Source organism: Myxocyprinus asiaticus, chromosome 6 (genome assembly GCF_019703515.2).
Source record: "Myxocyprinus asiaticus isolate MX2 ecotype Aquarium Trade chromosome 6, UBuf_Myxa_2, whole genome shotgun sequence".
NCBI classification, from domain to species: Eukaryota; Metazoa; Chordata; class Actinopteri; order Cypriniformes; family Catostomidae; genus Myxocyprinus; species Myxocyprinus asiaticus.
This window is the reverse complement of record NC_059349.1, coordinates 24,540,397-24,658,825: the sequence shown is the minus strand read 5'-3', so window position 1 is coordinate 24,658,825 and position 118,429 is coordinate 24,540,397. Positions and strand designations below refer to the sequence as shown.

Sequence of the window (118,429 nt, the reverse complement as noted above, 5' to 3'; positions counted from 1 at the left end):
TTTTAATAGTTTTTTTAAACATCAGTGAAAGGCTAGGTGCCAAGAGAACTGTAACCCAGCACATGCCCACATGGAACAACGAAAGACTTCCGGGAAATACAACACTCAAACTCTCTCACAAGTAGGATCTGCACCTGAGAAAACAAAGACATCACTGTGTGAAAAACCCAGCTTATCCCCACAAACTCCAGCTGTTCTCTCTCCCCTTTGTCTCCCCCACAAGGTCCACACACACACACACACACACAAGATGTATATGTGAAAATGTAACAAAGAAAACCATGAAAACAAAGAATGCAACTGCATGTGTTTGATATCATTTAAGAGGTCTCTGTGCGACTGGTATAATGGTCTCTTTCCCATGTTGGTAAAATTAATGGTGACAAAGTTATAAGGTCTTTGCCAAATACTGCATTATTCTAGAGGTTTATCCCCCTCCTTGACCGACAATTTAAATGATCTCCTGTATGTTAATAAGATTAAATCCCAGGAAGTCAAGAACATATTCACCCCCAAATTCTCATTGTTCAAAGGATAATACCATTTGGTACACAATGTTTATTCTGTCTGGGTATTTAAGGGAAGTTGGCAAGAAGCTCAGGGAATCTGTAAGTCAGATCTCCCATGCCTTGCCGTTGCATGTAGTTTTCCCATTGTCAGGTATGTCTCTTGATTCTTATCTTATTTTTAGTAATGCTTGTTTATTCTGATCATGTGTGAAATTGGCTTTGATTTTAAATTTCTGTAACAATGTTTTATATCTTACCTGACAAATAAATTGTCATTATTTGATTTATTCTGAATTTCTCTGGAATCATTGAGACCGGTAGATCGCCATAGCCATTGTTACCGCAATGTATTAGAAACCACCCAGGACAACCAGGTAGGATTTGAATTTTATTAGACCAGGGTAGACCATACTGGAGCTTTAATATAGGAGAAACCACCCAGGACAACTGGGTAGGAGAAAGCCATATAAAGACTCTCAGTCACTGCTCACCGCTCATCTTAGCAAGTTGTATGTACGTGACTAAGCGGCAATATCGTCTGGTTATGAGACAAGCCAAACCAGGTGATATTAGTTAACCCTACAACCGCTGACTAAGAATGGAACTGGCTATCTTTTTCGGGAGGTTTATATAATTTAATAACGGCCAGCGTAAAACTCCAAAAATCGAAAGGACAATGAATAGAAGAGGATTTAGAGTAATCAATAACTTCAAAGATCAAATTAAAAGAATTATCATAAGTTAATTAGAGCTGTAATCTAAATTAGAGGTCAACTTATATTGGAGTCAGATAAATTAATAACAGAATAAATTTGTAAAGTGTAAATTAATAATAATTGCTTTACTTCAGTGCTCAGAAAAGACAGAACAACGCTGAGACTTTCAAAGGGCAATTTATTGAAGTTCCACTCCGAACAGATAGGTGTGCCCTTTACAAAGTGGTGACCCTGACGTGATCTCCAGCGAGCGAGAGTGACGTCTTTTCAGCGCGACATCCTGTTTTGTACAGAGGATGAGGTTTGAGCTTCTTCTACTTCTCTGTCTTCATCAGCTCTGGTAAGTCCATTTTTGAGGGAAAGCGCAGACACACCCAATTTAGACACATTTATAGAACGGGTCAGAAAACCCACTGTTAGACCGGAACTGTAGAAATCTGGTGGGGAAAAATAAATTAGACATCAACATGGATCAGGGACATGCTAGAGGCAGTGTAGATGAGGAGGTAATGGAAGCTCTTGCCGTTCAATTCAAAGATCTCCTTTTTCGTTTATGCAACAAAGGATTAAATTTAAAATGGATTAATGATGAAATACTATCATGGTACTCTACGGAGGGTCGGAGACTAGAATCCAAATCTAAATACTGAAAAAACCCCGTCACTATTGTTTACTTACTTCGCCATAACGACATCGACACCATGGCGAAAAATGAACAAATTATAGTAAACATTAAAGAGAGAAATCGGAAGAATTAAAAAAGTTGAGGGTTCAAGTCGACGCATTTGTGTAAGCAAACTTGGGCGAGACGGGTAGATGCGATGGAAATGCAGATTAATGATCTCCAACAAAAACTCAGATCAGGTCAAAATTATGCATCCGCTTTAGAAGACTGTTGTAACAACGCAGGCTTCCCATTATCAGCTATAAAAGAAGCAGCCATAAATTCACCATTTGATGCGGAAAGAAAACAGGATAGTGACGACGATGATGCATTAGAATTAACTAACGCAAAGTCCACAAGAGAGGCTCGTAACCGAGCCCATGGAAATGATCCCTCTCAGAGGACAAGAGCAAGATGCAGCCCGGTTATGACGTGGCAGAAAGCTAGCGATGTTCCGAAAAAATCAGTCCAAGTCACGGTCCTTAAGACCATAACAAATGCTAAAGATGAAATCACAACAATCAATTGTCCTTTAACGTGTGAGGAATGCAGCAAACACAAAGAAATAGTTGGCATAATGCCAAGAAGAGGCCCATTCCAGCCCTACTGGGACACCTTAATGTTATAGGCCAGTGTTTACAATCTAGAGATCAGAGACGTATGGCAGATTTGCTCTCTTAATTAGTCAGAACGAACTCAGACCAAAACTGAATGAGGAAATGAAAACAGGACGCATTATAAATAGACGCGATCGTGAAACCGACACAGAAGTGTACGAAAGACTAAAGCAAACACTTCTAGATCTGAGAGGACCCAGTCATGCAGAATGGAGTAAAATTATAGACATTAAACAAGCAAATAAAGAACCATTCGAAAGTTATGCAGAGCATTTGTGGGAATCGTACAAAGAATACTCCGGCTTAGAGAACGCAGATAGGGATCATGAAGTTTTACTTCAGTTCCTAAAAAATAATGCAGGGCCCGCTGTTCAACAAGCTCTTTTGAATGGCGCCGACCCAGCCGAAAATACGTACAGGGCATTGGTAGACTGGGCATCTAAAATCGAAAATAGACACAAACATTCTAAATCGCGTCCTATTGCAGCAATCCAGTGGGTGATGGAGGGCCAGGGTGCTGAAAATCCAAAACAATGGAATTACACCCGACCTTGATGCGATTATTGCAGAAGAGGTAATCATAACATACGTGACTGTTATCAGTTAAAAGCTGAAAGCGAAAGAATGGGAGCACCCTCCAAAACAACACTGAAATTCTCAAACGTTTAGATACATGGAGAATTTAAAACAACCCAAGTGCTCTCTGACAAATGGAGGGACAACAACAACAGGATAAAAATAGCCAAAATAGCGAATTTCAAACTGAACTCCAATCATTGCTATCAAAATATAACCTACAATAGGGATGTGTGGCTTCCATTACAGTAGGGAGTATTATCAACAGTGGCAACCGTATTAAAATAAGGGCTAGCCTTGGAGGCCGGTTAGCCAAGGTACTTATCGATACCGGTGCCACATGCTCCTGCACAATCATTCCTTTACCTCAAACAAATGAAACCATATGAATTAGAGGCATAGGCGACAAACTGATGATTGTGACCAAAACACAACCAGTTCGACTCGACTTAGGCATGATAATGCTAGTAGAGCCTTTTTGGTATTTACCAGACAACAGTGAAGGAACGGTATTGGGAAAAGACATCATGCAAAAACATGGTTTTGTAATTCACTGCCTTGAAAAACAAATCGAATTACGAACAAATAAAACAGTGAAAAAATTTTTTTCACGAGACAAGGCATGCATTATGTCCATTTCCAAAACAGACCCCATACAACTGCTAATGGATAAACATAGCAATGTTTGGGCTAACCACAAACACGACTGTGGCCTCATTGATTTTGAAGTATGCATTGAGGGGGAGCCACCTCCCCCACAAAAACAATACCGCATTAAGCCAGAGGCAGAGGCCACTGTTCATGAGATAGTCCAACAGCTTGAAAAAAGAGATATAGTTCAACAGTGCAGTTCATCTACCAACACTCCGTGTCTGCCAGTCCCTAAACCAAATGGAAAATGGCGACTTTGTATAGACTATCAGCGTCTGGATCGAGTCCTACCTAAAGCAACTGCAATAGTGGCAAATCCTTTTACCCTATTATCGCAAATTTCAACAAAAGCCACATGGTTTACTGTCTTAGACATCAAGAATGGCTTCTGGTCTATCAAGTTTAAACGTGAAGACCAGTGGAAATTAGCCTTTACTGTAAATCAAACTCAGTATACCTGGGAAAGGATGCCACAAGGCCTTCACAACAGCCCTGCAATCTTCCACAGAGCTGTAGAAGATACACTCGGCCCCCTACTGGGGGCAGGCAGAGTAGCTCACTATGTGGATGACATCATCATTGCCACAGAAGGAACACTTGATGATCATTTAACATTAGTAGATGAAGTCATACAAACGCTAGGTAAATCCGGCTTCAAACTAAACAGAGAGAAAGTGCAAATTGCACAACAGGAAGTGCAATATCTAGGTTACACCCTAACCCAAAGTCACTGAGCACTAACAGAGGACAGACGTAAATGTATTGCCGAACTGCCCCGACCTCACAAGTTAAATGCACTGCAAAAAGTGATAGGAACAGCAAACTATTTGCGAGATTTCATCCCAAATTTTGCGAATACCATGGCGCCCTTATATTCTCTGTTAAAGGAAAAACAAAACCGTCTGACGTCCTTGAATGGAGTGAAGAACATGATCGTGCGTTTACCGATTTAAAAAAAAGTTTCCCGCACCTGCCCTAGGCTTGCCCAACCCAACTAACGCTTTCCATATTCAAGTAGATACGTATGAAAACACACTCAGTGGCGTGTAAGCACAAGAGCATGGAGGCAAACTGCGTCCGTTTGCACACTATAGCTGGAAAAAATCTCAGATTGAGCAAGGTTTCGACCCATGCACTCAGCATGTTTTGGCGGTTCATTGGATGTTAACAACAACAGAGCCAATTGTTGTTTTTCAGCCTGTTGTTGTGCACACTATGCACACGCCAGTTCAAATGCTGCTGCAGGGATGAATAAAGGTGTTTCATCACAAAGATTAGCAAGATGGCTAACAGACATACAAGTGCGTGACCTAACAACAGTAAAAATACGAATTCTGCTTTATCTGCTTGGTGATGTTGAAGGACACCCACACACTTGTTAGCTGCAACAGGAAGTACAATGTCCTGTACAGGATCAAAAACTTCCAAACCACACCCAAGTTTACATTGACGGCTCCCGGTTTTGTAATGAGGGTCATTTCTATACTGGGTATGCGGTGTGGGCTCCTCATCCTCCCAACTCAGATGTTGGAAAACAACTATTATTCAAATTACCGCCAAGTATGTCTGCACAAGGAGCATAACTTGTGGCCTTGCTAGAAGCCATTAAAGCTTACCACGAACCACTTTGCATATGCACAGACAGCCGTTATGCTTTTGGGGTAGTGCATGTCATCAAATTATTTGCACACATAAACAGAAACCCCAACGAACACGAGCAAAACAACAACATTGCCGATCAATTAGCCAGAATTGCAGCCATGAAAGGAGACGAGTGGCAACCAGACAAACTAACTGCCCTTGCTGTGAGTGCGGTCCAAATCACTCCCATCAACCTTAAACAGTATCAAAACATCATTGAATACCATTGCACCGCACTTAAAGCAAGATCAGTTAGTCACTGTCACTGAGGGCATAATACTCAGAGATGGGAAATATGTGGTACCGGAAGCCCTCCAAAAACCCATAATCAAACTGTACCATGAATATGCCCATGTATCAGCTGCTAAAACACTACAGTTGATACAAACACAGTTTTGGTGGTCAGGAATGACTTCTGATGTCGACAGGTGGTGTAGTACATGCCTAGTTTGTGCAATAGTTAATCAGGGCAAACCCGGACGCACTAATCTATGTAGGCCAGACCCACCTAAGGGACCCTGGGAATCCTTACAGTTGGATTTCATTGGTCCACTCCCCAGTGCCAAAGGGGGATATCGTTATTGCTTGGTGATCATTGATAAATTCTCAAAATGGGTGGAAGCAATTCCCACCCGCAATAACACTGCAAACACTGTGGCACGGGTGATGGCCAACCAAATCATCCCGCTTTGGGGTGCGCCCGTCCAAATCGAGTCTGATCAGGGAATCCATTTCACTGGGCAAGTTATGATAAACATGTGTAAAATGCTTAACATCAAACAAAAATTTCACATTCCCTACAGACCACAAAGCACAGGTATGGTGGAATGTAGGAACCGCACCATCAAAGAAAACCTTGCTAAGCAAATTGCACAACATCAAAACAGGTGGACAGATGCCTTACTAACTGTCCTCACTGTACTACGTGCAACCCCATCTAAAGCCACAGGCATCAGCCCATATGAGCTCATGACCAGAAGAATCATGAAGCTCCCGATTGATCCAAATGTCTCCCCAGCAGACCTGGGGCCTCTCATGCTTGCAACACAACAGACTGTGCTGGACCAATTACAAGAAAGGCTCAGAGTGCTACAGGCACGAGCTGAGTTAAAGTAGCAACAGTCAGACCTAACAAATGACATGCAATTTAACCCAACCTCTGAAACTACATTTTCAGAAGGAGAGATTGTAGTGGTGCATGTCTCTGTAAAACAAAAAGTACATTCGCTCCAAGGTGGCATGGACCATATGAGGTCAAAGCGTTCTGCAACAGCTGTGTGGCTGTCAGAGGAAAGACAAGATGGTATCACATGTCTCAATGCAAACTGTTCAAAGGTTCAGCTAACCAATAAACTGTATTTTTTTACTTCTTCTGTTTCAGGAAAACCTCTGCAATCCCATGGAGACCGGACACAAGGCAGGTGTCCGGACCCACCTGCATCAAGCTGGGTCAACGGGTATTGCTCACACACACATTAGGATGTATGGAAATATATGAAGGGGCCATACACCTCTCAAATTCTTATTACACCCAAAGAAATAGTTACATGGCCTCCCAGAGTAGCACCGGAACAAAATTGCACACCACAAATCTGTTGTAAATTAGGTTCCACCCATCCCGCATACATAAAAATGTCAACACACACACCAGCACGGCCATCCCAGCAAAATATCACTGCCTGGTATCAATTAAAATTATATCCAGGAGCTAAAGAATATGGGATGCGCACTTTATATGAGAAAAACAATGACGGCATAGACAATAAAATCTGCTATTTTGTTAACAATTTGGAACCTACCACATATAGGTGCACCCACACAGAAACACTAAACACCACACACATAAGTTACACAGAATATAAATTCAATTTAACATTATACAAACCCTATGACAATAGACCAAAAACTTTAATCTGGAATAGCCGAAAGGATTTATTGAGTAGGAAAATGTAAAATGAGTGGGAACAATTTCACTAGCCCACAAAACTGTTCATGGACTGCTAATCACTGTTTTAATTTAACCACCTGTGGGTATAGTAAACCAAAGCAATGCCCAAAGCTATACCCAATTCCTCCTGGTGGACTTATCAAAGGGAACATTAATAAGACTTTGTTTCATGATGTAAATTTGGTGATGACTCATGTAACTTACAACAAATCCAATATTCTATCTGCCTATACAAAACATTGTAATGATGATGATGAAAAAACATATGCATGGCTACAGTCACAAATCGATGATTTAATTTCTGATTACAAAGACAGACTTGCTGTCAAAATACCATACACCCGTTCCAAACGAAATCTGCTTGGAAATATTGCAGGCCTCTTCAGTTCAGTCAATTCTATAGTCAACACCTTCAAAATAACTAAACAATCTCAATTTTCAACATGGATGGCAGACCAGGTGGCCACTGGTTTCCAACGTATCACCAATAGTAATGAAAATATAATCAAAGCGGTTAGATCCAAAGCACAGGTGCTTCTGTTGGTCAGCCACACATTATTCAATCAGACCCGTACCATCGAACGTGACTTAGCCTGCAGATCATATGCACAAGATTTATTTACTGCAGCTAGACAGGAAATTTTAGACCTCCGTCTTCATAAGACACCTAGGCACGTTCTAAGTGACCTAATAGAAATCTTAGATTTAAACAGATGGCAAACTTCAGACAAAATGAAAGATATCAGTTATTCTGAGTTATTAACTACCATTATGATGTATACTGGAAATGAATGTACTGGTTGCCTTGGGTTTTTTGTCACCTTTCCTTTAATCCATCCAGACCAAGTATTTCCAAATTCCACTACTATACGCTCTATTGGTGTAACAGTGAATGATCAGATCATCAAATGGGACCACCTTACTGGGTATATGACACTGAAGGGTACTGAGACACAATATACCAGTCGCACTTGCTTTCATGAAACTCACCATTATGTTGTTTGTACATGTAACACCTTACAACCTTTTTCTCCCAACGACACTAAACTCATAAATGAACAGTCATTACATGGTCATTATGATGCTATTCAGGTATCTCATACACAATGGTGTGTTGTCAGTGAGATGAATTCCTTCACCTACGGGGGGTTGTCCTGCCCTGCCAATCATTATTTTTGCCCAGAAGTAACAGAGGACTTTTCCATGGGACAGATAAACATTCTGGGGATAATACCGCTGGAAGCAGAGGCTTCGCCATGGTGGGATGACAACTTCTATGAGCAAAGCACACAAGCTGTGGTCGACACAATGGAACTCGCACAGAGAATCATCCAACAGACTGAGTACCACCTTGCCCAAGCACAGGTGGAGGCTAACTTAGCCCGAAAGACTGCAAAAATACTGTCCAACTCATCCACCCGCTCTGCACAATACGCTTACACTTGGTGGGACTGGATAATCCGTGGATGTAAGGTGGGCTGTGCTGTGATCTTCACTTCTACACTAGCTCTGTGTTGTTACTTCCGATGCCTCATTCGATCCATGAGGAGATCAACTGAAGTTGCCGTGGCCCTAAGCTCACTACAAATTCCCACGCTACAAAGACTGAAGTGATGGAGAAACCTCTACTTTGACTTGGCACAACAAATTATGTGACCCCAAAAGGACTCTTTGCATTTTGCACTCGGAGCCAAAGCAGGGAAAACTGTAAGGCTAGGAACTGTAACCCAGCACATGCCCAAATGGAACAATGAAAGACTTCTGGAAAAAACAATGCTCAAACTCTCTCACAAGTAGGATCTGCACCTTAGAAAACAAAGACATCACTGTGTGAAAAACTCAGCTTTCCCCCACAAACTCCAGCTGTTTTCTCTCCCCCTTGTCTCCCCCACAAGGTCCACATACACACACACACACACACACACACAAGATGTATATGTGAAAATGTAACAGAGAAAACCATGAAAACAAAGAATGCAACTGTATGTGTTTGATTTCATTTAAGAGGTCTCTGTGCGACTGGTGTAAAGGTCTCTTTCCCATGTTGGTAAAACTAATGGTGACAAAGTTATAAGGTCTTTGCCAAATACTGCATTATTCGGGAGGTCTATCCCCCTCCTTGACCTACAATTTAAATTATTTCCTGCATGTTAATTAGGTTAAATCCCAGGAAGTCAAGAACCCATTCACCCCCAAATTCTCATTGTTCAAAGGATAATACCATTTGGAACACAATGTTTATTCTGTCTGGGTATTTAAGGAAAGTTGGCAAGAAGCTCAGGGAATCTGTAAGTCAGATCTCCCATGCCTTGCCATTGCATGTAGTTTTCCCATTGTCAGGTATGTCTCTTGATTCTTATCTTATTTTTAGTAATGCTTGTTTATTCTGATCATGTGTGAAATTGGCTTTGATTTGAATTTTTGTAACAATGTTTTATATCCTACCTGAAAAATAAATTGTCATTATTTGATTTATTCAGAATTTCTCTGGAATCGTTGTGACCGGTAGATCGCTATAGGGTACCTTTGTTACCACAATGTATTAGAAACCTCCCAGAACAACCAGGTAGGACAACCACCTAGGACAGTCGGGTAGGATTTGAATTTCATTAGAACAGGGTAGACCATACTGGAGCTTTAATATAGGAGAAACCACCCAGGACAACCGGGTAGGTAAAAGCCATATAAAGACTCTCAGTCAATGCTCACCGCCCATCTTAGCAAGTTGTATGTACATGACTAAGCGGCAATATCGTCTGGTTATGAGACAAGCCAAACCAGGTGATATTAGTTAACACTACAACCGCTGACTAAGAACGGAACTGGCTATCTTTATCGGGAGGTTTACATAATTTAATAACGGCCAGCGTAAGACTCCAAAAATTGAAAGGACAATGAATAGAAGAGGATTTAGAGTAATCAATAACTTAAAAACATCAAATTAAAAGAATGATCAGAAGTTAATTAGAGCTGTAATCTAAATTAGAGGTCAATTTATATTGGAGTCAGATAAATTAATAACAGAATCAATTTGTAAAGTGTAAATTAACAATAACTGCTTTACTTCAGCGCTCAGAAAAGACAGAACGACTCAGAGACCTTCAAAGGGCAATTTATTGAAGTTCCACTCTGAACAGATAGGTGTACCCTTTACATCAGTTAAATATTACTCCAAATTTAAAGATTTAGGAATACCAGCTGGTCAAGTTTGTGTTTCTGAGACAGTGAAATACAACATTATAAATGCTCCTTTGTAATAAAGGATATATATATTTAAAAAAATACTTGATAACTACATGGCTAGACAGGGCAAGATTACAAGCTTTTTTTGTGTTAGATAATAATAGGAGGTTTGAACACGAACAACATCCACTTGTGCCTTGGTTTTTGGCTTTGTCCTGCTTGTTAATGTCTTTCTATGCCAATTTTGGTGGCAATGCATGTGCTGTTTACATAGGTGAAGAAAGAAAGCAAGAGGGTAGATAAGAAGATGATGATAAAGAAGAAATTGTTTAATATAATGCCCCTTCAGCAGGGAAAATCCTGAGAGAGGCTATATGATGGTGGAAATTTGATTGAGAAGAATTTCAGCAAGCACACACTCATCCACTCACCAATATATTTTGCCAAATATATTTGCATCTTTGAGATGTGTATTTTTGTGTAGTTTCTCACTTTTGATACTTTCATGTGCTTAGCAGGAATCTGGAATACAACTATTTTTCATTTACCAATTTTTTATGTGAACCATACCCAGTGTGAAAGGCCCCTCCGTCAATATGACAACATTGAAATCTTTACTCAGGACAAAATAATTGAATGGTTCAATAATTCAGTTTTTCATGCATAATTACTGTAATGTGTCCTCTGTCAAGCTGCCTTGAGTATGAGCTTGTTTTCTGATGAGAGATAACCAGCCAAACTTTATCTTGTTTTATTTTGTTTGTTTGTTTTTGTTTTTACAGGAAATCGATTAAAAAATTCTCATCAAAAATACGATTTTTGCAGTATATCTTTGCCCAAATATAAAAGGTCTTACTAGAGAAAAAATATATATAATTTTTGTGTGATCCATCGTAGCTGGTAATGTCTTGGTTACTGATGTAACCTCTGTTCCCTGATGTGTCGATGTAGTAACACTAGGGGTTCGATCTTGAGAGCCCCAATCACCTTTGTTTAAAATAGAAAAGGCCAATGAAAATTGGCTAGTGGAATTTGCATGCCACTCTCCGCCCCGGACATATGGGTATAAAAGGAGATGGCGTGCATACTCATTCAGATTTATGCCGAGGAGCCGATAGAGAGTCCCGGCCATGTCAGCGGCCGGTTCAGCGCCACAGCAGGAGGGACACAACGTCTCGTTTCCTCCATCAGGGAACAGAGGTTACATCAGTAACCAAGACATTCCCTGTCTGTCACTCACTTGACGTTGTGTTAATGTAGTGACACTAGGGGTTCCTATAGGAAACACCGCAGGCGCTGAACTGTGTCACGAGGCATGGAAGAGTGGACACGGGAAAGCTGCTGTGTGCCTTGTAGTGAGCACTCAAACATGCCGTGACCTTTCAGCGAGTAAGGAAAGGCGTCTCCCTAGTCCTGTTAATGGGGGAGGAGGCACTTACCCAAGGAGGCTACCGGCAGTGTCTTTCTTAATTTGCTGTTAAGCAATCTCCCACCGAGCACTTTCTAGAATAGCGCTGGGAAGTGCTCTTCCCTCTCCAAGAAGGAGAGCACTACGGAGACCACATCCTACTGGAGGGAGGTTAACATGTGGAGCATACCTCACATGGACTTACCAATGGGGAAGTACACATGTGGAATGATAACACAGGAGGACCCTATCTACAACGAGGGTACGCAGCACAGTGGCTGAGACACTTTCTAGCTCTGACAAGGGGAAACACAGGTTTCGCCTAAGGGGGAAACCGAACAGTGGAAACTCATCATACGGGATTACCAAAGGGGAATCACCACGCATGGAGCACTGAGCCCGAGCACACAGGCTCACCTGAAAAGGGGAATGCCACGAGTACTGGGCCTGGTGGCGTTACTCCTCCGCCGAGTTCGTCACTGAACAGTGCTAAGGAATTAAAAAGGTGTCCGGAGTTCACCGGTACGGGGAACTTTTGTGGACAAAAAAGCACACATTATCACCTTTGAAAAAAGGGGAAAGGCGCAATGCAAGCAGTACACCCAACCGGCCGCCCGGTCTACCTGCTGGTTCCGCATAACACTCGGGTCAAAACCGGGTCTATGCGTAGATTATAAAACCTTGCAAAGGTATTGGTGTAGCCCAACCCGCAGCTCTGCATATGTCTGCTAGAGAGGCCCCCCTTGCCAGTGCTCAGGAGGATGCAACACCTCTAGTGGAGTGCGCCCAGACTCCCAAGGGGCACGGCAAGTCCTGAGATTGGTATGCGAGGAAAATAGCATCCACAATACAGTGGGCTAATCTCTGCTTGGAGACAGCTTTCCCCTTCTGCTGTCCTCCAAAACAGACAAAGAGCTGCTCCGAGCACCTAAAGCTCTGCATGTGGTCCAGATAGATGCGCAGGGCGTGAACTGAACAGCAACGATAAGGCCGGGTCTTCCTCCTCTGAAGGGAATGCTTGCAGGTTCACCACCTGGTCCCGAAAAGGAGTGGTGGGAACCTTGGGCACGTAAACGGGCCGGGGCCTCAAGATCACGTGAGAGTGTGCCGGCCCGAACTCCAGGCATTCGCTGGTAATAGAGAGCGACTGCAGGTCCCCCACCCTCTTGATGGAAGTGAGTGCCACCAGGAGGGCCGTCTTCAGGGACAGATGGTCACATGCCGAGTGCCGTGGCACCATGCCCACCTCGGGACTCGAGTCTATAGCCAGTGCTGAAGCGGTCTCATATGCATCAACCTGAGGGGGAGCACCACTGCCGAGGATGCCATATGCCCCAGGAGCCTGATTCTTTTTTCACTGGTGCCGCTATCTTCTTTCTGAAGGTCTTCAGGCAGGTCAGCACTGAATGAACACATTCTGTCGTAAGACATGCCCTGAGAGTGACCGAGTCCAACTCGAGGACAAACCAAAGAAAGGGTCTGTGTCGAGGAAGCATCGATAAGTGAAAGAACCAATCCTGATGTCGTACTGATGTCAGGATGCGCTTCTGCGTTAACATCCTGAACGGAAGCCTGTGTAGCTGTGGGCCTTGTTCAGGGCACGTAGGTCCAAGATTGGGTGCGACACAACCCCCCCCCCCCTTGGGCTCATCCTGTGCTCTACCGTCCATGGGAACTCAGAATATTCGTCTGCTTCCGATAGCAGAAGCCCACCCTCCGATGCTGCGACCAAAAGCTCATCCTTGTCGCGAGCCGCAAATGACACATTAAACCCGCCCTGAGGCATACCGCCTGCATTGCTCAACAGCTTATCTGGACAGAACCAGCGTGCTGGGGGATGGGAGGTCCGCGAGGGCTGAGCTGGCAGAAATGCTCCCATGTCCACATCCAGATCACCCGTGGTGCTTACCAACCCAGCCAGCTGAGCGTCAGCCCAGGACGGACCCGGTTGGGGAGCAGCCGCGGTGGCTCCTTGCTTCATGAAGAAGGAAGTGAGCCGCAACCGCAACGTTCTCATGGGCATGTTCTCGCAATGAGAACCCGACCCTTCCACGAAAGCCGCCTCGAGGCAGATTTTTCGAGGCAGATTTCTCGAGGCAGATTTCATGGATATCCGGAGGGAGAAAGATGTTGGGCCTCATGTATTCAGATAGAAGACAAAGGCAGGCCTAACACAGTCATAAAACCTAACTCAGGCCCCCATATCAAGTCATAAATCTTACTGATAAAAACCGCGCCAAAATCAAACAAAGGGAGTCCAAAACAGACTACAAATCCCATGGGGCCTTGCTCACTAAAGGATCGAACTCTCAACTCCTATTGGATGAGGCACACGACAGAACGCACCTCAACCATGACATCATCAGGAGTAGAAATACCTCTGAAATGCTTCCGGGATTTGCTTCCAGCAACTTTGCTCGCCGTGTGTAGACGCAGCTCATCGCTGCTCTCAGGTGCAGCCTCGTGGCACAAGGAAGTAACGTCCGACTTGAAACTGTGGCTATACAATCTCCATCCTGCTGGACGAGTTGAGATTACTCTGTGTTCCACCGAACACTCTAATGGATCCAAAGGAGACCGCCGAGCAATCCGCATCTTCATCCGTTTGCCTGCAGAAGTGAAGAGAGAAAAGATTTCTCTTCCATCTTCAATCAAGTCGACGTTGCTGATTTCTCCACCAGCTCGCTGAGAATCAGCATCTGTACCGCCCGCCAACAGAGCGAGGAAATGGCCTCCCGTCAACACCCAAGCCTCGAGGAACCGAGTCGGAGTTAAAGGACGGATGAACACACATTCGTCTGTGTCCTCATGCGATTCAAGTAAGAGGTTTACGTCTGGGCAGAGATAGAATATTACAGTGTGTTATTCTTGTGTATCAAGGTTATTGCTTGTACAGTTTACGGTCCACAGAGTCCGATCATTGCGATTAACACTCAGGGTATTAATTATCATGAATGAGATTTGTTGTATTGTAGTCCAACCACATTGGACTGTTGTGCATTTCCGCCATCGTGGGTGAGACCGGAACACTGAGTGTATCCATTAAAGAATCAAAGACCGCGAGACGGTTTACGAGCCGTCCACCGCGTCTCTGAGTGATAAACTAACAGCTGCTTCCTCTCCCACGATCGCGAAATCGGCTTTGGGGCCATCACTTAATTCTCTCTCTCTCTCGTACTAACAGACACACACACGCGTGACCCCTCACAAACATTCTCGCACAAATTTTTGGCTAGTAGATAGCTTCGTGATAAAGCTCAGCTTTGTCCCTAAGCTACCATTGACTGGTTTCTCTCCTCCCACATTCGCGGCCATATTCTCTGGCCGGAAGTCTCGCGTGACATACTCTCCACGAGAGTCATGTTCACCATTTTGTGCGCGTCCCTCCTTACACACACACACACACACACACACACACACACACACACTCTCACACACACACACCCTCATGTGTTATAGGATTATTTTTATTTCCATATCTAATCATATCACTGTTTATTTTGTAGTTGTAAGTCGGAAGTTTATTGACTGCATTGTATTAATTATTAATTGATATTACTGCATAAATAAACTTTGTCATACTTCAAAGAGAAGTGTTTTGGTTTGTTTTGCATACACCTGCGTCATGCTGACGGGATGTCAGTGCTCAGATTCAAGCCTTCATTCATTGTTTTTTTTCTCCGAAAATCGATATTCTTCGGATGTCGATTTTCCAAAGAAAACAATCTAATATAGAGACTGTTATACTATCTGGTTAGTAGCCCCTGATTCCAGGGTGGTGCCCCGTCAATATTAATCCTTGTTAATATTCTATTGATTTTTGACAATTGATAATTATCTTTGATGATTGTTGAATTTGAATGATCAATAAGCTAGTGTTAATTTTAATTAATGTTTCATCGATGTTAATGATTAGTGATTATCTTTGATAATTGTTGATTTATAGGATTAAAAAAGCTAACATTGATTCTCATCAATGTTCTACTGATTTTAATAATTAATAATTATCTTTGATAATTATTAATTATTGCTAATAACCAAACCCACTCCTAAACGTAGCACACTATATTTACTGGAGCCCCATAGGAGGTTTTAATGAGTTAGACTCAATTAATTAATTTAAATATTAATTAATAACTAAAGAAATAATTACCAATTATTTCTGATAGTAACACTGATCTAAACAACCAGTAAAGCCCTACAAAGATAACGGCTACATCCAGTAGCACAAAGGCAGAAGGACATCTTTAAAAAGATGCCAAGCGTTTCTGCGAGCTCTTTTAGAGAAAATATACTCTTTTAGCACCCGCAGACTCAGGTTGTTGAAGCGCCCAGGGGAAGCACCACACTCGACAGTGTGAGGGTGACTGCTGATATGCGGCGTAAAAAATCCAGCAGCATAGCAAGAGGTGAGAGGACGAACACACAAGCATTCGACTCCGAAGAAAAAATCTGAATGAGTGATGCGTGCCATCTCCTTTTATACCTGTATGTCCGGCATGCAAATTCCACTCACCAGTTTTCATTGGCCTTTTCTATTTTAAGCAAAGGTGATTGGGGCTCTCAAGATCGAACCCCTAGTGTCACTACATCGAAACAACGTGCATGTAAAATGGCAAAAAATTGCATTTTAGCTTAGCATAAAGTTAAATGTTCACATTTAGCTTTATGGTCTGATGCTCGGATCGCATCATTTATATGGATAAATGTTTTTCAACTGAATAGACTAAATATTAAATTAAACAAATGACAGTAAAATGCAAAGTAATCTCTTTAGTTATAAAAATACTTTTTGAATGTAAATGTATTCTGATTACCAACTATTTAAATTGGAACTGTAGTGGAATACAGTTACTTATATTTTGTATTTTAAATACGTAATCTCATTACATATATTCTGTTACTCCCCACCCCTGCGTATAACAGTCGCTTTGATTGGATGACTGCCAGAGAAGGTTGTAAAATGAAAAGGAGCCCATTTTTGATGAATGGATAATTAGCTGCAAATATGAAAATCGTGACCAAGCAATTTTTTTTTTTTTTTACAATTAGCATTTGATGCACCTCTAATAATGTACCACAATAAACCAAAAAATAAAAATAAAAGGATGGATAAACTGCAATTCATGCCTGCTACACAGGAAATATTCCACTTTATACAGTATGTTGTGTGTCCTATACTGTAATATGGCATTCATGTCTGTCAGCATGCTTCACATGCACTATGTACTATGGCCCTTTCAGAGCCATGAAAGGAAAACAGACACCAGGAGATTAAAGACTATAACTAACCTTGAAACTGTACTGGTAATGCAGATATAAAAGGGAAACTGTTTACTGTAACTTGTTAACAAGGACTTTATCTTGGTTAGACTTAATTGCTTCCTTCCATAATGAATGGAAGGAAGAGAAAACAGCTAAAGTATTAATTACATGTGTAATAATTTAATACACAATGCACTAAATGTAGCAATATCAGGTCTGTGCACATACAATGCAATCTATCTCTTCCCAAAATATTGAAAAGTGTCAGTAATGGTTGACAGTTATTTTCTTGAACATTTTTAGAATAAATGGGACAGGTTCCCATGGTCATGGAAAACCTGGAAATATCAGGGAATTTAAAATAGTGTTTTCCATGGCTGGAAAAGTCATGAAAATGAACAAAATCTTAAAAGTCATGGAAAAGTCATGGAATTTTTATGGTGAATATAATTTTTTTCTTGTTACGCTCTGCTCTAAAACATCTAAATATTGCTCTTGGTTAGAGCTTTTGTAGAATAGAACTTGCTCACAAGCCATAGTGATGTCCGATTTGTGAGTTAATCCTTCTTTTCAGTAGGTTATTTTCAGTTATTGGTTGGTTAATTAAGTCGGACTGAATAATTCATCAGTGAATCAGTCTGAATCAAAATCATTTTTTGATTCAAGTGCAAATTCTATTTACACTAAGTGCAAATAGTGATGCATGCTATTGACACTATGTGTAAATTAAAGACAAACTGCCCCCTCAAATGTCACTACAATGGTGTAGTTTGTAAAGATGGTGTGGATGTGTTTTTATCAAGTGGATGACCTGGGTTCAATTCCCCCCTTTGTCCCATTTTTTTCCATTCTATACACAAAGTGTAAATAGCAACAAAAGGCATCTTCTTTGCAATAAGTACAAATAGTGTTAGATGCCATTTGCACTCCTAATTAAATACTAACATACAGTATAGGGGCATCGCTGCAGTGTGTTTATTGTGTTTACTGTGGGAGTCCCACAGACACCCTACACCAACCCCTACCCCTAAACCTAGCCATAACCTTACCTTACAAAAATTAACCATGGTTTTACCATAGTATGGTATTTTGTACTAAAATCAAAGAAAACCACAAAATTATTTTCATTTAACCATATTTTCATGTAACCTTTATTTTCATTTTATGTATTATTATTATAAATAAAGGATAATAAAGGAAATATTAATAGTGGAGACAAGACACAGGATAGGAAAAAATGGGACAAAGGGGGGAAACTAACCCGAGTCGTCCGATTGATAAAAAAAAAAAAAAAAAAAAAAACGGTCTTTACACACTAAATCAAATCAAATCAAATCACTTTATTGTCACACAGCCATATACACAAGTGCAATGGTGTGTGAAATTCTTGGGTGCAGTTCCGATCAACATAGCAGTCGTGACAGTGATGAGACATATACCAATTTACAATAACATCAAATTAACACAATGCAATTTAAACATCTGTTATACATAATTAAACTCAACTTAAAACATCAAATTAACACAACACAATTTAAAATCTGTTATACATAATTACACTCAACTTAAAACATCAAATTAACACAACACAATTTAAACATCTGATATACACATAATTACACTCAACAATATACAAATAATAACATACACTGTACAGTATACAATATGCTGTTTTTTTTTGTTTTTGTTACTATATAGATACTATATAGATACACATTATTCAATAAAAATTAAAATATATATGAAAAAAGTATATATATATATATATATATATATATATATATATATATATATATATATATATATATAGAATGTACAGTATTGTACTGTATTGACATTCAGGCTGTCAGTTGATAGTCAGTTGTTAAGAGAGACATAATATAATAACAGTAATATAATTTATGACAGTCCGGTGTGAGATAAAAGAGTAATAAAGTGCAGGGCTGATGTATTTTGATCGTGGGAGATCAAGAGTTCAGAAGTCTGATTGCTTGGGGGAAGAAGCTATCATGGAGTCGGCTGGTGCGGGTCCTGATGCTGCGATACCGCCTACCTGATGGTAGCAGTGAGAACAGCCCATGGCTCGGGTGGCTGGAGTATCTGATGATCCTCCGAGCTTTTTTCACACACCGCCTTGTATATATTTCCTGGAGGGAGGGAAGCTCACCTCCGATGATGTGTCTGGCAGTTCGCACCACCCTTTGCAGTGCTTTGCGGTTGTGGGCAGTGCTATTGCCGTACCAGGCGGAGATACAGCCAGTCAGGATGCTCTCCACAGTGCAGGTGTAGAACCGTGTGAGGATGTGGCGGTTCATTCCAAACTTCCTCAGCCGTCTCAGGAAGAAGAGGCGCTGATGAGCCTTCTTCACAACGACTTCAGTGTGGACGGACCATGTGAGTTCCTCAGTGATGTGGACACCCAGGAACTTGAAGCTGCTGACTCTCTCCACTGGTGCTCCATTGATGGTGATTGGACTGTGTTCTCTGTCTTTTCTTCTGAAGTCCACCACAAGCTCCTTTGTCTTACTGACGTTGAGGGAGAGGTTGTGCTCCTGACACCAGTGTGTCAGAGTGTGCACCTCCTCTCTGTAGGCTGTTTCATCATTGTCAGTGATCAGACCTACCACCGTCGTGTCATCAGCAAACTTAATGATGGCATTGGAGTTATGTGTTGCCACACAGTCATGTGTGTACAGGGAATACAGTAGTGGGCTGAGAACACAGCCCTGCGGGGCTCCAGTGTTGAGGGTCAGTGATGAGGAGATGTTGCTGCCTATTCTAACCACCTGGCGTCTGCTTGACAGGAAGTCCAGGATCCAGCTGCACAGTGAGCTGTTTAAGCCCAGAGCCCGGAGTTTCTCATCTAGCTTGGAGGGCACTATGGTGTTGAATGCTGAGCTGTAGTCTACAAACAACATTCTCACATAAGTGTTCTTTTTTTCCAGGTGGGAGAGAGCAGTGTGTATTGTAGATGCAATGGCATCATCAGTGGAGCGGTTGTTGCGGTATGCAAACTGCAGCGAGTCAAGATTGAGTGGTAATACAGAGCAGATGTAATCTCTGATTAGTCTCTCAAAACATTTGCTGATGATGGGGGTCAGAGCAACAGGACGCCAGTCATTTAAACAAGTTATTTTCGATTGTTTTGGAACAGGCACGATGGTGGATGTTTTAAAGCATGTGGGGACTACAGACAAAGAGAGGGAAAGTTTGAAAATGTCCGTAAAAACACCAGCCAGCTGGTTCGCGCACGCTCTGATGACACGGCCCGGAATGCCGTCTGGACCCGCGGCTTTGCGGATATTCACCCGTCGGAAGGATCGGGTTACATCCGCTACAGAGACGGAGAGTGAACTAACCTCTGTAGCTTCGGCCGTGAGAGCTCTCTCCGCGAGGGCGGTGTTAGTTCCCTCGAAACGAGCATAAAAAGTATTTAGCTCATCCGGTAGAGAGGCAGCGGTGTTCATGGCGGAGTTTTTATTCCCTTTAAAGTCCGTGATGATGTTAATTCCCTGCCACATGCTTCTAGAGTTGGTGGTGTTAAACTGTCCTTCAATCTTGCTCCTGTACTGGCGTTTTGCTGTTTTGATAGTTTTTCGGAGGGCATAACTGGCTTGTTTATGCTCCTCCGCGTTCCCGGAATTAAAAGCGGAGGTCCGCACATTAAGTGCCGCGCGAACATCGCTATTGATCCACGGCTTCTGATTCGGATAGATTCGCACAGTTCTGGTCGGAATCACTTCCTCTACACACGTTCTGATGAAACACATTACGCTATCAGCGTAAAGCTCGATGTCGTCATCAGAGGCGGACCGGAACATCTCCCAGTCCGTGCGATCAAAACAGTCTTGTAGCGTAGAGTCTGATTGGTCCGACCAGCACTGGATCGTTCTGAGGGTGGGTGCTTCCTGTTTCAATTTCTGCCTGTAAGCGGGCAGAAGCAGAATGGAAGAGTGGTCCGATTTGCCAAATGGTGGGCGGGGGAGGGATTTGTAGCCATCCCGGAACGGAGAGTAGCAATGGTCCAAAACCCGGTCCCCTCGTGTGTTGAAACTAATGTGCTGGTGATATTTTGATGCAACTGATTTTAAACTGGCTTTATTAAAGTCCCCGGTCACAATGAACGCGGCCTCAGGGTGCGCGGTTTCCTGCTCACTTATAATCCCATACAGTTCCTTGAGTGCCCGGTCTGTGTCGGCTTGTGGGGGGATGTACACAGCAGTGGTAATGACCGCTGTGAATTCCCTCGGTAGCCAGAATGGTCGACACAGAAGCATAAGAAATTCCAGATCAGGAGAACAGAAAGACTTGATGGAATGTATGTTCCTCTGATCACACCAGGATTTGTTGATCATAAAACATACACCACCTCCTCTAGTTTTACCTGAGAGGTCTTTCGCTCTGTCTGCTCGGAGCATGGAGAACCCCGCGGGTTCAATGGCTGAGTCTGGAATCTCCGCAGACATCCAAGTTTCTGTTAGGCAGATAATGCAGCAGTCCCTCGTCTCTCGTTGGAAAGAGATCCGCGCTTTCAGCTCGCAGAGCTTGTTATCCAGAGACTGAACATTTGCCAGTAGAATAGTGGGTAGCGGGGGTCGATTTGCACGGCGTCTTACTCTGATGAGAACGCCGGCTCTGTTTCCCCTTTTCCTCCTGCGTTTCCGCAGCCGTGCTGCCCAGACAAAGGGCTCCGCTTGCGTGTTTGTAAACAGCGGGTCGGCATTGAGGAATGTGAAGTCCGGTTTACGGTGTGAGATCGCTGAACCAATGTCCAAAAGTGTTTGTCTGTCGTAGACAATAAGGCAGACAACATCCAAGACAAAAAACATAAGAATTGTAAACAAAACAAACAAACCATTGCTATGTTGTGTCGGAGCTCGCAACGCAGCAGCCATACTCGGCGCCATCTTGAGTCCCTACACCATTGCAGCAACATTTGAGGGATGCAGTCTTTAATTTCTGTTTTACCATTAGACTATTGAGTGCAAATAGCCACGCTGTGTGGCAGGTGCTGTTTACACCTACTGCAAATAGTCAATCCGTTTTAAAATACGGTTACCAGAAATTATGACTGAAAATGTCATGGAAATTCATCGGTCAAGAATGGTTGAAACTATTGAGAAAAAAATTAAAAGTGTTAAAATGATCCCTGCTTTCCCCAACATCTAAGATCAATGTGCTATTTTGTTTCATATTAACAGATTGGATGTAAGCACATTTTAAGATATTGCTTGAGGTCCCAGGGGTAAGAGGCCATTCTTTTTTCTTTTTTTTTTTTTTTTTTTTTTGCCTAAAAAGTCCTAAAAAAAAATCAAATAAAAAATCATTTTCAAACTCAAAACCTTAGTCAAAGTGCAACTTTGAATACATATTCTTTTTCTTTTAATGTATGGACACTCTTGTCCTAAACAATAGCAGCATGGACATGTCATTGTGTAGCTGTTTAAGGTCCATTTGCTTTTGCATTTCAGTGTACTAATGTGCTAGTCTACATCAAATACAGCAGGAGAGTGTGTCTGCCTGAGCATTGATTTTTCCTGGAGAGTGTTTTATGTTGAATTCATGATCCACCTATGGACCACAACATTATGTTTGTGGACCCATGCCCAGTATGTACGTCAAGGGACTGTTATCTTTGTTAACTGTGAAATGAGATGCATACATGAGGTAAACACTGACAACTTCATAGGTAGAAGCTAAATTGAGCTAGTTTCTTTCTGCTGCTTTGAGGTTCTTGAGCGATGCTCTTTAACTCTGTGTTTCCTATTTTTACGTTATATGGGATAGCCTCAGTAGTGTTATTAGCTTTTCTAAATAGCATGGTGGAGCGTGAAAGTTAAGCTAGTGTGTTTACAAATAATTTTTTGATGATCCTCACTCCAAACTAAAAGGTTAGGTTCAGAAATGTAATGTTGTCCTGGTGCTGTTACGTAACCTTCCCATCTTTTAACCTTCTGTTCTCTCCCTGTAGGTGTGTCTCATTACGAAGGCTGTTGCTAGGTAGGATGTGTCCTCAGTAGGCAGTGTTTTACCGAGTGTCCTCAACCAGAGATTATTTAGCAGAGATGGGCCACTTCTATTAAAATGAATGGGAGAAATTGGAACGCTCAACCAAGGAGCTCTGAGCGCCCAGTGGTCAATAGATGTAGAAAGGAAGTCCTGCCTTACAGTTAAAAGAGCCAATCAACTTTTAGATACAGACATCACCTGTCAATCAACTCAAAGAATGCCCATGCGCATTAGCTATACAAGTCTGGAAAATTGCGTTTTTTAGCATAATATGAGGTAAAGAAGCACAATTTATGATACCAGTATTGTCAGATTTTCTGCTGATTTGAAATATGTTCTTTGATCGTAATCTTGACCAACTGTTTTAGTGATTTTAGTCTTTCTCCATTCAAGTAGATAGGAGCTGCACTGGCATGACTGGAAATAGCCTCCCAAGAGCATTCCAAAGATGGCCGACAGTGGACTGACTTGCTAGAAAGAATTTGCCTCAACTTAGAATTAGCATCGTTTACAGAAACAGACCATTTCATGATTGCTTTGACAGCACACCTCACTCTCAACCCATGCCAGCGCTCTGAGTGAGAAGGGAATCTCTGAGGTAAACTTTAGGAGAGTTATAACATTGTAGAGAGAAAAGAAAATTGATTTTTCAGCCATATTTTATAATATAATATTTACTTTATATAATACTTTATTTGTACATGATATTATTATTTTAAATGTATTAGGTGTTGCAAATTTATTACTCAGTTATGGTGTGTTTGTAGACATTCTGTGGATATTAATCATTCTCTAGCGTTGGAAAGTTTGATGTTGTTAAATTAAAATAAAGTCACTCTCCAGACTGCAGACCCAAACGCCAGACCATACCGACCGATTAAAAGGTGGTGGCAGCATCTATTTGATTTAACCCAGTTAACTACAGTATCTTTCTCCATTTCAGCCATTGAAAAGTAGCAGTGTATTCTGACAAAATATATATATATTTTTTTTTCTTTTGTAGGTTTTCTATTTTGCCATTGTTCCTTTACAGCTTCCCACAGATGAGTCAAGCTCGAGTCTTAGAATTTAGAAACTACCACGTTTATTAGAATTGAGAGCCAGCTCTTGTAACTGTACATATTTGTCAGGTCTTGTATTAGTTGTAAAATGCATATCTGTCTGGTACAATTTTCTGGTTTAATAGGCAGTAGCAGATGCACTTGCATGAGTGTATCATGATTTTTTCAGACACTCACAACTGGTGCCAATACAGTCTAGGTTACCTCACTCGGAAAGATCCTGAACGTACTGTATTCCTTGACCCCTCTTTAAAGGGGTTTTGGAACAAAACTGTATGACTTTTGATTTCATCCTTTGAGATAAAATCGTTAAATTGCTTTTGCGGGCTTTAAATACATAATACTGTATATCCACTGCAACAATGGTCAGTTGCTCTACTTTTCTGTTTTGTCTGTATTATTTTCATTGCTAATTAGATACAGTATTTTCAGTGAAAAGGCTTAAAGGAACTCCAGGCACATTTCGCTGACAGAGAACACTTACAAGTCTCCTACCCTCTTGATGGAAGTGAGTGCAGTCAGGAGGGCAGTCTTTAAAGAGAGTGCCTTAAGCTCAGCTGACTGCAGGGGCTCAAAGGGGGCTCCCCGTAGACCCTGAAGAACTACAGAGAGGTCCCATGAGGGAATGAGGAGTGGTCTGGAGGGATTCAACCTCCTGGCACCTCTCAGGAACCTGATGATCAGGTTGTGCTTCCCTAAGGACTTACCGTCCACTGTGTCGTGGTGTGCCACTATAGTGGCTACATACACCTTCAAGGTGGAGGGGGACAGCTGCCCCTCCAACTTCTCCTGCAGGAAAGAAAGCACCGATCTGACTGCGCATCTCTGAGGGTCTTTGCGTCGGGAAGAGCACCACTCAGCGAACAGATGCCACTTCAAGGCATACAGGCACCTCGTAGAGTGGGCCCTAGCCTGAGTGATCGTGTCTACCACTGCGGGTGGTAGGCCACTTAAGTCTTCCATGTCCCATCCAGGAGCCAGACATGGAGATTCCAGAGGTCTGGTCACGGGTGCCAGATGGTGCCCCGTCCCTGAGAAAGAAGGTCTTTCCTCAGGGGAATTCACTGGGGTTGGGCTGTCGCAAGGAGCATGAGGTCCGAGAACCACATCTGGGTGGGCCAGTAGGGTGCTACTAGGATGACCTGCTCCTCGTCCTCCCTGACCTTGCACAGGGTCTGTGCAAGTAGGCTAACTGGGGGAAATGCCCCAGAGTGGGCAGCGGAAGGATTCCCGGGGGGCGAACAGGTCTACCTGTGCCTGCTCGAATCGACTCCAAATCAGCTGGACCACCTGAGGGTTGAGTCTCCACTCTCCCCTGAGGGTAACCTGTCATGACAGCGCATCCGCTGCAGTGTTTAGGTCACCCGGGATGTGAGTGGCTTGCAGCGACTTGAAGTGTTGCTGACTCCAGAGGAGGAGACGGCCGGCAAGTTATGACATACAATGGGAGCGTAAACCGCCTTGACGCGATGTGTCTCACGGCACCATGCCCATCTCGGGACTCGAGTCTGGAGCCAGTGCTGAAGTGGTCTCATATGCATCAACCCGAGCGGAGTGGCCACCGCTGAGGATGCCATATGCCCCAGAAGCCTCTGAAACAGTTTCAGTGGAGCCGCTGTCTTCTGTCTGAACGCCTTCAAACAGGTCAGCACCGACTGTGCGCGCTCGTTCGTGAGGCATGCCGTCATCGAGACTGAGTCCAACTCCAAGCTGAGAAAAGAGATGCTCTGAACCGGGAGGAGCTTGCTCTTTTCCCAGTTGACATGAAGCCCTAGTCGGCTGAGGTCTGAGAGCACCAGGTCCCTGTGCGCACACAACACAACCCGAGACTGAGCTAGGATTAGCCAGTCGCCGAGATAGTTGAGGATGCGAATGCCCACTTCCCTTAACGGGGCAAGGGCTGCCTCTGCGACCTTCGTGTAGATGCGAGGGGACAAGGACAGGCCAAAGGGAGGACCTTGTACTGATACGCCCGACCCTCGGATGCAAACCGCAGGAAGGGTCTGTGTCGAGGTAGAATCGAGACGTGTAAGTACACGTCCTTTGGGTCTGCCGCCGCGAACCAATCTTGATGCCAGATGCTGCTAGAATACATTTTTGCGTCAGCATGATGAACGGGAGTCTGTATAAAGCCCGGTTCAGTACTCGCAGGTCCAAGATTGGCCGCAACCCACCACCTTTCTTCAGTACAATGAAGTAGGGTCTGAAAAACCTCTTCTTCATCTCGGCCAGAGGGACAGGCTCTATCGCACCCTTCTGTAGGAGGGTAGCGATTTCCTCGCACAAGGTAGCGGGGTTCTCGCCCTTCACCGAGGTGAAGTGAACGCTGCTGAACCTGGGCGGACGCCTGGCGAACTGAATCGCGTAGCCGAGTCAGACGGTCTGGACCAGCCATCGTGACGGACTGGAAAGCGCAAGCCACACGTCCAAGCTCCGGGCGAGGGGGACCAAGGGGACAATCTCGTCGGACGTACCAGCGGGTGGGGCCATGCGGTGGGGCAGAGCCTGAGGTGCCACGTCGTGCCGTGGCTGTGCTGAGTTCAGGGACATTGAAGCACTTACCTGGCTCCTTGTGACCACCCCTGGAACAGCCTGGGATGGGGGAGGAAGAGGCCTGTCCTCGTGACCCGTGGAGACCGTCACATCAGCGGCAGATTTGTGCCACAGCTAGGCACGCAGGGGCAGGGAGCACCAAACCTGCCAAAATGGAATGGTGGACAGTGGTCGTGATGACGGCCGTGTGCACCAGGTATGTGACTCAGGGAACAAGGAAACCGCTCTTTTGCTGAACTCTTGGGTACCGCAGCCACTTGGGCATGCGGCGAAATTAAATGAAAAGATAACAAAAGATTCTCCTCCCAGCCCTCCACCGGGGGAAGGAGTGGTCTGCTTACCAGCTCCAGAGCAGCGGGTTTCAGTGACCAATAAGTGCTGTGCATGTATAAAAGAGTGTTTTTTCCTAGAGGTAAAAGCATCCCGTCTGGAAAGCGCTGGTGGATGGTGCATTTGGAGGAGAAGCTTATTGCTCTTTGGAGTCAACAAGTATGTTTCTATGACATATCTGTATGTCAAATAATGACAGACCTTTAAAAGAAAAACATTTCTGCTGCCCAGGTCTTTGCACAGCATGACAATAAATGTGTAAAACCTTTTACATTTAGTACTTACATTATTTTATGTAACATAAACATAAGCTTTATTTTGTATACAGCTTTAGATTATATAAATATATTGTAGTCTATATTTATATAACATTATGTATTAATATACATACCTTACAACAGGCCTGGAGTGGCCATCGGTGAATCGGGAGAATTCCCGGTGGGACGCTCTGCCCGCTCATAAATTGGGCTAGCAGACTCACCCGCTATCTCTTCATTTTTTCACACACACACACATACATACACACACACACACACACACACACACACACACACACAGAGACACACACACACAAACCATCGTTACATGCCGTGGTATGAGATTAATGGATGATAAAAAGAGCATTTACATTTATGCATTTGGCAAACGCTTTTATCCAAAGTGACTTACATTGAAGGAATTCTTTTTTTTTGTTTGTTTTTTTTGTACAGTTTCATCATTTAAGTTTATTTATTTTTTTTAATGAAATTTCAGTGCTTGTAGCCTTTTGACATGTTTTTAATGTGATTGTGGTTTAATACAGATAAGCCTAATGCTGAGGGAAGTGAGAAAAAGAAAGAGACAGGGACAGAGACATTGATCTTCAGTGAGACAACAGTGAGACAACAGCAGCCAGGCAGAAGCAAAAGCTAGTAGTGTAGATGAGGAGACTGATAAGTTTAATTATTTTGCTCATCCTCAGTCAAAGGACTTTGACATGTTTTTCAGTTATCATCCTCAACAGCCCCCAAAACATCACATAGCAAAAGTTTATCACAGAAAGGATGGAACCCACCGCAACTGGTTGACATACAATGAAAAAACGAATTCTCTGTACTGTTCTGTGTGTTTGGCATTTGCACCTGTTGCAGGTGATAGTCCTTTCATATAGGGAGGTATAAATGCATGGAAACATGTTCATCAGAGGATTGAGGAGCATGAGAAAATTCATGTCCACAGAGATGCTTACTTTCTAATGGCTAAAAAGGCAGATGTGAAAAGTCTGTTGACTGGCAACCAAATGTCTTAACATTATGAACAAGTAAAGAAAAAGCGGCAGGTAATGGAACGCATAGTAGATGTCACAAAAGTCATTGGCAAATGTGGACTTAGTTACAGAGGAGATAAAGCAGAGGCTGCTTATACATTGGAAAACACTGCAGTTAATCATGGCAACTTCCTAGAGTTGATAATACTCTTGAGCGAGTATGATATGTGTCTTCAACAGCACTTGAAAACTTGTACTGAACAAAGCAAGAAGCACCATGACACTGGGGCAAAGGGCAGAGGCTCTCTTGTGACTTTCCTTTCAAAAGACATCATCTTTAAAGTTGTGGATGTGTAAGGGGGAGGCCACCCACTGGCCCAAAGGACGGTATCCAGTGGCGTGGCTGAAGGTCTCCTGCACGTTCTGTCTTATCGTGCGCATTTAATAATACTTTGATTATTAGATTTGAGTTCCATGTTTTATTAATCTTATCATTAATTATTTTTTTATTTCGTCTGACTTCAATTATGAAAAACCTCATTGATGTATCTATGCTCTGAATTTAAGTTCCCCTTCTGTCACTCACTCGATGTTGTGTCGATGTAGTGACACTAGGGGTCGCCCTTGGGAGCCCCAAACACCTCAGATCTTTGAGAAAAGGCAAATGAGAATTGGCAAGTGGAATTTGCATGCCACTCCCCCGGACATACGGGTATAAAAGGAGCTGGCTCGCAACCACTCATTCAGATTTTTTCTTCAGAGCCAAGCGGTTATGTGTCAGCAAGCTGTCTTCCAGTACCGGTCCATTCACCTCCCAAGAAGCATTTGCTGTTGGATATATGGCGCATTCCAGCGGCGTTTCTCTCCTTCTGCACAGATCTGTGCAGATTATGCCCCTGGGTGCTTCGACAGCGCTAAGAGAGTTTATATTCCTGCAAAGAGTATATTTTCTCTATTAGAGCAAACACATTGACGTGAACCTCTTTATAAAGACGCGTCTTTTTCAAGATGCCTTTCCGTCTTTGTGTGATTCCTGGATGCGGTCGCTATCTCTCCGCTTCCGACGGCCACGGGCGCTGCCTCACATGTCTGGGTCATAATCACACTGAGGCAGCGTTCGTGGATGGTTCATGTTCTCATTGTGAGAATATGACCACGCCAATGTTGCGGTCGCGGCTTTCCTTCTTCCGGGGGAAAGCCACTCTATCCACCCCCCACGCCGTGCCTTCTACCTCCGGGTACAAGGCTGGCCCAGCTGGCGCTGAAGGCGATTTGGGGGCTTCAATGGGCGCGGCTCCGCCGGGTAAATCCCCACAGACCTCCCATTCCCAAGCATGCTTGCTTGCCCCCAGCGAGTTCCGAGAGGAGTCCAGCTCGCCCCAGGGGCAATTTAGTGTCCCTTTCGGAGCTCCAGAGTGGGATGAGTGCTTGATCATTGCATCGGAGAGCATACTGGCGATGTCAGACGCCGAGGACTCGACAGGGCTGCCACCTTCGGGTCGGCCCGCCCAGTCTGAGGCTGACGGCGAGATGACCACCATGCTTGCCTGAGCCACCACGTGTGTCGGGTTGGAGTGGAACCTTCCACCCTCCCCTGAGCCCTCGTGGCTAGATGATTGGTTTCTGGGTTTGGGGCACCGCTCACAGCCACACCCCCCTCACCCCCCCCCCGGTCCCTTTCTTCCCGGAAGTGCATGACGAGCTGAAGAGGTCGTGGAGGGCACCTTTTTCTGCCCGAAACCGACCTCCCAGCTCATCCGCTCTCACTACCCTCGATGGCGGGGCGGCCCACGGGTATACGGAGGTCCCTCAGGTGGATAAGGCGGTTGCTGTGCACTTGTGCCCGCAAAGCGCAGCCACCTAGCAGGATCACCTGGCACTCCCTTCCAAGGCCTGTAGGACGACGTCGTCTCTGATGGCCAAAGCCTACAGCGCCACTGGTCAGGCCGCCCCTGCCCTGCATACCATGGCCCTCCTGCAAGTACACCAGGCCAAGGCACTAAAGGAACCTCAAATGGGTAGTCCTGATCCCGATGTGATGCAGGAGCTGCGCTTGGCGAGCGACCTCGCCCTCCGGGTGATGAAGGTCACAGCACGAGCACTCGGGCAGGCGATGTCCACCCTTGTGGTCCAGGAACGCCACCTGTGGCTGAATCTGGTCGAGATGAGGGATGCGGACAAGGTTCGCTTTCTCAATGCCCCCATCTCCCAGATCGGCCTATTCGGTGACACCGTCGAGGACTTCGCCCAGCAGTTCTCGGCAGTGAGGAAGCAGATGGAGGCTATACAACACATCTTTCCCTGGCATGGCTCAAGATCCCATATCCCGTCTGCTCACCGAGGGCATTCCCCTGCGGCAGTGAAAGCCCAAGAGGCTCTGCCTCAGCCCGAGCCCAGTTCTCATCCCCAGCGTAGAGCCCCCCACAGGAAGATGATGCCCCCCACCTCACGGGCTGGCACAAGGACCCGGAAGGCTCCTAAGCACCCCTGAGACGGACGACCCAGGGAGCGAGATGTCTGCTGCAAACAGACGGTCGCACCACACTCACACCCACGGCCAGGTGGTTGTGACAGACTACGAGGATGGTCAAAAAGTCCCTCCTCCCCCATCGCCGACCCCCCTGACGCCGGGTACATGGAGCAAGGTAAGTGCTTCGGGGGTCCCCTCAGCGCAGCCACGAGTTCGAGATGAAGCAAGGCTCTCAATGTGGAATACCCTGCTCCCTCCTGCTGCGAGGCCCCACCCACAGGTACATTAAACGCGATCGTCCCCTTAGTGCCCCTCGCCCGGAGCTTGGACGCATGGCTAGCACTTTCCAACCCATAGCAGTGGTTGGCCAGGACCATCTGACTTGGCTACACAATTCAGTTCACCAGGCGCCTGCCCCGGTTCAGCGGTGTCCGTTTCACTTCGGTGAAGGGCGAGAACGCTGCCACCTTGCGTGCGGAGATCGCGACCCTTCTGCGCAAGGGCGCAATTCCAGCCGAGATGAAGAAAGGGTTTTACAGCCCTTACTTCATCGTACCGAAGAAAGGCGGTTGGTTGTGGCCAATATTGGCCTGCAAGTTCTGAACCGGGCCTTGAAAGGCGGTGGGTTGCGAGTCCTGGACCTGCGAGTACTGAACCGGGCTTTGCACAGACTCCCATTCAAGATGCTGACGCCAAAGCACATTTTGGCGTGTGTCTGACATCAAGATTGGTTCGCGGCGGTAGACCTGAAGGACATGTACTTTCACATCTCGGTTCTACCTCAACATAGACCCTTCCTATGGTTTGCTTTCGACGGCCGGGCATATAAGTACAAGGTCCTCCCCTTCGGCCTGTCTCTGTCCCCTCACGTCATCATGAAAGTCACAGAGGCAGCTCTTGCCCCGTTAAGGGAAGTGGGCATCCGCATACTCAACTACCTCGACTGGCTGATTCTAGCTCACTCTTGAGAGTTGCTGTGTGCACACAGGGACCTTGTGCTCAGGAACCTCAGCCGGCTAGGGCTTCGGGTCAACTGGGAAAAGAGCAAGCTCTCCCCGGTTCAGAGCATCTAATTTCTCGGCATGGAGTTAGACTCAGTCTCGATGATAGTGTGCCTCACGAGCAAGCGCGCGCAGTCGGTGCTGAACTGCCTGAAGTCGTTCAAGCAGAGAACAGCAGTTCCACTGAAACACTTTCAGAGGCTCCTGGGGCATATGGCATCCTCGGCGGCAGTCACGCCACTAGGGTTGATGCATATGAGACCACTTCAGCACTGGCTTCAGACTCAAGTCCCGAGATGGGCATGGCGCCGCGGCACACATTGCGTGGCCATCACGCTGATCTGCCGCCACTTGTTCAGCCCTTGGACAGACCTTGCATTTCTATGGGCAGGAGTTCCCCTACAGCAAGTGTCCAGATGTGTCGTCATTACGACAGATGCCTCCAAGCGAGGCTGGGGTGCCATGTGCAACAGGCACACAGCCGCTGGCTCCTGGACAGGACCGCGACTGTGTTGGCACATCAACTGCTTTGAGTTGCTGGCAGTATTGTTCACCCTGCGGAGACTTTTGCCATTGATCCGGGGCAAGCATGTGTTGGTCCGGATATACAACACAGCAACAGTAGCGTATATAAATTGCCAAGGCAGCTTACGCTCACGTCACATGTCGCAACTCGCCCGCCGTCTCCTCCTATGGAGTCAGCGGCGACTGAGGTCGCTGCGGGCCACTCACATCCCAGACAACCTCAATGCCACAGTGGACGCACTGTCGCAGCAGGTGACATTCAGGGGAGAGTGGGGACTCCACCCCCAGGTGTGCACAGTGACTCTCAATAGTGAGCTAGTATCAGCCAGTCGTCAAGATAGTTGAGGATGCGGATGCCCACTTCCCTTAGCGGGGCAAGGGCTGCCTCTGCGACCTTCGTGAAGATGCGAGGGGACAGGGACAGGCCGAAGGGGAGGACCTTGTACTGGTACACCTGGTCTTTCAAGGCAAAGCGCAGGAAGGGTGTGTGTCGAGGTAAGACCGAGTCGTGGAAGTATGTATCCTTCAGGTCTACCGCCGTGAACAAATCTTGATGCCGGACGCTTGCTAGAATGCGCTTTTGCGTCTGCATCTTGAATGGGAGTCTGTGCAAAGCCCGGTTCAGTACTCACAGGTCCAGGACTCGCAACCCACCGCCTTTCTTTGGTATGATGAAGTAAGGGCTGTAGAAATCTTTCTTCATCTCGGCTGGAGGGACAGGCTCTATCTTCCTTGTACAGAAGGGTAGCGATCCCCACATGCAAGGTAGCGGCGTTCTCGCCCTTCACCGAGGTGAAGTGGACGTCGCTAGGCAGGCACCTGGCGAACTGAATCGTGTAGCTGGATCGGACGGTCCCGGACAGCCATCGCGATGGGTTGGAAAGCGCGAGCCATGCGCCCAAACTCCGGATGAGGGGGACCAAGGGAATGATCACGTCAGACGTACCGGCAAATGGGGCCTCGCGGCGGGGCGGAGCTCGAGGTGCCACATCGAGGGGATTCGAGCCCCGTGGCCGTGCTGTGTCCAGGGACATTGAAGCACTTACCTGGCTCCTGCCGCCCACCATAAGATTGGCTGAGGGGGGGGAGGAGGAACCTCGTCCCCGTAGTCCACTGGAACCAACCCTATGTGGGCGTGTTTGTGCCACAGCTGGACGCACAGGGGCGGGGGGTCCGCCGCTGGAGCGCCATACCTGCAAAAGCGGGATGGTGGATGGTGGTCATGACGATGGGCGTGCGCACCGGACCTGTGACCCAGGAAACGAGAAAACCACTCTTTTGTCAAACTTCTGGGTACCGCAGCCTCTGGGGCGTGCAGTGACAAAAGATTCTCCTCCCGGCCCTCCAACGGGGGATGGAGTGGTCTGTTCACAAACTCTAGAGAAGTGGGTCTCCTCGCCCCTTGGTCGCCCGTCTCGGGGGCGCTTCGAAGACTTTCTCGGGTTCTTAGCGGCCGGCCGCAAGACGGGCGGTGTCTGTTTCCTGCAGAGGGCTCCACGTTGGAGCCAGGCCACAGGAGCGGGCTGCAGTGGAGCCGGTGTTATTGCTGCTGCAGGATGACGCCCTTGGTGACAAGCAGACGGGGTGCGGTGTCTTAAGCCGCACCGGGGCAAGATATGTTGTAAGGCCTTCATCTGCTTTTTCACCACCGAGAATTGCTGGGCAAAGTCCTCAACGGTGTCGCCAAACAGGCCCACCTGGGAAATGGGGACATCAAGGAACCATGCCTTGTCTGCCTCTCCCATCTTGACCAAATTGAACCAAAAGTGGCACTCCTGGACCACCAGGGTGGACATCGCCTGCCCGAGAGACTGCGCCATGACCTTCGGTCACCGAGCACAGTTCCTGCATCAATCCCAGGACAGAACTACCCTCGTGCTGTTCTTTTAGTGCCTTGGCTTGGTGTACTTGCAGGAGATCCATGGCGTGCAGGGCGGAGGTGGCTTGTCCAGCGGCACCATAGGCCTCAGCTGTCAGGTATGACATAAACCTACAGGCCCTGGACGGGAGTTTCGGGTGCCCGCGCCAGGTGGCGGCGCTCTGTGGACATAAGTGCACTGCGAGCACCTTATCCACCTGGGCGATCACCGAATACCCCCTGGCCGCTCCACCATCGAGGGTAGCGAGAGCGGGGGAGCTGAAAGATTGGGACCGGGCAGTAAAAGGTGCCTCCCACGATCTTGTCAGCTCCTCATGCACTTCCGAGAAGAAAGGAACAGGGGCGGCGGCGCCCTGAGCCCAGGAACCAAACGTTGAGCCGCGAGGGTTCAGGGGGGAGTGGAGGGTCCCACTCTAGCCCAATGCTCGCGGCCGCCTGGGAAAGCATGTCAGTCATTTCCGCATCGGCCTGGGACAGGGCGACCATCCCTGAAGGGGGAAGCCCAGTCAAAGCTTCCACGAGAACTGCTGGGCAAAGTCCTCAATGGTGTCGCCAAACAGGCCCACCTGGGAAATGGGGCCATCAAGGAACCGTGCCTTGTCTACCTCTCCCATCTCGACCAAGTTGACGAACCCGCTCTCCGATGCGGCATTCGATAAGTCATCCACTTCCCGGGTTCTGAACGAGAGGTCAAACTCGCCCTGAGATGAGCCGGCGATCTCGTCCGAGCGCGTGATCGGGGCAAGCGAGCATGCTGGGGAATGGGAGGTCCGTGGGGGGATACCCGGCGGAGATGGTCCCATTGAGGTCCCCAAATCGCCCCCAATACTAACCAACGCAGCCTCAAACCCGTAGGTAGAAGGACCGGCGCGGGGAGCCGCTGGGGTGGCTTGCTTTCTTACGAATGCAAGCCGCGACCGAAACGTTGCCATGGTCATGTTCTCACAATGAGGACATGATCCATCCATGAACGATGTCTCCGCGTAGGCAGTGCCCAGACACGTAAGACAGTGATCGTGGCCGTCGGAAGCAGAGAGTTAACGACCGCAACCAGGAATAACACACAAACGGAAAGTGTGTGCCACTCTTTTAGAAAGAAAATATACTCTATTAGAATATACTCTTTTAATATGTTCTGCCGAAGCGCCCAGGGGCATTCTCTGCAAACCACAGATGCAGAGGGGGAGAAGCCGCTGAAATGCGCCGTAAAATCCAGCAGAGAGAGGTGAATGAACTCGGCGGATGAATTCAGCTCAATGAATAGAACCGCTCGGCTCCGAAGAGAAAATCTGAATGAGTGGTTGCATACCAGCTCCTTTTATACCCGTATGTCCGGGGGAGTGGCATGCAAATTCCACTCACCAATTCTCATTGGCCTTTTAAAAAAAAGATCAGAGGTGTTTGGGGCTGCTAAGAGTGACCCCTAGTGTCACTACTTCGACACAACTTCGAGTGAGTGACAGATAGGGAACCAAGCATAATAATATAATTAAAGTTGCATTCCATTCAAATATTTACCAAACATAAGTATTTTAAATTGCATACCTGGTAAAAACAACACACATTGTTTTCTGTGAGGGTCATCTGGCTACAGAGACCCTGATTCCTTTGTCATCTCTCCTTAAATACCAAACAATTCTATTGTTATTTCAGATGTGTGTGTGTTTGATGTTATTCAGGATTTGGTTTACAATTTAGGGGTTTGAAGGTAGACCTTTAAAACTTGTGACTGAGTAGGTCGTTTGATGTTTAAAAAGAATGCACCTAATCTGCATACAGCATCTGGTCCCTGTGAGAGACTTGGGAGGGGCATGTTCCGGGTAGAATACAGTATTTTACTAAGTTCTTAAATCTTACTTGTGATTTGACTTTGCTGAAAGGGAATGAGACCGTTTTACCAGTTGCACTGAGACCTCTTGAATGATACCAAACATGTATGATCAGGAAACCTTTTACATTACAGAACATAAGTCATAACTTAGTTTTTGGTGTCCTTAAAGTGACCTAAGGTGAGAGAGAGATCAGATGTGAGTGTGATTTGCGTTTTATGATCCCAAATCAGTGGGGTGTGTTGTTTCAGGTGGAGATGTCTTCTGTGTGAGAGTTTTATGACGTTGGTTCTCACAGAGTTCTTTGACTTTTACTGGAAATGGTGCCTTTTGGGTATAGACATACTGGTGCCAGCCTTACAGATGTCATCAGCCAAATTATAAAGGGCACAATTGCAGATGAGGTTAAACAGACAGGCATGTTTTCAGTCCAAATAGATACCACCCAAGATATCACCTCAAAAGACCAATGTGCAGTCATTTTGAGATATGTTACAGATGCCATTCATGAGCGATTGGTTGCTGTGGTAGACTGTGAAGCATCAACTGGAAAATATTTCACAGAGATGCTCAAACAGACATTACACAAGCTTGGTATTGACATTGGCATATGTGTGGGCAACGTCACTGATGGTGCAGCTAACATGCAGGGACAATATCAAGGGTTCTCTGCATTTATCTCTGAGCAGTCTCCTACACAGATTCATGTCTGGTGTTATGCACATATTCTGAATCTGGTACTGGCAGACACAACAGTCAGTGTTGTAGAAAGTACATCTCTCTTTTCATTGCATAACGCTGTTGCAGTTTTCCTCAGAGAATCATATAAGCGTATGCAGAGGTGGGAAGAGACAAGTGATGACAAACGTCATAGGAGAATGTGCCCAATAGGGGAAACCAGGTGGTGGGCTAAGGACCGGGCTCTCACTAAGGTCTTTGGGTGTTTTGGTAAGCCTCAGGTTGCTCTGTATGTTGACCTGCTGCTGACTCTCACCTCAGTTGAGGGAGATTGGAGTATGAAGCCAACAGTGATGGTCAAAGCAAAGGGATACATTGAAGCCCTTCTAAATTATGAAACAATCCTCATTGCTCAAACCTTTCTCCGAATTTTTGAGCATACATCCCCCCCTCTCCAAGTACCTACAGATAAAGGCTATGGATATTCTAGCAGCTCAGCATCTGGTTGAGGGGACAAAGGACAGCCTTAACAAATTTATCAGAGACTTTGAGGGAGTGAAAGTAGCAGCTGGTGAGTTTGTGGGTTGGGCCAATCAAAAGCTGCAAGAGGAGGACAGCTTTGAGCTAGGCGGGCAAACATGTCAGAAATAAATATAATGGGATAGTAAGAACAGATCTGTCACTTCATTTAACCAGGTTCCACCATGGGGGTGAAAAAAAATGGGCTGGTCTTGGGCATTAGACTCCCGGGCTGAAAATGGGTCCCGCTCCGGCCCTGCCTTACAAGTTTGTTCTTTTGTTTTATTTTAGTTCATGGTTCTTTAATATACTTTTGAATAGTTCACTTTCTACCAGAAGGCACACTTTTGTTGCCTAGCTCTTTGCTAAATGTGTGAAAGAAAAGAATGCTATTTCTTTTTTCTATGTGTTCTCAATTAACACATTTATTTAACAAACAGCCTAACATAGCAGATGCTGCAGACTCTTGGAGTAATATTGGAAAATACCTGTGTATTCAAAAGCTTCAGGTTGATTGGCTGCGAAAATGGGGCATGACAGTGAAGCGTTGAAAAATGTTAAGTGTGACCCCTTCCCTCCATTTTTAACTGGAAAATGTGACAGGCTCACCATCTAGGAGGGAAAGATCAGCAACAACAGTCACAAATTGTGACACCCCCCACCCAAATCGAGTTGTTCTGAGTCTGCTAGTGTGACTCCAGCTTTAGCTGCAAACATCACCTTTAATTTCAGTTCTGACCTGTGTAGAAACTGTCAAGTTGATTGATGCATGCACTGTTTACTGTGCTTATTTCCTAGTGGAGCTGTCGTCTGATTTTCTTACTCAGACATGACATGAAGCTTTTCAACGCATCTAGTGTATGCCATCTTTACACATGAAGCCTATCCTTGAACTTTCCCAGTTTTATGATACAGAGGAGGTTCTGAATGACTTCCTTTTTGGTGTAATTACTTTTCAGTCCTTCCTCAATCTGTCTACACAGGCTGCTGACTGTCACCCACCGTTTGAATTCTGTACTTTCCAAAAATGCCAAGTCTCTTAGGAGAGTACAGTGTCTGCTGTAACATGTGCTGAGCCCTAACAGGATAAAACATGTCAGTGTGTGCTGTGGTAGGAGATGATTTGCCTAATGTGGGAACAGCGGGTGTTAATTTATCTACTGCAAATTTCCTGATAATTAGATTGCAACATTTTGTAATCAAACTTTTGTATGTCAACATCAGAAGAATCGTTATGATAAATATTAAACGAATGGTCCATGTTCAATACAAGTTAGGCTTAATCGTCCACAAAAAATTATTTCAACACGTTCCTCATTTATTTAAGGCTACACTATGTATCTTTTGGCTCTTTAGCGGTTGAAGCATAAAACTGCAAGTTTTTACCTGTCATGTTGCGACACTGCTCTACTGGCGGATGAATCCCATGATTGGAGGTTACCTGCTAAGCCTTGTTATCGCGGAGATTTTCACCAGTAGAGCCGGAGTCATGATGTGCTATTTTCATGTTGATATTATGTTATTCTTTTAAACTGTTACTTGCTTTGAGGAAGATAAACAGCACTCTTAATTACATAATTTAATATGATTATTCAAGTGTTTTATCCACTAAACAGTACACATTAATGTTTGTATTATTCTACTATCTCAATTTAAGAGGTAAAACTCATGATATGGCTTATATGTGTTCAACTGAAGACACTTATTTTTATATCACAATCTACAGTCAATCCCTGCACTGTAAAAAAATAAAATAAAATAAAATCAGTAAAATATATGTTAAATTACCCACAGCTGTGTTTGCCAAACATTTACCGTAAAAATGTTGATGCCTGTATATTTAGAGTTCATTACCATTTATATTATTAAATGACGTAAACTTGATACATTAACATTCTGGAACTATAAAAATCTGCTTTTCACTTTATAATGTATTGTTAATCACTGTAATAATTGCAGAAAGGCACATGACGACACAAAGTTAATCAATAGTAGCCCTTTCAGGAGCAATGACCAATAAACATGTAAAGACAGTGTGCACAGTTTCACTCACAAAAACACAAAACCCCATCAGGGTAACACATGTGAAATAAAAATAATGCAATAAACATTGACTAAACTACATAAAATATAACACAGGACACCCCAAAGTACATAACTGATTTTAAAAATAAGAAACATAACTATTCCCATAAAATATAATGAAATTTGATGGGTTACGCATGGACTTCTGGGAACACCCGATTATTTTTTTTACCATAATTGTAACAATAATTTACTGTAAAAAGTACATGTACTCTCATGTTAAACATAATATAATTTTTTACCTTTTAATTATACAGTAAAATTATACTTTTTACTTCTAAAAAAATAAAACTACAGACATTTTTTATAGTGATACAGTCTACAGTTGATACTGATAATGCAAATAAATTTAATATTAATGTAATATTAAACTGTAATATTACAATAGTACAATAGTTCTATGCACTGTAAGTCTGTGATATAAAAGCACAAAATGATGAACAGTTTATTTAATCGATTCTTTGGAAGTAAAGTTATAATACAGAGATTGTTACATGCTTAACAAATTAATAAAAATTACTGTGCTATACATTTTAAACAACTTGAGATGAGCATACATTCATGGAGAACCTTGTATAGTGGCTTTTAGATGCAATTTTAAATGGTCTACTTTGTTTGAACGGACTATCTGGTAAATGGAAAGTGACAACAACTTCTTAATTTCTGTGACTGTGGTCAAAGAAATAAGAAAACAGCAGCCAGGAAAGTAAAAAAGTATTCACATTAAATTGTACTTAAGTATTAAAAAAGTAAAAAGTAACTGTTTTTCTAGCTACAATGAAATAAAGAGAGGAGATTGTGTGAGAGAGGATGTTGTTAAATTCGATTGGTTTGTTAAGTCGCCTTTTTACTGTCTCCGACATCATATTTCTCCCTCAGTGTTATTTGCAACCTTGTCATAGAATCATGTTAAAAAACCTACATTTTTGCAAAATGATTTTTATGTGGCCTTTTTGTACATTACACTGCAATTTCCTGGTGAAATGAACACTAGAGGCACTAAAACAACAATTACTTTTATCCCCTTTCATTCAAATCATGATTAAAACAGCAGATTATTATTTCACTCTGTTTCTCACACAATGCTATCTTATGACACTTAAACACTTTTACTATAGCGCATGACTCATTTTAACGTTTGCATTACATAACCAACTACATTTACAAGGTTGTTTAAGTGTGATCAAATTGCACGGTAGGTCAGCTGATAGCGTGTTGCATGTGCGATAGAAAGGACCGGGGTACAAGTCCTGAAGTGCACGCGAGTCGACACGTGAGCCGAAAGTGTCATAGAAGCACCACAAAATAATGCAATTGTGTTTTTCATCTCACATTTGCTTTTTCTGACACTATCGGTTAGGTTTAGGTTTAAGGTTTAGTATAGGGTGGTAGGTTTTGTTGATTTAAATCTTGATAGAACATTAACCTTAAATACCTCATCTGTTTGAGAGAACATTTCACTCGCTTTTAGCGCCACACAGTGGACATTTCACTTCGGAACTGCCCTGAGACATTTAATGAACCACATAATTTTATTTTGCAAAAGCATTGCCAGAGTCACGCAGTGTAAGTTGCATGGGAGAAGGCACTCATGAATTGCAATAAACCCAGCCCCTTGAGACATAGATTGAGAAAAATTTTAAAAAATTCAAATGAAGTTAAGAAAGTTAGTAATGTTGTTGGTTTCGTGAATTGTTTTCTGAGTTTTGCTACCAAACCTTGCTGTTGAGCAGATGGATGAATTCCATTAAATTCATAATTAATATTTATTCAGATTCCATTCTTTTTATTATCATTATTACCATCATTATCATTGCTGGTTTTATAGTTATTATTATAATGAATAATGAACAACAATATTAATTCAGCAAATAGGAAGTAGAAATTCAGAGATATGGTTTAAATATGAAGGCAAGTGTAGAAATAAATGGCATGTAAACATTTAATTACAAAAGCCTTTTGTTCTTAAATACATTATATATTTGCAACATGAATGATCATTTTTGACTTCTTAACTGTATAATCTGTACCAGTAGCAGGCGTTCAGAATAAAGTTTAGGACAAAAACCATCAGTGTTTTTCACTTTGTGCTCATAGTTTTGAATGAATGCATCACATTCAGTCAGTCGGTCACATATGGTATAGTCGCACAAATATTTCAGCGTATCCAAAGCTCAATCAAATCCGAAATTCAGCCTCTGCAGATAGTCAGAACTCCACACAGCTGCTGTGCAACACTGCATTTGAAATAACTGACCTCTGGTCTGTAATCTGTCAACTGTTAAATACAGTAAAAAGGCGGCTTCAGTGCAGTAAGACCAAAGAAACTGATCTGCAAAAATGTAACGAGTACTTATCAATTTGAAATAAAAATTTAAAATTGTAAAAAGTACTATTTTTTCTTTGGAAATGTAATTAAGTAAAAGTAAAAATATTCTGTTTAAATTGCACTCGAGTAAAGTACAAATCGCAAAAAATAATACTTAAGTATAATACTTAAGTATTTTTACTCAATTACTTTATACCCCTGATCAGCAGCACACACTCAGGGAGTCTCAAACCTGCAGCAATGTCATTAAATACTCAGAAATCTTGAATATTATTAAATATGTTACAGTAACTTCACTGGAAAAAACAAAACTTATAAACACATGGTGATCGGTAAAAATATGACTAATGTTCGATTCATAAAAGCATGACAACCAATATAAGCTTCAACAACCCTACCAGAAAACATTTCCAACCATTATACCAGGTAAACAACTTTTAAACATCAATTAGGAGAATTATATATCCTGCTGCTGCAACAGCCAGTGCTTCCCAACAGCCGACACTCTTTCTGAGCTCACAGACATGATGTAAGCCTGCGATTTCGTGCCAAATCCGACTCGACAGCTCTAAATAAAAATCATTATTGTAGGCTTACCGTAGTGAATCAGGGTAAGACAAGGACATGGTATTGAACATGGATTTTTTAATGTACTCACTCAACAATGATTTTTTGTTAATTGCAACCAAAAAAAAATCTCACATAGTGCAGCTTTATAAAAAACATTTTTTTTTCGTTGTGACAGTAAATGGAAGTGAAATGTTCCAGTAAAAAAGGTAAAGGCCTTACCTTCTCGTAGCTGACTAGAAGAGCTACAGTAGCAATGCAAAGGTTGCTGGTTCAGTTCCCAGGGAACACATCCTGATAAAAAGTTGCTTTGGATAAAATTGTATGCCAAATGCATAAAAATGTAAAATGTATTAATGATAACAAGTTCGTTGGTGCTTTAGTGAACTACCCTTGTTTCTGAAGACAGAGCACTGCAGGTTGACACACTACAGTTAAACAGCTCTAAACAATAGCACAACACTTTTACAAAGTTTTAAACGGCATTGTAGGGCAGATAAAATTAATACATCATCTATATTAATCTTTATTGTCCTTACATACAGTGGAACAGTTCAGTTCTTGTATCTGGGTAATGTTTTCTGCATTTTGCTTTCAGAGTTCATAAAGGCAATGTGCAGAGATGAGATCCTAACATTTATTGAGCCTTTAAGGCTGATCATCTTTGTGTGCACGTTGCCCTCTTCAGGCCTGTGCGAAATGGGTTGCACTATATTACAGTTTCAGAAGTTAACACATGTAAAATTAAGCACAGTATAAAACATTGTGACTACGCAATGTGAAATTAGAATAAAATTTTTTTTTAAAAATGGCTTTGCAAAGGTTTGCTTTGTTTTCTCAATTTAGAAAGCAGAAAGCATCACAAGAGGGCAGTCTGTGTATGCCATTATACATTTATTGTTGAGGCTGGAAAGGAATGGCTGTTGCCATCTGACATCTGGGCACCTACAATAATAAACCAATGTGAAGTTTGTTTTTGAAAAAAGGTAGAAATTAATATGTATATGACTTCAGCATCACACATACACTGCTTAGTAAAATACAATTAATTTAAGATCTGATACCTTATTTAAATATCATCATGGTTTAATTCTTTACAGACTTCATTTACAGATCCAGTTAGGGTTTGTGTTCCTTCTTTAAGCCAAGAGTTTCATACAGGACTGAGGACTGAAATGAATGCTTTTTAGGTCAATTATAGTCCTGCGTGTCCATTCATCATCGGTACTGTGACCATAAACCTACATATGCATTGTATCCTGCCAAGCAAGTGCAACTTATGTGCATAAACACGTTACATCTTGTTTCTTATCAGTATTTCAGAGTTGATTTTCCAAAATGTTTCTGTACCACTGAAGGTCAAAGATAAAGTAGGGATACTACAGAGGGTTTTTAGATGCACAATAGGCAAAATACAGATACATACAGCAAGTACATGTCTCCTATTTACTGTCAAATCATGTTAATGTGTATACATGCATACTGTTTTTTACAGCCAAAACTGCTAGATCATCGGTGTAGTTTAAAAAAGAAATTTACAGTATAAATCAACAAATTCTGTTTGCTAACACAATAGTCCCAGACATGAAGTGTTAAACACTGTATGAATAGCTCACTGTCTTTGCCATGTTCACAACCAAGGTATAAGCTTTATTTAATCGGCATTTCATATGCACAATTACAATCTGCTATAGATATGTTGGAAACCATTTTTCAGAGAAAAGGCTAAATATGTATGAAATGGTATTAGCTCTTTGTAAACGTAGATTGTTTACTTCAGTCTGAATGTGATGCACAAAGCATGAGAATCTATGCTGTTCAATTAGAGAAAAGATAAGCAGGGTTGTGAGGGTTACTTTTGAAATGTATTCCACTACAGATTACAGAATACATGCTGTAAAATGTCATTTGTAACGTATTCCGTTAGATTACTCAAGGTCAGTAACGTATTCTAAATACTTTGAATTACTTCTTCAGCACTGGTAGATTTTTTCACTTGTTTTGACTATTAAAACTCTGCCAGTACAGTAAGACAAAATACACGTTAAAAATACATTCTCTGAAAAACCTGAATATCTTATGCAGTGTTGTTTCTAAATAAAGAGAAATAAAACTGATCTTGTTTTAAGGATTTTTAGGTATTTTTACAGGAAAACAATACAAAAATTATTATCAAGAATAAAACTTTTGCCCTAATATCAAAGGTCTTACTAGAAAAAAGAAATTATGATCTAACGTGAATTTTCTTGATAAAAAAATATGATCGTGCCTGGTAACATATGCATGTAAAATGGCTAGAAATAGCATTTTAGCTTAGTGTAAAACTGACAATTTACACAAGGTTTATTTCTATTTCTTCTGCTCCAAACTTCAAACTTACTTCTCTGTCTGCTCGTATGGATGTAACACATCATAAGAAAGTGTTTCACCACTGTTCAAATGCACTTTGGATCGTATAATTTATATGTATAAATGTTTTCCATCTGAAAGGACTAAATATTAAATGAAACAAATGACAATAAAATGCAAAGTAATCTCTTCAGTAATCAAAATACTTTTTGAATGTAACTGTATTCTAAATACCAATGATTTAAATTGTAACTGTAGTGGAATACAGTTACTTATATTCCGTTACTCCCCAACACGGAAGATAAGTGTGATACGGAACCAAATTGATGTTGTTTAACCCTTGTGCTACCAGTCTTCATGGGCTACCAGTCTTCGTGTAACACCTTTTATCCAATACATCTTACAACAAAATGTTTGACACATTTTGTCACAACTCTTAACTAACTACTTTCATTATTATGACATTTAAAAAAATAAAAAATATTATTTGCATTTTGGTGGATTTTGACAATTTAGACCTCAATTAGCTCAAATTACACCATACAATTTTAATTTAAAATTGTTTTACCTTCATTTCAGTAAAAAGATGTTACATTTTATGAAAAGGCTGCTATGTCATGCATTAGGCGCATCTGCTGCCATCTGCTGGAAAAAAAGAAGAAAAGTGAAATATATGACAATTTCATAGCAATGCCCAGTTTATCCTATAGGTGGCCTCAGTGTTCCCCTTATTGTTGCATGGTCTCTGTAACTCAATGCTGTAAGTACCTTAATTTGTAGATCTTATCACAAGTTATGCATTTGTGAGTGTGTGTGTGTGTGCATATATATATATATATATATATATATATATATATATATATATATATATATATATATATATATATAATGTATACATTATAAAATACTTTTTTGTCAAAGTTTAGCTGTTTTTTTTTTTAAACACTTGCTCTAAATATTTAGTTTTTGCAATAATGCCAGATGTAGATGTCAAATCTAACCATGTGTCAAAAAGAGAAGACTTGAAATAAGTATTTTGTTATCTGCCATTTATTTAGCAAAAGCCATTCAATATAACATTCAATTACAGAAAAAAAAAATATATATTTTGCACCCGAATACCAGTGTTATTTTGTAACGTTTTATCTGGAAGGGTAAACTTTGTACTTGAAGTTCTGTAAGTGTGTGTGTTATGTGTTCTTCATTGTGACTGTGTTATGGTCTCTTCCATTCATATTCATTCTTTTGTGTCTGTCTCTCTATGTGTTTGTGTGTTTAAGTGTGTGTGTATGTGTGTGTGTGTATTGTCGGTGAGTGAGTATGTATGGGTGGTTGTAGTTGTGGGTGTTTTCTGCACTGTGGTAGTGTTATAATCTCATCAAATCATTTCTGAGTGTGTGTGTTATGCATTTTGTTTCTGTTTCATAGTTTACCCACTCATTTCCCCATTCATTTCTATGGTCATGGCAGTTATTTTTATTTTTTTTAGATGGTAAAAAGTAGTCTCAAAGTTCTATAGCTCTCATGAAGAATACTATTTTTAAACGTAAAAATGTGGGACAAATCGGACAAATCTGTCCAAAAAGTACATGAGGGATAATTAAGGTTTTCACTTCTTTTATGAAACCTTTTCAGTCATTGAAAGCTAGAGAGAGGATTCTTAGAGCAGCTGATGCTGGTTAGCTGAGGGCTACCATTTGAATTTCAATTTTAGGAGCATTCATTCAACACAGAGCCCTCTTGCTCTCCTGACACAGCACGAGTGAATGCAGGGTGTTGACAAAAGTTTTACCAGGCTACTGGAATTTTAATGATGGAAGCCCACATGCTTTCTAATGATATTTCTTATTGCCAGCTTATATTGTTCAAATACTTGACAAGGTACAAACAAACACAATTGGTTAATAGTTAAACTGTCAAGAGGGTAAAAATCTGCTGTATAAAATGAATCCCTGTACCAGACTTTATTGTATCCTACAGGGACTGATTGAATTAAGAGGGCTTGGTGACATCTTGGTGGGGCTGTGGATGAAAGTAATTGAAAACGAAAGACAAAGTAGTAATAGTAGTTTTGTACTTGGCTCTAATTTAATTAAAGGAATGTTCCATGTTCAATTTAAGTTAAGCTCAATCAAAAGTCTTTATGGCATAATGTTGATTATCACAAAAATGTATTTTGACCTGTTCCTCCTTTTCTTTAAAAAAAGCACAAATCGAGGTTACAGTGAGCCACTTACAACAGAAGCGAATGGGGGCCAATTTTTTTTAATGTTAAAATACCCACTTTTTCAAAAGTATAACCACAAGACATAAAGGACATATGTTTAAAAATAGTTTTAGTGTGATATAATCTCTTACTAACCTTTTCTTTGTAAAGTTATAGCCAATTTTGCAACTTTGGTACCATGACGATGTAATGTCAACAAACCTTGAACCCCTAAAATGAGAGTAAAAATTACTATTTAAACAACTTTACAGCTCAAATAATACACAAGTTTTAACAGAAGAATTAATGCAAGTGCTTTTATAAAATTATAAGCTTCACATTTCTGTGTTTAAACCCTCCAAAAATTGGCCACGTTTACTTTTATTGACCCCATTCACTTCAATTGTTAGGGTCTCGCTGTAACCTCGATTTTTGCTTCTTTTTTTTTTTAAGAAAAGGAGGAACGAGTCAAAAATGTTTTGGGTGGTATTCAACATTATGCCACAAATGCTGTCGATTTAGCTTAACATTTATTGACCCTGGAACATTCCTTTAAGTTGATATTAGAAAAAACCACAACATTCCAATGTTTAAGCATCATATTAATTTCCAGCATTCCTTTCTTACCTTTGGGGTTTGATTCTGCTGTTTCCTTGATTTTAGTGAAGATGTACGCAGCAAAAGCTGGGATGACAAAGCATGGAGACTGCATAAAGATCAGGCTCCCTAGCAAAATCGGTATTTATAAATAAAAATTATATTCAAGCTCAGAAAGAACTCTGACTTGAATAACACAAACAGCCACAATGGACCTTAGTCAGGGATGACGGCATATTTAATTTGACTTGAATTATAATGAGGCTGTGAGGGATAGACATTTAGTCTGGGTTGTACTTTTGTGTACCTCAGCAAAAGGAAAAGACAAAACCCTGAAAAAAATGTCCAATATATAAAAACTATAAAATCTATATGTGAAAATTAGACATGACCTAAGGCAAAAAGACAATCTATTGAAAGTACAGTATGTCTATACCCCTCAGCCTCATTTTCAGTTGGCAAATATGGCATCTACTGTGACTAGGGTCTATAGATATTGTAATACTCGAAAGGATTGACCGAGGGTATAATTAGAAAATCCTCTATTCAACTGTAAATCTCACCTCATGTACAACCCCAATTCCGTAAAAGTTGGGACAGTATGAAAAATGCTAATAAAAACAAAATGAGGGATTTGTAAATTATATTCACCCTTTGCTATATTGAAAGCACTACAACTAAACATTATATGATGTTTTACCTTGTGAATTTCATAGTTGTTTTTTTAATGTACAGTAATTTCAAATCAGATGATTGCAACACGCTCCAAAAAAGTTGAGACGGGTAATTTAAGACTAATAACAATTTGACGAGTTGAAATAACAAACAATGTGAAACAGGCAGGGTTGGGAGGGTTACTTTTGAAATGTATTCCACTACAGATTACAGAATACATGCTGTAAAATGTAATTTGTAACATATTCCGTTAGATTACTCAAGGTCAGTAACGTATTCTAAATACTTTGGATTACTTCTTCAGCACTGGTAGATTTTTTTCACTTGTTTTGACTATAAAAACTCTGTCAGTACAGTAAGACAAAATACATTCTCTGAAAAACCTAAATATCTTATGCAGTGTTGTTTCTAAAACAAGATAAATCAAACTGATCTTGTTTTAAGGATTTAAAATTATCAAGAATACGATTTTTGCCCTAATATCAAAGGTCTTACTAGAAAAAAAGAAATTATGATCTAATGTGAATTTTCTTGATAAAAAAAATATGATCGTGCCTCGTAACATGCATGTAAAATGGCTAGAAATAGCATTTTAGCTTAGCATAAAATTGACAATTTACACAAGGTTTATTTCTATTTCTTCTGCTCCAAACTTACTTCAAACTTACTTCTCTGTCTGCTCATATGAATGTAACACATCATAAGAAAGTGTTTCACTGCTGTTCAAATGCACTTTGGATCGCATCATTTATATGTATAAATGTTTTCCATCTGAAAGGACTAAATATTAAATGAAACAAATGACAATAAAATGCAAAGTAATCTCTTCAGTAATCAAAATACTTTTTGAATGTAACTGTATTCTAATGACCAGTGATTTAAATTGTAACTGTAGTGGAATACAGTTACTTATATTTTGTATTTTAAATACGTAATCCTGTTACATGTATTCCGTTACTCCCCAACCCTGGAAACAGGAGATGTTTAACAGGTGAGGCAATTGTGTCATAGTATATAAGGAGCCTCCAAAAACGTAGTCCTTCAAGAGCAAGTATCATTCGAGACTTGTCAATTTGCCAACAGATGCTTCAGCAAATAATCCAGCACTTTGAGAACAATGTTCCCCAAAGACATATTGAAAGGATTTTGGGCATTTCACCCTCTACAGTGCACAATATAGTAAAAAGATTCAAGGAATATGGTCAAATCTCGGTGCGAAAAGGTGCGAAAATCTCTGATCCCTCAGATGTCACTGTCTTAAAAAACATCATCCATCTGTAATGGATATCATAAACATGGGTTTGGGATTACTTTAGTAAACATTTTTTAGTCAACACCATTCGCCATTGCATCCACAGATGCAAGTTAAGACTTTACTATGCAAAGCAGAAGCCCTACATCAACACTGTCCAGAAGCGCTGCTGACTTCTCTGGGTTCGGTCTCATCTTAGATGGAAAGTAGAACAGTGGAACTGTGTTTTTTGGTCTAAAGAGTCCACATTTCAATTTTTTTTTAAAAAAACACAGCTGTCGTGTTATTTGAGCCAAAGAGGAAAAGGACCATTCAAGCTGTTATTAGCATCAATGCCCATGGTATGGGTAACTCGCACATCTGTGAGAACACCATGAATGCAGACAGATATGTAAACATTTTTGACCAACATATACTGCCATCCAGCACCATCTTTTCCAGGGACGTCCCTGCATTTTCCAGCAGGACAACTTCAAACCACATACTGCCCGGATTACAAGTGCATGGCTGTATAAGCAGAGAGTGTGGGTGCTAGACTGGCCTGTCCGCAGTTCTGACCTGTCTCCAATTGAGAATGTGTGGCGCATTATGAAGCACACCATACGGCAACGAAGACCCCATACAATTATGCAGCTAAAGACCTACATAATGGATAAATGGGGAAAATTCCACTTTCTAAACTTAAACTTGTGTCTTCAGTGCCCAAATGCTTAATAAGTCTTATTAGAAGAAATGGTGATGTCACGGTCCTGTCACTCTGTCAGTCTGGGTTTTGGGCTGACAGGACTGTGGCATCATTGTCCCATGTCTGTCTTGGGTTTCATTGTCTGTCTTTGTGTGAGCGCACGGTTTCGGTTGTATTCCCTGCCGTGCACTCTTCGATCCGTCTTGTTTCATGTCGGGAGCATGGTATCTGGATCCTGACTTCCTGTCTGGTTCCGTTTTGGTCTGTGTCGGGATCTGGACACTCGTGCTCCATGTCTGTCTGTTATTGACGTGGGTGCATCACGCTTATGTCATCTTGGCAGCATGCACTCACGTCAATAGTTTGTCTGGCTCTCACGAACACGGGTGTTTTTGTCGCCTGTTGCATGCATTGCGTGGCGTTTGCCTTGTGATGAACAATCAGGTTTCGTTTAGTGTGAGAATGCGTGCCATTGCTTTGTTTGGTGTTGCATCGCATTCTCTCATCTTGTTTGTCAGTTGGCATGGGCGTGTGTTGCCTCATTGTCTTGGCGATGTGCGTTCATGCCATTCGGTTGTTTTGTTGTCTTGTGAGAGCATGTGGCTTTGTTTTGTTTCAGAATCGCCACATGTCTCTCTGTCTTACGTCATATCCCACCTCGTTTGCTTATTATTAGTTCATTTGCCTCATCTGTCCCCTGTTAACCCATTTGATTTCTCTCCCTATTGTGTTTGCTGTCCAGTGCCAGTTCGTCTTGTGTGTCTTATGTTACTCAGTCGGTCTTGTGTCTCCAGTTGGTCTAGTTAGTCGGTCTTGCCTGTTTGTTGGTGCTGTTCTTCATCACATACCTGTCCGGTCCAGATGGTCCTGGTTCCCTGTTTCCCTCTGCCCCAGCCCTGGATTGTTCCGGTTTCCCCTACGGGGTTCCGTTTGTCTGTTTTCCCCCTTTTAGGAGTTTAGTTTTTTCCCTTTATTTTTGTATTTCATAAATTGTTGTTTTTTGAACTCATGAACGATTTTGAACGATTGGGTCCTGCCTCGGCATTCTGAGACAGGTGATGTTTCACAGTGGTAAACACTTGACTGTCCCAACTTTTTTTGGAGCGTGTTGCAATCATCTAATTTGAAATTACAGTACTGCAAAAAAAAAAAAAAAAAAAAAACTATGAAATTCACAGGGTAAAACATCATATAATGTGTAGTTGTAGAGCTTTCAATATAGCAAAGGGTGATTATAATTTACAAATCACTCATTTTGGTTTTTATTAGCATTTTCATACTGTCCCAACTTTTTCGGAATTGGGGTTAAATAGGTATTAAAGCTGTAGTGCGTATTTTATGTATTCCTTCATTAAAATACTATGTTAAATAAAAATGTATCTTATCCCAGCTTAATATGAAGAGACAACTATAAGTAATCCATTCTTGGTTGATTTCCCTAAACAGTTTAAAAACTGTGGCCCTTTCAAAACATTACTCTGTTTTTTGAGCACCAAAACCAGCCCGACACAGCAACATTGGCTCAACAAAAGGCATGAGTTTGGGATGGGATTTGTTTGTTCGGCCAATTACAGAGGGAGCAGTGGCATGTCCAGACTTTTTTGACTGGGGTGGCCCATTATTATTATTTTATTTTATTTGTTATTATTTATTTTTTTTTTATCCCTTTTTCTCCCAATTTGGAATGCCCAATTCCCACCACTTAGTAAGTCCTCGTGGTGGTGCGGTTACTCAATCCGTGTGGTGAAGGACAAGTCTCAGTTGTCTCCGCTTCTGAGATCCGCTCCCCGCATCTTACCACGTGGCTCGTTGTACATGACACCATGGAGACTCCGCATGTGGAGGCTCATGCTACTCTCCGCGATCCACGCACAACCTACCACGTGCCCCATTGAGAGCGAGAACCACTAATCGTGACCACAAGGAGGTTACCCCTTGTGACTCTACCCTCCCTAGCAACCGCGCCAATTTGGTTGCTTAGGAGACCTGGCTGGAGTCACTCAGCACACCCTGGATTCAAACTTGTGACTCCAGGGGTGGCTATCAATAAGCCCATTTTTATTATTAATAATAATAAGATACGTACATTTTCAGGAATTTCAATAGTCACATTTTATATAGTTTAATAATTTATTAATTGTTCATAAATGCTAATACTGTAAAACACAGAAGACTCCAACTAGCATGTATTTATTTATTTTATTTTTTTTTTCAGTATCATTTTTATGTATGTAGTGTCTCTTAAAATTGCATAACTGTTATGGACACTGCTAAAATGGTTACTGTCTCTTTAAGAACAGTGCATCACATAACATTGAACACAGGGTAATTCTGTGCAGTTTTGAAAAGATGAAGCTACCATGGCGTGATATAATATCAAGTAGGTAATTTTTTTATTTTGAGAAAATAAAAAATATACTGAAGATATATCTTAATCTTATCATAGGACTACACATAAACAATGTGCATGAATTCCAGTTTTGTGTACTCAGTATACCTAGATATATTGCAGATACACCAGGGCCATCCCAGGCTACCCATCTGGACACACCTCTGAGAGGGAGTGTTCATGAAACTTGTTGGAAAACAGTTATTATTCATGCAATTCTGTTTAATGATGCTTGTGGCCCAGAAATTGCACCCTTAAGCCTGCAGTGCAATAGACTAAATTCTAGCAAAGCAAACTAAAGAGGTATAATGAGGTCATACTCAGCCTGTTGTGACACCACATGATGACTGTGAGCCTCTGGCCTGAGAGAGAGAGAGAGAGAGAGAGAAGGAATCCAGCAAATGTCACATTAGCTCGCAGCTCTGAGCGCTGGGCTTGAACTGCAGCATTAGAAAAGCATGAGTCATGTAAGGGATGTAAAGATTTGCAGCCTTTGTGGGGATAAGGGAGGAATGTAGAGGGAATGATGACAGCCAATGAACCCAACCACCATGTCACAGCATCCCTCCAGCAAAGCGAGAGAGAGAGAGAGAGCGAGAGAGAGAGAGAGAGAGAGAGCGAGAGCGAGCAGAGACCTCAAACATGGCTTGCTTTCATTGCCCTAACACTCTTCTCCTACAGGAGAGAGAAAGAGAGAGGGGCTATAAAATTCATCAATGCCTCTTTTGTCAGGCATGGAAGATGGAAATTAATGAAAATGGTCGGGAAGGGGTTTTGACATTATTTATGTAACTTAAGGAAACAAAAAGGAAAATTACATTCACCTCCCCATTGTTATCGAGCTTGGTTTTTGCCAGGGGTGCCATTTTGTTTCATTTCAGGTCCTGACAGGGAAAGCAAGGCTTTTGCCGTCACAGCTCGGTAGTCTCGTGCTCTCCTCATATGAACAGATAAACCCCCATTAGTCATTACGTCTATTGAGAAAAAGTGGTTGCCAAGGTGTTAATATGCACTTGATCAGTCCAATCAAAATAGCACTCATCTCTTCAATAAGCCACAAGATTTGAGGTTAATATCTGTAGCACATATCATGCGTGGGACAAATTACGCAAAGTTAAAAAATCCCTAACAAGCAAGTACATGTATGAGCGAAAGCAATAGTGTTGCCTTAGCATACACCTCTTATAATTATGTACTGTTTATAGCATCAAAAATGTCTTTTCTCCAAGCTGTGGAATAAAGTGGGAAAACAAAAGGTTTCACGTAAGTGCTCCTACTTGTGACCTGTGGATCCCTTACGCTTGTTTTTTGTATCGAGTTAGGTGCTCTAGGGAGCGAGGGGGCCTCTAGTGCAGCGGTCAGGCCTTTCTAAACATTTGTGATGAATTAGATCATTTCCTCTTGCCTTGAGAAAGCAGGCAGCACAAATGACTACATTAAAAGATACCTAACCTCCTGCAGGCAGTCATGTTATGCAAAGAGACATGAAGACATAGGCCGCAAGAGCACAAACCAGTTTAATGACAGAAGAAATCTCCATATGTATAAGGAGTGAGGATATAAGACTTGACAGCTGTTTTCTCAGGGTCAGCAATAGGAAGGTCACATGTCTGGCCTGTGTTTTTTCCACCACTGTCTGTTCACTGTGCTGGCATGGTACAAAAATCACTCTAAAGGCAAAGGTTCACTTAAATATGAAAACTCCTAATTCACATCGTCCTAAACCCATGTGACTTTCTTTCATTCGTGGAACACAAAAGATATTTTCAAGAATATTCACACTGCTCATTTCCATAAAAAAAAAAAAAAAAAAAAAAAAAAAACATACAGTGACCAGGGGCTGTCTAGTCTCATGTAGCCAGACCTTTGAATAAAATGGCAAAGGTCTGGGATCTATAGCAGCTTCAGTTGGCCAAGAATCTCACAGTTAGACAGGAAAAGCAGTCTAACTAACATGTAAAGTGATCAATCACAGTTGGTTTGGTCATCAGTGCCGTTTAGGGGCGGGACTATCAGAGATATATCATTCCATAAAAGACCGTCATGGGAAAAGATATGATTTATATAATAGCGTGCCAGTCTCTGCGAGTGATTGCAGAGTAAATACATGGGAAAATAGCGGAAAATGTGTACAGAGTCGATGTAAAGCACAGAAACCTCATCAGAAAAACAAGTTAAACAAAGCAGAATATGCAGCTCTGCTCATGGATATCTGCTTTACCTTCTGCTACGTGCCTCAAATGAAACTCTGAATATCTTTAAAAGATTTGATGTCACTAACCTGGCAAACCTGGACAAATCCGGTGATTATTTCGCCCTGAAAAGTGCTCACTGTATCAATGCAGAACCCTGTAAACACGATTCTGTTTCCAGGCGAACTGATGAAAAGTACTGTGTGCTTCCTCTCGTGGAAGTTCCATCAAACCAGCCAATCAGATTTGCGCTAAGTGGTTCGAGAAAGCGTTTTCCAATTTTGTGTTCTATGTGCATCAGACAGTTAGTGCGTGGACAGTGGGTGGTCCGTGGGCGTGCCGTCTGAGGCTGAGACTAGGGGCTGTCAAGATTTTTTAGCTACAGCAAGATAATCAGTGAATAACTAGTTCAATTTCAGATGCTGCTTACACAAAGCTGTCATATAGCTTCAGAAGACTTGTAGTTTGGGATGGATCTGCCAGTACCTGGTCACTGTATGCTTACATTGTATGGAAAGAGAACCATGAACATTGTTCATAAAATTTTATTTTGTGTTCTAAGGAAGAAAGAAAGTTATATGGGTTTGGAATGACATGAGGGTGAGTAAAGAAGACAAAATTTTCATTTTTGGTTAGACTATTCCTTTCAAAGACATCACATGCAAAGAGCATGTTTCATCAAATATATCTCAGAAAAAGACATTGAAACTTTTGAAGTTGATGGCAAAAGTTGGCAAAAATAGCCATTTATTGAAATGAATAAGAACTGAATGTGAACAAACGTCTTGAAGACATTTTTTAAGTAACAGCTCAAACTTCAATATACCGAACATATATTTCATTGTAACAACAGTCGTACAGATTTGATCACAGAAAAAGTCTCACACAGCCTCGCGATACAAGCCCAGAGAGGGGAACAAACAGACCAAGAGCTATGGAGGAGCACAGCAGACTCGTCATCACACAATGCCTTTCCAACAACTCTGAAAATTATATACTGTACATATTCTTACAGCATTTACACCTTCGATACAAAAGTACCACAAAAATAATCAACCGCCAAACAAGAACTTTATGGATGACAGACAAAGTGAAAACAAACCACATGAAGCAGAATGGCATTATGATACTGCTGAAACAATATGACCAGTGCAAGGCTGACCAAGAGAAGTTGGGCAGGGGAGATCTCGATAATGGACTAAAACATGCTTCTGCTGCACCTATTCACAGAGGGTTATATACATACAGCTCGTATCCATCATAAAAACATGTAAAAAAAAAAAAAAGAGAGAGAGAGAGAGAGAGAGAGAGAGAGAGAGGGAGAAAGAGAGAGTTGAATCAAAAGAAGTCTTAACACACTGCAGCTCTGCATTCATACTAATATGGCTTCCTGGCTTAGTGTGCCCAAGTGAAATAAGAAGCACCTTAAAGGAGCTGGCATCGTAACATCAGCTTGACGACAGAGACAGAAAGAACAGAATAAGAAAAAGGAAGCATGAGTTGTTCTCTGCAAAGAGCTGGCGTTAATGCAACCATCTTTAAAGAGGCTCCTACATGAGCTGCATTACCTGGAGGCCGCAAGGAGGTTGAGCGTCTAAGGAGTCATGCAGATTCAAAAGACAATGAACACTGAATGCAAAAAGCGACTAAAAAGAGCTGTCAACTCCAAAGGCTTTGCTATTTAATCCTTCAAGATTTCAAAGACAGTGCATGGATTTCAAAAATAAGCAGGTACCAAGTCCAGATGGGGAAGGGGAGGTCTTGCTCCCTCTTTTAAACATGGGAAACTTTCTGAGATTCCCGTGCCTGCTTGATGCTGTAGAGCCACTTAATGACCCGGGCGTTCCGCTCCACAGCTGAAATTCCATAGGGAACGCGCTCACCGGTGTCATCTTCTTCGTCACTCAGGCCATCATTGCTATGCCTCGACTGCTCACAATCTGAGCTGATCATGCTGGCACTACGGAAGTTGAGCGAGACGATGTCTGAATTTGCACGGGCAAAGCTCTCCATGCCCACACTCTCCAACTCCTCGGGATCCAGCCCACAATAGTTGAAGAAGCGCTCTACGTCTGCACCGGCCCGAGCATAGCGGTCACTCAGGTCAGACTTGGAGCGGTGCAGAGAGGGCCTGCGGGCCACAGAACTGCCCATCTCTAGCTCCAGTTCTGTGGCAGTGCTGGGCAATGTCTCTGTTTCAGAAGAGTGGGGAGCATTGTCACAAGCAGCTAAGGCCTTGGCGCTGGGCTTGGGCGGCAGTGGTGGTGCAGAAGAGCTGCTGCTGTGGGCCGCTCTGAGCGGCTTGCCGTTGCACATCCAGCGAATGTCTGAGGAACTATGAGAGGCATGCAATGGCAAGCGCTCTCCATCGACCTCACAGTACCTCTCCTCTAGCAGCCTGCGACTCAGGTTTAAGTTGCCTCCCTGAGGACTGTGTCGACCTTGTGTAGAGGATGGTACTTTGAGTGACTCCGTAAAGGAACGAAATCCAGGTTCGGACAACTCCGAGGAATGGTGCGGCGCCCAGCTCCGTGCCCCGACTTTGTGCGATGTCCCCTTGGCAGGCCCCTCGGATGAGGAGGAGCTGTTCAGGATGTTCTTCAAGATCTCTAGGTTGAGATTCTCCCGTTTGGTGGTAGCGCAGGTGTCTGACTTAGCGTTGTTGTTGGAGGCCTTCAGGCCAGATCCCACACCACCACTCCGTTTGACGGGAGCTGGGCAGACAGGTGGCTTGGCCAGTACCTGTGGCTTGATGGGTTCCTGCTTAGCATTAATGACCTCCTGGCTCTTCACGTACTTGGCCTTGTCAGCCTCTAGCCGTTCCACGGCACTCAGCCGCTTGGGGTTGGGCTCAGTCTGGCGGCGAAAGTAGTCGGGCCCCTTGTTGAGGATGCGGAGCGGGACGGCGGAGGCAAAGGCCCCACCCTGGCCGGCGGGCTTGCTATCTGCCTGCAGGGTCTCGGTGGGCATCTCTGCTGGTCTCCCGGCGGCCGCCGTGGTGGATTCCGCAGTGGACTCTCGTCAAGGGGCAGCCTGGAGGCACACACATCAAGCCAGATGACCGGACTATTAATCCTGTCTCCACTGGCTGTCAGCAGTGAGGCCTCATACTCACAGCTCATTAATTAGCCCCCGCTTCCTCCACGCAGCCAGGCCCTGCACGGCAGGAAAAGAGAGCACTCAGCTCCAGTCAGTGTCAGCACACCCTGTCAGGCTCTGCCAGCTGGGAGGGAGCACTGGAGTATTGTGCGGAAAAGCCTTGTTGCTGCTCCTTTGTTGAGGATCTGAAACACACAAGGACCAACCCTGTTAAGGGAGCAGGTGACATCACATTCCTAGCAACAACAGGAAGAGATGGCAGTCAGGCATGCTGTTGGCTGATCATTTAAGTACTAGAAAAAAAATGAAAAGAAACAAATATACACCTCGATATCAGTGGAATTAATAACAATTGAGTGATGGGGTGGGCAGTGTGGGACAATTACAACACTAGATTTGTTTTTTTATATATTACTTTATCTAAGAACATTTTTGTTGATTATTGCACTGTGGTTCCATATGTATAATTTAAAATAAGTTTACTTCTATATGAAAAGCCTTTATTTATATACTGTATCATTGTCATTTATGGCAGTCTATACAGAATTTGATAAGGCATCTCTAATTCATTTCTTATAATTGTTTCATATCAAATGTCCCCTTCTCATATACTGCAAGTGAAAATCAACTTATACAAATGTGAGGAAATTGTGATTCAGCAATCTGTGTGTGCATGTGATTTATAGCAGTAAAAGACATAGTTCAAAGAAATATAGATGTAGGATCACGGCTCATGTTCCTGCCAAAAACTTGGGTCTGTTTGCAGGGGGATAAGAAAAAAATACAGTGAAGAGAAGAAACACAAAATGGTGGAAAACTTTCCAGGTCTCATAAATAAAAGTAATTACAGGGGCTTTTGGACAACAGTGTTACTGGTGGCTGCAATAGATCTGGAAATTGCTATGACAAAGCAGTTTATGGCACAACAGACTGTGACAGTCTTCCCTATCAATCTCATTGCTGCAGAGATTAATGAAAGAAATAAACATCAGCACCACTATTACAGAGGCAGCAACCAAGAGTCTGTATCTTTGAGCTCAAGCCCATTTTACTTTTACAAGCTCTAGGTCTTCGGCTCAGGGGGTCTTTACATTTCCTCCATTATGACTTAACCCCTCTGTGATGTAGAAAATTGTCTATTTTTCAAATAACTGCATCAAATAGTTGCACTTTTTGGCAGACAGTCTGATATGTTATCACATTTTAAGATGTGACATTGTGTTTCACCAAAATTACAAGATCAGGTTAACTTCAAACCTTAATGAAATATTATCTTATAGCCTATTAACACGCATATCTGTCATGACACCCAGCCCTTAATTATTTTGGCACCCGGGCACCTTTATCACAAGCTCACTAGGGATTTTATTGTTGCAGGGCAATTGGCTTTGTAGAAATATCACATAATTACAATATCCCCATTAGCAAGTGAACCTCACCAGACCCAAAAGCACACATTTTTTGTACGTCAGGCACAAAACATCCCCACGATCAATTCTGAGCTAGATGAAGGCTTTTCAAACTCTTAAAAATGTCAGAGGATAAAGTGTTAAAGAAAAGAGAATAAAAGGGCCTTTAAAAGAATATTCCAAGTTAATCTAATCTATCAACAGCACCTTTGGCAGTTACCACAGAAAATAATTTTGATAAACATGTTGACAGTATCAGCTTATAATGGAAGTTTTTGTGGCAAACACTCAACAATTGCCCCAGAGACTTCCACAGTAAGAGCCTAACTATCAACACACATCGACAGGATCTGTGGTTTGCTATATAGAAAATAATTTGACTCGTAGAGCTTAACTTGTTTTTTTTTTTCTTTCTGCATATTTAACCCAGAATTTACATGTTCCTTTAAAAACATGTACATTTAACACTTGCTCAAAAAATAACTATAATGAGTAAATGCAATTTAAACGGGGGATTCGCATGAAACATGTCAAGAAAATTTCCTGATCATATTTAACCCCAAATCAATAAATAAGAAAAAAAAAAAAGATCTGTTTATAAAAATGAAGCCTAAAATTAGGACCATTATGATTTTTTTTGCATTTTAACATTATTTTCAGAAAACATAAGAACAATACCACAGCATGTCTGGACATTTTAATTTTACTATTCCCATTGTTTTCAATACTGATTCTCATTACCGTAACAGCCATTTTTTACTGATTACAGTACAAATATTTTTAAAATTAAAATTAGCAAAAATGCATGGAATTACCAAGGATGCACTGCTTATATGTATCAATACTTTACAATTTAAATAATGTATAATTTTTTCACATTGCGGTAATGATAATATCATATTGACCATTTTTCTCGCATTGCCATATAAAAAGAATTAGGGGGTATGTGCACAACTGTCTTGAAAATAATGTCACAATGTAAAAAGTCTTGATGGCCCTAAAAATAGGCATCATTTTTATAAATGCAATCTGTTTTTTTGTTTGTTTGTTTTTTGTTTGTTTTTTGTGTGTAGTAAAATAGGAAATTTTCTTGACAGGTTTTGTGAGCATCACCCAAACGTGGAATATGTACCACTGGGAGATCTTATGATGCTAGTGAAGAAAATATATTCAAAACATTGGTTTGGTGTGGCTTTACAGCATATAATACTACATTCTGAACTAAATAATTTCACATTTGCTACAGTAGATATTGGTGTGATAAAAACAGGCAGATAAAATGTCTCTGCAGTGCTCATAGAATGAATCTGTTTTGCTGAAATACAGTATGAGCAGACTTTGATGAATATAAAGCTTGTCTTGGGGGACAACCAAGTGTTTTCAATTTTTTAATAATGTTTTCAACAATGACAATGATATGTTTCAGGAAGGGGTTGGCGATTATGTACTTAAACAGCACATATGGGGGTCTTTCTCTTCAAACATAATTACAGAATTATTAAAAAGGAGTCTAAAACCCAGGTCATGCAGAGAGTAATAATCGTAACAAGCTCAAACTCCTCCAACAAATGTAAAAAAAAAACCTAGCCGGCCTTTAATCCTCTCTGCAGAGTGCTGCAGCTCCCTCCCCCTAAAACACAAAGTAAGGCCAGCTGTTGGCCTCCAGCCAGGAGCCATCTCACATCATCTCCCTCCAAAGCCTATAAGAAATAGCAGAGCCAAAGACAATTCCCAAGGCTTTTTTGATGCACCCACTCACCCTTATCTGCCATGTAAGAACAATATTTTAACTCACTGAACCATCCATGTGAGTTGGCCTGCTGAAATGAAACAGTGATTTTTAAAGTGGATATTAGAAAAACGCCTGGCTCCAAGGTCAACAATCCATGCAAAAGTGTACAAGAGGCATTTCTGTATATGGAGAGCTCTGTATATGATCCAGTGTATATCAGAAACATACCTGTATGTCATGTGCATACTTCTGCACTAAATGTCAGTTAGCTTTGAGGCCATCTACAGTACATGCTACTTCTATACAGCATATACTCCTCAAAGTACAAAAATGAACTTTTAACATATATACGCATTGATGAATACTGATCTTGCAGCACTCCAATTTTTGTCCAATAAAATGCTCTCTTGAATGAGAATGTCCCTCTTCATAATACCACCTGCTCCTGACAAGCAATATACTTTATACACAGTAGCACCATCTTTAATTTTTGAAGGGGATGAAACTAGGCTGTGAGGAATAGACACAGTCTCTTCAATGGGTTGTACTGTGTTTGGATTGTTCCGCTGAAGAAACACTGAAAAACACACACACACACATCTGTATCAACTGAGTGCATTTCCCATGTTTGGAATGTGCTATCAGCAGCACACCGTGTTACACTGTATGACCACGTTTGCCACATTCCAGTGCTCCTCGGGCCATAAAATCAGAGAAACACAGACCGAAAATACGCCACATCAGCTGAGCCGTTTGGCAATGTTGCAACACTGCCATTAATGACATCTTGCTGTCTGGGAGGCCAACCTTTTTTTTCTTTTAACTCCAAACACATGATGATCACGTGAGCGGTTCTTATGCAGCCAGTTTAAAAAAAATAAAAAAGACTAGCATCTACAAAACAACAATAGCAAAATTCGCTGGCAGATATGCATCACATTAGTTCTAGATTAAGTTCTAAGTCTGTTTCATTTATCTCTGACTCTTTGAGATTATATTAAGCACCAGTGTCCCGCTGGGTGTATTGGGTTACAATGTCGTGTATAAAACAAAGAGAAGATTGGATTTCAGCTAAAATCCTTTTATCACATTCACCTAAACCTGTCCTCTAGAAACATTTCTCAGGGTGAGGAGAGCTACAGATCCTGGCTCGGTACATGACCAAGAAGGTGTTTTTTTCTAAGACTGTTTCGGTTTTTGGTAATTCAATCATTTTTAAAACATGTTAATTATTTTATAAAATGTAAAATAAACTGAAAGTGGCAACTCTAAACTCTGATTGGACAAGCCTTGTTCAAAGTTGCTGTGAAATGGTAACCATAAACATACTACAGTCAAGCTAAGGGACTTTATACTTACCAATTATTATTATTTTAATGATTATATCTACATATTGAATATTAGTGTCTTTTATTAAATTGCTGCTGCTGCCATTTAAAAAGCAACAAGCCAATCAGGGCCATGAATTTACAACAGGTAAGGGGTGTTCATAAGAACGACGTGAGGCTCTTAACTGTGGCAAAATCTCTGGTACCACTTTACAATGTTGTATTCGATAACATTAGTTAATGCAGTAGTTAATCTTACATTAAACAAAACTTAAACAGCATTTATTAATCTTGGTAAATGTTACTTTATTCATATACTAACACATTTTTACATTAAAATTTTTATTATTTTATGCATTATGAACAAACATGAAATAATAAATTAATTTCTATATTTGTAAATTAACATAAACTATGATAAATAAATGCTGTAAAATATTATTGTAAATTGTTAGCTCATTATATCTAATGCAATGACTTTTGTTAACAAATAGAATATTATTGTAAAGTGTAACCAAATCTCTTGTGGCTTATTGCTTTTATAATATCTATAACAACAAACATTTATAGCATCATTATTATATGTACTTTTATTGAAAAATAAACCCCTTTACCTGTATCACAAATAAAAAAATGTACAAGGGAGAAAAGAGAAAAAAATGGCTATTTTGGCAACATTCATATTTTTGGAATGGTTACATAAGATTACACCAAAGCTAGCCATACTGACATACAGCTAAAATGAATGAGCCGTAATATTGAGTGTATTAGTCTGTTGATAAACTGCTATATAAGCAACAGATTCTGGTGTCCATCTGTTATCTGCTATACACCAGCAGCAGTAGCAGCAGCACAGGGCTGTGACATTAGAGCTGTGACATTAGAGCTGGTGGTCTGCTGCATGCACTGGGCTGGACTAGTGACTCATGCAGTCAGCAAATGAGCCCTGTCCCTCAGGAGAGAGCAACTTATTGGCTCTTCCCTTCCGTCACTCATTCAGGGCTGGGCCCACCCACAAAGCAGGTATTTGTGTGTGTGTGTGTGTGTGTGTGTGTGTGCCTGAGCCCAGCATCATCACAGAAACAAACATTCCCTTAGATCTGAAATTACAGATACATATAGTAAAGATGAGAAAGATTTTTTTTTTTTAATTATGGTGACTGTGAAGTTTATAATTGCATCATACACTCTGTAAAACATTAGTTTAGTCATTCTGTTTTCTAAACAACATTTAGCATTAGCAGTCCTTGAGTAAAGGCCAAGATTAGACAATTTACTTAATACACAGGTAAACCTTTTTTTATTTTTAATACTTCAGTAGTTCGTATGTTAATGTAATCTTGTGTTGAACAGTAAACGTATTTGGCTTGCTGTCCGTATACTGGAGGGCTCGGAGCTCGAGACTCGACTCCTGATTAGCCCCCCGGACTTTAATTATTTAGATAATGAATCTAGAGAATAGGTGGAGGTGTGATGTCAGGAGAGTTGTCACAGGAAGCAGGTAAGCAGCGGCTTATATACTCCTGTTTAAGGGTTGTGATTTGTCAGATTAAAATGAACATGCTCCTCCCGAACCTCTGTTAATTAACTCCATTTCAGTAGTTTGTATGTTAATGTAATCTTGTGTTGAAGCAGTAAACGTATTTGGCTTGCTGTCTATATACTGGAGGGCTCGGAGCTGGAGATTCGACTCGAGTCCTGATTACCCCCAAAACGGCGTTAAGATGAAAGAACGGTACCATGACTATGGCAGGAAATATTTAGGACAGCAAAAATTCTATTTGGTAAACTGGCTTGGCAGATGCTTCTGAATTGTTCTTCCCCACAAAATCTGTATGGAGGGAGTGCTTTACACATTTGTTTGAAGGTGTGTTCTTGTACGATGGCTGGTCGAGAGGGCTATGCTGCGATTCGAACGAGAGACCACCACTTATCGTAGAAATGGATGGGCTCACGGTATGCAAACAGGGAAGGTGAAAATGAGAGTTGGCTCGTCCTGCGTTCGAAAGGGAGGGCTCACACTGCGATTCGAACGGGAGACTGCTCTACAGAGAGCGAGAGAGAGCTCACAGCATTCAAATGGGTAAGCCCAGAAAGCAATCGAACGGGGAAAGTGCGCACTAGTTGGTCATGCTGCGTTCGAAAGGGAGGGCTCACACTGCGATTCGAATGGGAGACTGCTCTATAGAGAGAGCTCACGGCATTTGAACAGGTAAGCCCAGCAAGCAATCGGATGGGGAAAATGAGAACGAGAGTTGGCTCGCGCTGTGTTCAAAAGGGAGGGTTCACACTGCACTTCAAACGGGAGACTGTTCTATGGAGAGAGAGAGAGAGCTCACGGCATTCGAACATGTAAGCCCAGCAAGCAGTTGAATGGGAAAAAATGAGAACGAGAGTTGGCTCGCGCTGTGTTCGAAAGGGAGGGCTCACACTGCGATTTGAATGGGAGACTGTTCTATGGAGAGAGAGAGCTCACGGCATTCGAACGGGTAAGCCCAGCAAGCAGTCGAACGGGCAAGAGTGAGAGTTGGCTCGCACTGTGTTTGAAAGGGAGGGCTCACACTGCGATTCGAACGGGAGACTGCTCTACAGAGAGAGAGAGAGAGAGCTCACAGCATTCAAACGGGTAAGCCCAGAAAGCAATCGAACAGGGAAAGTGAGCACTAGTTGGTCATGCTGCGTTCGAAAGGGAGGGCTCACACTGCGATTCGAATGGGAGACTGCTCTATAGAGAGAGCTCACGGCATTTGAACAGGTAAGCCCAGCAAGCAATCGGATGGGGAAAATGAGAACGAGAGTTGGCTCGCGCTGTGTTCGAAAGGGAGGGTTCACACTGCACTTCAAACGGGAGACTGTTCTATGGAGAGAGAGAGAGAGCTCACGGCATTCGAACACGTAAGCCCAGCAAGCAGTTGAATGGGAAAAAATGAGAATGAGAGTTGGCTCGCGCTGTGTTCGAAAGGGAGGGCTCACACTGCGATTTGAATGGGAGACTGTTCTATGGAGAGAGAGAGCTCACGGCATTCGAACGGGTAAGCCCAGCAAGCAGTCGAACGGGCAAGAGTGAGAGTTGGCTCGCACTGTGTTTGAAAGGGAGGGCTCACACTGCGATTCGAACGGGAGACTGCTCTACAGAGAGAGAGCGAGCGAGCTCACAGCATTCAAACGGGTAAGCCCAGAAAGCAATCGAACAGGGAAAGTGAGCACTAGTTGGTCATGCTGCGTTCGAAAGGGAGGGCTCACACTGCGATTCGAATGGGAGACTGCTCTATAGAGAGAGCTCACGGCATTTGAACGGGTAAGCCCAGCAAGCAATCGAATGGGGAAAATGAGAACGAGAGTTGGCTCGCGCTGTGTTCGAAAGGGAGGGTTCACACTGCGATTCGAACGGGAAACTGCTCTATAGAGAGAGAGAGAGCTCACGGCATTTGAACGGGTAATCCCAGTAAGCAATCGAATGGGGAAAATGAGAACGAGAGTTGGCTCGCGCTGTGTTCGAAAGGGAGGGTTCACACTGCGATTCGAACGGGAAACTGCTCTATAGAGAGAGAGAGAGCTCACGGCATTTGAACGGGTAATCCCAGTAAGCAATCGAATGGGGAAAATGAGAACGAGAGTTGGCTCATGCTGTGTTCGAATGGGAGGGTTAACACTGCGATTCGAACAGGAAACTGCTCTATAGAGAGAAAGAGAGCTCACGGCATTCGAACGGGTAAGCCCAGCAAGCAGTCAAACAGGGAGAACGAGAACGACAGTTGGCTCGCGCTGCGTTTGAAAGGAAGGGCTCACACTGCGATTTGAATGGGAGACTGTTCTACTGAGAGAGAGAGCTCACAGCATTCGAATGGTTAAGCCCAGCAAGCAATCAAACGGGGAAAGTGAGCACTAGTTGGTCGTGCTGCGTTCGAAAGGGAGGGCTCACACTGCGATTCGAATGGGAGACTGCTCTATAAAGAGAGAGAACTCATGCCATTCGAATGGGTAAGCCCAGCAAGCAATCGAACGGGGCTTGTTTGCAGAGGTAGCCTCCCTCAATAGACTACCCATAGATAGGGAAATATGGTGCTTTGAGAAGAGGAGGTGGTGACCACTATCTCCTGTAATGCTAGCTGCAGCTGCTGAGAAGCGAAGACAAAAGGCTTCGGTGGAAGCATGGTAAAACACTGCTGCGGCTGTAGAGTAAGTGGACCTCCAGAGTTAAAGCAGTGCTGTGGCAGTGGAGTAGAGGAGATGGAATAGTAAAAAAAGGGGAGGGGGGTGCTCCTGTGGGAGCGGAGTTTAAACTACTGCTGCGGCAGTGGATTGAGTATTTGGGGGCATAGTGAAGGAGCTCCTATGGGAGCGCTGCTGCGTTTCCATTGCTGTAGATGCACTTCTATGAAAATATGGAACTTAGACATTGAAAGCGCCTGTGGAGAAAATATTAACAACCATGTACACACATTTGGTATGGGTGGAGCACTGTTGCTGTAGTATCAAGTAGGGCACAAATGACTTCATTAGATTTATTAACACCTGTAAGGGAAGCAAAGGTTAGTTTGTACTTACCTGTAGGGGAGCAAATGGTTAGTTAGGAATACATCAATTTATTACCTTTATATACGCCTGTAAGGGAAGCAAAAGTTTAGTTATGGAAAATGTGTCAATTGCGTTTATATGCAGCTTTGAGGGAAGCAAAAATTTAGTTAAGAATACAACTTTATTACAGTTGTCATGGCGGGGCACTGTTGCTGCGGTATCGAGTAGGGCACCAAAGACTTCATTAGATTTATCAACACCTGTAAGGGAAGCAAAGGTTAGTTTGTACTTACCTGTAGGGGAGCAAATGGTTAGTTAGGAATACGTAAATGTATTACCTTTATATACATCTGTAAGGGAAGCAAAAGGTTAGTTAAGAATGCAACTTTATTACATTTGTCATGGCAGGGCACTGCTGCGGCAGTATCAAAATGCAAAAGGGGTGATGCTGTGGCATAATCGAGAGTATGCGGGCAATGCTGTGGCAGTATCGAGCGTGGGCGGGCGCTGCAGCACATTATCTGGTGGGGCACTGTGGCTGCAGTATCAAATAGGGCACACATGGTTTATCACATTTAGGCACACCTTATTGTGTGTCGGGCTCATTTCGATCATGAGCAAAGGAAATGCCAATGCCAAGGTTAATGGGAAAAACTAAAAGGCTCTTAAGATTACTGCACCACCACTGCACTTGAACAGGAGAGCTCATACTGCGCTTTGGACGGAATGAATGACGTGAAATCTCTTAGAATGGGAGAGCCCACCCTGTGATTCAAATGAGAGAGCCTGCATTGCGGTCGAACGGGAGGGCCCACACAGTGATTTGAACGGGAGAGCCTGCGACCAATGCGCTGAGGCTCACACTTCATTCGAACGGGAGAGCCCACACTGTAATTCGACGGGAAAGCCTGCATAGCGTTCGAACAGGAGGGCCCACACTGCGATTCAAACAGGAGAACCTGTGGCCAAATTGCATAGGCTCACACTGCGTCTGAACGCGAGAGCCCACACTGCATTCAAATGGCGGGTGGCGCAGAGTAAAGAATCTTGCCGAATTGCGGTTTGTGATGGGTATATATTTATGAGCTATGCCCCTAGACTTTTAATAAGAGGAAACATAAGAGGAAACAGGAAACATGATTGCGGTGTTGTGGGAGATTTAGTCGCACGGCTTAAAAGTTTCCGCAGTTGCGGCACACGGACAACACATTTGCGCTGCTTTGCAGTGTGGTGGGAGTTTGTCACATGGTCCGAAGGACACCGCAGTTGCGGCACCTGTACAGCATGTTTGCGCTGCTTTGTGGTGTTGTGGGAGTTTGTTGCATGACCCAAAAGACGCCACATTTGTGGCACGTGGACAGCATATTTGTGCTGCTTAAGGACGTTTTGAGCCAAAGACAGAAGCACCGCAGTTGTGCTTTCTTAACTAAACTCGTTGCCATCTTTGGCTCCTCGGTAGGTAATGGGGAAGTCTTGGAAAGACACCTAGATAGAGAAAGCGAGAGGTAAACCTGCGTACAATCCAGTGACAGGAATTTAAATGGGCTCTCGCAGAGGCCTGCTGGAAGTAATATTGGTGAAACCCCTGCAGAAGGCGCAATTTATATAAAAGACAAAATAATCATATTTAGGTGAAACTTAAATAGAATAGAAGACATTTCACGACTCTGTGAAACAAGAAATAATCCGTGAAAAGTTAGCTCCATGGCCACTGGATAGTGGGCTGCACTTGCGCAGTTTTTTTTTTTTTTTTTCAGAGAAGAGAATATATTAGTAACATTTAGAAAAAATGTGCTGGGGAATACCTTAATAAACAATGTGAAAAACTTTAAAATGATCTGAGAAAAAAGAGCTTTGGCTCTGTACTGCATACAGATATGCTTGGACTTGCAATCATCATTGAAGAATTCACTTGAGGCCATTTGCTCCTTAGGAGTATGACTGCACCCTGCTGTAAAATATAGTCAATAATGCTGAGAGCAAGCGAGACGCGTTGCAGGATGTTTATGAATGAGTTGGAACGCGGCGCATGATCCGCCTCTTGTGGAGCCAAATTCGGCTTGTGTCTGTTCAGACAGAGGCCATTTATAACTGCAGTGTGTTGTGGAATAGTCAGAGCGAGTGCTGCGAGGCAGCGAGCTTGCATTAAAATGTCTGCGCTGGTTTGAAAAGAAGTTGTCATTAGATTATCGGTCGACTGAAAGGAGTTCTGTGTTGCATGATGCCCCTGTGTTCAGAATGAAATAAATCACACTCCGAAGGGCACTTTGGAAAGAGAAACAATCGTGATATTCAAGTTAGAAGATGACGAACAATCGCTGGTAAGAGCATGCCCTAAACAAGCTGCAGCAAGGTAACGAGGCTGACAGGCATCACCTGTGTGGCAGAACCTGATTAAAAATGCTGGCGGTTGAAATGGTGGTTGGATTGAATAGTTCATCTTTGTTTCTCTCGCTTTCAAATAAAAATGGAACTCTAATGACATGAAGCCAGAACAGCGCCCATTCGCGGAGGCAGCTGGCACTGCTTTCCGGATGGAAAGTTTATATAAGAGAACATATGAGCAGTCGTAGAGAGCTGTTTCACATTTTTAAAGTGCAGGAGCAGCCAGTTTGCAGCAGCAACTTCACGCTATAAACTGCTTCATCGAATGGAGCATTCAAAAAAAATAAAAAAAATAATATATATATATATATATATATTAGGGGTGTAAAAGTACACAGAAGTCATGGTTCGGTACGTACCTTGGTTTTGGGGTCACGGTTCGATACGAGTTCGGTACAACAGGAAAAAACAACAAATCCCAAATGCTTGGTTACTTTTCATTTATTTTGAACAGACAGTAGTGCAAATTACAGTTTGTTCCACCTAGCGGCATTTAGTCCCCCCTGAGGTAGTTGGTACAGTACAGCCTCCTTTAGTGTATTAAGCACTAAGCAGTAAACAGAAAGCACTATTGCATAGGCCATATTTTTTTGTGGGGTTGATAAAAAACAAAAGGTATTTAGTCACAATCAGCTACATAACTGAAAAGCATCTTGTGTAATAAAAGTACAAAATAAATAGAATAATGAAAAAAAAAAAACTTGTGCACTAGGAGAAGCCATTCTTGTTTTGGGTTGGTGCATAGATGGTCTCTTCTTCTTCTGCTCTTTTTCCTGTTGTGGCGGTTAGCAAACAGTGTTGCATTACCGCGCGCACCCCCTTCTGGATGTGAGTGGATCGCCTGTGACTGACTCCTGACTGCATGCACCGAACCGTGACGTCAGTACCGTGATGGTTCGGGATGAATACATGTACCGTTACACCCCTAATATATATATATATAACACTTAACGTGGTAGCCGTCAATACTGCTAAAAACAAAAGAGCTGCTGTGGCAGCTTCTGTTGAATAATGAGACTGTTTGGATGGAAGAGCTGTTCTGGTGGAGCCGAATGCTTTGCAAGGAAGTTGCATCCTATGATCTGTCTGCCTGGGTCTATTCGTGGGAAATGGGCGGGGCCGAATGCCAGAAAGACTCTCATATCAGGAGAGTTGTCACAGGAAGCAGGTAAGCAGCGGCTTATATAGTCCTGCTCACGGGCTGTGATTTGTCAGATTAAAATTAACATGCTCCTCCCGAACCTCTGTTAATTAACTCCATGTGTATAGAGTATCTAATATGTGTCACACTGATATCAATTTGCAGTGACCAGTGTCATTCATTTTCAGATACGGTGGGTGATTTCTGGCAAGATGAGCAGCAGTGATCGTTGGAGATGCAATAAAGTTAGTTGTGCAGACTTTAACTTTATGTAAATTCGCAGTCACGTAATATATGCATAATATATGTGCATCTCCTCTAGCTACCTACTTGTTCAAACCAACATGACCACACAAGTAATCGACATGTTTTTTCCGAACGTTTATGTACTCTGAAATGAACCCCATGAATTTCTGACAAGCTCCATATCAGCACTTTTCCCTCAAGTGCTACTGATAGCACGTTGCTTGAGTAACCTCAGACACACAGGTTCTGGTACCATAAGTAATCAAGTTCACATAAACAATGCTGAGCACAATTCAGACATTGCATTTTGGCTCTAAAATTACATTTTTACTCCACTGGTGGTTGGGTTTGGGTTAGGGGGGTAGAGATAATGAAATATGCATTCCTGTTGTATGTATTGCATCATTTACAACAAAATTGTTTGCTTTTGGCACCACTCTATGGACATTTGACCCAAACTGGAGCTCACATGTGCCCATACATTCAGCAACATTTCCAGCTTCGCCCACTGGGGCATTGATTCAAATTTAGGTAAGCACAGACAAATTTCAGCAGCAAAACTTTCAACCTACTGTTGCCGAATCCACAGTGTGATCAGTCTAGGGAAACGATTAGTCGACATTACTGACAACGTCGACAATAAAAAATTGTCGACAAAAATTTTCGTTGTCGAATAGTCGTTTGATATTAATGTAACATAAGATCATATGAAACTCTAATGACTGCACACAACAGCAGCACTGCAGCTCCGCCTGACTGAGGAGAGGAAGAAAACACATCTCAAAGTCCAGACGCACTTTAAACTTTCCAAACAGCTTCAGGTGATGTAGATCGCAAAGTATGAGGGAATTATAATGCAAAAATACAAAATAAGTAAATACAGAAGCACTCTGCTTAAGCAAAACTTGCGTGTTGAGCGTCTTTAAAGGAAACACCCCGGCGTTATATCTTTAATGCAGTTCTATTTAATGCGTTATAGCTTTATTAAAGTTAAAATAATAAGGAAACTGCCATTTCTCTGTGCGGTCAGCACCTCTTCTATGAGTTGTGCGAAGTATCCCGATCTAAGGGGGAGAGATTGAAACTGCACCCGGCTGAGGTACACTCTGTCACGGGACGCTCATCCCTTGAGTGTGCAGGCTTAATGCAGCTAGATTATAACGTGATGGCAACTTATTGAATCATAGTATATGTCACTGTGCATTTCTCATCGTGAAGAAAATTGGCAAAACACAGCTTTATTAATAAGAGAGAGTTTGTTTTTTTGTGAGTTAAAGATGGATTGAAGTGAACAGAAAGGTGAGAGAGGGTAGTCTTCGCCCCATTATACACTGCAAAAAAATACATTTTTTATTTGTTTTGTTTTTTGGCTTGTTTTCCAATATAAATATCTAAAACTCCTTTAAAACAACGTACATTTACTTTAGCAGCTATACTGCAGAATAAATTTTTCTTTTTTTATCTGAGAATGTTGAATATAATATATATAATATAAAATATTTTAAAATATCTAAAAATCCTTTAAAAAAAATATTCATTCACCTGAGAAGCAGCATATAAGATGTTTAGACTTGCTTTTAGAGAATATATCTTGAATATAAGTATGTTTTATCTTTACTGCACTCGCAGAAGTATAACCAAATGAAAAAATACACTTATATACAAAATACACTTATATTTAAGATACATTCTCTTAAAGCAAGTCTAAATATCTTATATGTTGCTTCTCAAGTAAATGTATTTTAAATGGAAAAAAAGACAAATACACTTGATAACAATAGGAGTTTTTTGTAGTGATTTTTTTTACTGAATTAAACATAATAAAAAATATTTTTTCCCTTTAATTCAGTGAATGCCATTTAGAGGTATTTTTAAAAGATGATTTTGTCCTCTTTATTGTTAGCAATATGTCAGGGCACAAGCTGAATAGTCAATTTAGAGCTAATGATTAATTGTTGCAATAATCGCCCAAATAGTCAAATAATTGTTCTAATAATCGTTAGATTAGTCGATTATCAAAATAATCGTTAGTTGCAGCCCTAGATCAGTCTCAAACAGAAACGGGACAGTATTAACAAAAATCAAGGACTCTTATGTTGGAAGATGTGAATCTTATGTCGGAAGATGTGAATCACAAATCTGTTTCTGGCATCATGTCTAGTTTGGAATTTTTCACCATCTGACATTTCTCCTGCCAAAATTTCCAGACAGATACTAGGGATGTGCAGGAGTAATTGACTAATTGAGTACTCATTCTGCACCAGCTAGTAGCCTATTAAAAACACTACTAAAATTGATTTTTCTTTTTGCGCATTTGCCTGTCATGATTGTCCGAGGTGTTGGATGAAAGAAGAGGATATGATGGCTGTCTCAATCGCAAAATAGCTAAATGTCTTTCATCCATAATGACCATGAAAGAGAAACATTCTTTTAAATATTAGATTTTTAGAAGAAGGTTAAAAATACCTTTATATTTTATTTCTTTATTTATGTCATTTATCTTTCATAATAACACTGTACGTTTGAATATCTACAATGACAGTGCATGACAGTGTCATTTATACAGCGATGTTGTTGATTAATACCTGCTGTTTTAATGCGGGAGCACGTAATCCTATTCGTGTTCACGATATACTGATTCAAGACAATGGGAGCTAGGGAGCTGATTGAGATGCACTGTCTGAAAGCAAAGCCTAATGATGAGGATCTACTTTTATAGTGGCAAGAAACTGCGAAGCAGAAACTCTGAAGTTTATCAGACCAGTATGTGTGTATGTGCGTTACATCTATTAACATGGGAAGAGTCAACTTTCACCACTTGTTTTTCTGAATAATAGCATATGAAATTACAGAAATGTGATTGCCTTTAGGTACAGTAGACTCTGAGTTTACAGGTGCATCTCAATAAATTAGAATGTCGTGGAAAAGTTCATTTATTTCAGTAATTCAACTCAAATTGTGAAACTCGTGTATTAAATAAATTCAATGCACACAGACTGAAGTAGTTTAAGTCTTTGGTTCTTTTAATTGTGATGATTTTGGCTCACATTTAACAAAAACCCACCAATTCACTATCTCAAAAAATTAGAATATGTTGACATGCCAATCAGCTAATCAACTCAAAACACCTGCAAAGGTTTCCTGAGCCTTCAAAATGGTCTCTCAGTTTGGTTCACTAGGCTACACAATCATGGGGAAGACTGCTGATCTGACAGTTGTCCAGAAGACGATCATTGACACCCTTCACAAGGAGGGTAAGCCACAAACATTCATTGCCAAAGAAGCTGGCTGTTCACAGAGTGCTGTATCCAAGCATGTAAACAGAAAGTTGAGTGGAAGGAAAAAGTGTGGAAGAAAAAGATGCACAACCAACCAAGAGAACCGCAGCCTTATGATTGTCAAGCAAAATCGATTCAAGAATTTGGGTGAACTTCACAAGGAATGGACTGAGGCTGGGGTCAAGGCATCAAGAGCCACCACACACAGACATGTCAAGGAATTTGGCTACAGTTGTCGTATTCCTCTTGTTAAGCCACTCCTGAACCACAGACAACATCAGAGGCGTCTTACCTGGGCTAAGGAGAAGAAGAACTGGACTGTTGCCCAGTGTTCCAAAGTCCTCTTTTCAGATGAGAGCAAGTTTTGTATTTCATTTGGAAACCAAGGTCCTAGAGTCTGGAGGAAGGGTGGAGAAGCTCATAGCCCAAGTTGCTTGAAGTCCAGTGTTAAGTTTCCACAGTCTGTGATGATTTGGGGTGCAATGTCATCTGCTGGTGTTGGTCCATTGTGTTTTTTGAAAACCAAAGTCACTGCACCCATTTACCAAGAAATTTTGGAGCACTTCATGCTTCCTTCTGCTGACCAGCTTTTGAAAGATGCTGATTTCATTTTCCAGCAGGATTTGGCACTTGCCCACACTGCCAAAAGCACCAAAAGTTGGTTAAATGACCATGGTGTTGGTGTGCTTGACTGGCCAGCAAACTCACCAGACCTGAACCCCATAGAGAATCTATGGGGTATTGTCAAGAGGAAAATGAGAAACAAGAGACCAAAAAATGCAGATGAGCTGAAGGCCACTGTCAAAGAAACCTGGGCTTCCATACCACCTCAGCAGTGCCACAAACTGATCACATCCATGCCATGCCGAATTGAGGCAGTAATTAAAGCAATAGGAGCACCTACCAAGTATTGAGTACATATACAGTAAATGAACATACTTTCCAGAAGGCCAACAATTCACTAAAAATGTTTTTTTTTATTGGTCTTATGATGTATTCTAATTTTTTGAGATAGTGAATTGGTGGGTTTTTGTTAAATGTGAGCCAAAATCATCACAATTAAAAGAACCAAAGACTTAAACTACTTCAGTCTGTGTGCACTGAATTTATTTAATACACTAGTTTCACAATTTGAGTTGAATTACTGAAATAAATGAACTTTTCCACGACATTCTAATTTATTGAGATGCACCTGTATATATGTGCATTACCCTAATGCCATCAGTATTGGTTTCTATGTTTCTAAGCTTGGGGTAAGTGCAAATGTTTTTCACTTTTAAATCTTTTTTATTAATTATTATTCTTTTTTTATTAATGTATATTGTTCGTTTAGTTTTTTCCAAAAGAAAAGCATAGTTTGTATAAGTTACCTTATTTTGAAACCGTTCTTGTTAATGTTTGTGAATAAAACAATATATAAATTTCACGTATGTGTCATACTTTTTTTATTTATTTAAGATTTTAATTTAAGAGTAATCCATTATTTGTTTTTTGTGGGTTACTCGACTACAAAATTACTCTAAAAAGGCCCATTCCTAACAGAAACATATTTGTCTTAAACACTTTAAATTTAGTTGTAACACTGGCACTGAAAAGACTAATGCTTTTTGAAGTATATTTTTGATCTCAATGCCTCTGCTGTAAATCAAAGGTCCTCTGAGCTGAGTAATGGAGGATAGTGTCTGAAAATAAACCCTAAGGGTAAACAGCCAGTCTATTAAAAGGCACCATTCTAACATCCAAACCAAGAGAAGGACATTTTGCACTTTGTACATGGCTACCTGGCAAGTGTAGGTAGCAACAGTGCATCTATTTTGAGGAAGCCATCAAAATCATGCACAACCATGTCTTCTTTGGCTCAGAGTGGGCAGTATATGTATTTACAATACATACTATATAATATATGGATTTGACAGACATTATTACCCAAAAAGACTTACAGTATATTTTAAGGTACGCGTTTTATCACTATGTGTATTTTAGAATCTAACCCATGACCTTGACATTGGCCATGCACTACCAGTTGGGTTGAGAAAGCAACTAGGAAGCAACTAATATGATTTGCATTTCAGATTGAAGTTAAGCAACTGAAAATCTGTTTAAAACACAACCTACTGATATGATGGAGTCTGCTGGACAGAAGTATGAAAGGGATACTGGGAGAATATAGAACTGAAAGAATGTAAATGTTTTAAGAAAGTTTTGTTTTTGATGGTGATGCAGTAATCAATTACATCTTACCAAATCTGTGAATTAATCGCTGAGAGCAATGTTTATCTAGCTGATGTAAACAGATGCATGGAGAATTAGGGCAGACAGAGGTTCCTCGAGTGCCATGATGTGACCTAGTTTAAAATGCAGTAAAGCTCACGGGACAAATTTCATAACTCATGAACTTGCTCATGCCTCATCACCCCAAAGCTTAAGGGCTTTGATCATTCATGGAATAGTGAATGATCAGTGGCAGATTTAGGCATGGGTGACATGGGCGCGACATGGGCGCGACATGGACACGCTCCCCCCCCCCCCCTTGTTCAAACAAGGCACCCACACAGACAAGTTGGTGCCCTGAACTCCATAATATCATGTGATTACATTTTAATGGCTTCTTAGCGAGGCCAGAACACCTCGACTCCATCACTATCTTTCCTCAGATGTGCACTTCTGGAGGTTGTGCAGGGTTGGGAATGATCAAAGTGAATGTGTTGGCTAGTACACCCCTTAAGCTTAATAGAAAATTACAAGGAAAACACTTATTTTGCAGTAAACTAATGTCTTTAACCCCTCTCTGCAGGAAGAGTACATCTGCTAAAACACACATACAAACACTACACTACCAGCACAGGGGAATGCAGTCATACCTTGCATGCACTAGAAGTCCCTTTGGATAAAAGCATCTGCTGACTGAATATATGCAAGTTACACTGGAAGGAAAAACATTTGCTAAATAGCAAATTAGTAACCAACCTGTGTTTGGCTCAGGTTTTTACAGGCTCCGAGCTGGTATCTGAGCTGCCTTTTTCCTCCAGCTGCTGCAGGTTATCAGTGGGGGTGACACCTAGACCGGAGAAAACATAACGTAAGATGCTGCAATCACACATAGAAATGTTTAATCAAATTAAAACATCAGTGAAATCATTGATGTACAGTATTCATAATTGCTTTCTTAACAAAACACTTGAGATAAGAGAATTGTTAGTTTATGCAAATCATAACGGTAAGGAACGTGGCTAAACATACGTAAACCTGAACCAAAGCTTATGCAAGTAGAAATGGTAGGCTAGGTTTTTTTTTTTTTTTTTTTGACAGTAAATCTCCAAAGGCAATTAACAGTGGTGTAGGAAACAAACAAAAAAACAGCTATGCAAAACATAAAAACAAAATTAATAAAAAACAAAACAAGAAGCAAAGCAAATCACAATAAACAGCATTAGTTCTGTATAGCTTGATTAATAAAATAGCGATCACAAGAAAAAGATCCAAGAGCTTCAGAATTTATTTGCGAAAAAGTCTGTGTCTGCAGCAAAGCACTGATGCAAGTCATTTGATTGTCTGGGCATTCACAGTGGAGCGCATAAATGTAGAGAGTGAATGATGATTGTTTGTGTGTTGAGCTCACAGTGTTCATTCCCTTTCGCTGTGTTAATGAATCATCATGACACTACAGAAAGCAGCAGATGTTGGAGCTTTGCAGGCCCACAGGGTTACAGTTTGTCATTTCATGGGGAAGTTCCTCCCTACATGGACATCTTAGGAATGAGAAAACTCATGGAGTTCTGGTGCAAAGCAGGGGTTTAAAAGAGAAACTGCACAGGACTAAAATGAGAAGCAGCACCTTAAAATGGCACAATAATAATGTTATCACCTCAGTCAGAGTTATAGCAAGAACAAAACTTCACTGCAAATTTCAGATTCCTTTTATTAATGGCACATTTTCTTGCCCTTTTCCACATCTTTTACTGAACTACTTACAGTATAACACATGATGAAGTTCAAAAAGGCATATTCTCTCAATTTCACTCAAATGGTCATCACTAAAACCACCTAGAACGGTGGTTTTCACCATCATACTTCATGTAGAAAACATTAAGACGTGACACATCAACCAAAGATGTCCTTGTGATCAATTTTGAAGATGAACAATTTAAAAAAACGTCAATGATGGAACATATCTCTTCAGCTTACAAGTAACTTATTTCACTCAACTAGAAAAGACTTCTTTGTGTTTAAACTTGATTGTGGCTATGAGTGAAATCATTATAACTTCTAAAACCACGCAGGCTTTGCACCTTTGAGAGTTCGTCGCTACCCTCAGGTTGGGAAACCCTACCCTAGAACATTCCACAAAGGGCTAAGTTCATCTGATTAATGATATGGTGGTGCAAACCCCACATCTGCAGTCATCTGGTTCCTCCTTACATTGCATGTACTTTGAGCAAAGGCTATGCCACTTACGAATCCATCAACTGTACGTTGAGAAGCTTAGAGAAACATTTAAGAGGATAACCAGTCTAAGAATCTAGGTCTATCTATACATCTTGTGAGACAGAGGATCTGCCTCACCTCGAATCCTGTTCACACCAGCCATCCCATCACTGGCCCACGTCCAGACCTATGACAGGAGTGGATGTCTTACAGTAAGACCACATCTAGGCCTATGACAGGAGTGGGTGTCTTACAGGAAGACCACAATACAAGAACTCTGGCAGTGTGTGATAAGATTCACCTCATACCTAATGCACGTACATTATCACAGCCGCCCTAAATCCAACATTACGTCTATCCTTCAATGAGATTCGTTATCCCCTCTGTGCCAGATGTCCTTAAGGACCTCGAAGTATGGCACAGCATGGCCTTGTTGATATTGCTTGATCCTGAGCCTCTGGACTGACTACACCTCTGTACAGCTTAACCTTCATTTACTTGACACAAAGACACGACACCACTTTAAGTTCATGATCCTCTCCTTTAGTCTATGCTTCTCTTTAATGTTAGTTAAAGGTGAAATGTGTAATTTTTGCAGTGTTAAAATTAGGGCTGTCGATTTAACGTGTTAATTTTGTGCAATTATATTTTAAAAAATGTACATGCCCCCTACCTGTATGTAAATTCCATAATAAGGAATCTTCCTACCATCGCAGCAATTCAAACTTGATGTACCACCTTAATGCAGTTGGGGGCAGTCAACTCATCAGCTGTACAGGCAACATGCCCGAGAAGGACATAGCTGCAGGCAGAGCTCCAAAAAGAGGCGGGAACTCCAAACTGCCAGCAAAGATATAAGGAGCCAGAGCCCCATAACCTAACCTTTTCCCTAACCCTAACCATAAGTGGAAGTGACACCCCCTTTTTGGAGTTGGCGCAACCCTCTTTTGGAGTAACCATGCCCCCTTCTGGAGTAACCCCACATTCAAATCTCCAGCCTGCAGCTATACCTACTTGACTTGCCTTGTCAAACCAATGAGTAGGCAGCATACATCCTTCCACAGATACATTTTTATGCTCGATGACAGCTGGACGGAGCACAGCAGAATGCAGGGCTTATGAGACGTGTTTTTCAAAGGTTAAAACTATGCATAACTTGACATATCATTTTAAAAACACAGCACTTATGACTAGAGGCACTGAAAACTAGTTAGACACAATGCAACCAAAGTTTAATTAAAGTTATTTTTGAACCCCACACCTTTCCACACCTAAACCACATAAAGCTGCTATTTAATTAAACAAATATGAGACGTCTGTACGTGTCTCGCACTCTGCTCACTGTCATCTGCTACAAACAGAGCACACATTGCTCATGGTGTTTTCTGTGTATGAGCCAAGGGCCTCTAAAGGCCAATTCACACTGCCCCAACAACTTTCCACACATTTGTATGGACATAATCTCATGTGTAAAATATTTTTTCCTCCGACGGAACTTACAGAATGAATAAGTCCCCAGCAAATACAAAACATTTTTACAATGTAGGTGTGTTTACTTGGTTACAGTCTAATGTCTCTACATGCTAAACATTTTTAATCAATAATATTAATAGTGCATAATATTTATGGCTTCATCTGTAACCTCTTTATTGCCAATCATCTTTTATGAGGCGAACAACGACACGCAAGTTTGTTGGTGTTTGTTGGATCAGTGTGAAAACAACAGTTATGTTTCACAACATTTTAAATACAACAGCCAACTTTAGAATATTTGAAGTGTTGGTGTCTGTTGGCGTTTGCTGGGGCAGTATGAACTGGCCTTAAAAGTTATGAGCAGCCGGTGTCAGCATTCACTTTAAAGTGCACAGCACATGCAAACAATATTTTTTATCTCATTAATTCTCAGCCTTTGCGGTTCAATAATCACGCTAGAACATAACTTGATTTTATTTTGTGCGCTGCATGTTTGCAGAATGACATTCGTACGTCAGATGGTATCGTTTTTTTGTATTGGAGCAATTTTATGAGCACGAGTACAAGTGCATGAGTGAGGTATCGGGACATCCCTAATATTTAATATACTGTTTATTATATTTATAATTAATTACATTTTTGTATTTCTAAATTACCTTTATTTGTGGGCCTTTCTTAGTAAATATTGATATGCTATTAATTAATTGGCACATCATGTAATTAATTTGATTAAATATTTCAAGCGATTAACAGCCCTGGTTAGAATAGGCTACTTTCTCCTATTTAAGTTTAATGTGCTGATAAGAACAAGAATAGGAATTGTATGGAATTTAACAATTCTGATTCTTCTTAACGTTTCCGTTAACTATTTTTTGGTACTTTTTATGATGAAATATTTGAAAATAAGAAATGTGATTCTCATTGCATTTACTGCCCTTAGCAGCATGTTACAAAATGATGAGATCATTTCAGATTTTAACAGAACAGATGGCTTGAAAAGTACTTAAAGTGTGTATACACAGAATTTTTCATATATATTTAATTCATTCATATAAAATACAATTAATAATAACAACTAATTAAAACTGAACTATGTGTATCTTCTTTAGCTACATCACATTAAAATAAAAAAAATTACAGTCACTCATTCACTGCCACACATAGTATTAGAAGAATGGCAAATATGTTAACAGGTAGACATGGTTTAGAAACTTTTAATATGATGGCATGAATTACTAAAAGTCCCACTAAGAGCAAATTTGAGATGTTACAGCGACCCAGGCGTAGGGACAGACCTCGCTTTTGAGAATTCGTATTACATTCAGATGGCACTCTTCACAGAGTGAACTGCTGACTTTCACAGCTTCATTTATCTGTGAGCAAACACCAAAGGTTGCATTGTCATTCCAACTGAGTCCTGAGTCATGAATCACATACAACAGCCTGTGGGTGAGTCAGTTCCAAAATCTAAAACCAACTGTGTCAACATAACTTAGTGCAATGCTCATATTCCGATTCAGCATGAAACTAAAGAACAAAGACAATGAAACAGTGTGAAACATGAAAAAATTATCTCGCAAATGATTGTTGGAACATCCCTGAAAGAAGTCAATCTGTAGACATCAGTGAAAGCTAAAACATTAGCCATCAAAGAACCCTCATCAGCAAGACGCAAGAATCCCATTATTCTGCTGATGGCAGAGCAATTTATGTTGAGAGTTTCTGACGGTGTCTCTCTCTCTCTCACACACACACACACAAACTCTTCACCTTGGCTGCTACTTATCTTTAATGACACTCCCATCATGCCTTTCTCCTAGTCATGTAGCTGAGGCTGCGAAACAATCACAGACAGAATCAGTGCTTCTCTCTCAAAGCTCCAGATTTAGAGTTTGGTTCGGGTGTTTGATGTGGAAGTTGTTTTCTAAACTCTGGTACAAACGACCAGAACAACAACAAGGTGAGTAAATGATGACAGAATTTTTATTTTTGGGTAAACTGTCCATTTAATGAGTAAAGAAGCCAAGACAGAGCCAAGAACTTCAGAGAAGATCTTTCACTAAAGGAGAGGAAGTCAGTGTCTGAGAATGGACCCGAGGGCCACACAGAGTCAGACAACCTTGGAGCAACTCTCATTCTTGTTCTAATTTTCTGCGCCCAGCAGTGGAGGGAAAAATATAAAAGGAGCCACTTCAACAATTCATAAAGAACCTTGCCCTGCTTCTCTCAGGAAATTTGACAGTTGGGGAAAAAACTAAATACTACAAATTTATATGGGCTCTCTTAAACTCAAGTTCTACTACTGGAAAGCAAGAAAGTCCCAGACCACTAAAGGAACATTCCTCATTGCCACAGAGAGAGGTTCAGTTTGAGGAAATTGGGCCTATTGGGGCCAAACAGGTTGGAGGTGTGCCGGCTTTTTGCACAGACCCTTTTGTTTACCAACAAGGGCAGCTTGGGAGAGGCTGGCCTCCATTGAGGAGGGAAATGAATAGGTCTGTTAGTATGTTAGGAGATGGAAACAAGGAGCATCTTTTCACTAAAACATCCTTCCATAGCAGCTCTGCTTTGAGAAAGAGGCCACCCACAGTGGCTTAATGAGAGCTCATATAGAGAGCGATGCAAAACACACTGAGCCTGTTTACATGAACACAAATACGCTGATTACTCTCTAAAATCAGTGTGACGAGGAATAGGGTGGGGCCGGGCTGTGAGGACACAAGGCCGGCCCTGAATCAGGCTAATCAGCCAGGAGGGGGATAAAGATGAGCCGAAGGTGCCAGCTTGAGAGGGAGAGAGATGCACGCGGCCACGTTGTGTGTGTGTCTGTGTTCATGTTTGTTTTATGTTGTTTTAAGTTGAGTTTTATCATTAAACTTTATGTTTACTGAAACCCGGGAGGGAGGAGGGATGCTCTGTCGCAGAGTCCTTGCTGCTGCCATCCGTCAGGGGAGCAGCCGCAGCCGTTTGCCTGAGGATGGAGGGGTCGCTGCTGGCTGCTGAGAGCCAGAGGAACTGCTGCCGTCCGCCGAGAAGGGGAGGAGCTGTTGTTTATGTTTGTTTTATGTTCCCGCCTCCTCCTTGCCCATCATTTAACTGTTACAATCAGCTTATTTAAAAAATCTGACAAGGCAATAAATTTGCGTTTACACGACATTTGAAATAATCGTGAAGAGGCATGCGATCAAAATGTGCGCACATTGGATGAGCCGGTAAGAACACTGGGTAAGGTGTTTACATGGCACGTGAAATCGGTGTAATGGGCAAAAATCTACCCATGTCGACCGGGTTATTAATAAGCTGTTTAAGGCCTTTACGCTGATAAAGAAACATGGTTTATTGCGTTAACATGACCGCACGCGTTGTCGGCTTATTAAGCATTAAGAATGTGCATGTTAATGCACTCATTGACTCTCAAGTGTCATGATTATAACAATAGCTAGTACACGCTAAAGAAGAGTAGGTTAGTATTCTGAGCAAGCTCACCTAGTATATAATACTAAGCTTAGCCCAGCTTTTCAGGCTTCATATTCACAGGAACAGTTAGCCAAAAATTGTAACTTCTTTCATCACTTATTCGTTCCAAACCTGTATGACTTTTTCTTCCGTGGAACTCAAAGGAGTTAGGAAGAATGTTCATGCTGCTATTTTCCATACAACAAAAGCATACAGCAGGGCTATTATACTTCATCGACAATGGAAAATATCTTTGAGGCATGTGGGCCAAGCCAGGATATTTTGTTATCGATAAGCTTCTATCTATAGATGTTGTATTATAGCAGGCCTATAATATTTGTTCACTATATAAATAGTGACATCTGTGTTCCGTCCATCTTCTATAGCTGCTTGTCCTATGTAGGCTCACAGGTAGTGCCGGAGCCTATACCAGCCTATCGGGCCAAAGGCAGGGAAACACACACAAACATATGGAGAACATGCAAACTCCACACTGGGACTTGAACAAGGGACCTTCTTGCTGTGAGGCAACAGTGCTACCCTCTGAGCCACTGTGCAAAAACTAAAAAGATGCTTTCAAAATTGGTTGATTACAGAGAGAGGTCCGGAGAGACAGACTGATATTAAAAATTGCATTGAACAATAACAGTGAAGTTTATTATAGATGCAATAATTTAAACTTTTGACTTTTCAAACTGAACTTCTTGACCAAATTAAATGAATATAACTTTTGTTTCAACGAACTCATGCTTGTCAGTCGTCCATGATTTTAGTTTTTTAATCTTCCCCTTCCATCAAAATGACAGATAATGATTATTTGAAGCACAATCACTAAAATCGTCTAAAAACAAGGCGCTCCTGCATGAAACACTGTAAACTCATCAAGACATGGTGTGACGTCAATCTAGTGTAAGTTTACATAGGAAAACAATGGGAAAACAGCATGAACAGACACAAAATGTGTTCAGTGTAAACAGCTCCCAAGACAACCAACAACCTTAAGTGGGCCACTGAAAATTTCAAACGGTCCGGATTTAGCACGTGGGCCGCCAGTTGAATAGGCCTGGCATACAGTAACAAGGGGCTGTCAAGCTCCAAAATGGATATAAAAGCACCTTAAAAGTAGTCTACATGACTATGATATATATCTCCAGTCTTCAGAAGAAAGTAATATGGGTTATAATAATGCGAGTGTGAGTAAATAATAATAATTTTCATTTTAATGTAAAGTTAACACTTAACGGTATTCAGATATCTTATTAAAAGTAACATCTCTGGGGGCCTGGGTAGCTCAGTGAGTAAAGTCTGACACTGACTACCACCCCTGGAGTCGCAAGTTCGAATCCAGGACATGCTGACACCAGCCAGGTCTCCTAAGCGTCACATGGGGTAACCTCCTCGTGGTCGCTGTAATGTGGTTCGCTCTTGGTGGGGCGCGTGGGGAGTTGTGCGTGGATGCCGCGGAGACTGGCGTGAAGCCTCCACATGCGCTATGTCTCCGCAGTAACGTAAAAATTTCTGTAAAACCCCAATGAGAAATCTGAATACCTCATAAAAATCAGAACACATTAATAGTCAGGTTTCCAACAAAGAAAAATTGGAATATTGCAAAAACAATTCGCGAATAAAAGTGTGTTTCCATACCATGTGTTCAAGAGAACAAAACTGTCATGCAAAATAGTAATAGAAATGGAAGTCAAGCCACTGTGGTTCATTTATTAAATGTAATAAATTGCTTGTGGTGAGGTAGCAATCTGCTGCAGATGCTTTGCATCTGGGAAATTATTCAGTCATAAGACTGGCTAACTTATTCAGTTAATATTGTAGTTTATTTGCATGTCTTCTTACAGAATGAAAATGTATCCACCTCAAGCGAGCTTAAACGTTTTTATGCGCATTTTAGAAATTTTATTAGCATCTTGTCATCCAGCATTTTTTATACAGTATCCCAAAATTTGCATAAAATATGTGGATAGAAACCCTGCTAGCATCAACTAATGAATGTCATTAAGTAGCCCTCATTAGATTTCCTTTGAGCTCCTCAACAAGAAGCAAAACAACCTTCAAACCCCATCAGTATAGCGTGTTAGTAGATTGACATATGAACTTCACAGTATGGCTGCTGAGGAATTTGATTAACACAAAGAGGTGAGCCACTGTTTATGTTGGATGGAGAGGGAGGACGTGCAGTCTTGTTGCTATTAGAGTGGACACATGGGAGTATGAGGAAGAATCAGCATGGCAGCAGAGGCTGGAGAGGTAGGGGAGGTAGGAGTAGAGAGGAGATTGTGCTGAGTAAGGAGCACTGCAGTGCCCGTATGCTGCCTCACAATCTCTAAAGGGTTTGTCAAGGCTCAGCTGACTGAATTCATCTCTCACACACAGGCCAAGGGCAAGGACTACAGCATGAGCCTTTCCACAGGAAACTCACCTAAAGGGCTCTCCTCAGCTCACACGGCTATAATAAAACTACATTTTTTCATATGTTGTCAACACACTGAGGACTAAACGTAAATCCAGTAGTGAAAAAGAGCTCTAAACTTTAAAGTGTGTAATTTTTTTCAATGGTTAAGTACTTAAAAGTAGTAGAGAAGTAAAGTATTCTCCTATCCCTGGTTAATATGCAAAGATAACTATAAGTAAGCCATCCATTTGTAGATTGATTTTACCAAAACATGTAAACACTGTGACTGTTTGTTTGAGCATCCCGACCAGATTTACACAGCAACACATCAGCCCAAGCAGTGGTGTGTGTTTGGGGCTGGACTATCTGCTTGTCCAACCAATGTCAGACAGGGAGAGTGCTCAGGAAACCTGTCCGAAAACAATAATTTTTGCAATTCTGTTTGGTGACACTATTGGCTCAGAAATGACACACTTCAGCTTTAGATAAGAAGATCTGCAATTGATTTAATGGAGACTCTCCTGCTCGCAAAATACATTTCATTTTTGATGAAGCAGCAGAATGTACAGTGACCCGTATTACGTAATACAGCATGAAAGCCAGCTGGAGAGTCAACAGAAACAAAACATTGCCAATGTAACTGCAACATGTGCATGCTAAGACACATATGCGACCGTATAATCCTTTAAACATGTTTGCCCTTTCACATTCAGGCTTATTTTAACAAGAAGATATTTTGGGCCATTATGAATAATGACACTTAGGCCTTTGTTTACTAGAAACCTAAACAAAAGCTTCACAGACTCATGCCTCATATAATCTAGCTAATCGGTATTTCATCATGAGGAATGCTAGATCAAATAATGTGAATAAATTTAAGTTAAATTTACACAGACTACTTAATTGGAGCCATTCTTTTCCTGGCAGTTTTAAAAATAGCTCTGCAGTCTGTTCCTGTTCCCTCCTTCACCCTCTCTTCTACCCAAAACATCTTTGTAACCAATCAAAACACAAAGAAACACAGACACCCACTGAAACTGCTACTGTATGACATGTTAGAAAGCCAAAGAATGTGAGAATCAGATGCAAACACGAGTGCACCTTGCATCAGAAGCACACATTCGTGTTGGCTTACAGAAAGCAGGGCTCCACAATAAGGAATTTTTTCTGCTTGCCTGGTTGGGCCCATAGTTTGAATATAATGCAAGATAGGGCTGTTACGATTATGAAAATTGGTTGACGATTAATTGTCAAACAAATAATTGCAATTATGACGATTAATTGTTTCTTTTAGGGCTTTCACGATCAGTTGTCATACAAACGGTTATATTTCTTAAAGTGTACAGTATGTGTGCTTCATACACCTTAAGAAGTATTTTTTACATATTTAACTTCAAATATATAAATAAAAAAAAAATTGTTAAAATTGTTAAATAAACTAAATTTAAATATGTCTTTAGTTTAGTTTACATTTGTAGTTTAAAAATATAAAAAAATGTTTTACATGTAATAAAAATTATATTATATGATATTATGCAATAGTAAAAAAAAATTTAAAAATATAATACAAATTATATTATATGATTTTTTGCAATAGTAAACTATTTCTGTCCTAATTTCTTCACTTTCACACGTTATTTAATGTTCGTTGATTAAACCAACAAGCCCTTATTTCTCATGAACCAAAACCTTTGAGATTTCGTTTCATAATGTTATCACTCCACAGAAAAAGAATATGTGTGTGTCTCCTCTGTGTCACTGTGTGTCAATACCGCTGAAAATTTCACAGGCTCTTCCGGACAGGAGCTGCTCCTCCAGTTGACGTCCGCAGTGTGGCTCAGTGACACCCAGAGTTCAACTCAATGACACACAAACGTGCCGTTACTGCCATTTATACTGTATATTCACATAAAATTCCCTTATTTGGGCATTAAAATGTGATTGGAATTTAAAGTGCACAATAATCACGGTTAGATCAAATAACCACGATCAGACGGTTATTTAATAATCGTGACAGACCTAATGCAAGACCCCTTAAAGTTGCCTGTATATACGTCTACATACTCTATATACACTGAAAGAGACACAGAGTGAGAGACAAAAGAGTGGAGCAAAGGATGGCAGACAGAAAGAGTAAAGGATAGTAGCACACACCATCCATCAGCAGTACGGATGGGCACAACTCAGGGTACAGGATTACAGACAGCCAGTCGTGACATCACCCTCGTGTGTGACTGACACCAGCAGAGACACACACAAACACACACGTATGCTCAACTGCCCACTGCCACCCACTCTTCTCTCTCTCTCCCACTCTAAACTAATTACAGCCCCTAAACCAGCTGCTTGTGCCGGCAGACAGCAGTAGCAGAACTGAAGCTAGTGCAGAGTATCAGGTATATTAAATTTTCATAAACCAAACCTTTCGAGGACAACCTGATACTACTGTTCTTTTAATAAATGGACCGGGTGGACAAAGTGTGTGTGTAAGTATATATATATATATATATATGTCTTATTGTGTATTCTATATATACTTTAATTTATTCTATTCTATTTTTATTTGTATTTATTTTCTTATTTTTTAATATTTTCTCTGTCTTGTTGCTGTATTGTATTGTTGTGCATTGGAAGCTCCTGTCACCAAGACAAATTCCTTGTATGTGAAAGCATACCTGGCAATAAAGCTGATTCTGATTCTGATCTATTCACTAAAACCAGTCTTCATCATCATAACTTTACTTTCAAAATGCCATCGTAGATGACAAATAGGGTGCTTCAACAGAACCCTCCTCCTTGAATATGTTGAGGAACAGGGCTTGTTAATCAGGAAGCTGTTGTCATGGTGTACACCTTGAATTCTCAGCTCTCAGCAATTAAAAATCCATGCCAGGAACAACAAACATGAACAGATCCGCAGTGTCAGATACTCCATGACCTCATTTGGAGCGATCAAAGCAAACCACCTAAATTCTGGTTTGCCCCTGAAGTGTTTGTGCTGAGAGGCCCTGATACTACAGACTGGAATTTCTGAAAAGTTATTCTTATCAGGGTTGGATTTTAGACCGGCACAATGGGGCCAGTGCCCCGGGCCTCTGACTGCAAGGGGCTTCGAGCTGAGAGGCCTGCTACTACCAGACACCCATAAAAAGCCAATGAAGGTGACAAATAGCTATAGATAGACAAAGCTTAAATGTGTTACTTTTGGCACAATATGAAATAAATGAAGAAATGAAAAATCTTCCTGGCCTTTCCTCAGCACTAACAGTGCCTTCTGAACACCCAATGCTGGGTAGATTACTTCTGAATTGTAATCTGTTGCTGATTACAAATTACATGACAAAAAATATAGCTAGTAATTTAATCTCTTTTATTACATTTTAGGGTAATCTAATCTGATTGCTTTTGGATTACTTTTGGATCTTATTCTTGTTTTTTTTATGTCACATGCATTTAAGTGAATAAACTTGTACCATTTTGACAATATTGCATAAATGCATTAAAGAAAACTTATTTTATGGATCAAAATATGACAATTGATATGATTTTTTGTGTACGTTTTTAACTCGCCATTTGCCTGTTTCTGAGTAAAAATAAAAAAGCCACTAAAATTTTTCTTGCTCCAGCAATTTTAGCATTTCAAACGGCAAAAAAAATTATAATAATAATAACCTAAAAAGTTGTCACAAAAGCGCATTCTTGTACATCTTTGAAGCCGAGCACAAAAGAAATTTACGAAACTAAAACTAATCCATCTTCAGTGTAATTATGGCTGGAGGCTAGTATAAGGTCTGTGGGTGCAATTTAGAATTTTAAATTACACTTTAAATTTGTATTATTTAAAAAGAAGACTAAGAGGGATCAATAAATGATGAATAATTTACTACCTTTGCCTGATTAATATGTAATCATGTAATCCATAAACAGTAAATATACTCTGATTAAAAATATTTTAAAATTACAAGCACTTAATTTTGTAATCTGATTATATAATCCATATTACATGTAATCCGTTACTACCTGGAACTGATTACACACATGGTGTTCATTCGTGACTGCAACTTTCTTGTATTTGCGACTTTATACCTCGCAATTGCAACTTTACATCTCACGTTTGATATTTAAACTTTAATAATTTGATTTGTATTTGATCTTTATTTTTTACTTTTGTGCATGTGTTGTGATTAAATGAGTCCGTTGACTGACCAAAATGATTACATTGGAATATGACAAGTTGCTACCGAATGTTTAGGTACCCTGACAAAAATCCCCTTCTCCCAAGTTACTGACAATTGCCATCTACCATCAGACTTTGCATCAATTCAAATGTCTTTACCTTTTCCTGTGGTGCTACAGAGAGGTGCCTCAGAGAAAACAGGTTTTGACCCCTCAGAAACCAGGAAGTACTCTCGTTCACCTAATCTACACCTAAATTGTAATTCGGAGGTTGCATTTTTAAAGATTACATCTTTACTCCATTGATTGTTCAGTTTAGGGTGGGGGCTTGGGTTAGGGCATAGGGTTGATAAAACATGCATACAAAACTATCTTTATATTACATAATTTACAACTAAAAACAACTTGCTTTCCAACTTGTTTTTGGTGCCACTCTGTTGACATTTTACCTGGAAACTGGAGCATATGCATGCCCAAACATTCAAAAACAATTCCAGCTTTGGCCACTGGGGGCAGTGCTTTGAATTTCGATAAGCACAGACCAATTTCAGCAGAAGAACTTTCGGCCTACTGTAGCTGAATTCACAGCTGATTTTGTACAATAATTCTTTATCATGTGACTCATTTAAGGGCATTTGTTGTAACCACTTTCAAGTGATCTATTGATATGGGTTTTTAATGATTAAAGCCGATATCTAGACACCACGGTGACTTATGGTTGATATCATGCCAATATAATCACAATATGTAATACAAATGTAATGACAGCCAATGAGATCTACACAATTGTTGAAATTAAATAAACGAGTTAAATGAGTTATTTTACAAAAAATGTCATCAAAATTCACAAAAAAATATAGTGTAAATAGATAATGTCGAAATTAACACATGTAATTAATTAAAAAAGTTTAAAACTTTAATTTTTCTTAATCATGATTAAAGCATTTGCCAACTGTCACATTAGATTCTGACATTTTATTCAGCTCTGTGTGAGTGCTGAACAATGGTTGGAATAGGGCGGAACTTGCTAGGTTTGGGGTCATTACAGTGACGCACACAAATTCTCAAGACATTCTTTCCAAGCGCATTTCATGTGGAGTTCAAAGCGGCAAATCATATAAATGCAGCTTCACAATTGCTGTAGCAAAGCTGAAAGCCAATATTAATATTGTGGAGGATGAGTGTTTTAGAGATTTAAAGCCCATTGCAATGAAAACGCAAACTACAGGGACTATATATGTATTTCAATTAGTCTCCCACTTAGACTTTGGGAAATGTTTGGAAAATGTTAATAAAATATTATTGTTACATATTGTACAACTAAATGCATTTTAACAGAAAAAGTAGTATGTATATAGAGTAAAATTTCTCAAATCTGTGATTAATCTAAATTAACTATGAAAAATCATGCGATTAATTGTGATAAATATTAAATATTTTATCGACTGACAGCACTACTAAAAATGAAAACAGATATTGTTTATTATCCATTGACAAGACTGTCAGTAGAGAACTGTCTCGAGAGCGGACATAAGCGGACATGGATCTCTTAAAGAGTCCAAATACTGGCCATTTAATTGGCCTGGTCAATATCTTGGTCTATCACTATTTGAAGCTACACTGCCTGGCCAAAACAAAAGTCGCCGTTTTGATTTAAATAATGGTTATGATCTGGGGTTGCTTAATTGGTCAGGTCTAGGCTCAGCAATGTTATGCGGCAATAAAATGAAGTCAGCTGATTATCTGAATATACTGAATGACCAGGTTATCCCATCAATGGATTTATTTTTCCCTGATGGCACAGGCATATTCCAGGACGACAATGCCAAGATTCATCGGGCTCAAACTGTGAAAGAGTGGTTCAGGGAGCATGGGGAATCATTTTCACACATCAACTGGCCACCACAGATTCCTGACCTTAACCCCATTGAAAATCTTTGGGATGTGCTGGAGAAGACTTTACGGAGTTTTGACAACCTTATGCAATGTCACATTTATTTCCGTCCAGAGAATTTTTGATGATGGGAGAGTCGAACTACTCCTTAAAGTCTTCTCCAGCACATCCCAAAGACTTTCAATGGGGTTAAGGTCAGGACTCTGTAATGGTCAATTCATGTGTGAAAATGATTCCTCATGCTCCCTGAACCACTCTTTCACAACGAATCTTGATATTGTCGTCCTGGAATACGGCCGTGCCGCCAGGGAAGAAAAAAATCAATTTATGGGATAACCTGGTCATTTAATACATTCAGATACTCAGCTGACTTCATTTTATTGCCGCATAACATTGCTGAGCCTACACCTGACAACTGAAGCAACCTCAGTTTATAACCATTATTTAAATCAAAACGGTGACTTTTTTTTTGGCCAGGCAGTGTACAACCTGTCCACCTCAGTACTGCTCATTATGGACATCTGTGAATCATACAGTAAGAAAATGCTTATTTCTCAACAATATCACCTATTACTATTGACATATTTAGCTAAATACAACTAATGTGGCTCAAGTGTAAATGAACAAAAGTGGCTGTGAATGCAGAATGCTACTATTGTGGGCTTGTGGAATGTTTCTTTGAGTGTTGTCACATTGCAGCAGTATGGGGGAAGGTTGGCTCACAGGAAGGCCAATGTGAGTAAGAGCTCTTAATCCCTCCATAAGCGCAGTTTCACCTTTTTCCAAGTCATGCTTCTCTGAACACTGTGTGAACACACAGAGAGTCAAGCAAGCTTTTGTTCAGGAGAATGTACTTTCCACAGTGAAAGAACATCAAGCTTGTTGCTGATCTATTTTGCTGTTAAAAAGTTCCCACTACATCACAGTGCATACAACATTAAAGAAACCATCCATACTCAGCCTCAGAGAACCACATTAATGTGCGGTAGTAAAATCTAGCCTGGAAAATTTGTATCAGGTTGGAATTCCATTCTAAATGTTTAAGAGCAGATAAATTAAATAGGTTTGTTGATTGTTTCAAGGTCCTGGAACTACTGGCAATCTGGAAGGATGTTCTTCATTTAGAAATAGCTAATTAGATCAAAGAAAGTCCCTTTATATTATTAAGGGACTTTGCATTTTATCATCTGTGCCTATTCAGTGCTAACCTCCTATCCCTTGCTGAGGTGATTTACTGTTCTCCACATAAATGGGTTTGAATTTGAATAATCCTCTCATGGTCATTTATAAAGAGATTAATTCTGGCAGTCGTCCATCCAGACAGACAATAATACAGCTCTCTGCTGTACACCCCTGAATGACAAAGGCCCAAATCAGTCGTGAATATTTAGTAAGGCTACAAATGTAGTGAATGAAAAAGAAAAAGCCATCTCAAACAGTTATGGCTGCAATAAAAATGTTCCCGATTGGGAACCTCACCAGGGCTCAACAATAAGATTTTTTTTTCTGCTGTCCCAGTTGGGTCAGAAGTTCAGATCTGTACTTGCCCTGACAATATTTCCTAAAAGCAAAAATGAATAAATTTTTGATTATGATTAAAAATTTTACATTTTATGTGTCTCAGAAAACAACAACAAAAAACAAAAACAAAATGTGTTTCTCTAAAAAAAAAATACATCAATGTATATACTGTGTACAAATATATATATATATATATATATATATATATATATATATATATATATATATACATATACATATACACACACACTTTTTTTTTTTTTTTTTAAGCAATAATAACTGGCCCAATAGGGCAAGTGACAGTTTGGTCAATTGTCCCAAAATCCTCCAAAACTGGCCCTGGGCCATCCTTATGGTTGAGCCCTGTTCATGTTCATTTGTTGTAATAATGCTATTGTATTCAATACGCTCAAGCAACAACGCAAAAGCTGCAGTCAAGTTCTTATTTCACTTATGTCCGAAAGAAAAAAAAAATCACCAAAAGATACTTACTCGCAGAGACTTCTCTTGAAATCCATACAGAGATGACACATTTCCAGAGTTGCCGTACAAGGAAGCACAGGATCACAGTACACATCATTCGACATACTTCGTTGCCGGCTAGTCTCGTAAATATGGCACCAAAATGATACCGTCCTCCAAGCGAAACGCAATCTTACAACCGATTGGGTACACCAGTCAAGAAAGCAGTTAGGTCTCTGTCAACTTCTATTAATCTAATTCAGTTTGATTGGCTTCCTTAATCACAGGTCGACATAGTACTGCTTACCCTTTTTCCTTAAGTGGCCAATACCAAAGTCCCTAATCTCCATTTTGAAGATATGCTGACTTCCTGACCATTTGACAGGAGTGTGATACGATACTACAGGACCATGTACAATTAAGAGGGCTCATATGGAGACACAGTTGTTGCCCTGAGGAGCTTCCTACCCTAAGAAAGAGTTGAGAAACATCTTAATCCCATCAGTGGAGATTGCAGGCCAGATTTCAGTGGGATTACAGTGTCATCACCGCTCTCACTGTCCAGCTTAAAAAAAAAAAAAACTAGACACACCAGTACACGTTTTATGACCTTGAGCCAGATGGTAACGACTGGCCAATGAGAGGAAAGAACTGCCAACATCAGGTGAGGATGAGTTGAAGCGGTTTCACCTCAGCATTTATGCCATAATGTAAGGCCCTACACTGAAAGTAGTGAGATCAGGCATGAAAAAACATTGACATTGAAGACAGTGATTCACAATGTTTAACACCAGCTTGTGAGTCACTTAGAGCTGTGGTGAAAATTGTGAGAATGTGACCATCTTTAAATTTAAAAACAACAAATAATGTGGAGTACATAAAATTCCTTCAACATGAGATTTTGTCCAATCTGTTTAAAAAAAATTTAGTAAAACATACTAGGGATAGAAACAAGTAGCTGAGTACTTGGAAGTGACAGTAAGGATCGATCATGAAAATGATACACAACAGTGTCAAAAAGAGGCCTCATTTTTAAATTTGTGATTAGTTACAATGAGAACATTTACATGTACTTTAAAAGTTTAATTTCAGCTGGAATAAAACATTAATTTGTCTTGAAAAGGTGCGGTTACATTTACCTTCGCACAGCAAAATTCCGTGGATGAAACGGTCATCTCAAAGGGAATCTGTGCAATTGTTAATATCGCTCGATGGACTTCCGGTGGCACAGAATTTCCATTTGCGGATTTCGCATGGAGTTCACATTGGTGAACTTTGACAGGCGAATTTTCTGCGTTGACCAATAAGAATTTGCTTGGTTTGGTAGTGATCTCTGTGTGGTGCCAGAGACTTTTTAGCAGAGATGGGCCACTTCTATTAAAATGAATGGGAGATATTGGAATGCTCAACGGATGTAGAAAGGAAGCCCTGCCTTATAAGTAAAAAAGCCAATCACCTTTTAGATACAGATATCGCCTGTCAATCAGCTCGAGAACGCGCATGTGCAAAAGCTATACAATTTTGCTCATATTTTCATTTTTTTGTACGCTTACGCTGTATTTTTCTTTGCTTTTGTTTCCAAGTTCTGCAATTTCCAAAACTTGTGAGTAGAGTTTAATGTAAATCAGGGGGCATTTTGCATCCCTATTGGTCCACTAGTTCTTGATCGACAGCTCCTCCTCTGGCCAATCATTCGAAGAGGGGAGGTGACGTCACTCCAATGCAACTCCGACGGCTGCTGCTCAATATTATATTATTTATGGTTGACAGATACTTTCTGCCAGCTCTGGGAAACAATGTGTTGTTAATGCACCATTAAACTTAGGTAGGACGTAACCCTATGTATGAACTAAATATTAACGGAAGCCTCCAACCAGGAGTAATGAATGGAATAAAAAAGCAGACTAATATTTTATGACATCAATGAGCTCATGTTTTGCGTGACAGGCATCAATCATTTCGACATATATGATGATGTTGACATTTACACTCGTTTACATTTACGAGAGAGAGAAAAACTTTTAAGCATCTCTTCAGCATGAAACCGATCTAACGGTCCAGTTTTCAGGATGCGTCGCCCGGTGACAAGATTCAACACATTCAAAATATATATAGGATATTAAAATGAATAAATGCCTATTTTTCCAGCCTGTTGTATTAGTATTTATGTATCACCCCTTATTTATTTTAGATACAGTTCCTATATATTTTTATTTAAACAGGGCAAATATACAGTGGGGGAAATAAGTATTGAACGCGTCAACATTTGTTTCAGTAAATATATTTTTAATGAGGCTATTCACATGAAATTTTCACCAGACATCAGTATTAACTCAAGAAATCCGCAAATGTAATTAATTCACAAGATTAGAGTCCATAAATAAAGTTATGTGTAATAAAGTGGAATGACACAGGGAAAAAAATTATTGAACACGCTAACTGAAATGTATTTAATACTTAGTGGAGAAGCCCTTGTTTGTAATAACAGCTTCAAGACACTTCCTGTATGAAGAAATTAATCGGCCGCAGTATTCAGGTGTGATTTTGGCCCATTCTTCTAAACATATTGTCTTTAAATCTTGAAGATTCGGGGGGCCCTCTTGTGAAACTTGATCTTTAGCTCTTTCCACAAATGTTCAATTGGATTCAAATCAGGTGATTGACTGGGCCATTCTAACACATTGATTTTTTTTTCTCTGAAACCAATTGAGAGTTTCCTTTGCTGTATGCTTTGGATCGTTGTCCTGCTGGAAGGTCCACCCACATCTCATCTTCATCATCCTGGTGGATGGCAGCAGATTCTTCTCAAGAATCTCCCGGTAAAGGGCTCCATTCATCGTTCCTTCAATTATATGAAGTCTGCCAGTACCATGCGATGAAAAACAGCCCCACATCATGATGCTTCCACCTCCAAACTTCACTGTTGGTATAGTGTTTTTAGGGTGATGTGCAGTGCCATTCCTTCTCCAAACATGGTGTGTAGTATGACAGCCAAAAAGTTCAATTTTGCTCTCGTCTGACCAGACTACACAGACTACACGAGCTTCGACATGCCTTTTCTTTAGTAATGGAGTCTTGCGGGGTGAGCGTGCATTGAGGCCATGACGGTGAAGTGCATTGCCTATTCTTTTCTCTGTGACGATGGTACCTACTGCCTCCAAGTGTTTCTGGAGCTCTTTCCGTGTGGTCCTCCCTGGTCAGAAATCTTGCGAGGTGCTCCTGTGCGTGGCCGGTTGATGACGGAGTGATGTTGCTTCCACTTGCGGATAATGGCCCCAATGGTGCTTACTGGAAGATTCAGAAGTTTTGAAATACGTCTATATCCGATTCCATCAATATGTTTCGCAACAATAAGGTTGCGAAGGTCTTGGGAGAGCTCTTTGCTTTTACCCATTATGAGATGTTTCTTGTGTGACACCTTGGTAACGAAAAGCCTTTTTATAGACCATCAATTTACTAACCCAGCTGATATTAATTTGCACAGATAGGAGGTATAATTACTTTCTAACTACTTATGGATTTCAGCTGGTTCCTTGCCTTACCATGCCTTAAAGAACTGCTTTTTCTTAGCATCTTCAATACTTTTTTCCTGTGTCATTCCACTTCATTACACATAACTTCATTTATGGACTTTAATCTTATGAATTCTTTACATTTGCGGATTTCTTGAGTTAATACTGATGTCTGGTGAAAATTTCATGTGAATAGCCTAAAATATATTTACTGAAGAAAATGTTGATGCGTTCAATACTTATTTCCCCCACTGCATTTATCAAATCTACTTTTATTACATATCGTATTTTAATTGGGATATAATTTATTACAGCTGACAGTTACATGAGCAAACAAGATTTGAACATCAACCGTAACTAGATAAAATTGAAATTCACGGCTTTTTAACAGTTCTGTGTGCAAATTTGAAGGCTGCTTATTGGATAAATACAGGTAAACATCATATTATGCGACTACGCATCAATTTACGGAAAGCTTACGACGAGTTAACAGTGTTGGGAGGGTTACTTTTGAAATGTATTCCACTACAGATTACAGAATACATGCTGTAAAATGTCATTTGTAATGTATTCCGTTAGATTACTCAAGGTCAGTAACGTATTCTAAATACTTTGGATTACTTCTTCAGCACTGGAAGATTTTTTTCACTTGTTTTGACTATTAAAACTCTGCCAGTACAGTAAGACAAAATACATGTTAAAAATAAGTTCTCTGAAAAACCTGAATATCTTATGCAGTGTTGTTTCTAAAACAAGATAAATCAAATTGATCTTGTTTTAAGGATTTTTAGATATTTTTACAGGAAAACAATACAAAAATTATTATCAAGAATAAAACTTTTGCCCTAATATCAAAGGTCTTACTAGAAAAAAGAAATTATGATCCAACGTGAATTTTCTTGATAAAAAAAAAATATGATCATGCCTGGTAACATGTGCATGTAAAATGGCTAGAAATAGCATTTTAGCTTAGCGTAAAGCTGACAATTTACACAAGGTTTATTTCTATTTCTTCTGCTCCAAACTTACTTCAAACTTACTTCTCTGTCTGCTTGTATGAATGTAACACATCATAAGAAAGTGTTTCACTGCTGTTCAAATGCACTTTGGATCACGTCATTTATATGTATAAATGTTTTCCATCTGAAAGGACTAAATATTAAATTAAACAAATGACAATAAAATGCAAAGTAATCTCTTCAGTAATCAAAATACTTTTTGAATGTAACTGTATTCTAAATACCAGTGATTTAAATTGTAACTGTAGTGGAATACAGTTACTTATATTTTGTATTTTAAATACGTAATCCTGTTACATGTATTCTGTTACTCCCCAACCCTGCTAGTTAAGTCTTGCCTTAAGAACAGGTGGTGCAACCAAATTAAGCACTGACTTAGTTATAAACTAACTAGTAGTTACTAAGCCCTTAGTGTGAACTTTACGTCCTAACTTACGTGAGAATTTACGCACAGCTGGTGCAATCCGACCCAGGAGAGCTAGTAGTCACTTCAACAGGCTAACTCAATCACACGATGGACCACAGCACAGGGGTCACTTAAGGGATACTGAACTTTACATATAACATAAAGCAGGTGCATGCTCTTAGCAACTGCGTCAAATAAGGTTGTACAAGGTGATCAAATTGAGGAATCTTTTAAAAAATCCAGTTTAAACACATGTCAAGTTCGTATAAATGTAATCTTTGTGTACAATTTGGTTTTATAAAAAATTTTTTTAAATCATTTACAGCATTTTCAAAACAAAACAAAAATAGTATAACCATCAAGTAAAAGGTATTAAGTAAAATGACTGTCCTTGCCTTGAATACATCTGTACACAACTTCATCATTAATTTAATAATTTTTACAAATATAATTTTTGAGTCATATCAAGAAGTTTTCTCAGGGTTACACCACATGATCTGAACAAAATGTGCCTTTTTATACAAATGTAAAAATATCAGATATTTTTTTAGGGACCCTCTCTGTTTTAAGGTTTTTGTCAACATAAATAACAAAATGGCAACCTACATGTTGATTACACCACATGATATTGATTCAGTGGACACAAGTTTTTCAAATATTAATCATGTTTTATATTTGTTTTAAAGCAATATTAATAAAAAGTTATTCTGCACAATTCATGCCAACATTTCTTTTTTCAAGAATTTCAGCTTTTAAAGAGACTTTTATTTCATTATTTGTTATTTTGTTTAATTTTTTTTTACTGTCTCTGGATAGTGACACCACATGACATTTTAGACTTTATACCCGAGAAAAAATACCAAAATGACTTTGAACTCAAAAATTTTAAACATGTTCATCCTAGAAGAGGTGTATTCAGGTAATTGTTTTTTGTAAATTGTATGTTTTATGTATTTTTTAATAATTTAATAGATCAGGACAAAAAAAATGAGCGTCACATCATTAACTCAAAACAGCTGTAACCACTGCTGAAAAAAATAAAGCCAAAATATATCACAAACAGTGGCAAATAAATAAGAAACTGAAATGTGGTGGCAGTGGAGACAGTTATTTATATTTCCTCAAGACTAGAACATTGCGGACAATGTGAAATAGGTCAGTGTTTGAGTATCATACTTGGCCCTCTGCCAGTGCTACAACCTATCTGCCAATCCTTTTTTTTTTTTAATTCCTTCACTATCATGTTGATCTCTGTAAATGCTGTTGTGTGAAAGCAAGATGGCAGATATTGTGGACTGCAGTCATTTATCTTTTCTGCTAAACATTAATGGGGGGGGATTTATACTTGAAAGTATTGTGATATTTTACCTCATGATCCTCAATAGTCTAAAATTACGAATCGGTTTGAATGTTTAGTAAACACTTTTCACATTTATATTGTTGAGTAAACAAAAAGAGATGGATCACCACAGCAACTGTGTACATAACGTCAACGCACACTCTATATCTATTCATCCAAATTGCAAACTCGGAACAAGCTAAGAATACAAGTCAATAAATTATGTAAGGATGCCCATACAGATCCTCCACACAGCAAGACTGCTAGATTTTGTGTACTGATAAACATGCTGGAACCAACGCTATTCCCTCGTATTTATTTTTATTTTTTACTGACAATGTCATGCCTCTGCTCCATGCTACTTCTATGGCTCTATGACAAAGTAAAGTAGGGAGTTAAGCACTAGTTACACAAATGTCCAATGAAGATGAATAAGAAACAAGTAAAAGATTTAAATGTATTAAAATGCATTAAACTCTAATGAATAAACAGTGGAGATCATTTTAAAAATTGGTATGAAACCTAAATCATAAAATGGAGGGGAATATGCCTCTCTTAAACATGTAAGGCTAATCCTATTGTTTGTGTGGAAAATATCCGGTGAAGATCGAGCCTGAAACAGGAAAGAGCATTGGAAATAATAGGTTGAAAATCCTCATAAGATCAAATGATTTTCTTCAAAGGAAGGAGTTCAACTTTATACATGCCACCTTGACGAACCTCTGCAAAAAATGCCAACACCTTACCATGAACAACACTATAGAATGTTAGCCTATGCTTAGTAATTAAGACCCCATTTCCTAGAAAAGATCCCAAATCACAGGTCCATGCATGCTTTTCATCCAGTCCACAGGATTTGGGTCACATTTTAATCCTCCAGTCAGACGAACCTCACAGAGTTTAGCAGTTAATTACTTGAAATCGACATTACTCTTATAATGCACTCAGCTTATTTATATAATACACATTAAAATGTATAATGATTTGGAATGGGTTACAATGGTAGAATCATCCAACAACCAAATAGTTGATTAGTGACGTTGACTAATTTTAGATTTTCTTCTTATATTTTCAGTGCTGGTGCTGTGATGAGCATGCTGGCAGCATAAACTCTCTCATAGAAGTGGTCTTTAAATCATCCCCTTTAAAGGACTGTCCATCACTACAGCCACACACATACATATTGATGTCTTTAGCCATTGCATTGTGACTTGTGCTGCTTTAGATGGAGTGTCAAGTTAAAAATAGTTAAACTTTTTTTTAAACGTGTCTTGAGATCCCTGCATTCTATTCCATTCTGTTGTGCCCAGTCCAGCTGTTTTTGAACACAATAACGCCACCTAAGAAATGTGTTCGAACAGGGTCAGGTGGACCCAATAACCAGCCCAATTATTCAGTGCTTCCTTGAGACTTACTCGTCACCTAGTTGTTTAGGCAATCCACCGATTAAGCAATTTTGAAAATGTGTATACTATAGATTTGCACATAGCTAATAGTGAAAATGAAACATTTTACATTTCAGTGCATATTTATATGTGATTGTCATCTATTGGGATGAATTCCAATATACAAGCAACTGCTAGAGGATATCAGAGATGAGCCAAAAATTTCAGTTAACAATTTTGCTTTTATTAAAGACACAATTTAGTTGCTAGGAAATGTCTCATAGGGAAGCATTTATGGGCAAACCATTAACCTGTTGATGTGCATGCCCCCACCCCCAGAACTGATGTCACTTTGCTTAAATTTGTTAACATTTACTATATAGTCTAGTCAAAAAAGAGTTAATAATGTTGACAAATTATAAAGATGTATAATTTGTCAACATTATCAACAATTTTGAACAGCACACTATATAGTAAATGTGAACTCATTTAAGCAAAGTAAAGTCAAATCCATGGGTGGGGTCAGTAAGCATCAACAGGTTAATAGGTGTTGTGGGCTATACAAATATTCATACAGTATTATTGATTATTGGAACCATAACAGTGACAGTAAGTCACTACTTTGTGTCTGTATCTATCACCTCCTGCCAGTGAAAGCAGGATATTATAATGCTGTCACAAATAAAGAGTCTTATAGAGTGATTTCTAATAATCCTCAGGAAGTGGGAAAAGCAATGTGACCTAGCACCTTACATCAGCTCCCAGTGTGTGTGCCATCTGCTGTGGAGCACCACCAAAGGCCTGCTTTCAACAACACCTTCTGCTGAGCTCTTCACACTCACAGCAGTGTGGCCTTAATCCTCCTTCAGCTGACCTAGCGTTGGGCCAAGCTCATTGCAGAAATATTTCTAACAAGCCTGTAAACAAGATGTGATCTTGTTTCTCTATGATATGAGCCGACAAGGCATGAGCTGAAGTAAGTGCTTAGAGATTCAATAAAAGACTGATTCAAAATTATTTTGTTATGCTGATGCATTCTGTGAAATCAAAGCAATATTTGGTAGCAGGCACTGTATTGCTAGATTGCCTGTAGTATTTGTGATGTAATAATAGGGCATCTAAATCTTTCAGGCCTGTGTTAGCCAAAAAGGACATTTTAAAAAAGCAATAAAATAACAAAAATTGATTTGGGTTTTGGTGACTTAATATGAAATTATGTTATTTGAAATATTTGGATAGTGTGAATCCCAAACTAGATGTGTGGATTTTTGCGAGTTTCTTTGATGTCATTTCTTTGAAGGAACTGTCACTCACTCCATGATCACTCGGATTAATACTAAATTATAGCAGAGAAATAGAGTTAAACTAACAGCTTCAGCATAACTGCTGATCACAGCTAAGAGTTGCAACAGACGGAGTAATCCTACACACTCAGGGCACCTACCTGATACCCAAGTTTCCAATTTGGGAGATGGAGTAAACTTTTAACATGGCAGAAGAAAGAACACTTTTATCTATATAGCTATATACTGAAGTTAGTTGTGAATTTACAGTTGAAGTCAGAAGTTTACATACACCTTAGCCAAATACAATTAAACTCAGTTTTCCACAATTCCTGACATTTAATCGTAGAAAACATTCTTGGTCTTAGATCAGTTAGGATCATTATTTTAAGAATGTGAAATGTCAGAATAATAGTAGAGAGAATGATTTATTTCAGCTTTTATTACTTTCATCACATTCCCAGTGGGTCAGAAGTTTACATACACTTTGTTAGTATTCGGCTGCATTGCCTTTAAATTGTTTAAAGTGGGTCAAACATTTTTGGTAGCCTTCCACAAGCTTCTCACTATAAGTGGCTGGAATTTTGGCCCAATACTCCAGACAGAACTGCTGTAACTGAGTCAGGTTTGTAGGCCTCCTTGCTCGCACACGCTTTTTCAGTTCCGCCCAAACAATTTCTATCGGATTGAGGTCAGGGCTTTGTGATGGCCACTACAATACCTTGACTTTGTTGTCCTTAAGCCATTTTGCCACAACTTTGGAGGTATGCTTGGGGTCATTTTCCATTTGGAAGACCCATTTGCAACTGAGCTTTAACTTCCTGGCTGATGTCTTGAGATGTTGCTTCAATATATCCACATAATTTTCCTTCCTCATGATGTCATCTATTTTGTGAAGTGCACCAGTCCCTCCTGCAGTAAAGCACCCCCACAACATGATGCTGCCACCCCCATGCTTCACGGTTGGGATGGTGTTCTTCAGCTTGCAAGCCCCACCCTTTTTCCTCCAAACAATGGTCATTATGGTCAAGCAGTTTAATTTTTGCTTCATCAAACCAGAGAATATTTATCTAAAAAGCAAGATCTTTGTCCCCATGTGCACTTGCAAACTGTAGTCTGGCTTTTTTATGGCGGTTTTGGAGCAGTGGCTTCTTCCTTGCTGAGACGCCTTTTGGCTTATGTCAATATAGCACTTGTTTTACTGTGGATATAGATACTTGTCTACCTGTTTCCTCTAGCATCTTCAAAAGGTCCTTTGCTGTTATTCTGGGATTGATTTGCACCAAACTACGTTCATCTCTAGGAGACAGAATGCGCCTCCTTCCTGAGCGGTATGATGGCTGTGTGGTTCCATGGTATTTATACTTGCATACTATTGCTTGTACAGATAAACATGGTACCTTCAGGCATTTGGAAACTGCTCCCAAGAATGAACCAGACTTGTGGAGGTCCACAATTTTTTTTCTGAGGTCTTGGCTGATTTCTTTTGATTTTCTCATGATGTCAAGCAAAGAGGCACTGAGTTTGAAGGTAGGCCTTAAAATACATCCACAGCTACACCTCCTATCACAGGGCTTCAGACTGTGACTAAATTAGTCGCAAATGTGATAAAAAATAATTGATTGCGACAATAATTTAACATCTAGTCACCATTGGCGACAGTCGGGTTGTGTGCGTTCATATGCGGTTTCTTCAGATATCATCTTGTAAGTTATTGAATACATCTTTAGAGCACACACAACCAGTGTGTCTTGCGCCGCTTTTCACCCATTCTGTTGTGACAAGTTTGCTGCACTGCACGCAACAAACCTAGCAAGAGAGAGTCGTGAACAAATGACTCTTTTGAACCAAGTCTTTTTCATGAATCACCCGAAAATAACTGAGGGTTTGAACTCAGGAGCTCAGGTTAGCAGTTTGAATCAGATTCACTTTCTCAGCGAATCAGCCGTCAGTGAGCTCACATCTGGGAGTGCAGACATTTCAAAATAAGAGTCCCAAGTGTATTTCGGGCTTCTTTATAATTAAAAGTCCCTTATTGTGTACCACTTTATTTCTTCTTCTAGTAATTATTGATTGGGATTGGAGTAGCACAATAAACTGCATTTGGATTTTCGTTCAATTTGCACTCTTTTAGTCTCTGTGTCTGGGCCATCCATTATCCGTAAAGAAAGACTAAGGCAATATTTAAATATATATATATATATAAATATATATATATATATATATATATATATATATATATATATATATATATATATATATATATATAAATTTAAAATTTAAATTGAGATCAAGCTTTTGACACTTAGGACAACTGAGGGACTTGTACACAAAGTGCAAACATTCATTGATGCTCAAGAAGGCAACACACTACTATATACATACTGTACTTTATGTAATTATCTGTAATTTAGATTCTGAAGAGCAGTACTAAATAAAAAAAATATTTTATCTCTTATATTTGTATTAATTATGAAAGGGGTGTGAACATTTGAGACAAAAGGGAATGCAAACTTATCTTCTCAACAATACAGTACATTCTGTTTATTAAACCTCCTATGAATGGGTTATCAGCTGTCTTCCTTTTCTTCGGCTTTCTATCTTATTTCTGAGCAGAAATCTAAATCAAGCAACTCTGTGATTTGGCGTCTAAAAACAACCATTTGGCTCCTTAATGTTTCAGTTTAGGAGCCAGTGGCTCTTAAGCCATTTTTTTTGTCTGGAGCCCAGTATCAGAAGCTAATTGGCTAATTGTCTAAAGGCTTGACATCATTTTCTGGAATTTTCCAAGCTGCTTAAAGGCACAGTTAACTTTGTGTATGTAAATTTCTGACCCACTGGAATTGTGATATAGTCAATAAAAAGTGAAACAATTTGTCTGTAAACAACTGTCGGAAAAATTACTCATGTCATGCACAAAATAGATGTCCTAAACGACTTGCCAAAACTATAGTTTGCTAATTTTAAATCTGTGGAGTGGTTAAAAAATTAGTTTTAATGACTTCAACCTAAGTGTATGTAAACTTATGACTTCAACTTTATATATTTGAATATTTTGAGTACCGGTATTATTTCGGTTGTTATGTCATGATTCACTGTTTTGCCTTGTGTTTTTCCCCATCATGTTTTCCCCGGACTACTCTTTACATAATTCCCTGCCCTCATCACTGCCAGCTGTTCTGTATTGTTCTCACCTGTGTTTAATTTCCTCATTTATCCCTGTGTATATAATGCCCTGATTTCTACCCAGTCTTTGAGTTGTTGTGTTTTTCCTCCTGTTCCCGTATCAGATCCCAGCATGGATGTAACGTTTGTTATAGTTCTTAGTTCTGCCTAGTTCCTAGTTTCCATGTTATTTTGTACCTTACTTTATTTCTTTATTCAACTTCTGAAAGCTGCATCTAGATCCAGCTCTTGTGACTTCCTTCCAAACGTTACAGGCTGGACATCCAAAGCTTGAACTGGAGGCACAGAGTTTTCAATACAAAGCTCATTAATTGTGACACTCAAACACCGTTAAATAAAAATATAAGCTATTAACATCACCACACAACTATTAACTAACAGTTATGACAAAAACAGCACAAATAAAAAGTCCACAAACCACAAAAAAATAAGCCTACAACACTAACTTCATTATTTAATCATGCTGCAATGCATGCTGGGAGCAGGCAAATCTTTCCTTTTTCAGTCAACTTTGTTAAGTGAGTTGAAATGGCAAATACAATTGTTAATCCAACTTAAGTTCAAGTTAATAGAGTTGTTCAACTTGAAGTCCAAAAACCCAGAAAAAATTCACCAGGGGTTCCCTCTGGATTTTCCTTTGGGTTTTTATAATGGGGTTTTTAAACTTATGAGTTAAATAAGATCTGTGGTAAACATTTCTTTACTATATGCAGATGTTTTGTTCTACAACATAAATTACACACTTTCATACCTCAAACGTGAATTTTGAAGCTGTATTGAATTACTTTTTTAAAAAACACAAGGCGATTTCAAAATTCACGTTTGAGTTATGAAAGTGTGTAATTTATGTTGTAGAACAAAACGTCCACGTATCGTCAAATAATGTTTACCACATACCTTATTTTACTCATAAATTCAAAAATCCCATTATGAAAACCCATTGGAAACTTCTGAGGGAACCCATGGCAATTTGACTTCCGGTTTAGCCTACAAATTGCCGTCACAGCTGAACAGCTCTACAGAATCAATACTTAACAAGTTGGCATGAAATTTTAGTTGTGTAAACTAAAAAAAGCTAGCTGATAAAACTAAACCTTAAAATCAGTTTTTAGTGTACACTTCACACACCATTCACTTCCATTCAAACACATCCAAACAAGGGAGATTGGAAACACAAGCTCATCCGAAGAAATTTAGCATTACACTGCAGACAAAAGTTCAAGTTTGGTGATGTCTGACCAGCAAATTCAGATGATGAGGAGACGATCGAAACGTCACTCACCTCTTGGCTCAATACAAAGAACACATATTTCAAAGTTGCATGCTTTTATTGCTGTAGGAAAGTGAGTAGGCTGTATATTTAAAAAAATTTAACATATTATTTGCTATTTGTGGATTATTTTTAATTAAATCCAGGAGACCATGCATGTGACATCATATCATGTCCGTTGTGGGGTCCGAAATAATATTGCATGCTCAAAGTCTTGTGTGACTGCCATTTAATACATGTAGACAACTGCTGACAATAGATCAGTGGTTCTGCTGACAGGACACCTGTACTTCTGTTCAGCTGCTTAATAAAAATCTTTGTTTCTTTGTGTTGACTGTTGTGAGTAATATGCCACCTTTTCCAAGGACCCTTTAAAGCAGACTGGTGGCACGCCCTCCACAGAAAGGCAATAGATAACTTGCGTACACACACGTGCACATGCACAGACACAAACACACGCCATGGCTGGGCACATTACAAAGGCCTGCTGGGGGTCAGGCTATGCAGCTGCGGCCACTATTGATGTGAATAATCAGACAGATGGGCCTAAACCACCCCTAGAGAATAAACAATACAAAGGCAACATGAAACCACAATAACACTAGCACAGTCAACCTGAGTACAGAAGTGTTTCATCATGACTAATAACTACTAGGTCAGGGGACATCCAAACTAGTCTGTGCTTTCATGACATGAGTCAAGCTGACAAGCTGCCTAAATTACATTAGCAGTATCAGTATCACAAGACTTTTTGATTATTCTTTAATTATAACATTGACAGGATAATGTCCATTATGTCACAACAATGAGTCTGAATTTCAAGATATTTCTAACAAAATATAAGGGATACCTTGCTCAGAGTTTAAATGTTTTTCAATGTCAACCTCTTTTCCTCTCTTCCATGTCATCAAGTCCAATCTGAGACACATAAATTAGAATGTCGTGGAAAAGTTCATTATTTCAGTAATTCAACTCAAATTGTGATACTCGTGTATTAAATAAATTCAGTGCACACAGACTGAAGTAGTTTAAGTCTTTGGTTCTTTTAATTGTGATGATTTTGGCTCACATTTAACAAAAACCCACCAATTCACTATCTCAAAAAATTAGAATACATATTTATACCAATAAAAAATAAAAAACTTTAGTTTGAGTTTGATGAACTTGTCTTTTTAAATTCACAGGAACTTAAATTTAACTGAAACTGAACATGGGATTTCTATTTCACAGCATGCTTTGCATGGTACTCGACAGGGAGAGTAAATGTTAAAATTACCAGTAAGTGTTATTTTATGTCTCTGTGCAAGATAAATGTAAAGGGGGATAATTGTTAGTGTTTAATGTTTTTGAGTGTGTGTGTGTGTGTGTGTGTGTGTATGGGGGGGTCCGAGGACATTTTTTAGGTTACAAACTGGTAATTACAAGGGTATTATGCTATAAATGTGGTTTATGAGAACATTTCTAGTGTCCCCATAATTCAAATCGCTTAAAAAAAATAAATAAATAAACATACTAACCGATGTTTTACTGAAAATGTAAAAATGCAGAAAGTTTTTGGTGAGGGTTAGGTTTAAGGGTAGGGTTAGGGGATAGAATCTTTAGTTTGTACAGTATAAAAATCATTATGTCTATGGAGAGTCCCATAAGGATAGCCGCACCAGCACTGTAGCTAGTTCTAGCCAGTACTAGGTAGCAAGGTTCCCACAACTTGAAGTATTTAAGTTGATCTTACATGCTAATTTTAAATTCAGACAAACTACCATTAAAATGTGTGTTAGCTTACTCAATATTTCAAGTTAAGAGCAATTAACATGCATGTGTAGTACAAAATCATAATCTGAAAGTTTTATTAACTTAAACTTGTGAGTTTATTAACTTAAAATTTGATGTAACTGATTGCCTCAAATTTTTTGAGTTCCACTAACTTAGTAGGGTTTACAGTGTATGGTGAGTTTGGGTGGTGTGTCTGACCAATAGTAGACGAGGGGAGTGTTCAGGAAACCTGTATAAAAACAGCCATAATTTGTACAGTCATTCAATTTGGAGATGCTAGTGATATGCTAGAAATGACATTCTTCACCTTTAACACAAATAATAAACAATAGCTTGTTTTGTCATTCTTGTACTTAAAAGATTTCCGTTTCATTTGTGTGAAATGAAATGCAGTAGAAGTATGAACAGTCCACAAAGTATGTGTGTACTTGCATATAAGACTGCACATAAAAAACACAAATTAACTGGGCTGCTTGAAGGCAGCACAGATACTGTCTGAAAGAAAATATGGCTGAATTCACCCTTGGCTTATGCAATGGTTGGAGGAGGGGGCTTTTGAACTGGTTTTAATTACTCTCATGATTTATCCTGTGATTCACCTCTCATACCGTAAGAAGCAGAAAAATGCCCAAGACTTTCCACATCTGAACAACAAAACTCACCCTGCATGACTTACTGGATCATCCGCTAAAATTATGATTCAATCGCTGCTGGTTTATGATCAGGCCTCGACTATCCAAGGTGCCAATATGATGTCAAAATTTGTCAGCTATTCATGGACTGCTTCACCATTGTTTTTTTTTTGTTTGTTTTTTTAACAATACCATGGCCAAAGTGGAAACTGCACTTAATCCCTTTTTTTCTTCAAGCCCTGTCAAGAGCATGGAGACAAAAGGTGCATCCCAAACCACACACTTCTGCACTATTCTACATCATTTTGTAGTGAAAGCAATGTGAGTAGTATGTTTACACTGAAAATGCAACAAAAAAAAAAAAAACTTTAAGTGCCCGGATGATGCACTTTTTCAACCATCAAAACGAATGTGGAATGTTGTGGGGCTTTTCCACTGCACGGTACAGCTCGACTCGATTCGACTCTGCTCACTTTTTGGGGGTTTTCCACTGTGGAAAGTACCTGGTACTTTTTTAGTACCACCTCGGTCGAGGTTCCAAGCAAGCCGAGCCAATACTAAATGTGACGTCAAAACCCTGAAGATCACTGATTGGTCAGAGAGAATCGTCACTACTAGCGTCACTGGATTTGCAACACGGAACATCAACCCGCTAGTTTTAAATTTAGCAGTATCATTTGTTCATGCGACTTTCAAATTGTAAAAAGAAATGGCTGTGTGCAAAACCACGCCGTGGTCAATAAACGAGATGCAGACGTTCCTCTCGTTAGCAACGAACAAAACGACGTGAAATGAAAAAGTCTTTCAGGAAGTGTCTCAGCTGTTGGCCGCACACGGCAACCACCAGACCTACCAACAGTGTAGGGAAAAGTTAAAAAAACTTAAGTGACTACTGAACCATCAAGGACCACAACAGCCGGAGTGGTTCAAACAGAAGAAAGTGGAAGTGGTTCGACCAAATGGACGCTATCTATGGCAATAGACTGGCGAGCAATGGGAGGGAGAGTGCCCTGGAATCGGCGCTGTTGGAGTCCACGATGGAGGATGGTACGTTTTGTTACGTTAACTCGATAATCTTCTTGAAAGCTTCACTTTATTTAGTTGACCAGCTACTGGAAAGCCTGCTTCTAAAACAACCAGGCCAATTTAACTGTTACACTTGTGTAAAATCACCATGCAACAACTGCTTTATGCAGCACAATGAGCTAGTAGCTAACAGCTAGCGGTCGTGCTATTGTTTATGGTCAGTAATGTTTGTGTCACGTTTAAGATGATGTCATGGCAGTAGAGGCGGCGCAACTATGACGATCAGCCTATAATCCCACCCACGTTGAGGCGGCACTAAACTGCAGTGGAAAAGCAAGCTCAGAAAAGTAAAGCGAGCAGAGTCGAGTCGAGTCGAACCCTAATGTGCAGTGGAAAAGTGCCATTGGACACTTCATGCACTCAGCGCACGCGGCTTGCCATACATAGCGGAAGGGGCAGAGTTACCTGGCTGCATTGCTGGTCTGACAACACAGTTGTAAATAATGAAGAATGTAGCAGCAAGTGAAACTTCTGTGAAGACAGCACCTTGCACATGTAAGTTGAATGCTTTAATATCACACCACGCTGTGTGAATGTGTACGTTGTTTGGGATACAAGTGTTGAACTGAGGTCCGTTAATGTGCTAAAGCTAGCAGCAACACATCACGTGCGCCTGATATGTCACTTCCGTCAGCTGTTAAACGGTGAATTCTTCAGTTTAGTAACAAACCGTTACGTGTTCCTTTTGGGACGATACTGCACTTTGAAAATTCATACACTACACGATTAAGTGCATAGTAGTATAGTGTGTCATTTGGGACACAGCTTCAATCTGACTGCATTTTCATATGTTACCCCTAAATGCACTTCATTTCCGCATCTCTGCTGAAGTCATCATGGCTTTACAATCCCATGATATTTTTTCAACTCTGTTCTCCTCTTTCCAGATGCCCTCTTACTCCATTGAGAGAGGTAGAGCACTGCAATCCTGTAAGTTGCCAGTGAATTATTACTAGTAGCTCAAAGCACTTCTGTAAGTTTAATGTATTTCAGTAAAACGCTAACCCCATAAACTTAGATGGTTAGATCACACAGAAATTTAAATTGTCATAATTTACTCACCCTCATGTTATTCCAAACCTGTATAACTTTCTGTCATCCATGGATCACAAGAGGAGAAATTTTTAATAATTTTGTCACTGCTTTTTTTTCCTCATACAGTGAAAGTAAATGTCTGTCCCTAAAATTCAGCCTAACATCTTCTTTTGTGTTCCACAGAAGAAAGAAAGTCATACAGGTTTGAACACACGCCGATGATGAGTAAATGATGGCAGACTTTTCTTTTTTTGGGTGAAATATCCCTTAAATCTGAGAATGGTAAAAGACATTACCTAAACTATATTGCTAAACTAACTGTTTGTACTAGGGGGATCAGCAGTGATTCAGCAATCCAGTGGTTTAATCCATGTCTTCTGAAGCCATCCAAACAGTTTTGGGTGAGAACAGACCAAAATGTAACTAATATTTCACTGTACATTTTGCCATTGCAGTCTCTAGGCATGATCATGATTTCAAATTCGATTACACTTCCTAGCGCTTGACGCATGTGCAGAGCACTAAATAGCACTAGGATGTGTAATCGATTGGATCACTTCAGAAGACATGGATTAACCACTGGAGTTGTATGGATTACTTTTATGGTGCTTTATGTGATTTTTGGAGCTTCAAAGTTTTGGTCACGTTTCACTTGCATTATGAGGACCTACAAAGCTGAGATATTCTTCTAAAAATCTTCATTTGTGTTTTGAACAAAAAAGACTAACTGTTTATACTAGGAGGATCAGCAGTGATGTTTTTGGAAACCTTGTCATAGGATGTGCCATTACCATTTGCATTCTTTTAAAGGAAGTGGACAAGAACTACAAAGTAGTGTGCAGTTTCTTTTGCTCAGAACTGAAAATAGTGTCTGGTTGCTCAAACTGAATGACCTAATATAGTAAGATTTTGGCTAATGACTCGAAACAAAAAGTCTAACTTTGTGAGCCAACATTATGACCAGCCAATTAAAGGGATAGTTCTCCCAAAAATGAAAATTCTCTCATCATTTACTCACCCTCAAGCCATCCCAAATGTGTATGACTTTCTTTCTTCTACAGTACACAAATTAAGATTTTTAGAAGAATATCTCAGTTCTATAGGTCCATACAATGCAAGTAAACTGTGACTAATACTTTAAAGCTCCAACTGACCTGTTTCAGTGACATCACTTTTTCCCCGCAGCCACCATATTTGTGACCATCAGCGGATGGAAACAGATGGAGGTGAATGGAAAAACACCCGTGAAACAATATCAAGAAAACCCCCCAAAATGCTTTTGATCTATGCCAAGTCCCAGAAAAGGTGTATGAACATGTGAGGTCAGCACAATTATTGCCAAATTTGACTTTCGCGAACATTTAAATATATTTTATTCACGATTTATCTCCGTACGCCGGCAAGCCTGATGTGTGACCGGCGAGTACACACGTCAACTGGTACATCGCCATAAACATCTCTCATTCAGAAGTTACAAATGTTTGTGTATTTTCTGCTCTGATTTGGTCAAAATATTACAAAACATCTGTGTTTATCCTGTTTATATGAATGTAAGAGCTGCTTTTAACTCATAAAGACAATACACAGAAAGCACCGAGGCATATTAGTAAATAAGACTAATATGTTTACACTGTAGTCTGGCGGTGTGAATAAATTATTTGCTTTATAATATTACGATGTGTTGTTTATTGACTAACATTAATATAAACACACATCAATATATACTATGTATTCATATTAAAGTGCTTTTTTATTTATTAACTGTTATAATTATTGCATACCTTTATACAGTCTTGGTGTTGTGAATAACATCGTCCTGACTTTAAAAAAAGCTTTATTGAAAAAAAATAACATTTTGGCTATGGTAAGTAAACAGCAGTATCACCTTCTCAAGATTTATAAATAGAAAAAAAATTAGCCGACTTTTGCCGCTTCCCACAGTGCAGCACATTGAAGGTTAATGGAATTTGGTCACAAACATGAAGGCGTGTTCATACAGTGACGTCACATGAAACAGGTCAATAAGCACATGAAGCCAGCATTAAAGTAATCCATTAGACTCCAGTGGTTTAATCCACGTCTTTTGAAGCAATCCAATCAGTTTTGGGTGAGAACAGACCAAAATGTCCCTAGGCACGATCATTATTTCAAACTCGATTACACTTCCTAGTTCTTGACGCATGTGCAGAGCGCTAGATGATGCTAGGAAGTATAATTGAGTTTGAAATTATGATTGCCAAGGAGACTGCTGATGTCAAGATGTACAGTGAAAAAGGAGTTATATTTTGGTATGATCTCACCCAAAACTGATTAGATAGCTTCAGAAGACACTAATTAAACCACTGGAGTCTTATGGATTACTTTTATGCTGCCTTTATATGCTTTTTGGAGCTTCAGAATGTTGGTCACCATTCACTTGCATTGAATGAACCTACAGAGCTGAGATATTGTTCTAAAAATCTTCATTTTTGTTCAGCAGAAGAAAGAAAGTCATACACATCTGAGATGCCATGAGGGTGAGTAAATGATGAGAGAATTTTCATTTTTGGGTGAACTATCCCTTTAAGCAGCCTTTCTAATCCTAACAGCACTCCAGTCAAACAAGCCTCTAAATCAGGTTCGAGCAGCTATGTACCAAAGCATGGGTTTTGGCTGAATGACTGTGAACAACAACAAAGTATTTTAACACCATCTTTTCAATAATGCATAAACACAACAGGTCTACAGCCCCACATTTTCCACTTCAATGACAGCCACCCTTGTCAAACCTTGTATGTTTGGATGACTTGGTTGTGTGACAGAGCTGTCACTTTGCTTCCCCTTCACCAGAAGCTTAGAATGATCAAAAAAAAATAAGCAATATCTAAACAACAGCATGAAATTTAAGGGACAAGGAGGGGGTTGAAGGAACAAGGCGTTGCTGAATCTATGTGTTTAGTTTGGCATGGTGAAACTACTTTAGTAACAGCCCTGATAGACAATCAATAGCCAACTCAACACATTCCAAAAGGAAGCAAGCTCATGCATCTAAATTATCAGACATTTATAATGGCATATTTAGGAAAACCTGTGACTGTAAGCGTCTGCCTGCTTTAAGATTCCATGCGGTTTAATGGCAGCAGAAATATTTTCAACTTTTTGCTGCAAAATCCAGTTAGGAGAAAAATTATAATGCAATCACTGGCGTATGCTTCTTGAAAAATGCCACTTCTACATTAAAATCACGAAAAACAATGTAGCACTGTAATATCACATGCAACATGTCATTGCCAATGTTCATGTTCATGGAATTTGGATGTCTGCAGTTGAACAATAGGTGAAGGATGCTACAGGCTGATACTGAATAGGGCTCTTATGAGCTTTAAACAGACATTGACGCATCCTGAATACATCTTTAACGGAGATGGGAGAGAAAACAAATGACTTACCTATTTGATCTAAGTGTAATAACTTCAAATGAATGAGGGTGATGCGGTATATTTCCGTGCTCATTCGCTGTCGACTACGACTCATATATTTCGCTGGGCAGCACCTCCCAGCTTACTGAAACTCACTGCATCGGGAGCCTTGGATCCAGAATAGACTATTGAGCGAAAGAGGGGGTGAATCGTCCAAACATACTACATCGACATTCCAGTTATTACAATTGTCTGACTTCCATTTTTATTGTATGGAGAATGAAATTTAATTTTTCATAACGAATAGGTTAAAGAGGTGTAATATTTATTTTTTATACAATGATATTCCAATGTTCAAACTGACAGTCCAACCCTAATTTGAAAATGCTGCGGTCCAATTTTCTTAAAGGGACCACTACTGGTTTACCGCGTGCAGCTGATGAGCACCGTTTGTGGTCCGTTACATTGAATGTCAAGCATAAATAATAAACGTGCTCTGTGCGAAAATGGTTACGTATTAAACTCTGATGTTTTCGGATACATGAGGACAATACAAATTAATTCCGTTGGTTTTAGTACACTTTTTGTTTTACTGTACTTTAATCTTCAGGGGAGGAAATATAAGGTTATGTCAATAAAATAATATAAAACCAGAATATTTAATTTTAACTGTAATTATTTAACCCTTAAACGCATATACCTCGGGTCTTTAGTTACCCGGGACCTCATTCCACCCCATACCTCATCCATTTTTTTGAAGTTATGCCCACACCTCTTTAGTCTCTTTCTTATTAATAGTGTAAGACTATATATATATATATATATATATATATATATATATATATATATATATATATATATATATATATATATATATATAAAATGGCTTAAGTACCAAAAGTGTATATGGTCATTAGAGACCCTAGGTATATAATTTTATTTTTATTTTTTGTTGTTGTTGTTGTTGTTGTTTGTTTGTTTGTTTGTTTGTTTGTTTGTTTGTTTGCACTTCAATAAATTATATATTTTATGATTATTTCATATTTATTTCATATTTATATAAGTTTACTATCACAGGATATCTATTTCTTTGTTTATTACAAGATAAATTAGTACTATATTCATCCAAATAAATCCTATATTCAAAGCTGTGTGTTTTATTGTTGCAGGAAAGTATGTAGACAATATATTTTAACATTTTAAATGTAATATTATTTGTTGTTAGTGATGTATAATTTGAAAAAGGTCTAAAGCTACTTTGAAAACTTTCTATAGCCTAAGACAGCCTACACTATAAGACAACAAAAATACAGAAGTCATGTAAACCAGGGGGCCGAAGCCCTCTAGAGGGCCTCAGCAAACTTCCAAGGGGGCCTCAAGATGACTTATAATTAGGGATGTCATAAAATATAGATTACTGATCAGCACATTATTTTATTGATACATTTTTGAGGCATCGATATATTAACATCAGCCAACATTTAAATTAGAAGCCTAATTTGTGTGCTTTCAATTCACTGCCAGTTGCCTTCTGTTTATGTCGTCTGGCTTAAAAGCTTTGGGAGACCACAGTTGGGCGACATAACATTTATTGAAGCCGGTAAATAGACAAGGCAGGTATCACACACGCATTACGGCTGATGGCAGTCCAAAGTTACGAACGCTTTTGTACTTCTTCCAGAATTAAAGTGACATTGATAAGTTTGCAGGTTAGTGTATGAAACTGGTGTAACTGTGCAAACTGAATGTTAGAAATGACGACGTTTATTATGCAATTTCCCTACATGTAGCCTTGAATAAGTCTTTCATTCAAGCTGTCAAACCACAAAAAGACATACTTGAAACTGAAAATACATTGTGTAGGCTCTTTGAAAGATACTTGTACAAAATATATCATCCAGTAATGACTAGAGTAAATAATTTTTGTCCTTTGATAATGATTTGGGTAGAATTTGAAAAACTATGCGAGTTGAGCTCTGTGGCGCTGCAGAATTTTTAACAGTCTCCGGAGATGGCGAGCCCATGGTGTCTGCATACGAACTCATAGAAAATAATTGTTTTGAATTTTAGAACACACCATAACGTCAGCCAGACGCATTCAGTGTGCGAACCCCTATAATTAACCCTGCTGCTCAGACTTTACAAAAGTTGTGTTTAGAAATATGTTTGAAAAGACAAAGACTGTTGTGCAACGGGTAGCCCTATTTATATCTGACAAAATCCCGATATACAGTTGTGCTCAAAAGTTTGCATACCCTTGGAGAACTGGTAATATATGTACCATTTTTAAAGAAAACATGAGTGAGCAGGCAAAACACATTTCTTTTATTTCTTATGGGATTCATATTCAACTGTAGGTTATAACAGAATGGCACAATCATAAAACAAAACATGGCAACAAAGAAAAAAATGAAATGACCCCTGTTCAAAAATCTGCATACCCTTAGTTCTTAATATTGTGTATTGCCCCCTTTAGCATCAATGACAGCGTGCAGTCTTTTGTAATAGTTGTCTATGAGGCCCCAAATTCTTGCAGGTGGTATAGCTGCCCATTCATCTTGGCAAAATGCCTCCAGGTCATGGAAAGTCTTTGGTCGTCTTGCATGAACCGCACGTTTGAGATCTCCCCAGAGTGGCTCGATGATATTAAGGTCAGGAGACTGTGATGGCCACTCCAGAACCTTCACCTTTATCTGCTGTAACCACTGGAGGGTCAACTTGGCCTTGTGCTTAGGGTCATTGTCGTGCTGGAAAGTCCAAGAGCATCCCATGCGCAGCTTTCGTGCAGAAGAATGCAAATTGTCTGCCAGTATTTTCTGATAACATGCTGCATTCATTTTGCCATCAATTTTCACAAGATTCCCCATGCCTTTAGAGCTCACACACCCCCAAAACATCAGTGAGCCACCACCATGCTTCACAGTGGGGATGGTATTCTTTTCACTATAGGCCTTGTTGACCCCTCTCCAAACATAGCGCTTATGATTGTGACCATAAAGCTCTATTTTGGTCTCATCACTCCAAATGACAGTGTGCCAGAAGCTGTGAGGCGTGTCAAGGTGTTGTCGGGCATATTGTAACCAGGCTTTTTTGTGGCATTGGCGCAGTAAAGGCTTCTTTCTGGCAACTCGAATATGCAGCTCATTTTTGTTCAAGTATCATCATATTGTGCTCCTTGAAACAACCACACCATCTTTTTCCAGAGCAGCCTGTATTTCTCCTGAGGTCACCTGTGGGTTTTTCTTTGTATCCCAAACAATTCTTCTGGCAGTTGTGGCTGAAAGCTTTCTTGGTCTACCTGACCTTGGCTTGGTATCAAGAGATCCCCAAATTTTCCACTTCTTAATAAGTGATTGAACAGAACTGACTGGCATTTTCAAGGCTTTGGATATCTTTTTATATCCTTTTCCATCTTTATAAAGTTCCATTACCTTGTTACGCAGGTCTTTTGACAGTTCTTTTCTGCTCCCCATGGCTCAGTATCTAGCCTGCTCAGTGCATCCACGTGAGAGCTAACACACTCATTGACTATTTGTACACAGACACTAATTTCA

The 118,429-nt window shown here is 40.4% G+C and overlaps 2 protein-coding genes across 3 annotated transcripts; one reads left to right on the top strand and one right to left on the bottom strand.

Moving 5' to 3' along the window:
- Window positions 1-7,508: 7,508 nt before the first annotated feature.
- LOC127442625 (uncharacterized) lies at window positions 7,509-8,936 on the top strand. The gene has a single exon (XM_051700798.1). The coding sequence runs from the start codon at window positions 7,509-7,511 to the stop codon at window positions 8,934-8,936; it is 1,428 nt and encodes a 475-aa protein (XP_051556758.1).
- A 46,385-nt stretch (window positions 8,937-55,321) lies between these two features.
- fam110b (family with sequence similarity 110 member B) lies at window positions 55,322-115,027 on the bottom strand. Of its 2 annotated transcripts, none has more exons than XM_051700801.1 (3): window positions 114,906-115,027; window positions 76,708-76,798; window positions 55,322-57,888 (listed from the first exon to the last, which is right to left on the bottom strand). In XM_051700801.1, exon 3 carries the CDS (start codon window positions 57,572-57,574, stop codon window positions 56,378-56,380), a length of 1,197 nt encoding a protein of 398 aa, XP_051556761.1. In that variant the 5' UTR covers window positions 57,575-57,888; window positions 76,708-76,798; window positions 114,906-115,027; the 3' UTR covers window positions 55,322-56,377. The 2 variants fall into 2 exon arrangements, with proteins under 2 accessions (XP_051556761.1, XP_051556762.1); XM_051700802.1 differs by lacking the exon at window positions 114,906-115,027 and adding an exon at window positions 93,582-93,908.
- Between the last annotated feature and the right edge of the window lie 3,402 nt (window positions 115,028-118,429).

Bases quoted from the DNA above. Each gene is read 5' to 3' on its own strand.
- fam110b (XM_051700801.1), bottom strand. From the start codon at position 57,574: ATGCCCACCGAGACCCTGCAGGCAGATAGCAAGCCCGCCGGCCAGGGT.
- LOC127442625 (XM_051700798.1), top strand. From the start codon at position 7,509: ATGACTCATGTAACTTACAACAAATCCAATATTCTATCTGCCTATACA.